The sequence below is a fragment of the Strongylocentrotus purpuratus genome, unplaced genomic scaffold (assembly GCF_000002235.5).
Source record: "Strongylocentrotus purpuratus isolate Spur 01 unplaced genomic scaffold, Spur_5.0 spur5_scaffold_2, whole genome shotgun sequence".
NCBI lineage: Eukaryota > Metazoa > Echinodermata > Echinoidea > Camarodonta > Strongylocentrotidae > Strongylocentrotus > Strongylocentrotus purpuratus.
The window spans coordinates 27,166,946-27,311,124 of NW_022145605.1; the positions used below are offsets into that span (position 1 = coordinate 27,166,946).

Below are 144,179 nucleotides of genomic sequence, written 5' to 3' on the forward strand. Positions count from 1 at the left end.
ACATAAGTTTGTAAGGTAAGCTCGCGCCTACATTATGTATACAGGGAAACATGATAACATTTTGTTTAGGTTTGGACTTAACGTTAGTGAAAGCAAACATATAAAATTACAATGTTAATAATATTAATAATATTCAGTTCTTGTATAGCGCATATCACGTGATATAAACGTCCCTATATAATAATTATGCGCTTTCAAAGAGCTTTAACAATAATAGCTTTAGCTCCGGCAGCCGTTATCAGCGCAAAGTGCATTTACAGGAATAATTCTACCAAGTACCCATTTACCTCACCTGGGTCGAGTGTGGCAATCGTAGATTAATCTTTAAGTAATGGTGTATCCTGCATACATCCTGTGCATCAACAATTCTGTCTTATATCGGGCTCTTTAGATAAAAATCACGCTGGCTAAACAGCTGCTCAAGGGCGTTACAAACCACACCCTCTACTACTCCATAGACTGTGTATAATGTGATAACAGTATACGGGTGATTAGGTAGACGGGTTAAGATTGGTAGAGACGTAATTAGTTAAACGTGTTAAGAGATCAGTGCGGGAGTCCAGCTGTATGAGGGTGATGATGATGTTGGTGGTGGTGGTGGTGGTGGTGATGATGATGATGATGATGATGGTGGTGGTGGTGGTGGTGGTGATGTTAGTGATGATGATGGCGGTGATGATGATGGTGGGGATGATGAAGATGTGATACAGGGGGTGGTGTTGATGATGGTGGTGATAATGGTGATGATGATGGTGTTGGTGGTGATGATGATGATGATAATGCTGATGATTATGATCGTAATAACAATGATTATGATGATGGTGGTGGTGATGTGGTGCTGCTGCATGTTGCTGAATATGGTAGTAATAATAGAGGTATAGCTGTGGTGTTCATGATGGTATTGCTTGTGTTGGTGGTGATCATAATAGTGGGGATGGGTGTTGTTATGGGAATGATGGTAGTGGTTGCGCTTGTAGTGGTGATGATGATAGTTGCTATCATGATGCAATATATATTCACGACCATGTCCATGAAATGCTTTTATAATTTTTAATCATCACTATAACTATGCGATGACTTATCTTTAATAAAGAGTTTACACATGCACGCGAATACATTCCGTTATAGGCAACTCTTGCACTTCTTTTGTCTTCTTTTGTCTACATGTCTCACATCGGTCAACCTGACCAACCCTTTGGCGTTTGTTTCAATTTGAATGTTTCATTTTGCTGATGTCTGGATCACCTATACGATGATCAAATTTCAATATGAGTTTTCACCCGACTGCTTAAGAATAATTGCTCCTTTAGTTTCCTGTCTCCAAAGGCGATATGAAGAGTACATCCTCAGTGCTTAGAGGTAATATATCACCACCATCCTACCCAAATAACAGACCATCGAAGGAAATTGCAAATAAAGACCTATCAAATTGCACTGTGTCTGCACTTTCAATAAATGAGAAAAAGGCATCTTAACCCTGCGTTCCTGTCTGGGGAAGTACGAACGATTGTATACCATTAGAGACAATGGAGAAGTCTATCAATTCAAACATTTCCATCAACAAATACATTAGTATTTGCTATCAATACTTATGTTATTCGAATGAAATTTAAAAGTTGTATCCTCCAATGCCTAAATTTCTTCTCAGTTTGTCTTCATCTACTTTTTGTTCTTCTTTTCTACAATCGATTCCTAGATGCAAGAAACGTATTCATAATGATATTCTTACAATAACCTGTCTTTATTTGTGATGGGTGTTTCCAACACAAGCCTTTCTTTTCCAGGTTTTTACCTTTGTCTTCTCACCGAATTGTTTGCTGTACTTGTCTCTGTGTTTACCACATTCTACCGATATTGAGAAGGAAATAAATGTGAATTTCAATTTCAAATCTTATTATATAGGATATGAATTATAGATTACCATTTTCATTTGTCTAGATTTCTTATTAGCCTTTTATAGATGAACATAATACAGGTAAAAATAATAATATTCCGCTTTTATATAGCGTCCAATACACCGATACAACGATGTGTCTAAGCGCTTTGCAGATATATTATTACCCTGGTCATCGGATTCAGGCTTACCCGCACACAACGTATGCACATTCTCCACTCCTTGGGGGGGGGGGGGGCATTCCGGCCAATCGCCATTTTACAAGCGCACACTTGCTCATCCAACCACATTAACCTTTGCATCCTACCAGGTACCCATTTTAACACCTGGGTGGAGAGTGGCAAATGTAGATTAACGTCTTGCTTAAGGACATTAGTGTTGCGACGGGACTCGAACCCCGTACCTTGTGATCTGCAGTCGGGTGATTACAACAACATGAAAATAATAGAAAGACGATTCAGGTATATAGTGGCTCCAAACGTTTCCTTCTAAAGTACGTTGTACATGACTATACGAGTCAGGGTTAGATGTGAACCTATTACTCTCCAACTCTACAGGAACTAAAATGGACTTTCGAGGAGACGTTTCAGGGGCTACTTTTAGAGTGGAAAGCCGTGCTGAGATAGTGGAATCCATTTTCAACAGAGCAATTCAACCACTACTGTGGAATGGATTCTACTAATTATGTTGTCAACATAACCCTGAATATAACTCCTATACGTTGGATTTTCACTCCCTTTGCGTTAAACGTCCCATTTTTTGGCAGAAATTTCACAGTGTATCACATTTTGACATACGTTAGTAAACTATATGGGTAGACCTCATGTATGCCTACACATGGTCTTAGCCAAACCTAAATCCAAAACACGAAATGAGGTTACAACAAGCAGATGGCAAGATAGAAAAGTGGTTGAATTATTGATTGAGAGCTAATTAACTTCTTCGGGAATCCCTCGCTTTCAATCTCTTCGAAAATTCCCTCGGATTGCTCCTAAGGGGGCCATAATAATTATGTTTTATCATCTCGAAATGTAATTGGCAAATCCACGCTGGAGTGTGTTGTTCGTTCCTTTGGGGGCACCCAGGTAAAGTGTGATGTTGTTTTTGATGCGCTCAAGGACAAATACAATGCTTTAAAGATTGGTCCTTTCGCGCCTTTTGCGCATTGCGCATTTTCTTTGAAGTTTGAAGAAAAAGAGCCTATCGCTCCACATGCTTGGTCATATTGTATGTCCCTTTAATAAAGGAAGAGAAAAGTTCAGCCGAAACAATATGTTGTTCTTTCGACGTCTTGCTCTGGTTAACGGATTAAACTGTCTTCGCGTGGTTAGCCGATTCCACAACATGTCAGTGTGCAGCAGCTTAAGTAATAGGGAAAGTTTGGGGTTAGGGTTAGAACTATAGGATGTAGGTTTAGTATGGGCTTAGAATTAGATTTACCTTAACCCCTCTCTATTAACGGCGTATGGTAATTATAAGCATAAAAATGAGGTTAAGTCCAACCCATTTGCAAGTTGAATTAATAACTAGAGAGAAAGAAAAAAACGGTTACAATTATATCAAAATCGGATCAAAAGGCAACAAAAGAAAAATATGGAATTCTATGAAATGTCATGAACATTTTCACCGCTTTGTTTATTTAATTTTTGTTCCTATTTATTAAATTCAACTTACAAATGGACCGGACCAGCCTTTCAATGTATTGGTACCCAGCTCCAATTGGATGCAATCCTAAAAACTCAGAACTTCAAACCGCTTCCTTCTAACAATGTTCAGCCCTTCTATCATTTACTGACAAAAACACAGATTTTATTGAGAAAAAAATAAGGTTATGTGTCTATTATTCTAATTTTCTGCATTGTCAGTATGATCATTGAACTATCTAACCTAGCCTTAAGCCTTTTAAGAAGGCCCTTTTGATAAATTCATCCTCATATCAAAATGGATGATGTTTCATTGTCGTATAGTAACCATGGTAATGAGATGGGGAGATGAAGACGTTTGTAAATTATTCATGGTGGCTTGGTTTCTTTCCGATAATCCATGATTTTTTTGTTTACTTTGTTCGTATAATTTTATGATTCGAGCACAATATTGTCGGATTATGGTGAAATCTTACATCACTGAAAATTATGATGGCAACCATTAATACTCCTGCCGAGTCAAGTCAGAAAATATGTCAAGGGAAGGAATAAGGACTTATTGATTAAGGACTCAACAATTGAATATGTTCACTCTTGACATTTTGATCGCTTGCAACCTTTTCTTTCGTAATACTCTTTTTTAAATGTTATCACCGATTACGATGACATTTTACCTGACAGTATGCATTTGTTTTGTTTGCATAATTTTGTTATGTTATTGAATACAGTGCATTTTCTGATTTTGCATGCATTGCTTTTCATTCTCTATTCATGACCTGGCAGATAAGCTAGTGTTAACCCATCTTATAAATAGCATTTCATATCGGCATTGCCGTTTACAACCATTTGTATTTTTCTAACGGTAAAGTGAATTTAGGCTTCGGGTGAGAATAAAGAGGGTCACGAATGAGATTCCTCTTTAATAGATATCATAAAAGTTTGTGTAAAAAAATAAACAAATATCGCCACTTAAGCTACCGAAGTCAAAAGCCGATTGATAAACAACGAAGGTCTATAAATGAAGAAGGACAAAAACAGCGTCCCCAAATGAAAATGACCGTGTTGTCAATATTTACTGCAAATATAAACTCATAGATAGAACTATTTTTAAAGGCCTATCTGCACTAGTTTGGCCAGGAGGGATTAGACCTCCCTACGTGGTCACTGATAGGTGGTTATCTCATCAAATCAGCTCTCAATCAATACAAAAAAGGGACCTTGGGGGCCAACGGTCACCGATTACGCATTGTTTGCTAATTAGAGGGCGCAAGTAGCTACAAGTAGTGCAGTGGGGCTTTAAAGCTTGCCATCATACTATACCGTTGTAAATGTAAAGAGCTTAGCACATGAACATTCCGGGCACACCTTCACACTTCTACTATTGAATTACTGGTGTTAGAGACTCACGTGCAGAATAGCGGTAGTCTGAGTCGATGAAGGCATCCGGTGAAAGTATTCGGGGATGATATTAAGGTACGGGGATGATAACGCCTTGGAGATTAAGACAGTGAGGTTGATCTATTAAACATGACGTTTTCAGTTACAAACTGGGCGCATGTTAGCATAACCAAAGGGTGCAATAGAGTAAAACATATAGCAAAAAACGAAGATATGTAGATACATAGTCCTTTTCATCCCACTAATCTGAATTCATGGAATATACTGATAACACCTATACTAATTAATTACCCCCTATTTCGTTTTTTAATGCTGGATTGCGACAGCCTTCCTCCTCTCCCTGGACGCAGCTATTTCTCATACCAATGTTCACCGCGCTAGCTTCATACTCTGGCACTTGCGGATCAACTTTAAAGGCATCGTTTACCAATGTTAAATCAGAGATGCATGGCCCTACGTGTTATCAGTGTCTGTGATATGGTGCCTCAAAAAAGTAAAAGTCTTTGAGTGACCAGTTCTACCATACTCATTCCCCCCCCCCCCCCCCAATAGACTGTAGTGTTGTAAAAACCATTAGGAATACGCTCAATTTGATTTCGATTTCCAATCATAAATATCTTGATAATCAAACAGACGATCGGCTTGTAAAAGCCATGGGGTTCCTGACTGACCTAAAGGTTTATAATTATCATTGCAGCATGAGCTAAATCCAGGATTTTGTTTCAGAATCAAAGACAAAGATACCCATTCCCTTTAAGCATATTTGTGTACAAACATGCATGGGGGTATCATCAGCAGTGTATTCATATCTAACCCTGATGGTTATCGAATCTGAACTATATACTCCAAAAGCAGGTAAAGCTAAAGCTGTGTTTTGATAATAATCATGTCTCTAGTTTTTCTATGAGGGCGGTACAATGATGTCTATTGATGGGAGGGGGGGCCTGGGGTCGACGATTTTCTGATTTACTCCTTCGCTGATATTCGTAAGCAGAACTACACGGTATACAGTTTTTTTTTTTTTAATTCATATGCACAAAGAGGAACCAAGTTTTTTTTAAATGCCACTGATTTGAAGAAGAAAAAAAAGAAATCATCGAAATGGACCAGCCCGCAAAATTATGTCCTATTTATGCAGACTGTGTAATCAGCGATGAATATACCAACATTGTTTTAGCCAGTACTGTTTTATGGCCTAGATAATGAAGCTTGTCAAAAAGAGAGTCTAAAAAATATCTTTATTGAATCAGATAAATCGAATCAGACGATGCTGTTGTTTTGTTGTTGTTTTTTTCAGATAGAACCGATCCAACACAAACATGTACATAAGCCACTGTCGTCAAAGAAATAACAATCCCAATTAGAGTAATGTAATTCTATTAAAAGATTCCGGTTCCTTGATAACCTTGACTGACTCCTAGCAAATGGATTCTGACACCGTTTCCCGCCAATATGAAAATAAATCCGCGTTCTTCTTTGCGAAAATCAATCCCTCCAGTTGACTTTGTGCACGTATCATGTTTATTATATTAGCCTCTTTTTGCCGTTAAATGGCAATAGCGATATAGTGAACCACGTGTATAACTTCCAATGCTCTCTCTCTCTCTTTCTCCCTCTCTCTCTCTCTCTATCTCTTTCTCTCCCCCTCTCTCTCTCTCTCTCTCTCTCTCCCTCTTTCTCTCTCCCTTTTCTCCCTCCCCCTCTCTATCTCTCTCCGAGTCTCTCTCCCCCTCTTTCTATCCCTCTCTCTCAGGCACTCTGACATTAATGTAGGCCTGTTATTTCATACTCGTGAGGGTGGAACAAAGACAAGCTCTTTGCGACCATCGATTTCTTGTTCTATTCAGTGAAGCTATATTGAGAAAGTACATTGTTGTTCACTTGAAAAGGATCTCACTGAGCCAGATTTGAGCTCATCCATTGCCACAATATTTGGTCATATTTTGTCTGGTCCATGACCTTTATCTTTTCCTTATTTAATTCTATTGAGCGCAGGCTCTCACTTTCCTTCTTTCTTTCCCGTTAGCTCTTTCCGTGTGATCTCTTGTTCTCCCTGTAAACACAAACACACACACACTCTCTCTCTCTCTCTCTCCCACTCTGTCTCTGTCTCTCTCTCTGTCTCTCCCCCTTTCTCTCTTCTTCCAGCTCTCTCTCCATTCCTTAGTGGGTATACTTTTCTCATCAGTCTAAATGATTTTTCCTTTTTCTGACAGATCTGTCTCTCTGTCTCTCTGTCTCTCTCTGTCTCTCTCTCTTCTCTCTCTCTCTCTCTCTCTCTCTCTCTCTCTTTCCCCTTTCATCTTCTCTCTCCTCCCACACTTTCCCTCGATGCATGTGTATATTCTTTAGTACCGTTGTCTCTTCATCTCTATATCCAGGCTATTCTCCCCCTTTCTTACCCTGGCCTGTCATCGTACCAAATAATGAGATAACCTATTTCATACAGCGTCACATTTGAGCAAAGACGGTTGCCTCGTACCTATATACGTCAACAGTAAACTGCTGATTTTATCTTCATATTTATGAATGCTTACTTCAGTTAGATATACATGACCATCACTGTGACGTGGTACATGTATGACATAGAACCTCTCCTACTTATACAGAACATTTGAAGTTAAAGATAAACTCCAGTTCTGGTAAAAAAAAAAAAAAAAATTAATTCTCACAGAATCAAATGAAACTTACACTGAATGTTCAAGATTACAAATAAATGACATGTGCCAAACAATTTTGGAGGAAAATGTATACTGGCTGAGTAATGAACATAGAAAGACAAGGAAATCAAGGTAGTACTAGCCCCGACACCATGTGTGTTGCCCCATATATAGCCTTCTGTGTACAGTGCTTGCCACTTTACCAAGACTCGGTCAAATTTATTATGATTTTGATGACTCCAGAACCTTGCAGTGCACACCAATACTTACATGCTACATGATCAACTGTTTCTGATCCTTTCCACACTTTTTCTTTCACAATGCAATCGCATTACCAGTACTAAAGTTTATCTTTAAGCTTGGAGCTAACTGACATAATTGATTTTCGGGTTAAAGGAGTCAAGATTGTATTTGTAATTCATTTATATGTTTTGGAAAGATGATTTAGACTTGGACACCGGAAAAACAGAATCATAACCATATCGATTCCATATAGTGATATATGAATGTGAACAAACCTGGGAAATTGGAGGGAAAAAACAACGCGTGTTTTTACTTCACATTATGTCATGAATATAGCAATACAATCAATGAAGTCCTAATCAGTAAAGATGCAACATGATTTCCCAATGTTTGATATGAAGGGAGCCCAAAAGATGTTGGCGAGAGATTATATAATATTAATGGGCCCCTACTTTTTAACATTTTACAATTTTTTAAAGAGATCGTTAAACAATATTAAATCTGAGATGCACGGCCCTACGTATTATCAGTGCCTGTGATATGGTGTTATATTGAAGCCCTAAAAAAATTGCGCTTCAAAATGATCAAGAAGTGCCTCAAAAAAGTATAAACCTTTGAGAGACCGATTTTACCATACCTGTTTTCCCCAATAGACTGTAGTGTTATGAAAACCGTTTGGCAAACGCAAAATCTGATTTCGATTTCCAATCATAAATATCTTGATAATCACACAGGCGATCGGCTGGTAAAAGTCATTGGGCTCCTGAGCTAAATCAAGGATTTAAGACAAAGTTACCGGATCCCTTTAAGGAAACAATCAATGAACGCTTAAAGATGTAACACGTTTTCGCAATATCTAATGTGAAAAAAGCCTGGAGGGAGAAAACGTATGGGTAATACCGTGAACTAGACCTTTTTTAATGCAACACGTGCCTCATTTATTATTTTATTCCACATGTTTTACTTACCTACATCTGTTCAGAGCCAAAAATGCATTAACTCTGTGTTATAGTATATGAGTTAACGCCCTTCTGGCTCCAAACAGACGAATTATTGTAAGAGGTGAACTGCACGTTTTGCTCATTAATTAGCATGGATGACGAAGAAGAAAAAACTTCCTTTCTATTCAAGGTGATGATTTTTCTTCTTCTGACCTATATACAAGACAGCTGATTCTGATAATCATGGCTCCCAGAAGGGCACTTCTAATCCAGTGTTCACTAATTATTTCATCATTAGAACATTGGAATCAGAAAGGTATTGGATTATTCCATGTCAGTTTACATAAAGGTAACCCGTTTCTGGCTCTCAACAGACAAATTTCCATTAACAAAGATCCATTTATCTATATTTTCAAAGTGTATCAGCACTGTGCATCCATGTTTTTTGTGTAAAAGAGAAAAATATGATGATTAAAACAAGCCATATTTTGTATAAAAAACTATGATCGTAGCATTGTTATGGTAATTTAGGTCTTGATTATATAATGTTGTGTTTTGTATGATGATGTTCAACACTTTCCCAGTGTACGATGACCATACCTTTTTCAGATATTTCAAATATTCTAATGACTTATTTATCAATTTTAAATTACAAAGAAACATTTTGTTTTTTTCAATTTGTTGAAAAATATTCTTTAACAATGCTGACATAAATTATAAATTATAAACTATAAATTCATTACCTTATCTATACTGCTATAATACTTAAACTTGTAACAATTTAACGATTTGTAGTTCCGCCTCTTCCTCGGACCATATTCCATCCTTCTGTTTGTCGATTTTTACTTAATACTTAAACATCTCAACTATACACCACAAAAGTGCATGTACTCTCGATTTTAAGTTATATGGGTCGCATGGAGAGGAACTGTAGCAAGTCTTTTATGTGCTAAACTGAGATAATCTACCGATAAATAACATTATAGTATGGCTTAATGTATAGCTTGTGACGTATTTCGTGCCCTCGTTGTTTAAACGTGTGATGTATTAATAAACCTCCCGCCAAATGCCCTAGGGAAAATTCGGGTGTTATTCATTTGCCATTAACAGTGTCCTCTCTCTTTCCAAGTAGGCCTGCTAAACGATCAATACAGTAATTAATTGCATATCTTTAACAAGTGCTTGACAAAGGATTAAACTCACCCCAAAACATATCGATGATTAAGTATTATCGATGTGTTAGGCCTTGTGAAGGTAATTCGTCTGAAAATTATGGATTTCAGGGCACATTTATTATAAAAATCAATCCATATGATAATAAATTAATTTTTAACCAATATCAAGAAATTGATCTATCAAGCTGCATAAGATAGACTGATACATGATCACCTATTGTTCAGTTTTGTAATATGGCTTGAACTTCAGATACGCAATAAATGAAATGCAAAAGACACAAATTGGGGCAAAATTAATGAGCAAAAAGAATACAAACAGTCCAAAACATTAGAACAATAAATTGTTCCTTCCCCTTTCGACATTTTACAATCGACTAAATTATATTTTAGATAAGAACTGTTTGATGTAATATTTACTACTTTGCATTATGGTTTATTTGAAAGCCATATTGATTTTATTTAACTCATAGCTTTTAAGCTCGATCCCCAGCGTGTAGAGTTTGAGGGATCGGAATAGACAGTGTTTGAAACAAGTGTTTATGTCCAAGATGACAGTCTGTTTATTTCCCGTTTAATTAAAGGAACACTCCCGCTGTAAAACAAAAATTATGACGTTGGTCATGGGTTGTCCAGCAGCTGTAAAAAATATATCGGTCATTCTAAACACATGTTCTCGGTTATTCTGTGTTATGATGCACAGTGACAACACAATAAATATGGGACTATACTTTAATTACACGCTGTGTTGAAGCATATCGGGATGAGCCTTGGTTAAAAATCATTTGTAAGGATTCCCCTTTCGATGCCGTCTTGTCACACATCCATGCGGGTTGGCGTAGAAGACAGTCGAATAGAATAATAAAATAGAATGAAGCCTGTGTATGCCCCCTGTTTGAAGGACATAGGAGGACAACAAACGTCTGCTCATACTTGATTTTATTTGATTGTATTTGATTTCATTTGATTCGATTTTATTTCATTTCTGCATCTCCCCCTCACACCTTTAAAGGGAATTCCGAATTTATCATTTTCTTAGAAAACATTACTTAGGACGATTAGAACAGAAGTTCTTCCCCAGATAAGAATGTCTGTCACTATAAGCGAATAAATTAGTTGCACTAAATCTGCATTGTCAATCAATTTTATAATCTTGTTCCTCGCTGTGGCCCTTACGATGTTGATTATGTTTTTGTTTTTTACATTCTATTTCATCAAAGACATATTTTTTTTTATATAATTGGAAAAAATATCAAAATGTACTTCATTAACTAATTAGAACAGCTAATTTTAAAGGTTGTTCAAGTCCACAACGTCAGTGAAAATTAAGTAGAAGGCCCTTCCCACAAACATGTCAAATTATCGAGTTATTTGCTTGTGGCACATTAGCCTAAGCTAATTAGCAAAGGCTTTCGATCTCCGGGGTGTAATTCGCTGTAATAGATTGGTGCAAAAATTAAGGATGATCTAAAATCATGTTTCTCGTAAACATCGATTTTTTACCTTGAACCATAATGACAGCATTCTGCATCCAATACGTTAGGTGGCAGACGACGTGACAACCTCGTACAAATATGATTAAAATATAAGATAGGATTTAGAAAATTGAATATTCTAAACATGCTAAATGTATGGCTAAACATGTACAGGTATAGCCGAATTTAACCGAAGGCCCACGAGACCAAAAGAAAAATTGGTGATCTGAACCTTAGTTTTAGTTGATCTTCGGTCTCGCCCACCTTCGGAATAGTTCGATGTGAGAAAATGGTCATTCGTGAATCTTCGGCCATCTACGGAATGCCTCTAACAAAGTTTCATACTCCCCTCCTATGACTGTCACAAAAGCATAGTTAACACAGTACTTGCATTGTACATTAATTAATTAATTTGAGTTGGAGTTAATTATGTAGAAATGTAGCATAGTAAAATGCACGAGTATTGATCTGCATCATACGTTCCCGTTACCAGCTCGGAATGACCGCTCGGATTGAGACCGAGATCGATAATGACACACGGTTGATGTTTTGGCCTAATAAACCAAGGTTACTTGATGCAAGTGGAGTCTGGAATTATGAAATGCAATTTTATGAATGAACACCCATCGTATTCATTATATTAATTACGAGGATGAAAATGGATGAAAGATGAAAAACATCAATGCTGTCTGCAATAACGTCGACAAAACGTGAGTTGAATGGCTTTACACAGTTAAAATTTTTGTGAACAAGTTGTTTAAAAGTTTAAACAACTCTTTATTAACGGGTGACCTGATCTAAGAGTTGTTTAAAATGTTAAGCAACTCGAGTTGTTTAAAGTTTAAACACTTAGTTGATCAACATTTTGAACAACTTGTTTAAAATCACAATTTAAACAACCGGTGTTGTTTAAAGACGGTTGTTTAAAACGGAGCTGTTGTTCAGTGGAGGTTGTTTACACCAACTGGGTTGTTTAAAGAAAGTTGTTTAAAAAGGAGCTGTTGTTCAGTGGGGGTTGTTTACACCAACTGGGTTGTTTAAAGAAAGTTGTTTAAAACGGAGCTGTTGTTCAGTGGGGGTTGTTTACATCAACTGGGTTGTTTAAAGAAAGTTGTTTAAAAAGAAGCTGTTGTTCAGTGGGGGTTGTTTACACCAACTGGGTTGCTTAAAGAAAGTTGTTTAAAATGGAGCTGTTGTTCAGTTGGGGTTGTTTAAACCAACTGGGTTGTTTAAAGAAAGTTGTTTAAAAAGGAGCTGTTGTTCAGTGGGGGTTGTTTACAACAAAAGGGTTGTATAATGGGGTATAATTTGGGTTTGATACTCTGAATAAGTGCACCACTACTTCTGGGTCTCTATATAGGTATATGAAGACTAGGGTAATTCTGCAATTCATGAATTAGCGCCAAAACATGAGCGCGCATGCACGCACGTATAAACTGCATATATATAGGGATGCATGCAATCCCTATGGCAAGAAATTTAGCACACGTTATAACCGAGTGCGCGATCAGTGCCGCACTGCATGACGCGACGATTTTAAGTCTACCTGTATTCTGACATTTGCGTACAGATACCGAAAATTTTAACTGTGAACTTACGCTAAAAACTTCAAAGTAGTTAATAGAAAAGTGATTTCAATTAAGCCATTGAATCCCCAGTCACTTAGAAGCGCGTCGGTAGCTTGGTCGGCCATGATGTTGTGTTGTGGGTTGGAAAGTAATAACTATTAAGCTAAATAAATGTAAGTATAGAGACAAACAAAATGGAGCCTGCAGAAACACGTGTGGTTGCTTTGGTAGTTTAATCCAGACTCAATGTCCATGTGCTTTTACATATGTATCAATCTGTGTAGTCAGCAAAAGACCCTTGCATACACTTGCATTGTGTGTATGCATCTAATATGAATAACAATGAGCTGTGCCTTAACAGCTGCACTGCATTTCTAAGTGGCATGTCAATTTCAATTGCATGTTAGTTTCAAGGAACCTGTTTCTAAACATAACAATGTGAAATAAAGCCTTTAGCCAACACGCACTTAACTGGCACGAGACACATGACGTCATATGTAAACAACACTGTCTAAAAGCTCTCGTATAGTAAATATAGCAGTCATTAAATTTTAAACAACGAATGTTTAACAAAATTACTTCTGTTTCGAGCAACATTGTTTACAATTTGATCAACCGTTGTTTAAGATAGTGTACAACTGTAAGTGAACATCACTTTTTTAAACAGCGTTTTTACTGTGTACACTATACAGAAACACTGACGTAGCATATCTGTCTTACACTAGGGCTATACACATATCCATGTCATTTATAATTATGGTGATTTTGTCGAACTGGTCTAGGCTCGAATCTAACCTGCCATGACTCCACTGTCCTTTGGAAATCATTAATATATATTTACAACTCTATACCCAGGTGAATTAAGCGAGTGCCTGAGACAATTTTTTTCCTTCAATGATTCTAGCGTTTCTGGATACCTTAACAGCTAAAGCCAGGGCAAAACGAATTTATACTCCTGCATTGAACGTCCCATGTAATGGATATAATAATATTAATAATAACGTTTTATTTACCCAGGGTAGCCACTTCAGTTATAAAACTGCTCTCCCAGCGGGCCCTGCATAACATAACATGTTACTATTACCCTTCTCCAATCTAATATGCTGAGCGCCTAGCTAGAAGGCAGAAGGTCCCATTGTTATAAGTCTTTGGTATGACTCGGCCGGGGATCGAACCCACGACCTCCCGTTTATGAGGCGGACGCTCTAACCATTGAGGCACCATACCCGGTGTATATACCCGATATGAGTGAACATATTAGCCTAAAGGGATAATCTAACTTTAGATAGGCCTATTATGAGGAATCACCTTCAACAATTATTAACCGAAAAGAGCATGGCAATCGCAATCTCCGAAATTTGAAGTTCGAAGCATCAATAGCCATTAGGCTTTTACAGTATACTTGGAAATGGCGTGCTTTAATCAACTTACCGTCGTTATACCACTGTTATTAGTCAATATGACACACGGGTCAAAAAGTATACATCGAACGTCGATGACCTCTTTGCCTTTTAATCAAAGATTATAATGAAAGATCGATATCGATTTTCTAAAAGACAATAATATTCCCGACTGTTTATCATAATTGGTAGTGTAGCTAAACAATTATGATGACGTAACCATATTAGGGGTCATAAAATCAACCAGCGAATATGACTGTACTGACCGTGTATGCAATATTGTCCACCTTTGAGAGCATATTGAGTAGGCGAGCTTGCGAAGCTTATAAATAATATTAATTTATATCTTAAATTTTTACCTGTTTTAAAGCTTATCTGCCATAGGATACAGGAGGGATTACACCGCCCTGCAAGGTCACTGGACAGGTGGCTATCTCATCAACTCAGCTCTCAGTTAACATAAGAAAAAGAGGATCATGGGGGACCAATGGTCACCGATTAGGCATTGTTTGTTATATAGAGGGCGCAAGTAGCTACAAGTAGTGCAGTGGGCCTTTAATCTTTGTCATCATTTTGAAGAAATGTTTTTAAAATGTCCTCATGTTATTCACTCTGCTGCCTTTAAATGTACATTGTATTTTGTTTTGTGAGGGTTCGGTAGATAGTTGATTATTGGGGGTGACTAGGTAAGCGCCCCATGTACCCATAATGTAACGGTAATCCACATCTCCTCACTGTAATTAATTACAGTTGTGAGGAAACGAAGGCTATCGCGAGTGAATGAAATTATTCATGGTTTATACAGCAAGTTTAATGGAGTTGCCTTGGTAACGATAAGCATGGTTCATATGGAATGACGATTCGATTAATTATTTAAATTCTATTTCTGCATTTTTCCAAACTCAATAACTGAATAACAAATAACAAACATAAGGTATAATACAACATATACAAACAATAATAATTTCATGTCAAGATTTTGTTTAGATATACATATTCACATAATTATAATGACGAAAATAAATATATTTCTATAACATATTGTTATAAATTTAAAGTATTATCCGAACTATCTGTGGAAAAAGTGCAGGAGACCGCAATCATAAGCGATGCTTGACAAGGATGGCGGCCTCATGATGCGGCCACGCGTTCGATTTGCAGATAAATGACATTATCCACATAATCACCGGACCAGCACTTTCCCAGAAAAACAACAACGCATCATTAACAAGTGCCATTCCGACTTTATGATTAATGAAAAATAGACAGATGATGATATTTGGTGGAATAAGTTAATTGGTAGAAGCGGTTGTAAAACGGCATGAAAATGTTTTTAAATGTCTATTCCTGAAATTGAAAAAAAAATTGTTGATATATTTCCATTGTAGACTATATTTCAATAGGTATGCCCTTAGAAAATGGTAACAAATCCAAATTCATTTCCACAACCTACTGTTGTTTTTGTCTCTAGTATCGACATGAAAATGACTACTTGTCAAAATGGCTTACTAAAGGCCCTTTTCTCCTTTAATTATGATAATAGTGAGTATCAATAGCTGGATTTTTACAAATAGTAAGACCAGTCCACCCCACCCCCCCCCCCCCCGTTCTCATTATCTTCTCTATGTTTAGGATCTTATCCTATTCTTAGACATAGGCTAATCTGTAAGTGCAACCGAGTCAAAGTACTCACTGATCGGATTACACGGAGTACTACTTTGCTGGTTAGATAAGCATGAAGAAAACTAGATTACGACTGTACGATTCAGATCATGTGTGTGATGTCATTAATATGTCAGATATAGCTGTGACAAGCTTGCATCGGGACATCACTGTACATAGACCGACAGCCTACGTGACCTACATTGTCGGTTTCGTATACTCTAGATAAGTTGTCAATAAGTCTATACCACGGGCTGTAACTTTATCATTATCTTCATTATTATTATAATCATCATCACCTTCTTCTTCTTCTTCTTCTTTTTCTTCTTCTTCATATCCCCCCTCCTTAGTTTCCTCCTCCTCGTCGTCCTTCTTCTTCTTCTTCTTCTTCTTCTTCTTCTTCTTCTTCTTCTTCTTCATACCCCCCTCCTTAGTTTCCTCCTCCTCGTCGTCCTTCTTCTTCTTCTTCTTCTTCTTCTTCTTCTTCTTCCTCTTCTCCTTCTTCTTCTTCTTCTTCTTCTTCTTCTTCTTCTTCTTCTTCTTCTTCTTCTACTTCTTTCTCTCTCTACACCATCTCATTTGTTTACTAATAATTTGTTCATAATTGCGCCATTTATTTATTTGTCTATTAAGTTAGAAGTGATAATCAGTTCATTATTCAAACATTTACACCGCCTTGTATAGCTCCCCTGCTCAGATCATATCATAGAAAAAAACAAATGTATTCGCCTGAGTGGGGAAAATATATATTCATATCATAACCGAAGTTACCATTCTCACACCTTTCTCATTATTTTGTGTTTATATCTACAGGGACCCAGTGCTCTGAATCTGCCGAAGCACTGTTTGAGAAACTGATGACAAAATACAACCCTCTGATTCGGCCAGTAGCTAACGACTCCGATATCCTGGATGTATTTATCGGCCTAGCCCTATCACAACTTGTCGACATCGTGAGTATGGGATTGTATTCCTCTTATGAAAGCCAGAAGGGTGTTAACTTTCGTCATCTGTGTTTGACATCACAAACACAGGAGTGTCGCTCAATAAAGGGGGGGGGGGTGGATGGGGTGTCGAATGTTATCATTTGGGTGGTATTATCTCTTTTTTTTTATGGGATTTTTTAAAATTTTAAAACAGTTACTCTTGTCTTGCAATGCCGTAGTCTGAGTATCGATTTTTATTTTTGTTCATAAGATTTGATTTAGTTTTGGGAGCTTCGGTATAGGATGAGGAACGGTGTTGTCAAATTCAGATGTAATGTATCCTCTTTTGCTGGCTAGAAATTTGCCTAAAACCATCAGATCATAGATTTCCAGTCACCAAATTCAGAACTTACTTTCGGCAGTCTTGTATTCATTCTTTAGATACCGGTTTTTACGTTTTAGGACAGAAATATAATCATCGCCCCTGGTTGCATATAATCTTCCATTTTATCATTTGTAAGGTGTAATCAGGCGCGTACGCAGGGGGGGGGGGGGGGGTGTTTAGGGGGTTAACCCTCCCTTTGGTATTTTTTTTATGTGTGTATTTTTTGGAACCCCCCCCCCCCCCCCCCCGCTTATTCAGCGGCTGGCTGAGTCGTTGCGAAATTTTGGGCCCGATTTTAACCCCCCCCCCCCCTTGAAAAAATCATGCGTACGCCACTGGGTGTAATCATACCTAAGATTTGAATTTTTAGTATGTTTGTGTTGCTACTATGTTTATTATTCATTATTTTTACAGGATGAAAAGAACCAAATCATGGTCACTAGTATCTGGCTTAAACAGGTAAGTAAATCAAAAGTCCTTGTTAAAATCTATACGCATGCATATAATAATTACTTTGCCATTTTGGACCTTTATGTAAAGAAGAGTAAGAATTTGATTTAAAGAGAAGGTGGAGTTCTTGTGAACGTGAGGAATAATTTTGATATTTCTCATTCTCTTTATTACCATATTGAATAATATCATACCTGTCATAATAGCAATATCCCATGAAAAAAAAACTGATCTAGATATTCTTGAGCCACTTCTTGAGGTAGCCCAGTGTATCAGTATTTGCATGTCAGTTATTTGTGACTTTCAGCAACAATTAGTAAAGTCTTTGTTATGTTGAAAATTCCAAAATATTACAATACATAATTCAAAAAACAAGAAATTTAGAATTAACTAAAGACCCATTCTTTCACATTACAATTATTTCACCAGTACTCGACGTCATCTTTAATTTTCGCGAGACGTATATCATCGGAAATAGATCACAATTTCACGTCGCTTTCTAGCCCATTTCATTAGGCCCGAATAGCGGTATTATAAACACTTTTTATGTCAACACACTATAAATATTGATTTACTACATTTCCCGTATTCAGCTCCTTTGACGAATTACGCTGTGATCCTGGCAATTTATCAATTGTTTATAGGTACCTTTCTTTGACCCCCCCCCCATCTTTTATTAATATACATCTCCTTGCAGCACATATAAAGTAAAATGGCCCCATTTTCCGTTGAAAATAAACCAATTGTTGTTGTTGTTATTATTATTATTATTATCATTATTATTTTTATTATTATATTATCATCATCATCATTATTATTTGTATTATTAGTATTATTAGTTGTAGTAGTAGTAGTAGTTGTTGTTGTTGTAGTTGTAGTAGTAGTAGTAGTAGTAGTAGTAGTAGTAGTAGTAGTAGTAGTAATATTATAGTAGTAGTAGTAGTTGTTGTAGTAGTAGTAGTAGTAGTAGTAGTAGTAGTAGTTGTAGTAGTAGTAGTAGTAGTAGTAGTAGTAGTAGTAGTAGTAGTAGTATAGTAGTAGTAGTAGTAGTAGTTGTTGTAGTAGTAGTAGTAGTAGTAGTATAGTAGTAGTAGTAGTAGTAGTTGTTGTAGTAGTAGTAGTAGTAGTAGTAGTAGTAGTATAGTAGTAGTATAGTAGTAGTAGTAGTAGTAGTTGTTGTAGTAGTAGTAGTAGTTGTAGTAGTAATAGTAGCAGTATAGTAGTAGTAGTAGTAGTTGTAGTAGTAGTAGTAGTAGTAGTTGTAGTAGTAGTAGTAGTAGTAGTAGTAGTAGTAGTAGTAGTAGTAGTATTAGTATGAACATTATCGTTATTATAGTATTATAATTATTATTACATTAACATTACTGTTATTGTTGTTGATAATGTTGATGATGCTGTTACCATTATTTATATTACCATGTTTTCGTACAGCAATGGACGGATTACAGACTCGTATGGAAACCCGAGGACTATGGTGGCATTACCTATATCCATTTCCCAATCCAACGATTATGGGCACCAGACTTGGTTCTCTATAACACGTAAGTTACTCTGTCCAACCAAAGACAACCCATCGTCTCCTGTGGCGTATCTAACTAAACTCGGCGAAGTCAGCGGACACAACCGTAACGCCCCCTGCCGATTTAACCCCCCCCCCCAAAAAAAAAAAAAAATAAAAAATAAAATAAAATAAATAAATAAATAAATAAATAAATAAAAAAAAAAAAAATAAAAAAAAATGTTATAACTCTCCGAAAACCGTCCTTCGTCAAAATCGTCAAAAGTCTGACTGTAACCAACATAGATCGGAGCCGGCGAACGCCCCTACGATTGAAGTCCCAGAAAAAAAAGACAAATCGACTTGAAAGAAGAATTTTTTATTAGTAGTGTCCTTCCACTATGCCCCAGTGTGCAGGTAATTATCTTCGCTGCAGGCGCGTACACAGGGGGGGGGGGGGGGGGGGGGGGGGGGGGTTAAACCCCCCTTTTGGTATTTTTCTGTGTGTAAACCCCCCCCCCCTAGTTTCTGGATGCACCATTGCCCTTCCATAGAATGTGTAGACATCAGTTTATGTGTTTTTTGTTTTCTGTGTCCAGACTTACAAAACCCTCAAAATGTTGCACCTTCTAATTAAAAAGCAGCCTTATATAATGAGAATGAAGCAGTATGAATTAAAGAAGCGAAAAATCATGTAATAATTTTAATACTTCTTGTATCTTCTTGCAGAGCTGAAGGAGCATATGCTGTGGAGGTGATGAACAGTGCCACGATTTTCTACGATGGCTCAGTCACTTGGAAACCTCCCGCTATTTTCCGCAGCTCCTGCAGCATTGACATTGAGTACTTCCCCTTCGACGAGCAGCGTTGCATCATGAAATTCGGATCCTGGACTTACGCCGGTGACGTCGTCGACCTGATCGCGTTGAATTCCAACGTCGAGCGAGAGAACTACCGAGCGAACGGCGAGTGGGAGATCGTCGACGCACCCGCCGTCAGGTCCGCCCTCAAGTACCCCTGCTGCGTGGAGATCTACATCGATGTTACCTACACGTTAGTTCTGCATCGGAATCCGTTGTTTTATATCATTACCCTGGTGATCCCCTGTGTGCTGATCTCGTTGATGACCGCGCTGGTTTTCTACCTCCCCTCCGACGCTCAGGAAAAGATCACCCTCTCCATCTCCGTTCTCCTGGCTCTCATCGTGTTCCTTCTCTTGATCCCTAACCTCATCCCGCCAACTTCAAAGACCATACCCCTCATCGGTCGGTACATGCTCTTCACCATGGCCATGGTGTCCCTGTCCATCCTGGCCACCGTCGTCACCATCAACGTCCACTTCCGCAGTATCACCACCCACGAGATGCCACCATGGATGAAGACGTGGTTCTTGAACTATTTACCACGGGCTTTCTGCATGGAGAGACCCGATGGACTGAAGGCGAGGAAGGAGAAGAAGATGAAGAAGAAGCTGCAGAAGGAAGCCATCAGGAAGTACAACAATCCGTACATGTACTCGCCCTCCTCATCGTCAGGGGTGTGGGAAGAAAGATCGGGGAACTACAGTCAGAATGGCAACTACAGGATGTATAATGGAAGACCCTACAATAAACTTGAGGTAATATCCCTATCAGCCGGTTTCTTTTCTTCCTTTTCTTCTACTCTCCGTCGCTTAACCTCCCCCCCCCCCCCATCCTATACCCATGAATATTACATTATTATCAATCTTTTCTGCACCCACATCCTATCATCTATCTTTCTCTATCTCTCCCCCTCACTTTTTTTCTTCCGTAGACCTACTACAAATAAATAGTTTCTCGTATTTACCACCCCTTTCCCTCTCCCCCCTCTCTCTCTCTCTCTCTCTCCCTCTCTCTCTCTTTTACACACTCTCTCTCTCTCTCTCTCTCTCTCTCTCTCGTTGTCTCTATTAAATATTATCTCTCTTTCTCGCCTCTTTCTCTCTCTTTCTACATTCGCTCCCCTTTTCTCGTTCTAGTTTCGTCTTCCCCATTCTCTCTCTCTCCATCGAGCTGCATGATCTTAAAACAGCGAAGTTTGGTAGTATTTAACCAGAGTTCCAATCTATCAATTGATAACATTCAAATTATTCAAGCACAGGAAACTGAATATTTCATTGCATGCTATTTTTATTATAATCATTATTCTAATGCAGCTCCGAACGATCACGCCATCACTGCGGGAAGAAATCGAAGGGCGCGAAGTCGAGCACAACACGATGCGACGATTCAGAGCGGACTCCGACGATTCAGACGAAGGGAGCTCGAGAACTCGTGAGAGGGAATGGAAGGCTCTCCTAGCATCCCTTCAGTATATCAAAGACAACATCAATTATGAAGATGACGTCGACCAGGTAAGATTGAGAGGAATTTTGTTTTTCCTGAAAACTTTTTTTTTTAAATGCAACCCCCCCCCCTTCCCCCTTTAGAGACTGAAGAGGGTCAGTAGGATTTCCGGGGCAATAATCTGATTTTCCTCTCCTTACCCTACCGTCAGACCAAAGAGAGGGACGGCGGGGTTCATCCAAGATCTGTGATCTCTTCCCCCACCCTCCCTTCAGATTATAGTGGATCAACCTTCCCTTTAGCTAAGTTTCAATTCAATTCAATTAAATTAAATTCAATTTCAATTTATTGTCCAATATTGGAAAATTTGATTTGCTCACATTTTACAAACGTACAAAGAATCAAAATAAGTTAACATACAATCATTGATTTCTCTATCTTTTAGTCGGAGGAAGACTGGAAGTTCGTGGCCTTAGTCATCGACCGTATTCTTCTTTGGGTCTTCCTGTTAGTCGCCGTTGTCGGAACGATCGCCGTCTTCATCGAGGCCCCCATCTTCTGGGAGAAGAGCGATGCCCATCCCATACTCGTCCACGAAGAACCCGTTCTCATCTCCCGTCTAACAAACGACCAGATACAGGGCAGCGCATGATCACTGACTGACGGACTATCACTCACTAAGTGTACACGAGTGACATGGAAATCCACTCTTTTAGGGGTGTATTTATAGGGATGACGGCATTTTGTTTATTATCAAACTTCTATTTTTGGCGAGGGATGACTTCAATTTAAAGTGGAAACCCTCTCTTTTAGGATACATATTCGAGATCACTTCATTTTGGAACGAAAGTCAATACTAACTAAAAAATGAGAGTAGAATCCATTCCAAAAAGAGTCATTCGAACCACTACATTGGAGTAGATTTCGCTATATTTTGGAGTGGATTCCACTATATTTTGGAGTGGATTCCACTATATTTTGGAGTGGATTCTACTATATTTTGGAGTGGATTCCGCTATATATGGATTTGAATTGATCCCAAGTATATGACTGCTAAAAGAATTGAAATCCAATGTCCTCTCCTCTGCATCAATATGTTATAGCCTATCATAAACTTTTTAAAAATATCTACTAATAGCAATGCATTTTAATCGTCTTTTCTGGTGCGGAGTTTATTGAGTTTAGGAACACGAGAAGACATTCGTAGTAGTAAAAAAAGCGTGACATGATCTTTTAATTAGTAAATTGAATATCATTTTAGCATCTTCTAAAGAATTTCACCATTTCGCGTAACCCTTGAGAATTTCGGATCTTCTAGGCGGATATTTGGAAAACGAAAAGCAAAGTTACAGTGCCATGACAACGACATGATTCATGGCGCTTGCAGTTAATGCATTACTGTGAATTGTGATTCAAAACGATTACTTGCCTCACACGACCGGCAAAATGTGTCCACTAAGGTTTTTTAGAGAAGTGTAGAATGATTTGTTTACCATTTCACGTTTTGTTTTTTAGGACCGCAGGACATTAAAGTTACAAGTTCCAATTGACAAATCTAACTGTAATTCGCACACTGCAAAAGACAGTTGAAGAAGTCAGCAAGTGATCTGCTTGATTATTTAGCACACATTAAGTCAGTTGCATTTTAATAATTTTTTTCTCGATATTATGGGTTCCGTATATGCCGCATTCTTAAGTACAGGGAGAGAGAGAGAGAGAGAGAGAGAGAGAGAGAAAGAGGGAGGGAGCAAGGGAGAGACAAAAAAGGAAGAGGAGGGACATTGGCAAAGTATGTAGTGGACTAAAATTCACACGACAGACATTTCACCTGTAAGAATTGGTGTAAGTAAGACAAATGCAGTGACCTTCCTGTACAAACCACACCAGAATCGTTTACGAATGATAACCATCATTAATCACGAAGGCCAAGAATGTGTACATAGATAATTAGACGTTTAAACTGTATTATAGAAACTAAGTCTCCAGGGAGTGATGTTGTAAAATTCGAAGTATTTCCGGGGCATTATAAAAAAAAATGATCATTGCGTTGTATATAATTTATTCTACACCAAAAACAAGATTACAATTTGACAGCGATATGCCCGTGCAGTGTATTATAAAAGGATAACAGAGTTGGCTTTATTACATGAATTGATAAGTTTCTTGTTATGCAACATCATGCGCTTGTATATCGTTGTGTGCTCATTTACTTCTCATACTGACAAAGACAAAGCCCCTATATAAAGTATTCTTTTCCTGTAAGTTTTGGTTTATTCCTCATGTTCTGCTTTGCTGAAACAGATAGTATCATTGTAAATAATGTATACATAATATGACAAAACGAAGCATGTATTTATGTAATGTTAACCTTTATGAAGCATAATGATGTCCATGACTTGTGTGTTATTTGTCTTTCATTATAAAACCGAACAATTTCCATATCGTTCATTGACCGCTTGTATGAATGTATCATTGTGCCTTTAATTATTGATTCTTTATGTGACATCATGATATTTGTTTGATTTTGTGATGGAACTAATAAAGAGATTTTAAAATACATGTCTACATTATTTATTCGTTATATTTTATGTCATATTGTACCATGGTATAATTACGGAAATAAATCACTGAATACGGGCTTCATGATCGAGAGGGAGCTTCAAGATTCAAATTATGGGAGAAAGATCTGGTTACAGGTAAGAGAGAGAAAGAGAGAGAGAGAGAGAGAGAGAGAGAAGACAGAGAGAGAAAGAATGAGAGAGAGAAAAAATAGATAGATGGATAGACGAAAGATTGACTGATAGATAGATGGATAGATTCGATGAGGAAGATGAATGGATGGATAAATAAATAAATAAATAAATAGAAGATGGATTGACGGAAAGACAGACGGACAAAAAAATAGAAAAAAAAGGTAGATATATAAATAGATAGATAGTTATAGATAGACAGACAAATAGAAAGACAAGAAACCCGAAAGAAACTAACAACTTAAAATGCCGTCATGCCGGTTGCTGCAGCCTACCTGAGAAATCGAAACTACCAACATTTGGGCTCCCGTCAGGTATATGAATATGGTATTTACAATTTAATATGAAAAGCATTTGAACGTTAAGATAGCAGTTTAGGAATATCCTTGTCTTTACTATAATTATATTGAAATATAATGTTTTTTGTTACACTTTTGGCAATGTCCACCTCACAGTCTTTCTACCGTGGTGCGACAGAGGGCGTAATGATGTTCATTTATTCTTCAGACAAAATAGGAACTATTGTTATACTGTTTGTTTTTAAAAGTTCATAATAAACATCGAAGACAAAAAATAATTGAAATTGAAATTTGTTCTCTACCAAATATCAACAAGTATAAATCTCGCATGCCCCTTTATGTTTGGATTCATTCCAGGGTCTTCATACCTTCTCCCAGGGACCGTCTTTCAGTGCTCATGGAGTAATCTCGAAACATAAAATAAATTATAAGTGACAAAAGAGGGCGCTTAAATCATATTTTTCAGGGGCAAGGGGGGGGGGGGGGGTGATATCGTCGATTCAGTGGCTGCTGATGTCGATTATGTCCAGAGAAGGGAAAGTGTCTCCGACACTACATGTTCTTAGAAGGGTCTACTTGTTTATTCGGTAATGAACTGAACCTTTTCATGTCGAGCCAGGTCGACAACATATTGGAAGGTTGCGCGAAGCTGGTTGTCCCTAAAATAAAAATCTGATGACGTAAATCTATGATGATTCATATGATTTTCTTCACGCTAGTAAGAGTGACTAGCTAGACAATTGCTCACCCGATGGGTTCATCTCCGAATAATCTATGTTTCCTTTTCGTCTTATTGACATTGCTTTGATTTCTTTTGCATCCAAAATTCCATGACTGTCGAAAGTTCAACCAAATGATATAAAGCTATTATTTCAGAACTTTCAATGAATTAAGATTAGAGAAGGCCTATTAATAAAAATTATGAGATATGTTTCATGCATCTCTATACTTTCTTTTTCCATTTGTGCACAGGAACAAACAAAATTTATGAAGATTCATCACAACATAATTATGCTTATTATTTTCCCACTGCATTACACGCTATAGTAAAACCAATTTTGAAAAGGCTCATCATTCCCACTCATTTTTATTACCTATTCTCGTAAAACCGAATGGTGGCAGCAGATAGCGTTGCATAGTCTATATTTACAAACCTTTTGACAACTTGAAAAAGATTATATTATTTAAAAAGCATATTTTCATAAGATTTTGATATTTCAAAGATATTTAATTTTTTTTTACATATTCTAAAATAAAATTGTATACATTTTATTTCACATAAAAGATTACATTAAAGAAAGATTATGTATGTAATTATCAAAACGTTTGAGAAAAATCTAATTTTATATAGCGCCACCAATGTTCGCCACCCATACATCCTTTTGTGAGCAACACTGTGAGGAAAAGACGCCGTCGACACAAAATCAACCCAAAATTAGAGTCAGATTTCGCTACTTTCAAGATGTCGTATAAAGGTGAGATACATCTTATTGAAAAAATAATATGTTTATGGTTTCTTTGATATCTATGTTTTAGCTCAGTGCTTCCGGATTGATATGTAATTTAGGTTTTATTGACGCTGATCTTATTTATTTTTATTAATTTGTGTGCGTGAGTCGTGGAGGGACTCCGCGTCCTCTCGATCTCTGCTGAGTGCTCGATGCTCGAGTGGGCTGCAGTGCAATGTGAGTGGAGAGTGTGTATGATCAAGTGAGTGAATGACTGGGAATTGGGCAGCTGTGCCTGTTCGTGTTGAGACGAATGCCAGTTTTGATGGGGCGAATGTTAATATTATTCTTACAGTTTACATCGCCATTTTAAATTCATAATCATAGGTCTATAGACCCTGGAAAAAAAAGGTGAATGTGATATCTGACAATTGAATCCCACATATTATTAAACATATTTTCATTATTTTTAAAATAAAATTTGGAATTGAAAATGAAAAATTCAATGGTTTTTTTAATATGAAAGGGCAGTCACATAAACTCAATGTGGAAAAATTGTTGGCGCTAGTTCGGAATCAAATCCAGATATCAGTAGGGGCGCTGGTCCGGGAATGAGGATCTTCCGCATGAATGAGGATATCCTCGTATGCCAGACAAAATGCATCCTCAAAAAAAAGGATCTTCCACATTTTTGCGTACGTTTTGCTTTGGCGCTCTGCAGGTTTTGGGGTTCCTGGTGATGTACTGGTGATGCAAAAATATTTTTAGTAGGGTATCTCCATGCCGGAATTATGGGTCTGGGGATATGATTCTAAACTAGCACCAAATTCTTTTTCTGAAGCAGGGTCCAGACTTTCAGTGAAGATTTAAAAATATATAGAAGAGGTCAACAAGAATTTGCTTCTGGGAATTCCAAAGGAATGTGCCCAAATTAGGCCTCTGTACGTTAAGAAATAGGAATATCTGAGCTCATTAATTAGTTCGTAGCTGTGCAATCATTTTACCCTTTTTTTCTTCAAAGCACTGTCATGATTTAAATCTTTGTGTTGTCAATATCAATGGATGATCAAATGTGCATAATAAAAACAATATTGTACATAGACAGTTATAAAAATCAATTTTGGAAATTGTCCTCGTAAATTTTCCTTGGATATAATTGTAACTTGATTGTGATTGTTATTTATGATGTTGTAGGGAGTCGGATGACCGGGACCAGCCGGGTGTTCCCGTGTCCAGATCCCAACGCCCCAATTCCCATCCCTACCAAGATCTTCTCCAGTAGTACCATCGTGGAGAAGATGATGCTTAATTGCAGTGGCCACTCAACTCTACAGGTAAATATTGTTTCTTAGAACTGCAAACCACTCCTGTTTCATGAGCAAAAAAGAATGCATTAGAAATGATGATAACTACATGTTTCTCTACTACTTTTGGATCAGAAGTTTAGAACATCACTGTACAAATAGCTGAGTAAATACCTGTATACTTTGTATGCCCAGGGGGGTGTTTCACAAAGATCGTAAGTTGAACTTATCTCCAAGTTGAACTCAACAATTATGGAAAGCCTTTAGCATCTTTGAAAATATTTCGTAAAAGTTATTTTAAAAGGCATAAAATGTTTATTCAAATCATTCAGATTTTATATTATCAAGGAGATTTCATGTTCTTGATGGTGGAATTTATGAAAAGTCTAAAATACTTGAATTTTATTTTAAGGCTACAAATGGCTCTCCATTATTCTTAAGTCCAACTAAGAGTTAAGTTTGACTTAGGATCTTTGTGAAACACCCCCCTGAAATTTGAATTGCATTAAGCTGTGATGACTTTCAGTAGTGGTTTAAAATCATAAAAAATGGCATGCCTCAAAATTAATTTGTTTTAAATTTTATTTTAATTTTTTCTTCAATGCTCACATGTGACTGAAAAGTCCACTTTGTTAAAGTTCTTTCCAGTAGTAGTATTTTTGTTTATCTAACACTAATTTTCATACTCCCCTTTCCCAGGACATTGTGAACCTTGACCTGTCCAACAGGCGCATTTCGACCCTTGACCCTGCTGTGTTCTCTCGTATGAGCAGCCTGGTAGACCTGAACTTGACCAACAACCGTCTGACCGGTTTCCCTCTCTCACTCGGATTACGCCATCTCAAGAAACTCAACTGCAACACCAACCTCCTCAAGTCTGTGCAGACTCTGGAGCAGTTCCCTAATGTAGAGGAGCTTCACATTGAGAACAATGAACTCACGGTGAGTATACTAATTCAATTCAATTCAATTTTCAATTTTAATTTATTTATGTTTCCAACAAAACATTTACAACAAATGTAGAAATACATGTTGGAAACAGAGGGGTCCACTAAAAAGCAACGCTTGTACAAGTGTGAACACCTCAAATGATACTTAGGAATAACGAGTAATTGAATTAACAAGTCTGTAAGTACAAAAGGAACTACAAAATATTTGTTTAGATTTTTAAAAATGTGATCTGGAGAAATCCATTCTATGGTTGTATATACTTATAGTTTCCTTAAGTATGTACTCTTACATTTCTAAATATATCTGGATATTCTCTGTTTTTCCATTATTTTTTCTTTTCAATGATTTTGATGTTCAACTTTGGAGAAATTTCTGTATTTGTTATGGCTAATACTAAGTCTTTAATGATACAGTGAAACTTGTATATAAAGACTGTTCTAGTGGAACATAAAAAGTTGTCTTTATATATATATATTATACAGGTGGTCGCGAAAGCAGGTCTGACTGTATACTGAGATGCAGGAAGTGTGTGATATAAGCACTTCTATTGAATGAATAGAAATATATACCCGGTAAGCAGTTTCATGAATTTTTAACTTAATGTAACAAATTGTTTTCTGTTTTGTTTTTTCTAGGTTGCTGACCAATACATTGCTGTCTACATGCTTCCCAAGTTGAAGGTGTTGAACGGGAAAGAGGTAGATCTCAGAGAAACAATCCTGAATATGGAAGAAACCCTCCAAGAACAGGTACGTATCCATGATCTCTAGTCTGTGTTTCTTGTGTTTTGATGCACTCAAAATGTGTGTTCTTGTGTTTGTTTGTTGTGATATATGTGGTGTGTTTATTTTGGGAGGGGGGGGGGGGGTCTTGGGGCGTGTGAATACACCTAGAAAGGGTAATCTTTTGTATTCCAGCACTTCTGGATTTCAGATTTCTTGTTATCCTTGCATTGAGTTCATATAGAAGTTTGCCATTGTTGATGTAAGGTGTGTATGTGAGATGTGAGATCTCTGTGTGAGAAAAAAAAAATGGAAAATGGCCTTTGTGACTTTATAATCCCTGGCCACTGGATTCAGTGACACTTCTGCACTCTATTGAACACATTGAAATCCCTATAAATTCAATGTGTGTATATCATCAGGTCCTTTGGAATGGAAGAGGTGCCTTTTTTTTTTTATTGTCCTCTTTAAAGCAGGATGTGCCTTGTTCACCTTGCTAATCTTTGTAGCTGATTGATTGTGGATGTGTCCCCATGATTTATAGGGATATCCTTGATTGCAGTGTAATAAAGAAAAGTTCATGTATTACAGAAGAGATTCTGTGTTGACTGAAGATGTTTAAAATGTGTGTCTACTGTCAGAAAATCAGAAAAATCTGAGTATTTTTTCATGAACACACTGATAAGTTTTTATAATAAATGAGTGGATGTATGAATAAATTAGTGATAATGTTTTTGTGTAGATGTTGGAAATTTTGAACACCTGGCTGGGTTTGTGTAGAAATTAATTTCTTCTATTAGTGTTTTTTAACAATTACATGTATCTTATAATAAATATTGCAGAGGCGAATCACTGAGTTTGTATAACTAAATATTGTGAACAATTCATCAAATCTAATCTCTAATATTTTCAACATTTTGAGCTGTTACAAACATTGAGTAGAATATATTTCAAAACAAGAAAATCGTATGTGATTAGGTTCACTTTTATGATGTGTAATTCAACTTGCATTTAATAAGTTTAGAGCTTGGTATAGAAGGGGTGGAGATGGGGTACCATCAATCTAAATGTTTTCTAGTAAATTCCCCTACCATTATCTTTTGACAGGTACATATCTTGTGGGCAGAGAGCTGTGCTCCTCTTTTGAAAGATCCTATGAGCAAGGCAGAGATTCAGATGCTTGAGCAGCAATTCATTGAACTTCTCAAGACTCAAGTACAGTTTGGACCAGACGCCCTTACAGACTTCACACATCACATGGTAAGGACAATAACCGGTGTGGCGCTAGTACCATCGTCTGCTCCAATTTTCTTTGTAAACAGTTGATGTGAAATTATCCCAATGTTGACACTCTTGCAATGTACATGAAACTGTCAACAGAAATGTTGATTTCCTTGATGGACATGCGCTCTAAGATGTGCGCTGAGATCAAACATTGTTTGATGGGGTGATGAGTGATTCAGTACCTTATTAAGTTCATTGAGGATTTGCTGTTCACAATTTCTGAGAAAATGCACTTTAAGTTTGAACATTGATAAACAAATGTCTTGTGTCATATATTTCACCTTCTTCATACTTCCTATGTGCATTATGAATTGTACTGGTTGCAAGCAAATGGCAGAATGTGATCCTATAATCCCAACTATTGATTGGCAGCTAGAAAGGAGCCATTTGATAAATTTTGATTAAATTATTGTAGTTGATTTGCCATTTGTTTCGCCCCCCCCCCCATATGCACACATAGAGCATGGGAGAAAGCAAATATATGACACATGACATTAGTTTGTTCTTTAAACAATTGTCGACTTGCAGCTAAAAATTATACATTTGATAAATTATGATATCATTTTTTTGTAAATGCTTTGTGATTTGTTTCCTCCCCCCTCCCACCCCGCCAGCTTACCGTATTAGCCGAGAAGTGTGTACGGCAGATGACTGCTCATCTACGTAAGATCGCCGAGCCGGGCACACCCATATCCAAGGTACAGATCGTGGTCAGGAACGAGGCTGGAGCCTCGGCACACAGAGCACACATGAGCAACGGCAATGCAGCCGCACTTGCTAAATCAGTTGAGAAGAGACAACTGCAAGGTAAGTTTGTCATCGATATTGTTTGCTTTGTTTGCTTCATGCAGCCGAATGGCGTAGCTGAGTATTTAGGTCAAAGGTCACAGAGGTCAACTTATGAAATTCCAGCCTTTTATTGCAAAATCTCTAGAGCCACTAGAGAAAGACTATGACTTTATTGTGATGTGTCACGATTAATTCCATCCATTTAATAATGATACATTCATTTATATAGCGCTCTCACACAATTGGTTTTATCGAGCTTTACATGGAAGGTAGGTACAGTATACTATACTGAATTTAGAGCAGAGGCATATAGGAGATGTAGTGGTAGTGCATTTGTCTTGGGGGGAATAGGGTATCTTTGCCTCGGATTCTAAACAAAATCCTAGATTTAGCTCATGCTGCTATCATTATTATAAAACCTTTAGGTCAGTCAGAAACCCCATGACTTTTACAAGCCAATCACCTGTCTGATTATCAAGATATCTATGACTGGAATTAGAAATTTCAGAATTTGTTTTCCTAATAGTTTTATAACACTGCAGTCTATTGGGGAAAATGAGTATGGTAAAACTTTTGAGGCCTTTCATGATCATTTTTGTAGTGCTTCAATATTACGCCATATCACAAAACACGTAGGGCCATGCATCTCAGATTTGAAAAACTGGATCATTGCTATTAACAATGCCTTTAATATTCTTCACAGCTCAAGCTAGCGGTGTACAGGAACCCGCCCAGAAGAAGGCCAAAGCAGTACAGGCCGGTGTCTCCCCCAAGGGCAAGGTCCCCAAGACGTCGGCCAAGCGGAAGATGATAGAAGCTCAGAAGATGCAAGACACTGGGGTGGTTGAAGGTATGGAAGAGGAACCCAAGCCGGAGATCAAAGCAGAAGAGGTGGTGGATGAGGTGGATGAAGAAATGGAGAGCCAAGGTTCTAACCAGGTGAGAAAAGGGTCTTCCTTTGGCAATTTCAGCCTGCTTTAATAGAAGTTAACCTTTTAGAATAATAATCATCAATGAATGTCATTTATCCCGAAATATTGGTACTTATATCTCTGTATATATCGATTTAGTCACCATGACAATGAAGAAACTCTTTGCACAGTAAAAAAAGTACATGGATTATAGTATGAAATAATAAATAAATAGATAAACCATGAGATTACATGCATTGATGATTGAGCTGATATATTTTTGTTGGTATCCAGATTAGGAGTTATGACAGTTCTGCTCTGAAATTAATTTAAGTTGTGTGAATGTCCCTTTCTACTTTGTATTTGCTGAACACAGGAATGTGGTATTGCGTATGAGCCTGTCCATCTCTTGAGATGTCATTCTGTAGACAATGACCCGACGGACTGTAAGACCAACGTATGGAAATGTGCATTCGAACCAAACCCTGAAATAGAAGGTAAGCTTGCTGTAAAGACACTGTCAAATGAAAATACATCTTTATATCGATGAAAAGCTGAATGAGCGTAGAATACAAATATAAAGGAATAAATAATAATTTCCCTTTCAGTATTGCACTAAAGCAAATTAAAACCTCCAAACATGTATGTATCTTGCAGAGCTAATGAACTGATTAGATTTTAGGGTCATGAGGTCGAAGATCAAAGGGTCATACATGTATATGAAAAATAATGTGTAATCACGATATTCTGAGAACCTGTTGATCGATTACAATCAAACTTGAATTTTAAAAATTGATTCTGTTCAAGTTTTTTAAATGGCTCTATGGCAGAGGCATCATTTTGCAGTCAAAGTTCCATCTAGTTTATTTATGCCTCCACTACCAAAGATGGTTCTGGAGACATTAGGTTTTCCGGCTGTCTGTCTGTCCGTCAGTCCCTCTACTTGTAACCATAACTTGAAAACTCAATTTAAAACAAAAAAACCTGCCTGAAATATGTCAGAACTGATTAGATTTTGAGAGTAAGTTTTCAAAGGTCATTTGGTCATAACACTGTTTTAAAAAAATATATATGTATGAATAAATAAATGATGTATAAATAAATATTAAACAAAATATTATGTTACGTAAATGAAAATAAAGAGCTATTTGTTATATGAATATGGAGAGCTATTATATTGGAGTTATTTATTATTTTCACAGGTGCAAGTAAATGGACTGTTGCAACATGTGGCAGTAACCAGGTTTGTGTCATTGACTGTAACTCTGGCAAGGTACTCAAGAAATATCAACACACAAGAGAGAAAGAGGTAGGCATCTTATGCATTATTATTTTCCTTATTTGTCAGTTTGTGTTTGATTAGTCAAAAACATAGCAATATAATAATTTTCTAATATAATATGGAATTTTTCCTAACTTTCATTGATCACTTTATCTAATTTTTGCTTTGATTAAAATAAACTTGATATTAGAGACTTTGTTTTCTGCAGGAAATGCCAGTATTTTGAAATTGGCAAGGATGTACTCAGAAATCGTTCTTACAATCTCCTGCATCTTGGCATCTTAACATGGCGCTATCATAGTCAAATCTGTACATGAAAGGTGGACAATAGGAAAGTGGTCTTTGTAGGCAGGTTCCTTTTATTCTGGTTCAACGTTAAGCATTAATCCAGGGGGAAAGGGTCTTTATAGATAGGTGATTTCTATAGTATGTGATGTGTATTAAATTCATTGCTTTTTTCCCTGTCTCCATGCCTTAAAGTGACTCTGTAACATTGCCTCAGATTCTGAAACAAAATCCTGGATATAGCTCATGCTGCAATCATAATTATAAACCTTTAGTTCAGTATGGAATCGCATGACTTATACAAGCCGATCGCCCATCTGATTATCAAGATATTTATGATTGGAAATCAAAATTTCATACTTTGTTTTCTTAACAGTTTTTATAGCACTACAATCTATTGAGGAAAATGAGTATGGTAACACCGGTCACTCAAAGATTTTTACTTTTTTGAGGCACTTCATGATCATTTTGAAGTGCATATCTTTTTAGGGCTTCAGTATTACACCATATCACAGACACTGATAACACGTAGAGCCATGCATCTCATATTTGTAAAGCTGGAAACATTGTTAAACAAAGCCTTTAACTGCCATTCTCTGAAATCGCAGGAGTTCTACTGCATTGCTTGGACCAAGCTGAGCGTCATCACCGACTTGCACCGCAGACCCACCACAGTCCTGGCTGCAGGGGGTGTGCGTGGTTCCATCAAGCTACTCCACACCACCCAGCTACTCTGCTATGCTGAGATCAAAATAGCCAAAGCAAAACCAGTCAACTGCTTGCTCTTCCATCCAAAGAGACCCACATGGCTCTTCTGTAAGTTAAACTCTATAATTATTTTGAAAACTGCAAGGTTTCTCTCAAATTAACCTGGAAAACCAGACATTTTTTGTCTGTCCATGACATTTTTTGCAAACTCTGCTAAACTTTCATGTTGCAATGTGATTGAAATACATCTGTGGATTGTGCCATTTTTAATTGTTTGTTCTTGTGGTGAGGCCATTGTTGCTGATTCACATAAGTTTCTGATTTGATAGTAGCCATATGGTAGCTTTGGAACACAAGTTTGTAAATATTTCTCTGATATCATGTTTTCAGTTTATGTTTTCTTCATTTTGTGCTCAAGTGCATTGGATGAAAACACACATTGCACTGCTAAAGCCAGGGTAATTATGCTGCATTATTGTAGAGCGCTTAGAGACTTCGGACAAAGTAAGTGTTAGGCGCTATATAAGCACTGTAATTATTAATTATTATTTATATTTTTCAATTTGTTTGGAATCTTCGTTACATATGTTTTGATAAAATCATGCATACCACATTTGGTAAACTGAAAGCGAATGGGTGCTTGAAATAAATGTCTTCATCCACATGCACAAAAAAAATATCTTACTTTTTTGTACTCCTTGCCAACTTTTTTCTCTACTTCTTGCTTTCATATGTCAGTTTCTCAATTCATTCTCATTCCTGTTTATATATCTGTTGTTTTCCCCTATGATGAGGAATTATTTACTGTTAACTAAATTTGTCGTACCCATACCAAGTTTTGTAATTTTTGTAAGTATGTGAGCAATTTAATTGTCTCAATTTATTTTTCTTGAGAATGTGACATATAAAAACTTACATCTGAAAGTATTCAACCAGTCCACCTTTCATTATTGAGTTACAGAAAAAAACAAACATATAATCTACAAGAGGGATGAATAATTATATGTTGTTAAGTGTTTGTATTTTATGTTGTACTGAATGCCTTCATCAACATGTATCTCATGCTGCCCTTGTATGATTCTCCCTTCAGGTGGTTCAGAAGACATCACTGTCATTGACATTGGTGTTCCACATGGACCGGACCTCAAAACCAGACACAAGTAAGTTAGAATAAGAGCTCAGTGTGCTTATCTGTTAAAAGCATCAATTGGGTGAAGTGATGTAACAAATGTGATAATTGATGATAATTTAAGCTTTTAATACCAATCTCTGTTCAAGTTTGCAGGCTGAAATTGAGACTTAACCCTATTTAGCCGGGGGGGTTTAGAAGCCCCCCCTCGACATTTTTCGCGATAATTTTTTAACGCACGAATATCTTGCACTGAAATTTTGTGACTTTTTTCTTTCGAGTCTTGCGCATCTTTTGAAAGAAATTTTTCGAAAATCGGACCTACCATTACGAAGTCACGTGTCCTTTTGTCTTTGCATGTCAGCCCGAAAATCGCTCATTTTTGTGATTTGTGTACAAAACATATGGAAATCTCATTTTTCAAATAAAGAGATAAAACATTGGTTATTTGGTCTTGTTTATAGTTTAGGTGTTTATTTTTGGGTCAAAATAGTTGAATTATAGTTGGAAATGAAATAAAACAACAAAAACAATAAAATACATATGTTAAAAAAACAAAGAAATACATAAGAAATTATCAAAACAATAGATAACATAAGGAATAACCCTGGTTTTTCAATTTTTTGTGTTGTATTATTAATCCAAATGGTCTAAAAATATATGTAGTGAGAAAGAATGCTTAAATAAGAATAATGTCTGATTTATGGGCAAAAATGTGAATTTTATGACCTTATTTGCATAAATTACCATAAATATGCAAATGAGTGAATTTTTCAAAAATTTGAAATTACCATAGTATTCTATACACTTCACTTGACATGTATGCAAATTTTCGCGGCGATCGGGCGTTTCACGGCCTAGATCATAGGGGGGGGGGGGGCCTAGAAGCCCCCCCCGGTCTATGCAGTTTCAAAATAGCCCGGGCTAAATAGGGTTAAATGAAATAATTCATCCTTTTTTATATGACTTCATGAAACTGTAAAAGTTCAATGATAAAGTTCAATGGTTTAGCTGATGTTTCCATTTAGGTAGTCTGTTGTATTTCTTCTTTTCCTTTCTTGTTAAAGATGACACTACTAGGAAACTACCTTTTGCTATCATTATTTCTTAAAATACATGTATACATTAACTTATTTGATTGTAGTGGACTAGTATTCATATATCTATGTATCGGACTCTACATTTTCTTTGATTTTGTGTAAATTATTTCTACCGTTTGTATTTTTATATGTATTTGAAATGACCAGCATAAAAAGTCAACTTCAATAGAAAAATCATGTTTTTATCATAACCAGTTTTCTTTGTACACTCTTCTATCCAGGAAACTATTCACATTGGAAGCACCTGGTAGATGTCTTGGGTTAGTGATCTGTCCCAAGTCTAACTTCCTGATGGCTGGCTGTGACAATGGATGTTATGGGTGGGATCTAGATGTCAAGGGACCCATCGCCAAAACAGAAAAGTAAGTACCTAGCTTTGGTTTAGTTTGATACAGAATAAAAAATCTGTTATCTCTATTGATTTTGTTTGTGAAGAGCAATAAGAGCATTAATGCATTATCCTGAATATATAGATTTCATTAGTTTGTGATGTGCCTCTGGTTTTTGTTTTTTTGTTTACAGCTTTGCTTTAGTGGACCTCTTGATGTATTGCATACATCTCTATAAAATATATACATATAGACACATCCTTTGCACGGGTATTAGCACTGAAGTAATATTGGAATATGACTATAGAAGTATCGATTATAATTGTCATGAAATTTCAAATTTTAAAAGAATAGAATATTATGCAAGCCATGATATGAGCCAAATTATCTCCATTGTGTTGTTTCACTTGGCCAAACAAAATCAGCCAACTCTGAAATACTCATAGTCTCATACCGAGTAACAAGTAACTTGAACCCCTCCCACCAATTAAAGAAATTTGTGATCCACCCCACGCCTGCACGTCTAATAACAAGATCTGTAAACACTTACTAGCATCTATATCTCTTGATGCTCCTATTTCAGGACCCACAGTGTAGAGTTCCTGTTGCCAAGTAAGGCAAGGCTGATGGGGGATGAGGAAGAGGTAATAGAAGACAGTGGAGAGAAGGAAGGAGACATGATTGATGGACTTGCACTTCTCAAAAACGATCTTATTGGTGAGTATTAGGAGAGAATAGTTTTAAAGATAAAGACCCGTTTTGGAAATGCCCCCCTCTCAAAAAAATGAAATGGAAGCTCTTATTACCAATCATGTGAAAGAATATGTTTTAACTAATACGTGCTCATACAAATTTTGCTGAAAAACCGCCTACTAATTGAGATATTTGTGTAAATTATTATATCTATCAGGAACGGATAGATATCGCGCAGGTGACGCGTAGTCCCTTATACATCTTTCTGTGTACAGTGCTTGTAACTTTACCAAGACTGGGCAAAATTTCTTATCATTTTGATGATTCCAGAACCTAGCAGTATACACCAATACTTGTATGCTAGATCGATTCCACATTTCTTTCACAATGCAATCGCATGACCATAACTGATCTTTACCTTTAAGGTCAAATTCTAGTCAACTCCTGATACATCTGCAGAGATGCCAACCGTTACGGTTTCGCCGTATTTGTTACGGTTTTAATGCTCTTGTTACGGCGTTACGGTAAACAATCAAAAGGTTACGGGGAAACTATAAATAAAAGTACATTCTAGCAAATGCCGCCTTATCACATAGCCTCCGTACACAGCGCTGCATGTCGCACGCATTTACCTATACAAGTTCACTGAATTTGACTACACTGGATAGGCACTTTCGCGCACATGGTCCGTCCGCCGCCATCTTGTTTAATTCTGAAACAACACGGCCGCCGTTATTACTGTTTTGATACTGGTATGCTAGGTGCGGTCGTGCCTTTTGGGGGGAGCATGGTGGTAGATGATCGTGCGCGCGGCGCCTGCTGCAGTTAAGCCACCCATTCAAAGTATAGTAGCGAAGACTTTGGTGATTCAGCGGGCGCATTGCAAGTGCGGTATACGGTGTGTTGTTGTTCATGAACGCCGGGCCTAGCGGCCTGGGCTGGTGTGTCTGTGGTACCGGTGAGTGTACATGTGCGTGTGTAGGATACGAGTTCTGCTATTTGACTGTCAATTCGAATTTGCCATTCGACGCTTGAACGAGGTGTTTTCTTCCTGAATATTATCATGGATTCATTAAAAAGAGCGAGTACCCGAGGAGGAGATTCTTTGACTGGAAACAGATTTTTAAAAACGTTTTTATGCATATCTTTATTTTGGACTTAAAAATGGTAGGTTTGAAATGCAGTAAGAGTGATTGGGTGTTTGTGTACGTTTTGCGCGAAAATTATGCTGCGGTGTCTTGCGTTACGGAAGGACCCCCATTTGTTACGGACAAATATGGTAAATATTACTGACAGCCATCCTATAGGGTTGGCATCTCTGCATCTGATATGGCTATGATCCCATTTCACAATCCCATTCGAATTTCATAGACATAGAAGAAAATATATATTGATTGAAGAATTAATGTTTAATTGAGAATAAAACATGATTGGGGAATGTGTGTCTGGACACTTAACCAAAAGCCTTGTCATTTGCCTTCTTGTAACAACGAATAGGCATCCATGAATCTTGTGTACTGTGTGGTTTTCTGTTAAAATTAATTTTTCAATTTGAAAGATTGATGAAAAAGAAAATTCAGACTTGTTTAAAATGTTTTTCAAGAGAAAGTCTTTCCATCCATATATAATTCTTCCATAATAATCAATTATCGTGAAATTTCTTTGGGTGACTACTTTAATCTCTGTCATTTGTGTATTCATTCACAGCAAGCAAAGTGGCGTGTGATGGTGCCATTCACGTATGGAGTCTGTCCAAGTCTCGTAAGCGCCAGGTACCAGGAAGCAAAGAGGTGACCATTGATCCTCATTACACGTTAGAATGGTGCGACTCAGACAGCGTCTACCTCGACATTGGCACATGGCCAGGTATGCAAAACCATTTTTCCTGCGTTGCTATTTTCAATTTTATTTTCAACTGCTAACACTTATAGTCCTGCACAATAAAAACAATGTATATAAAATATTTACAGACTTAGTAAGTACAGTTGAATACATGTAAATAATGTAAAAAACATGAAAACGACGATAAATAAAGAAGAAATGTTATGAATATAATATTGTAAAGTGTAACAGAGTATAAACATATGGTATGATTATGAGGGTAACATGTCTGTTGTCGTTGTATCTTTGCAGGATGTGGAGTGTTGGTGAGTGGTGATGATCAAGGAGAGGTCTGGGTTTACGATGTCAGCAAGAAAGTCCATTCAAAGAATAGGAAGCCAGTCAAACCAAGTCAGGTGAGTTAAATGAAACCTTAACCAAATGATCCCAAGTAAAAGGTTTCTGTGACACATGCTTTGTGGACGATAGCTCAGGAGTAAAGTTTGGTATTAAAGACTAAGGAATTCACAACATCGACCCTGCTGTAAAACCAGAAACTTTGGCAACTTACATGATTTAAAGGGAGTGTAGCTTGGCAAATATTGGTTAATGCCATCTATATCTTCATTTGGACAACTGCACGTAAACGAATGGACTTGATTAACGGTAGTCAGCGACTTAATCTCTACATGGTCAGTGTTCGCGAAACAGACCAAAATTTTCCTCACACTTCGGTTTCGCGTCGGTAGTCGTATTATACCCGATTGGCCCCGAGTCAGGCCACGGTAAAGGCTACACTCCTGTTAAATTCGAGCCATTTTTATGGCAAGGACCCTCATGTTAATGCAATTTGACATTATCGTAATGATGTGATTTGAATGTTCTTAATAAGTCATTATAATTATCCTTGCATTTTTGTCCAACTCTATGCAGCTTCTTCCTTGGCCTGAAAACAACGAGCAAGAGATTGAAGAGGAGGAGGAGGACACAAAGATCAAGGAAATATCAGATCAGGAAGCAGAAGCAATCCTCAAGCAACAGGAAGCAGAAGCAGGCATCAAGCAACAAGAGGAGGACCCTGAGGCCATTAAACAACAGGAGGAGGAGGTTGAAGCCAAACCAGCTGAAGAGATGGCTCAAGAACAATCCACAGCGGAGAGTGCAGTGGCACAAGTCTTGGAGGAAGTGGTTTCTCAGGTTGTGGGTGATGACGGTAAAGAGGAAGTTGTTGCTGCTGTGCAGGAATCGGCTGAGGAGCCAAAAGAGGAGGAGAAACCAATGGAGATACCCGTGGAGGATGGACAGAAGGAGGTGGCAGAAGCTGCCATGGAAGTAGTAGAGGTTGCTCCGATGGCAGTCAGTGAAGTAGAGGTGGAGGAGGAAAAGGCCAAGGAGGAGGAGGTGGTCGCAGAGAGTTCAAAAGCAGCTGAGACCGAACAAGAGAAGGTGGAAGAAGCAGAGATCGTAGAGGCAACATCAGAAGACAAAGATGCTAAGATGGAGGAAGGAGAAGAGAAGGTGGGGGATGAAGTGGAGGTAACAACACCACAGAAAAGGGGGAGAGGACGTCCTAAGAAGGTCCTCAATGCAACAGAAGAAGCAGCTAAGCAAGCCAAAGAAGAAGCAGCTAAGCAAGCGAAAGCAGAACGAGAAGCAACACCAGGTACTCCACGGGGAAGAGGAAGACCTAAGAAAGTTGCATCTCCGGGAGCATCTCCTAGAGTATCTTCCGGAGATAAAGACTCTGAAAAGCAGCAAAGAGATTCGTCACCCAGAGCAGCAGCAACCTCATCCGCAGCCCAGACCGCCAGGGCAAGGCGGGAAGCAAAGATCCAGGAGGCTGCCAAGCAAGAAGCAGCCAAAAAATCCAAGTCGGCTAAGATTAAGGCAGTCAAAGCTGAGAAAAAACTTGAGGAGAAAGCCAAGAAGAGGGCTGAGGCGGAGAAGGCCAAGGCAGAGAAGGCCCAAGCCAAAGCAGATAATGCCAGGGCAAGGGCCGAGATCGCAGAATTGAGACAATCCCTGAAGAAATCCAAAGGAGCTGAAGAGCTGATGAACCTCGCTGACTCGGAAGACAGGATCATCGTCAACGACGTCGCAATCAGCTCGGACTGCAAGTTTATCGTTTCCGTTACAAACAAGAACCTCATCTGTGTATGGCAGAGAGTATAATCCTGTCTCCAGTGTGTTCTGTATAGTTCCTTTGTAAAGTATTGATTCCTAGTTGCTACTTGACTGAACATTTACTATTTCAGGAAGCCTCTAGTCCCAAAAACCACACTTTGCATTGCAACTGTTATTGTAAATAATGCAGTCAGATGCTTGCATTTGGATAAATGGTACTTGAATCATCAGTTTATATGCTATCATGTTTTTTTTTAATAAAAAAGCTAACTACATGCAATCTTGTTTGAAAAATTTGTATTATACTGAGTCTTACTGACATATACTCCTCTTTCTTCCTATCCTGAAATTTGTTAATCTATGGGACGATCGATTTGTCATTTGTTCCTAAACTTTTAGAGGTAGCTTTCAACTTTCTCTATCCTATTGACCCAAGAAGATAAAGTGTACATTTGCTTCATATATAGTGCTTTCTGCTCCAACTCCATGTGATTGAGTTTTAATGGATTTTAAGTTTATGCAGTATTTTATATTTTATTTAAGTCCTTCATAAATTTATTTTTCTCAATATCTGAATTTTAATTTATGATCATGGGTAGAATATAAATTTTGAAGCCCTCCAATGAAATACATAATGTTTTAATGATTTTTGCATGATGTAGAATTGTTATCACTATCAACGTTAATTTGTTTTCATGTTCTATTAATTCACACTTTTTATAAAGCTACTTCAAAGACAATCATATTTCTTTCAGACGTCTGTTAATCATACACCCATCTGTGTTTACTGATGTTTGTGTAAAGAAGGTACATACTTTAGCACGTTACCTAAGTTTAATTATTGTAAGTTGGTACCAAATTTGTAACGGGAGTGCTTTAGAAGTGCATCAGAAGAAGCAGAATTCTCACCCCACATCACAACGCTCTAGTTGTATCCTGCACAGTAGTAGCATAATAATCAAATTTTCCCTTGGATAGCATATCACCCTTTCCACATTCATCACTGCATATTTACTACTTTTTGCTGAACTCATATTCTCAAATGTTAAACATCTTTTAGTACGCTCCAGTGTACTTGTTATCAATGGTTTATGTAGATCGAGTGTAAATTTTGCTTTTTTAGGGTAGTGTTGATTATGTTTTTACTCCCTAAGTCAGGCCATTATCTACATCCTGGCCATAGGGTTGCCAAATGCTTGTAATCAGGTGTATTTTAAATGGATTTGCAATTGATGATACTGCTCTGATTTTTGTGGTAATTTGGAATATCGACTCGATCTTTTGAAAAGATGAATCTAGGATATTTATGTATACTGTTGGAATGACTCGGTCCTTTGTAGATACAAAAACATGTTTCATCCCTAAATAAGCGATTGTGTTTCATAGGTGTATATTTGAAAATATTTTACACATTCCTGGCAAACATGTACACTATAGAGAACAAAAGGAGAGAGGAAATGCCATGCTTTTTGTAGGGGAAAATGAAATATATAAGCCAATAAATTTCATTTTCTTGAGGTACCATTCTTAACTTCCCTGAACTCATCCATTGTCAATCTGGGCCCGGTTTCATAAAACTTGTCATCAGTGAAAAAAGCTGAATTTCTATGACAAATATGCTCCCAACCAATCAAATGCCACGATTTTAGTAGCTTATAACAGTAATAGTAATTTGTCACTTATAACAAGTTTTGTGAAATGGGGGCCTGGTCTGATGGCCGCCTTTTGTTTGCAAAACAGGATGAAATGCTTCCTTTTCGTTCACAGCTTTCCTCTTTTCATGTACATAATGTTTAGAGATTGCATAGGGGGAAGGGGTTCATTGCAAGTAGCAAGTAATTGGGTGTGGGTTTTTTAGGATTAAACAAGAGAATGTTTTTAGTTGTGGTTTTAATAAGGTTGTACGTTCAACATTTTTAAGAGTACCAGGTAGCTGTACCATGTGCATGTAAATAACACAAATTGCCTTGTCAGATTCAGCTGGTCGGAGTTTTGATTTATATTTTTGTTATTTGGCTATCATGTGTCGCTCATCATTAGAACGTTATCCGTATGACAATATGAAGAGTGCATGTGTTTATTATTGAAAATATTTGATGTTTTTTAGATCATTGAGGGGTTTCTTGACAATATGCTGTTAAATATGTACTTTTCATGATGATGTTGTATATAAAAAGACTTGAACATTCACTTCAAGTAACAGCAATTGTAATTGAAATAAAATTCTGAAACCGAAAGATTTTGAGCCATCGTGTGTGAATTTTCCTTGGAATATCCTCTCCTTCTATTAAAACAATCTCTCCCGCCTACTTATCTCTTTCCCTCCATTCATCCCTCCTGCTTCTCTCTTCCTCCCTTCCCCTCCCTCCTTCTCTCCTCCATTCATCCATTCATCCATCCTGCTTCTCTCTCTCTTCTTCGTCCTACTCTCTCTCTCTTTCTCCCTGTCCCTTTTCTCCTACCTTCGCATTTCTCCTCAATTTTTCTAGACCCCCTTTTCCGTAAAATACCCTTTCAAACTTCCTACACGCTAATGCTATACGAACTAAAACAATTCAAGTCTGCTGTAAAATAAAATACTTTATTGTAATAGAGGTGACCTCTTTAAAGTTGCTCATGCATGGGTATATAGAGGGCAGCACACGAACGTACGCACAGGAGCGTATTGCCCGTTTGCTCAGTGTTATAGTGATCGCCAAATTGCCTACTTCACGAACAACTATATACCCAAGCAAGAACATCTTTAAGATGTCCAAAATGTACTCAATTGATAATATAATAAAATTTATGGAATAATCCTCGTATGACAACCTTCAAAATCAAAATTTGTTAAATTGGTTTATGGAAGACTAACATTATTTTGTAACGTAGACGAAATGTTCCTGAAATGTATATATATATATATATATCTCAAAACCAATTCTTCACACATTGTCATAATTTCATAAATGTAGCCAGTAAAGTTAGAGGGTTTCCAAAACTATTTCATGTTTTTCTTAATTTGCGAGTCGATATCGAGCAAGTTGATACTTTCAAATAGACATTTTTTTTTTCTAGATGCTTTTATTTTTGAATAATTCATGGAAGGTTCAACTCTGTCTCTTTTCCACAATGAATGCTCTGGCATACAAATGGAATGGCTCATTCTCTCCCCCCTCTTCAACGATGTTAAAGGGATCCGATAACTTTGTCTCGGATTCTGAAACAAAATCCTGGATTTAGCTCATGCTGCAATGATAATTATAAACCTTTAGGTCAGTCAGGAACCCCATGACCTTTACAAGCCGTTCCTGTCTGATTATCAAGATATTTATGATTGGTAATTGAAACCAAATCTTGCATTTGCCAAACGGTTTTCATAACACTAGTCTATTGGGGAAAACGGGTATGGTAAAAACGGTCACTCAAAGATTTTTACTTTTTTGAGGCACTTCTTGATCATTTTGAAGCACAATTTTTTTTAGGGCTTCAATATTATACCATATTGCAGAGACTGATAACACGATTTAAAATTGTTAAACGATGCCTTTAAAGATGATAAACTCAAAGAGAATAGCCTGGATGAGTGATGTAGGTGAGAATAGGATGCCTCGATAGCACTAAGAGTAGTAGAGTCCCACATCTACAAGCATTTGTCCAATCCTTCTGGAATATGCCAGTGTTATCTGCATCCTTCTAATAAATGTCCAACACAGAAACAAATGAATGGGACTGTCATGTTTTTTCGGCCACGCTCTCCTTTTCGGGTGCTGATGTATCCTCTTTGGCGACTCCAAAATTGGTGTCAAAGTCTTCTTTGCTGATCTGTGGGGATGGAAATAAAGGCCATAAAGGATAAAAACATTAATACTTTAGAAGTAGAATTGAATCTCTTTAAACTGCCATTCAATTGACACTAAAAAATAGATGAAAAGAAAAACAATGAAAGGTTGTTACATATCTGTGAATATTTATTGATCCTTTTATTACAAAACTATAAAATTTGAAAAAATTGCCAACTTTCATGTTTCCCCCTCTCTTCCAAGTACACAATAACATATGATTGGTAACAATTAGTAAAGAGTCTAGGGTACATACATGTATTATGGCAATGTTTACAATGTGTATAAATAAGCCAGTTCATGGTTGCAGTCTGAAAATGAGTAGATAAAGGTCATTACACACCAAATTGTGACATACACGGAGACAAAATACTGGGTACGTGCTCATGAAAGTTATGTAATCATTATTCATTTATGCACAAGCAGTGCACTCCATGATACACAGGTGGAAGTATTCTTTGAAAAGGGGGAAACAAAGGCTATTTATGTGGCACCCTTATCACCGTAGGAGTGATTGTTTCAAAATGTACAAAGTGGGACCTCTTCATGTTTTGAAGATCTGTGGATATTCAGAGTCATTTGGGGCATGTGCCAACCGTGAACTGGTCTATTCCACAGCCATTTCTCCAATAAAACTTACCTTTCCCTTCTTGAGTTTCTTCAGAAGCCTGACATCGTCTGCTAGTTCATTCAGCTCACTCTCATCAAACTAGTAAGAAGTGAAAGGGACACAAGGTTAAATCTTTAAAACAGGAGCCATTAACATAATAACTCTGAAAAAGCAACTCCTGTGAAGAAAAAGTGATGTTACATAAATTGTCACAAGGAAACCTTACTTTCCTAAAAGCAAATCCAAACACAGCTCCAGAATACAACACGGCGTCTGAGCCTTGATACTAGAGGTGTCGAGTGGTTTAAACACTTGACTTGATATGAAAAGGTCATAGGTTGAATCCCTGACATGTATGTCATTGAGCGAGGCATTTTAACTACATTGCTTCTCTCCACCCAGGTGTTATAGAAGCACCTTGTAATTTGAAAGTCACTGCAGTTTGCTCAGAATCTGTAAACCAGAACGTCAATGACGTAGCGCTCATCCGCCTCTCGCAACAACAAATATCGTAAATTTTATGTGGTACACTTTTGAACTGGTCAAAAATTAAAAATTTGATGCCCTGGAAGGGACATAATTTTATTTAGCTGTACAAGATTAAATAGAAACTAAAGGAACAAAAATTTAAAAATGAAATGAAGGAGAAGAAGCATTTTTGTTATTTCTGGAATAAATTTGCATAAATTACCATAATTAATTAATGGAGAAAAATTTCTAAATTCTGTGTAGAGGTATAGTGTACCAAAGTTAGCTCTATGATATAAAGCAAATCAAATCAAAATCGGCAGAAATATGAAGGAGAAAAAGCATTTTTTGTGATTTTTAAATTATTTTTGGAATAAATTTGCATAAATTACCATAACTAATCAATGGAGCAAAATCTCAAAATTCTGTGTAGAAGTTTAGTGTTCCAAATTTAGCTCTACCAGATAAGGCAAACCAAATCAAAATCGGTCAAGAAATGAGGGAGAAGAAGCAATTTTTGTTATTTTTGGAATAAGTTTGCATAAATTACCACAATTAATTAACTCTTATCGTGCCACAGGGCTAATCCCCACTGTGCCAGGTTGTTTTGGAGATAATCTGATTAACGCGATGGTTCTATGAATGGCGAGTGCAAACACACAGCACAGCCCAACGAACATGAACAATAACTGCTATTACGAAAGCGCCCTTGCACGCACATGGCACTCAATAGGTAGCGTGCATGCAGCCTCATGGCAGGCTATGAGTTAATGGAGAATAATTTCAAAATTCTGTGTAGACTTTCAGCGTACCAAAGTTAGCTCTACCAGATAAAGCAAACCAAATCAAAATCGGTTGAGAAATGAAGAAGAGGAGGAATTTTTTGTGATTTCGAATAAATTTGCATAAATTAGCATAGATAATGAATTTCACGATTCTGTGAAGAAGTTTTAAATCTCCCTCCTAGCCCTATCATATGAAACAATCAAAATCAAAATCGGATAAAAAATAACGAAGAAGAAGCATTTTGAAAACTGTGGACGGAAGGATGGAAGGACGGACAACGGACGCCACGCCATGGCATAAGCTCATCGGGCCCTTCAGGCCGGATGAGCTAAAAATGGTGCCTGGCTCAAATGCTCCCCAAGGAGTGGAGAATGAGCATACATTGAGTATGGACAAGCCTGAATCTGAGTATGTATCAAGTGTTATATTAAACCTAAATATTATCATTATGATTATTTTTGCTAACCTCTTGTTTCCTCTTCTTGGCAGCTACTTTTTTCTGCTTCCTTTCCTTTTTCTTCTCTTTCTGCTCTTTGTTCTTGGACCATGCTACAGTTTTAACCTGGATCAAAGAAAAGACAAAACACAGATTGTGCAATACCATACTTACAGAGAAACCTGTATACAAAGGCCCAAGGTGAAGGGCAAGATAAGGGGTCTATGTGCTCAGGCGGTCTTTCTACACAGGTTCCTGGAATACAAATCTTGAAGAGTAATAACTCATGGGGAAACAAAATGTAATTGTTTTTAGACAGGTGGTCTTTGTAAACAGGTATTCATAAGCAGATTTGACTGAACAGTAAAACCTGTCTATAAAGGCCACCCTAGGGAAACGCAAATAGTGGCCACAGTAGAAAGGTGGCCTTTATAGATAGGTTTGACTTTATCTGAAAAATTCATAGGCATGTATAATAGCATTTTCTGTTGTTTCATACAAACTGGGTTAATCACATTGGTATAAAAAATCTACAAATAAAATTTAGAAATGAAAATTACTTCATTAATAAAACAGTTGAAGCATTTTAAATGGCAGGACGTAGCACTTACTCTTCTCTGCTTTTTGTGGCCTGTGATAACGCCATCTTCAATCAGCTTTAGTCTTTGCTTCCTCTGTTTCTCTCGGTTCTTATCCCTGTAAAGAAAAACATTACAAAAATGCATTGATAAATACAAATTTCTACAGCAATCCAAACGGTTATATGCCTTTTTTTCATTGTAAAATCAAATAATATTTCAAACAATGGCAAAGATAGATTAGGGGGTAATGCATACAGGAGGGTGGGGGGGGGGGGTATTTTTCTGAAGGGTATGTTTTTTCCCAAGTTCTGAATGCTGAAGGTTTCATGATTTAATTTTCGAAACAAGGCTATTCATATCGAAAATAATCTTGCTAGTGATATTCGTTTGTCTCGCAATGTATGGTCATCCACAAGGGATCTAAAAGATCACGACGTTTTGTGCGAGACAAACGAATATCACTAGCGATATTATTTTCGATACTACATCCGCAATGGGTAATATATTTAGCATTTAGGCTATTCATAATTCAAAAAATGAAATAAGGTAAATTTGTTGCATTTTTCCCTAAGGTTTATTCTTCTGCAGATTTGTTATCATGAAAATGATACTGGGTTCTATTTTACTATTTGAAGTACAAACCCTAAGCTTAATGACCCTTTAGAATAAAGAACCTTAAAAAATATGATATAACCATGCACACATGCCTATGTGAGTTGTGCTTTTGAATGAATGTAATTTCCTGCAAATTTTCTTCTGGTCCGACCGACCCATCTACCGCAAAACAAATAAAGATCGCTTTATACCAATTTTTCTCATAATGCATACAATTCCATTACCAGAAATCAAGATTAGAGATAAAATAACTCACTTGTAGGGTATTGCATTGTAGTCCACTTCTGTTGGTATGAAATCTGGAAAGTCCTTTCCTTTCAGCTCTGGCATACGAGGAAGGCGTAAGAGGGCAAAACTTCTGGCAAGCGCTGCCATGTCAAGCTCTGATTAAAGGTAAAAGGTAGAGGTCTGGGTATAATTTTACATCAACTTCATCTGTTCTTCTTAAAGTGACTTGGTAACATTGTTGAAGGTTGATGAAAAAAATTGCTTAATTTTTTTATATAATGTTACTTACTATATTCCTTCTACTGTACTAACCCTCTGACTTGCAAAAAAATCCTGAAAAATTCTCAAACCACGAGGATATCTATGGTTTTCTTTGAAAAGGTAGATGTATGACACCCTCTAACAGTGATTAACAGTAAATTCTCCTAACCATTTTTGAATTTTCCCAACCGTTTTTCCATGACAAAAAGACATAAAACACCTATAAAAAATCTGTCTACACTCTAATGTCTGAAATGGAATGTAGACCCATTTTATTGCTTTGTGAGATTTCTTTTCACTTAAAATGTAATTAAATTGTAATAATATAGTTATGAGAATTAAGGAATCGATCAGATCAGTTTTTCCCTATTTGTACCATAAAAAATGGTTCATTTTCACTCAAATTTTCAGATTATCTTGAATTGTACATTTAGCATTGAAGTCACTACCTTAGCACCACTATATCTTTCATCTTAACAATGTTACCAAGTCCCTTTAAGCATTTTGTTAGGTATTGTATTCTCTCAAGTATAAAACTTAAGTTGGTACTACATCATTAAAGACTGCCTAATAAAAATAAATAAATCATGACTCTACTTATTCTAATGCTCTCCAGGGAGTGAAGAATGTGCATACATTGTGTGCGGGTAAGCCTGAATCTAATGACTGGGGTAATAATATATACTGTGTCTAGAAACAAAGTATTAGGTGCATTATAAATGTGATCTATTATTATCATTATTTTATGAAACTTAAATAATAGCCACAATCAATACTATAAATGTCTAAGTTAAATTGACAGATGTTTATAGATAACTTGATTGAAATTTTATCAAAAATCTATATTCAAAACAAAAATTATCATAATATTTGCTTCCTCCATTACCTAACAAATCTGACTTTGGAATGATGTTTCATGTCATTTCATATGTTACAAAAGACCTTCAAGAGCAAATTGAATGGAAATATAAATACCTTTGACTCTGAAGATGAGACTACATTCATGCTTAGCGTATGACTGGATGAAGGAGACGAAAGCTCTCGTTCCTTTCTCAAATAAAGCTCTGAAACATCATAAATAATAGAATAATTAGATTAAAGGTAAAGACCAGTTATGGTCATGCGATTGCATTGTGAAAGAAACGTTGTGGAATCGATCAGAAAAGGTTGATCATCTAGCATCTTGCATCTGCAAGGTTCTGGAATCATCAAAATGTTAAGAAATTTGGCCCATTCTTCGTAAAGTTACAAGCACTATACACAGAAAGATGTATATGGGACTACCCTATATCTCTCACAGACCATGAGAGAAACAAATTTACCAAATATATGAATTAGTAGGTAGTTTCCCGGCAAATTTTTTATCATCATGTATTAGTCAAAACATATTCTTTCACATGATTGGTAATGAGAGCTTCCATTTCATTTTTTGAAATTGGGGCGTTTCCAATACTGGTCTTTACCTTTAAATGATCTTGAGAAACACTAGAAAAACAAAATAGATTTGATAGAGAAAATAGTGTTGATAGACTTTTAAATTTTTTTTTAACTGTACTCAATATTCTTGATAGCTCAGTTGGTAGAGCAGTGGTCTCGTAATCCGGCGACCGGGGTTCGAAACCAAGTCGATGCGCTAGTGCCCTTTGGTAAAGCATTAATCCTCATTACCAGGTCCCTTGGAGAGGACCTAAAGCCGTCGGTCCACTGGTTGCTTGCTAACAAGCATTTATGCTTTCTTAGCAGTCAGGTAAAATAACCACCACTATTTGAAACATAGACTGCATTCATGTCACTATCATGTGACCATCATCCTAACTCCCACCATATCCCTCATCATCACCATTACCATCACCATTATCACAACATCCCTCTACACACTGACAACGCTGGTCCTGTCGACACTCAGAAAAGTTGTCAAGAGTCCCACCAGACTGACATGTCAGTCTTGTAAACCCTCAGATAAGTTTTCTGATGGCCTGCGAGACTGACATATAGGGATGTTGGTCTGCTCGGCAATTGTAACACCCACTAAGATCATCACCATCATACATCATAAAAAAAAGTCACTTGCAATTCTGTACTGGAGAACACTACATTTGTAATATTTTTTAACAGCTCTATGCAGTACCAATGTTTTTTTTATCCCAGAGTCTGTTCTTTTCTGTAATAACAAACCAAACAAGAATTTCAGCTTTCCTGACATGGTTGATATTGTTGTATAAGCTGGTAAAAAATCAAACTTTTTACGGGGTGTATTATCATGGTGTATAAAAACAAAACAAAAAAAAATTAAATCAGGATATGATATGTATGTATTCAAACTTTGTATAATTTCCTCTGTATTTGCAACCTACACTTTGTACAGGGCCTCTCATGAAAACAGTTATAATGCTGAGAGAGTTAGCCGGTTTAAAAAAAAACTAATAAATAAATGAATGAAATACAGCATTCCACCCTCAATAGAACCATCACTTCTATCCTAAACACTGCTTCTGGCAGAGACACACATATTACAAACTGCTCATTCTCACCTGTCTTTGGTTGCTAGCTTTCTAAGCTTAGGAATAACATCCACCACTTCAAGATCATCCATCTCCTCATACAGCTCTAGGTGAACCTGTAGAAATCAATTCATAAATAGGTGATGCAGTTAAATGAGAAGGCTTACACATCAAGTGGGTAATTGACCCTTTTATGACAATCTTTCTACATTTTGTGGTTTGGCTCAACAAAGTTTGATGAGGGTCCCTATTCATACAACAAGAAATATTATATGTATACGTATCATGAGTAGCGACCCTCATTTCGTATTATGAATAGCGGTCCTTATGAACACGGTCCCTATGCCTTTATGAATAGAAAACCCCTTTCTGTTTTATAAATAGGGGTCCTTCACGTATAGGAAGTTACACGTTATGAATAGCGGTCATTGTGACTAGCGAGGTGACCCCACTCATATGGATCTGTGTGTCGCAGAGATGAAAAGTTTGATCTGAACTATGCTACGTCATTTTAAATTTTGATTTAATTGGTACCTGTGACACTCCTAAATTCTTTGCTATTTCATCATTATTATTTATTAAAGTCAGCATTTACCCATCCCTCTTACAACTTAACATGTTACATGCAGCTAATGGTCTGATCTCCTCCCTCTGTAAGAAATGTCTGGTCCAAACCCAACAGGTTTCCTTTTACTAATTTTAGCTTTCAGTTGATTAACTGGTCGAGGTTCATTATTTGCTGGTCTTTTGGAATGACCAGATTTCAGAGGATTCAGGCTTTTCACAACTAAGCACTTCTCCTTGTTTCGGTCCTTGCGCGATCACCTCTTACCTCCAGCAGATATGGGGCGTGGCTTGCACACACGTACTACCGGCGCAGCTAGTATAACCACCGCTGACGGCCGCACTGCACTGCGAGCTTACGTTGTTTGTATCGGTAATACTCATAGAGATGTGGAAATGGGAGATATAGCGCAATCTTGCAGTGAATAAGCGTACATTTGTTTACAATATGGCAGCTTCTATTCACCGAAAAATTCAAGTGAAAAATCCTGCACGCTAATCTAACTTTCATATTTCCATTTCATTGGTTTCAGATTTGAAAGTTGAAACTCAATATTGTGTGAAAGGCATAAAGGAAAAGATAATCTTTATGTTATAATTCCACGGGGGCATTTTTTTAGTTTTGCAATCGCCCCTGTGAGCCATCTGACGGAGGCGATTATGTAGCTCAAGGGGGAGAATCGCCCTTCGCCCCCATGTATTTGAGCCTTGAATGTCAGGCAATATACCATCCCATGTCATGATAAACAAAACTATTATTTACCTTTTGGTTTATCTTCAGAAATTCAATGTATGAATCCTCTGTAGGCCTGAGGAACACCAGAGCATTGCCTAAGTTACCGATACGAGCTGTTCTTCCACATCTATGTACAAAGGCACTGCAGAGAAGGAAGAGATGGACAGTGTACATGGAAAGGATTTGATGATTAAGTATGCAAAATAGTCATAAAATATAAGGATTTTAGAGATCGAAAGCACTTACTAAAGCACCACATACATTACAGTGCTATCTGTTGAACACAAAGCTCAAGACAAATCCTCTATGAAATTTGCATTTTATTTATTGTATTCAAGTAGTTGACAGATAGGCTCAATGTTTGTTCTACTGGCACAGAACCTTTAAAAATATATACTTCTCTTAATGCTGGTAAATCTCATTCTGTATTTCTTACTTTGATATCATCATCTGTAATATCAAATATACTCATTACATACCAACTTTATAATTCATCAGACACCACAGCGTTTATATTCTTGAACCCACAGTAAAAATATAAATCAACCAGTAAAAAACATCTTTCAGCATTGATTATTCTGCGATATTTTAATTTGTTATTCTCAAGACCGTACACAGATCAAACTGTGACCTAGATTCCTCCTTGTTTACCCATCCAGTGTACATTTCATAGCCCTCTAAAATTCATCGCTTGTCAATTTCATCCTGCTTGGAAGTAGATTTCAATCTTTGATTGCCAGGTTGGAATGTGGTATGAAGATCCACATGTAGATTTCTTGTTCATTTCATGGCACTTAAAATTCCCTGCAGGTGAATTACATGCACATCCTGTGCTACAGGTGTGACATGTTGATTTCAAGATTTTTGGAGCAGTGTTGACAATGACCTTTCAAATTTGGTTGAAAATCGTATTTTATTGAGGAAAATCGTACTGTCGTATTAGCTTCCAAAAAATCGTATGAGTTGGCAGGCCTGCTAGGGGTTTGGTGGATTCAGCTAGACCAACAGAGTCAGTTGGGCAGAACATTTTCAAAATGGGCAGTTTCTTGTGTTTCTAGCTTGCACCAGAATTGTCTGTACTGGACACGGGCTGCTCCAGTCTTCCAAGCTTTTTTGTCACCAGTTAAACTATGGCGTTAACCATGGCATAAACCATGGCATAAACTTTGATGTTAACCAGGATGTAAACCACGGTGTAATCTATGGCATAAATTATGATGTAAAGTCCATGCAATTCCCATATGTGCACTCCAATACTTGAGGTGTCGAGTGTACAGTAGTCCGGGCGAACGTAAGACTTCGACCACATTAGATGGTCAACGAGTTGACTTCTGGCTTAAGATTCAGGTTGCCAGAATTTCACTTCAGAAATTAACAGGAATGATTAGATCTTTAGTTTCAACGTTGAAAATAACTGCTCTACATTAAAAAAAAAAAATTATGTTACTTACAAAATAACTAAAAGATACATCGTTTATAACAATCCACTAGATTAGTACCATATTAAATTATTAGAATGTGTTGGTGACTTTTGTAAAAGCTTTTTTAATTGAGATTTAAAGAAAAACTCAGAGTTGTATTGGATCTTACCTTGCACTGCTAGGAGGATCGTACTGAAGAACCCAATGAACTTCTGGGATATCTACCCCTCTAGCCATCACATCGGTGCACACCAGAATTCCACTGGAGAAAGAAACATTTCATTTGTAGTGTTAGCAAAAAATGAAAATTAGGCTGAGAAACATGAAGATAAAATTACTGTATATATATTTCATGCAAAAATGAAATTAATTATTAAGACACTTACTGTTTCTCATAAAATAAAACATATAATAAAGACATATCTTGAGGATGAGCAGTAAATTTATGATATAAATGGAAACAGATATGAGTTCACTTTAAGATGGTTCATGGGTAAGCATAAATTTGAATGATGAATACAAATATTTTTTGGATTGGTTGTATCAAATGTAAATGTGAATTTTTGTGAATTTTTGTGCTGGCTACAAAAATAGAAATTGCCAATTGGGTCAAAGATGCAGGGTAGAAAATTAACTAAGATAGCAATTTTGTAGTACTTTCAACAGTACATCAAAGTTAATATCATAATCATATGAAATAATACCAAAACATTAACTTTGCTACATGTTTCCTGATATAAAGTTTTCCTTTACGAAACACATGTTTAGACAAGTAATAATGATTAATTAACCAGTGTAGGGAATATAATTACACATCATAATGTTTAATTACCTAGCATAAGTCCCAAATGATAACATAATTACTTCTGCATTATGAACCATTAGGAACTAGAAATTAAAGGGAGTCAACCATCCAGTTTCCATGTGCAGAAGGCCATAATTCGCTGACACCAGACTTGGTGGAAATACCATTAATGGGAGTACAAATCTGCACACAGCGAACCTGTAGGCCAGTCAAGAATTACCCCTTAATCTCTTGGAGAGCTCGAGAGGAGAGCTCAAGAGTCTTCGGCTGAGGGAAAAGCAAAGCATTAGATAAGGTCTAATGGTCATAAAAACTGAAGACTAACCATGGTGATTGACAACACCTGCTATTGGGTAGACACCTGAACGGTGCTGACCTCTATGTGTCTTTAAGTTGAGGGTTACCAGGTCCCGTTTCAAACCCTTAACCTAATCCTAACCCTAATCCCAATGGCTAATGGCTTATAATACAGAATGTGGAAGGGGAAAGGGGTCACCATTTGTAAAAGTTTGTTTACCTTGTTAGCTCCCTGAACTGATTGAATACAGAGTTCCTCTTCTGCTTCATCTTGCCGTGTAGTGAGAGGATAGTTGTGTTTCGTACTAGAGCTTGAAGCACTGATGTGAAGTACTCTACACACGCACATGTGCTGAAGAACACCATGTGTTTCTGGTCCTGAAAATGAATATCAGTAAAAATTATGTTTGTAATGCTGGTTATTTGAAAAAAAATAGTTAACATTTCATTAAAAAACACAGTAGATTTCAGTAGACCTGATAAAAGTTATTCTCCTGGAAAAACATTATCGATTCTGAAATAGCAGCAGTAGTATGTGTTGGGTCGGGGCAATCTACTCATATTGGCCCTTCCACAACTCAGAATTATTTCGATAAATAAAGAACAATCAAGATGATTTGGTTACCTTTGATCCGTTTATTGCTCTCAACTCGAGCCACATCTTGGAATTAGCATGTTGATCACCATCTCATTTGCATATTCGTAACATATCTCCCCCCATAAAAGAAAGTTTCTATCAGTAGTTAGAACTTTCTTCTGAACAATAGTAAGATTTAAAGGCGAGAAATTAACCACACAAAAGGTATAACAAGCTGGCATGAACATCATTTTTCTAATATCGAAGACAGACCGATTAGTCCTTTCATTTCAACGTTCAAAAACAAAACACAAACTGCAGAAAATGAAAACAAATTCGATAGATAACATTATACATGTATGTTTTCTTCCTGAATCCTGGAAGTAAATATCAGGACATTAATCACACAAAATGCCTGTATTTTATAAAGAACCACAAACTGTGGTGGCCGAAACACGTCTCTACACATCACACATAATGAATATATGAATACATGAATACATGAGCGTAATAAGCGTGCGCGATAAATGAAACACTGAATATTCAGCGAAGGCGCCGATATCCTAAATGCGCACAACTACAATAACAAATGATTGCATATTCATATAATGAACGCGTACAACGTAGTCACATGACGCGTTTCTATGACGACACCTCATTACTATGTCGGAATGCAGTGTCTCATTAATTATGTCGGTGAACAGAAGCAATATGTTATAATGATCCACATAACTGTGCACAGCTAGATTTGAAATATTTCTGACATTAAATGTAAGAATAAGGGTACATACATATTTCTTGTACACATACATGAAAAACATAATCTGTTAAGTTACTGCTGCAAGCTATTAATTGAAAGTTGTTTAAATATAAACAAATAAGCACGACTTATCAATTAAATCACAAACACATAGCCTACATTTGCAATACTGGCAGTCAATACTCTTTGAAAACTGCATAACAACATTATGTAATTTGTGATGCTACACTTTTGTTTTGCTTTCAATTTGTTTTACACCTGTAAAATTGATAAGATAACAGCTGTTGTTCTTATGAAATGATAAATACCTCAAACTTTACATAGCATACTTAACAGTGCTGGGTATGAATAATAACTGTTCTCTTTTGATCAAAAGAAAACTTTTCTGAATAAGGTACAAACACACTCCAAAAAAAAGACATGATATCAGTATACATGCAGGCACAGGTAAAACAATGACATGTGGTGCACATTTTCCACAGAATATAGTCCCCTGTCCATACTGGCGTCTCCCTGTAAATAGGTGAAATGTTCCTACATGATCATTCATATCACTGTTCAAAATTATTAAATTGTCTGATCAAAATACATGTACAAAGTACAAAGCCATAAATCGCGTGTAGCTTCCTTATGACGAATAAAAACAAAATATTAAAGTTCTAATTTCTTCACAATTTGTCAAATGTTCAGTAGGCTTGCTTAAGCTCTAGAAAGCGTGTTTGCGATTATATTGTCCTTTCCTTTGAAATGAGTCACTTTCAGTCCATAAGGCTAGAGAAACGGGCTCCGACGAAACAGTCTCTGGTTTTCGTTTCTGAAGCTCTCAAAAAACGTCAATGGATTATGATCTGTGGATACAGTCACCTCTGAAGAGTTGCTAAGGTACACATCGAAGTGCTGGACTGGCAAGACGAGACCAAGGCACTCCTTCTCTAAAGTAGAATGTCTTCGCTGGTGGGGGTTGAGCTTCTTGGAAAAGTAGCTCATGGGTTTCAGGAAACCCATGTCTTCCATCTGTAGGAGGACAGCACCAACTCCTACATCACTGGCGTCAGTGGCAAGCTGATAAGGCTTCTGGAAGTTTGGAGCATCCAGTACTGGTTTTGACATCAGCACACCACATTTTGTGGAGTAGCACTGTGACACCTTTTTAGCTTCTCCTGCTGGTAGAGCAACATCATTCAACTTCTTCAAGTCCTCTGCTGCTTTCTGAACCTCAATCAAGGCAGGCTGACTGAAGATAGTCTTAGCATGACTCTGGTCATTTTGACCCTCCTCCAACGTTCTGGAAAAGGTGTCACCCAAATTGACGTCACCATCATTGTCATCTACTTCTTCTTTCTTTTTCATAGCCTGGGCTCTAGTAACTACACATGAAGGAAAAATACCAGGAATATCAGTTTCCAATTCCTCTGTCTCTGAACTCACCTCAGGAATGTCACACACAACGGGTGATGGGAACACCTTACCTCCGGCTAAATCATTGCCGAGCAACATTGAAATTCCCCTCATAGGCAACTTAGGCACAATGCCAACAGTCACTGGTCCAGAAACTAATCCACTGCTAAGCTCGATGTTATATAATGGAACCGGTTTGAAGCCATCATTCACATCTTGAATCAAAACTTTCTTGCCTGTGAAATTCTCTGCGTCCAAGGACGACGCATCAGCAATAAGCAGAGTCTTCATAGAACCACTATCCCTTAAAATCGTGATAGGCAACTCCTTATCATCAACACTGAACCTAACTGTGCCATAAGAAACAAAATCTAGAAATCCTTCATCAATCTCCTCATCATGTCCAATATCTCTTACTTGATCACTTCTTTTTGTTTCATTGTGATCATTCATTACACGTTTTTGCATGTCGACTGCTGCTATGCGCACAAAGCCACTAGGCTGTGTAATTTCTTGTTCAAGATTTTTTTCTTTTACTTTTAGTCTTGGACATTGCGTCTTAAGGTGGCCCTCTTTCTTACAGTAGGCACAGAGAAGTCTGCCTTCAGTTCCAAAACCACTACTCTGATTAGTGCCGGTGTTACCTGACTTCCTCTGAGTCGTAGGTGACCTAGATTGATTCCTACGCCTAGTAAGTGGTGAACTACTCCCTTTATGTGTCAATTCGTACCCATCTGCCAACATGGCAGCCTTTCTCACATCACTAACTACATTATCATTGACATATGTCCTAACCTCTTGAGACATACATCTTTTAAGCTCATCAATGAGCATAATCTCTCTAAGAGAATCATATGTGGCATCTATTTTCAAAGATCTGATCCACTGATCGAAGGAAACTTCTTTTTTCCAAGCAAACTCTACACAAGTCTCTCCAGTTTCTCTCCTGAGATTGCGAAACCTCTGACGGTAGGCTTCTGGAATCAACTCAAATGAATGAAGAATAGCATCCTTCATTGTCCAATAATCAAATGCCTGCTCATAACTCAGTGCAGACACAACCGACTGAGCTTTACCAGAAATCACTTGTTGGATGAGCAATGCCCATTCATCTTCCGGCCACTCCATTCTCTTGGCAACCCTTTCAAACATAAGAAAGAATGAGTCTAACTCACTTTCATCATATCTAGGAACAAGCTTAACCCTAGCAGAGAACCCAGCTTCTATCGACCTCTTGTCTCTCTCACCAGACTGACTGCCCTGAGAAGTCATTTCATGATGACGCATCATTTCAAATTCCAACCTCTTTCGTTCCATTTCTCTCTCATGCTCAGCAGCCTTTATTCTATCTCTTCTCTCCTCTAGCTCAATCTTAGCTAAATCAAGGTCAACCTTGTCAGTGGTAGCTTTATCTTGGTTATTAGTACCACCATTATCATTAAATGTAGGCGCATCCGCTTGTGCCACGGCCGTCGCAGCGCTCAGTCCTGCATGGGCTGTAATTGCATCAACTATTTCTGCCTTGCTTTTGTGACCAGTTAGATTTACCAATAGCTTTGTTCCTACAGCTGTTAAATCAACCTTTCGTAGCTGACGTAACCGGCCAATGGTCAAGTCCTGACTCAAAAACTTTTCAATATCAAAGTCAGCCATTGTATAGATCTAGTCTGTGTAAGTTACACAAGTCTCACAAAGTAGGCCAATCGTCCTGACGACTGAAAAAAAAAAACCAACAAAAATGTTGAATGTGAATCAACACAGAGTATAGTCAAACAGATCAAACAACAAAAATTGACCAACCGACTAAGCAAAACAACTTGATCAAGCATCAAACTATCACCAATTCTGTGAAATTGATATACATGTAGCCATGCAGCAGAGGGTTATATTGAGACTCCACCTCCACAACTCAAATCAATTTTTGTTAGATTCCATCAACTCTTACATTTACACGTATAGATCTAGATCTAGTCTTCATATCACACAAACACACGTGAAACATGGAATAATTTCCAGAAAGTCCAGTACCCACAGTCCCACACTACATCAGATGTGTAGCAAACTAGATTGCATGCAAACAACTAATCTAGGCCATTACCCTAGAAGTAGAAACGAAGCCGAGGCAAAGTTAAAAGTCAATCCGACTAACTCCTTCAACGACTGCCATGCAAGAACAAGCAAAACCAGGACCAGAATACCGGACAACCACAGCAGATGTGCAGTGAATTTCATACCAATGAGACTACATCGACAAGACTCGAGCTATCATGCAGTACAAAACAAAGTCAAACTGTGTAGGCTTAACCCCATTATGGACGCTACACTACCATGACTACAGCACAGACATTCCAGACATTAAATGTGTGCGAGAACCACACCAAAACCCATGAATGGGACAAAAGGTAAACTCCAAACAATACGCGTTTCGGATCGGAAAAGTAACAAAACAGCATATGTTACTATATCTAGCTCTTGAGACAAGCCCCCAATCTGTTGGGTCGGGGCAATCTACTCATATTGGCCCTTCCACAACTCAGAATTATTTCGATAAATAAAGAACAATCAAGATGATTTGGTTACCTTTGATCCGTTTATTGCTCTCAACTCGAGCCACATCTTGGAATTAGCATGTTGATCACCATCTCATTTGCATATTCGTAACATATGCTTTTATATAATAATAATAATAATAATAATAGTAATATATGTCTTGTTTACCCAGGGTAGCCTCATCAGTATTAATCCCTGAGGGTCCTGCAGTCATATTATTACCCTGGCTTGAGCTGAGCTACCATGAAAGGCGCTCAAGCATTCAAGGAATTTATTCCTACGGGGTATCCATTTACCTCATCTGGGTGGAGTGTGGCAAATGTAGATTAATGTCTTGCCAAAAGACATAATGCCTCTATATATCATTCGATTGTAATCAGAACCAATACAAAATAATTAAAAGTAAGGAAAACATGTAGCTTTCTTTATGCATGGATGAGATTGTATGCTTTTTGATACAGTAAAATTAATAACAAATATGTAGCACTTAACACTTAGTTGTAATGATATGAAGTGTAAATTTCTTGCAAAGGAACATTAGTCATCGGCTGAAATTTTAATGGAAACCGGTCGAGGCTGATCATGAATTAGATGACTCAGTTTTTACTTCACGCTTTATTTGTTTCGTAAGCAAATAGGCAACACTGGATATATGTATTATCGAAGGTCAATGCTATCCCAAAATCTTATGAAATAATTTGTTTAAATTTTCTCTCCCTTTCTAAATGTCTTTTGACCCATACATCGTGTCATGAACTATGTCCTTGCTCAGTTTAGTTCAAGCGTGTCTGTAAAATACTGCTGCATTTACTTACTCTGTATTTCCTGAGAAACGCAACCATCAGCCTAAACTTCTCATCACTGGGGCTTATCTGTGAAATATAGAAACAGAAAGTGTGAGAGAGACAGAGAGACAGACAGACAGACAGACAGAGAAAGAGAGAGAGAGAGAGAGAAAGAGAGAAAGAGAGACATACACACACACACACACACACACACAAAGTTGAAAGACAAAAAAAAGGACAAAAGGTATTAGCAACACAGATACACAAAAAGACTAACAACAAACGTAACGCTAAAAAATGTCATTTGAAACAGTTCTACATTTAAATAACTTGAGCATCTAAGTCATCTTAAATTAGGTTCAAGCAATGCCTATATTTTAGGATAAAATAACGGCATTTGTATCTTTGCACAACACTCACAAAAAATTGTAATTATAAATCAAATTTAAACAAGATATGATTTCTATTGATCATATAATATAAGATTAGCAAAAAAAGTTGATACAATTGAAATGTACTCACCACATAGTAGTTTGTTAGAGTTAAAGGTGTTCTTCTCACATGCTGTACAAAAAGATGACAAATAAACAAGAAACAAAATAAAAGACAAAACAATTCAAACTTCTCCAAGAAAACAGAAATATTGAAAATATGGTCATACCTACATAACGCTATTCGGTATTCATGCTAAGTGCACAATGTATAGAAAACCTGTGTCTTGAACTGCTGATCACAACATATTATTAATTTCCAGTACATCATGAAACTTTTTGTCTGTCTATACACTTAAAACTTTAATATTTGTCTAAAAACACTATTTTTTTCTTCTTCCATTTATGCATCATATTCCAGAATATTCCAATTAAAATGCTACATTTACATTTGTACATATGAGAAAGATCATATTAATATCATCATACAAAAAAAAGTTGATCAAAGATCATGAGGACAGTATGACTGACATTATAACTTTGCTCATAGTTTATTTACACTGTAGGATAATATTAATGTAACCAGAAATTTATGGAGTCTTAATATATTCTCTAGATTCAGAACAGAATTTACCTTTCAAACATAGTCTGCAATGATGTTTCAACAAAATACTACAGAAATATACATTATAATTAAGATATTGAAAAGAAGATAGAATTATACACAGAGATATACTTACAGACGATGAACTGTTCTTTTCTTTGACAACGATTCTGACTGGATTTCTGAGCCCCGCCCTAATTAGAGCTTCGACTTCCTCCGTCTGTGTTGCAGAAAACAGCCCGGTGCGTCTCTGTTTGGGTAGGTAACCTAAGATTGTGTTGATGCTATAAGAAATACAAATATTCAGAGAGAGTAAGCAATAAATGATCTGAAGATCACTAGTTCATGCTTCGCACATAGTGAACTACGAACTCAGATGACCTTGGACCTCATTTAATAACAATAATAATAAAATTGGATATTTATATAGCGCACATATCCACCACGCAAGGTGCTCAAGGCGCTCCAAGTATTACCCGACTCTGCTAGGCTGCCGAATTCGGCGCTCATGGCATTGAAGGAAGTCATTCCTACCGGTACCCATTTAACACCTGGTGGCAAAATGTAGCAAAAGTGGCAAATGTAGATTAATGTCTCATTTCTAAATATGCAAGACATATATCTCCATGACTTGACAGGATCCCTTCACATACAAATTCATGATTTACATAATCATACTGCAGAAAGTTGTTAGAGGGGAACTTCTGCATACATGTCAACTATGTAATGCCATCGAGCAATTTACTGCAAAAAGATGTACATGCATTCCAAATACCTTTCTAGTTTTTCCACAGGGCAATGATAGTGACAAAATTTCTATGCTCACTGGTGATTATCATACATAACCCAATAGCAACTAAACCGCCCGAAACCGCCCCTCCATTTCCGTCCGTTTTCAACGCGCTATAGTATCCGTTCTAGGGTCTACCGTTATAATGTTATTCGTGCATAAAAATCCTTAAGATGTCTACAGTAGGATTCTGCATAGAAAAATAGCGCAAGTTTCATATTGTTCAGAAAAAATGTAAAAATGAGAGCAATATTGCAACATCTTCCAGTGAGTAATAGGCCATTTTTACAAAATCTTTAGTTGCTAATGGGTTAATGTAATTCTAATCACTCATCATCACTGCATAGTTAAAACATAAATTTAATAGGAAAAACCCCTCAGGTATCAGTTTCAAAGGTTGTTGCTCTCCATGAAAAGGAAAATTTTTTGAGGGAGCATCTAGTTGCATGAATACCTTTTAGTGAATCCCATGTCCAGCAATCGGTCAGCTTCATCCAAGACAAGGACTTCCAGAGACTTGACCATGGCCGGTAGACTGATCCCTGTGGTGGGCCTCTCAAACATGTCCTCAAGACGACCTGGTGTGGCGATGAGGATGTTGGCTCTACAGGAACGGGACAAAAGAGAAATGCAATGGTTAAGCCCTGGTATAACACAGGTCCAATAAAGTGATGGCTTTCACTATGAAATGACTGACAAAGAAAGCGGACAAAATATACAGTTCCTCAGGTAGACAAAGGAACATCCCTTCACTGCTATTATGTAAAAATGTGTAGAACAGGTGTCACATGCATATTCACCTTTTTACATAATAGCAGTGAAGGGATGTTCCTTTGTCTACCTGAGGAAATGTATATTTTGTCCGCTTTCTTTGTCTGTCATATTCATAGTGTTTAACCCCTAGTGAGGTGTTGGCCTAACCATTGAGGGGACATTGATCTTGAACTATTTGAATGAAATAATAAAAAAAAAGATATAGAAGGGCGTCTTGTCTTCACATTCTTCTTTCAGAGCTGCCAACCTCTGAAACCAAAATCAGTAATCTGAAAGCTAAAAATCAGTAATTTTGGATGGAAATCAGTAATTTCAAGCGCGGCGCTTTCAACATCAAGAAGACTGCATTTGCACGTACATTGTAGAGCTGCACACAACACCACAACACAAACTACTAGTAGTACCATGGTAATAGCATCACTCTGAATGACAGGACTTGAAGTAAAAACAAGAACATTCTGTTTATAACATCATTTTAAGTGCTATAAAAAAAACAATGGTTATTAGAGGATTGATGTATCATTACCCTGTTTCACTTACGTGTGTATATTCACTTCAGGTTTTTACAATTGCAATTTTACTGTCAGGGAAGGCATTTTTGACAAGTTGTGAAAGGTGGTCTGCTGCTGAAAACGCGATGTTGTGCTCTATCAAAAATTGAGTAAACTTCACTTCGGCGTTCGTGACAGAATTGTCCTTTGCGACGAAAAACTGGGCGATGTCATGACTGCGGGAATTGGAACTTGCCTCCGCCGCTGCAGTCCGGTGCTTCACCGACTTCAGATGTACCTGGATATCGTTCGAACCGCCATGACCAATTCCAAAATCGGATGAGCAATGTGTACAACAGGCACTGTTTGTATTCCTTTTCGACGGAACAATGCATGACCATTTCACCTGAGAAGGTTTGCAGTTTTTTAGAACGCTTCTTCGATGAAGTTGAAGTCATTTTTCTCCGTCGGTTACTCGAAGTTTGACGCGACCACGGCCGACCTGCTGCACATGCGGTAGTGTAACACTCGGCCAATGCATATTTCGCCCAGATAAATATCGTGCCACTTGTTTCAGCACATCCACCATGCATGCGCTTTCGTATCGGTCAAAACTTTGTGTGTCAGCTCATTCAAAATTTATTCGTGTATCATATTTTGTTATCAACAATGAAAAGGGGTATATGAATAAAATGAAATGAATAAACATGATCCAACAAATAATGTGAAATAAAACACAATGACAATAATTGTTGAATATAAATTCAAGTTTAATCAAGGAAGTACATTCATTTTCCTTATGACAATTATCATCATCATCATCATCATCATCATCATCATCATCATCTTCATCATTAGTCGAGTCGTACTTTTATTATCATAACAATGAGAACCCATCACTAAGGGGAAAAAATTTGTAGACCTGCTATAAAACTACACATGGACATGGTACCGTACGGGTTGGTTTGCAAGGTGGCTAAATGGACTTGGACGAGTTTGCCGTCTCCCCGATATATATTGCATGCTGAAAGCTAGCACACGCAGCCCATATAGGCAGGGCGGTGTGCATATCTTTCGATGGTAGCTACATGTGTGTGCAGTGGTCGTGGCTGAGGCGCGGATGATATTTCCGTGCGCTCAAAAGTTAACCACCGGGCCGAGGCCCGGGAAGTATCGCGATCATTACCGCTAAAACACTCGCATATACATAATGCATGTGTTAATACATAGGCATGTCCAGAAATCGGGGAATCCGTAATTTTTGAAGGGGTTTCCGTGCTTCCGTAATTGCCGTTGATTTCCGTACCAATTACGGAAAATCCGTACTAGTTGGCAGCTCTGTTCTTTGCCCACATTTTCTTTCTATTCTTTCTCTCTCTCTGTCTTTGTTTGTCTGGTTTTCTCTCTCTTAAATTTTCACCTTTTCTTGATTTTTCGACAAAACAGTTTCTATGGAAGCGGCATGGGTTACCAGTGGGGTAGGCCAAGGTATTGTCATCTAACCCTTTCTTAAAAAATAAAAGTATAGGGATAAGGCTGACATTGCATTTTAGGTTTTATTTAGATTTAAGTTAGGTAGAATGTTGGATCTAGGCACTATGAATATGACGGACAAAGAAAGAGGACAAAATATACAGTTCCTCATTCTACCCTCAACAATTGCTGTGGTAGACAAAGGAACATCCCTTCACTGCTATTATGTAAAAATGTGTAGAGCAGGTGAATTTGCATGTGACACCTGTTCTACAAACTTTCTACACATTTTTACATAATAGCAGTGAAGGGATGTTCCTTTGTCTACCACAGCAATTGTTGAGGGTAGAATGAGGAACTGTATATTTTGTCCTCTTTCTTTGTCCGTCATGTTCATAGTGAGGGCTGACGTTAGGAATACAATCAGTGTAAGAAATCGACCATGGCAGAAGTATCAACAGAGAATATGTCATCTGATTGGGTAAGTTATCAAAGAGATATTTACCCCTCTTGTAGTTTCTCGAGGTCAGCGAGAGGACTGCTGCCCCCTATCAGTAGGAGCTTTGTCAGGTTGGGCAGGAGACCACTGGTGAAATGTTCCAGGACCTCGTTGATCTGGTAGGCCAACTCTCTCGTTGGTGTGATGATTATAGCACCAACCTACATGGAATCAAGAACAAGTTGTTATGGTTCTCTCAAAGTACAGTATCTCTTCATAGGTGATAACAAGTAGAATTAATGTAACTTATAATACTGATTATTACTGTTGAAGGCAGCAATTAAAGGTATTACAAAGTTTTGAAAAATTTTGAAAACTGGCTGGATAGTGGTTCTTTACAATATTGATATATTTGGATGCCCCTATAGATGTATTATAAGCACTAGAAAATTTAGCCCCTAAAACACTTCTGTTTTCGAGAATATAAACATTTACCTGTGCTCCCGGTAAATTTTGATAAATTTCAAATAGCGCCTATGGCCATACAATGGTAGGTGCGACCATGCAAATCACAGAATAAGTAGTTGTGATATATAATTTCCAAACAGGAATAGCCAATTGGTTGATTTTAGTCAAGAAACATTGTTTTATAGCTAAATTAATATCTTGACCTTGAGAGGGAGCTATACAACATAAAGAGTTTATTATTTACAATTTCATCACTTCAGACTCCATTTCAACCGCGACAACGATCACAAAATATTGTAGGATCGCATATGCTTCCAATATGTTCATTTGAACCAAATTCATGACGATATACCAAAACTTTGTATTACCTTTAAGATATGGACTAAATGATAGGTATTTTGCTTTTAATCTCTGTCACACAAAAAATTTGCTCCTACTAACATGGCATTTCTAAATGTGAATCAGCATTATAAACAGGATAACAAGAAAATTTACTTTTTTTTGTACCTACATGAACTTATGATTTGAATACTTAAACATAACAGATTTCATGACTCTAAACATTTGGCCATTTTTGGCAACATCAGGTATAAAAATTAACACAGAGTTTTATAGAGCTGCATGATCTGAACAACAACTTTCCATAATGTTCTCCTTTGTTTGATAGTTTTGTTGAGAGATTTTCCAGGATATTGACGATTTCAATAAGTAACACAAAATTACAAATTAATATTTGATTGATTCAACATCATCCTTTTGTAACAATATACAAAATAATATGGCAGGTACCAACCTCCTTTTTCTTCAATGGCTCTTCTCTTCTTTGTAGTATCTCTATGATAGGTATCACAAAGGCTAAAGTCTTTCCACTGCCAGTCACCTATAAGGTTGCATAAAATATTGATCTTCACCTTTACAAAAATTGATGCTTTGACCAAAGACATATACTGGATATGTCAACAATTCAATCAAGCTCTGATCTTTAAAAGACCAAATACTATTTTCAATCAATTATGTTTATTATTCTATAATAATTAGTTAATATTCGGTATCAAAGCTTAAATCTGTATCATGTAGGTGACATTTAACTACATGCATGCTACCATAAATATTTCCGTTTTATTTTTATATTTTCGTCATAATGGTTTTGGAAAGGGTATAAATGCTATCTAAGCACCACAGTCATACTGCAGGAATATTATGCTAGCATAGAATCAATGAAAAGGAAAATGAAAACCAATATAGTAATAATAATAACAATAATAAAACAGTGCTTATTAAGCGCTTTCAACCGAGTCTCTAAGCGCTATAACAAACAGAATACTATGACAATCAGCGCTCAAAATACACGGGGGCGGTGGGCGATTCGCCCCCGTGAGCTACAAAATCGCCCCCGTCAGGTTGCTCACGGGGGCGATTGCAAAATTAAAAATCGCCCCGGTGGAATTATAAAATAAAGATAATCTTTTCTGTTATAACTTTAACACAATATTGAGTTTCAATTTTCAGACCTTAAACCAATGAAATGGAACTAAGATTAGCGTGCAAGATTTCTCGTGTTATGAGTAGGCCTATTATTACCGATTCAGCTCGCAGTGCAGTGCCGCCGTCAGCAGTGGTTATAGGCCTACTGCGCCGTTAGTAGCGGTGCGTGTGCACGCTGCCGCGCCATGTCTGCTGGAGCTGGAGGCGATCGGGCAAGGGCAGAAACATGGTCATGGCCTGGAGAAGTTTTTCGTTGTCAGCAAATAATGAACCTCGACCAGTAAATCAATATTAGGGACTTTTTGATTTGCACGATGAGAACGTGGACTGCAACGTGTGACCTCCTTTTAAGGCACTGCCAGTGCTTAAAAGGACGTCACATATGATTGCCAGTGCCTTATTGACGTAACACGTCCACGTCCACGTCCACGCAAATCTAAAAGTCCCTTTTGAGGAGAAGAGGAAGACCAAAATGTCGTGGAATCAGGGGCGGCGATTTCTGTTAATGACCGGGGGGGACGAAATGCGATTTTTTTTTTTACGAGGATGTTATGCGAGGGAGCGTGGCGACCGAGCGAGATTTTGTTTGCAATTTGATTAGTCTAAACGCTGCACTCTTGGGCCTTCCAGAGCCTAAAAGTGTGTTGCAGTCATTATTCAGTATATGCTATACAATTTGTTTTGCACTTTTTCAAATTTCCAGGGGGGACGATTCCCCCCTAAAAAAAATTGAGGGGGGGGGGGACATGTACCCCCCCCCCCCCCCCCGTCCCCCCCCCCCCCCCCCGCCCGGATCCCCGCCCCTGCGTGGAATGATATGAAAACATGGGCAGATCTACGGCGGGGGGGGGGGGGGGGGGGGGGGGTAGGGGGTTTTACCCCCTCCTCCCACCCCCCCCCCCCCCCTGGCCCCCTTGGGCTGCCAAGTGAAAATGTGATATTAAAGCGGGTGGGAGGGGGATTCTGGAGAGGAGGACTACTAATCTATTTTATTTTTTTCAGGGGGCGGGGGGAAGTGAAGCGCCGTTTTAGCATGACTTTCTTTTTAACTCTTACTTTCACCTATCTCAGATAACCCTAAGTTTTTGGTTGCTGCTTTATATGTAGTTGATAATGCATGATTAAAATAAAGAGAGAGAGAGAGAGAGAGAACCACCATCATTTTGCAATGGTTCAGGGTTCGTGTAATGTACATTTGAAACCATATCTTAGCGTCTCAATCCTAAAAAAATAGCAAAACTATTTTTGAGGAAAAGCATTATACTGAATTAAATAAAGAATAATAGCTTTATATTGGATCATACTAATACTAATACGGGCTAAAGAGGTATTCCAAAATGACATTCTGATAATCAAAATTTGTTCTAGTATCATATGTATATACGCATAATACAACTGATCTTTATGATTTCTTAACGTGACATAGCTTCTTCTCCCTCTGCAAACAAAACAGAAAACAAGTTTATTTAATAAAAGGGCCATGCGACAAATAATCATTGTGATTCAAATTGATGCAAGGATTTTTTTGAATATGCAATGCTTTTTACCAGAATCTTCTTTGTAAAAACGACTTTTACAAATCTCAGCCATCCAATTCTGCCACTGTGCTGTAAGATCACTTTGAGATTAGGAGAAGTGTATTATGTAATGGGTATTTTAAATTGAATGGAACGTCTCAACTCAGTAAGCATGGCTGAGATTTGTAAAAGTTGTTTTTACAAAAATGATTCCGGTGAATAATAGTGCTTATTCAAACAAATATTCGCATCAATTTGAATCACAATCATTATTTGTCGCTTAATCCCATTTAATGACCATGTTTTCTTTTTCGTTTGCAAGGGGAGAAGAAGATATGTCACGTTAAAGATATCATAAAGATCAGTGTTGTATGCGTATATATTATATACACAGGCCAGTAACAGCTATGTAGCTTGTAAATTTGTAAGAGGGAAAATGCTGATTGAAATGATAATGATGAAATAGCAAATAATTGAGGAGTATCATAGGTACCAATTCAATGGATATTTGTATTTAGAGCCCCCGTCAGTAATAAAAGAGCCCCCGTGAGAAGGCTCACGGGGGCTCTTTTTTCGGGGGAAGAGCCCCCGTGGACAAAAAATTAATTTGAGCCCTGATGACAATCGATTACATATTAAACAAAAAATTACAAATAAAAAACCTACAAATGACAATACATATATACAATATGGTGTATTATCTTGAGAAGGATGATGCTCCAGCATCAATTTTGATACAAAGTTAATTCCTTCCACTGACCAAAGAAGGCACCCAAGAAGCCAGCAGCCAAGAAATCAACATTTCAACATCAACAAACCTTGACCAACATTATACCTAACCCTAACTCTTAACCTAACTTTAAATCCCATCGTGATTCCTAGGAATACCAAAACAATTTTGATGGAATAGACCCTGGAGGCTGGAGCACGTGTCGCCAGAGCTCATGTAACGTGATTGAGAGGGAATACTACTTACCGCCTCTGCAGCCACATCCTTGTTCCCCAGAAAAAGTGGGATCGTTGCTGCCTGTTGATAAAAATAAAAGAAATAGATTTGTCAAAAAGTGTTCAATGAAGGCGCTAATGAATTGATTTCATTTTTAGGCAGGTTTAATACATGTAGGTGTTTTATCACAATCCTCCATGATCTCCATCTCAATCCACTCAAGAAAGTATTTGTTTACAGGTCAATAAGAGCGGTTCGGACTTGGTTTGGGCAAATTGGGGGCGGAATCTGTCTTTGCTCGTAGGGTCTATTACAATGTAGACTCTAGTATTACTAGTCTAGATACACAAACATTATTATTGGCAGTGCACGAGGATTCATGCACATGTATGGTACATGAGACAAGATGCTAGATGTGACTTGATAACAAAAGAAGACAAAATCAGCACCTTAAATTGATGGTAAAAACTTATAAAATTCTCATAGCTAAAGCTGATCACCTTATTTTTTAATTTTATTTTGCTGGTCACTTGTTTTTGTGTCCCTCGGCCCTCTCATGTTTCAAGTTAGATTTCCAACATGTACACAATTCACAAGGAACATGCACCTTCATTTCAAATAGCTTTGTATGGAAGCTGACATGAACTGTTTGTAACTTGTAAGAAATGAAGTTAGTTTGTTGAGATTCAATACAATTTTCACATGGTGTTGGCCACACAATAGTCTAGACCCTAATTGAATTTGAAATTATCGAGACTCTATATTCAACCGACTAAAAAAATACTGTTTTTTTTCTATTATCAAACGTTTCTGATTATACAGAAGTATAGTTACAGTACATATTGCTGTCAATTTACAATGATAATCGTCATAGTTCACAACAAGCATACATTTCGACAGCACAATCAAGTGGCACAACAACATGTAACAAACACTTCACAATAGCAAACACGAAAATCAATTAGTGGGACTACACTTACCTGAACTGGAGTCATTCTGTCAAATTTCAATTTCCTCAAACTCTTTTGCACGCAACGACTGAGTGGAACTGGTAACTCCTCCCATTTCCCCTCCATTTCAAGAAGAAAGAATCAAAAACTTGACTGAAGAACGGCTACCTACTAAACTAGTTTTAACATTACATACGCCACACGTGCCGAGATTCATTCGTTCATGCATTCACTATTTACATGTATGTACAAGGTCAATTGAGGTCATTCATATTGAAGTCCGCTGCTGATGCATTTTTTTCTTCCATGCGCTATGCTATGGGCGGCCAAACGGGCCAATATCAACAGTCACAAAAACAAACAAAGATGCATACAAACAAACAAAGAAGCATACAAACAAACAAAGGACAGAGCAAAATAGACAAAGTACCCAGAAGAAAGGACCAATTAACAAAGAATAAATCAAAGGTCAGAGCAAAATAGACAAAGTACAGGTCAGAAGAAACAGAGGGCGTTTTGGTTTACGGTAAGCAAATATATGGGCGGCCAAACGGGCCAATATCAACAGTCACAAAAACAAACAAAGATGCATACAAACAAACAAAGAAGCATACAAACAAACAAAGGACAGAGCAAAATAGACAAAGTACCCAGAAGAAAGGACCAATTAACAAAGAATAAATCAAAGGTCAGAGCAAAATAGACAAAGTACAGGTCAGAAGAAACAGAGGGCGTTTTGGTTTACGGTAAGCAAATAGACATCAGGCACGAAAACGAGAAAGGACAAACTCAAAAGGACATCAGCTCAGCTACGAAGTGACCCTCAAAGGACAACAGAGGGCGTTTTGGTTTACGGTAAGCAAATAGACATCAAGCACGAAAACGAGAAAGGACAAACTCAAAAGGACATCAGCTCAGCTACGAAGTGACCCTCAAAGGACAACAGAGGGCGTTTTGGTTTACGGTAAGCAAATAGACATCAAGCACGAAAACGAGAAAGGACAAACTCAAAAGGACATCAGCTCAGCTACGAAGTGACCCTCAAAGGACAACAGAGGGCGTTTTGGTTTACGGTAAGCAAATAGACATCAAGCACGAAAACGAGAAAGGACAAACTCAAAAGGACATCAGCTCAGCTACGAAGTGACCCTCAAAGGACAACAGAGGGCGTTTTGGTTTACGGTAAGCAAATAGACATCAAGCACGAAAACGAGAAAGGACAAACTCAAAAGGACATCAGCTCAGCTACGAAGTGACCCTCAAAGGACAACAGAGGGCGTCCTCGAGGTTTTTTTCTTTTTAATCTAGGGCCTACTCCAATATAATACGCTGTAGGTCAATACAACAAATATGGGCTTTCATCGAAAGGGTGCGGTGCGGTGCGGCGCGGTGTGGTGTGCTCAACACACCCATTCGATAAAAGAGGGGGGGGGCTTTTCTCGAAAGGGTGCGTTGAGAGCGGAGTACCATTTTAACACACCCTTTCGATGAAAGCGGGGGGGAGGGGGGGGGGGGGGCTTTTCTCGAAAGGGTGCGTCGACTAGTCTTTCGCATCAGTCGTTTAAAATGAGGATCTCGGACAGAAGGTAATAGTTGCCAATTTAAGTATATCGAAAATGTATTAAGTGAAATGGAATGGTCTTGATTACAGAGTGGTCTCTTTGATGGGGAGACAGAGAGAAGGAAAAAAGGGAAAGGGAAGATAAAAGGAAAGAAAGAAGAGGAAGAAGAAGAAGAAAAGAGGGAAACGGGGGCGAAAGGCTCTTGCCTCCCCCCCCCCCCCCCCCGCCAAAAAATAAATAAGAGAGAAGGGAAAGGGAAAGGGAAAGAGAATAAAAAAGGAAAGGAAGAAGAATATGAAGAAAAGAGGGGCTCTTGCCTCCTCCTCCTCCCCCCGCCAAAAGATAAGTAAGAGAGAGAAGGGAAAGGGAAAGGGAAAGAGAAGATAAAAGGAAAGAAAGAAGAGGAAAAAGAAGGAAACGGAGGCGAAGGGCTCTTGCCTCCTAGCCCTTCTTCCCCTCCTCCCCCCCCCCCGCCAAAAAAAATAAATAAGAGAGAGAGAGAAGGGAAAGGGAAAGAGAAGATAAAAGGAAAGAAAGAAGAGGAAGAAGAAGAAAAGAGGGTAACGGGGGCAAAGGGCTCTTGCCTCCTTTCTTTCCTATTCTCCCGCTTTTTTGTTTTTCTCTTTCTTTCTTTTCTTTCTTCTCTTTTCTTTCCTTTCTTTTCTTTTTTTCTTTTCTTTTTCTTTTTTTCTTTTCTTTCCCTTTTACTCTCTTTTTCCCCCTCCCCCTTTTCTCTTTTTCCCGACGGCAGCGCAATTTTACCGACAATATCCTGACAGGTGGGGGGGGGGGGTGTCGCACCCCCACACCCCCTTTGGAGACGCCCCTGCCTTCGCCACTGTTGGCGACCACAAGGCTATCAATACAAATTAAGACATATTAATGAAGATTCTTTTTTAATGTTGCAGAGAGATAAGTATTTTCTCTATGAACTTTTTTAATGGAAAATAAATAATATTAAAAACATGAATACAATAGCGGTATAATGATGAGAGAGATGATTTAAGTCATACTTTTTTTCAATGTGATTGGAGTGGACTTGAGGGTGGGGGGGGGGTCCTCCTAAGATCTCGGCCGTTTCACAGCCGATCGCCGCGAAAATGCATATTTATGGTAATTTATGCAAACAAGGTCAGAGAATTCACATTTTTACCCATAAATCATATATAATTCATATTCGAGCGTTCTTTTTCACTTCATATATTCGTTAGAATAATAATACGACAACAAAGTTGGAAGAGCCAGTTTATCCCTATGTTATCTCTTGTTTTGATTATTTGTATTTATGTATTATATTATTTTGTTATTTCATTTCATTTCTAACCACAATTCAACTATTTTTACCCAAAATCAAACAAATTTACTTGAAACAAGACCAAATAACCAATGTTTTCTCTTTTTTTAAAAGAATAAATGGTATTTCCATATGTTTGGTACATAAATCACAAAAATGAGCGATTTTAGATTTTTTTGACATGCAAAAACAAAAGGTCACGTGACTCCGCAATTATACGTCCGATTTTCAACAAAAAAATGTTTCAAAAGATGCGTAAGACTCGAAAGAAAAAAGTCATGAAAGAAAAACTGCCGCGGTTCCGGAGTAGTCGCGAAATTACTAGAAAGCACTAATCTTTTTTGGGGCCCTCAAAAATTTGAAAAATCGTACCCCCCCCCCCCCTTGAACGCCAGGGGGGGGGGTATCTCCCAAAAACGGTAAAAATTAACGTGTTTTTTTTACACGTTTTTTTCACAGGGCGGAGCCCTCAGAAGCTCAGGGGTATTAAACATCAAAATTAACGTCGGATGAGCATAATTTTATACCTTATTTGTGACAGTGGCAGGACACAATTTGGTGTTGGGTCCAGGGGGCGGAGCCCCCAGAAGCTCAGGAGTTTTGTCCATTAAATAATTATTATTTTATACCTTATTTGTGACACAGGGGTCACGAATTGGCGTGGGGTCCAGGGGGTGGAGCACCCAGAAGCTCAGGGGTTTTGGGCAATAAATAACGGTCAGATGAGCATATTTTTATATCTATTTGTGACACTGGCAGAACACAAATTCTTCTTCCTCTTCCTCTTCTTTCTTTCCTTTTATCTTCTCTTTCCCTCTCCTTCTCCAACATAAGATGCAAGACGGATATATATCGACTCACCTTCTTTCCAAGAACCATAAGGGCCTGGAATTTACTTTCCCCCCCCCCCCAGCATCTTTGCCTGCGACGCAGTCGAAACCTTCAAAGCCGGACTCTTATGGGAAGCCATCCAAGGGGGTAATATAATCATAGTCCCTCCCCACAACTGCAATGTGATGGGACTTAATTCTAAAATGTTCTAGAAGCAACAAACACTCTCTCTCGAACGATAACGTTCTTATTGGTCATCTTTATATCCCTCTTGAGGATCAGGACCAGGATCAGAACAGATTCTCTCTCTCTCTCTTATTTATTTTTTGGCGGGGAGGGGGGGGGGGGGAGGAGGCAAGAGCACTTCGCCCCTGTTTCCCTCTTTTCTTATTCTTTTTCCTCTTCTTTCTTTCCTTTTATATTTTCTTTCCCTTTCCCTTCACTCTCTTTCTCTCTCTTATTTATTTTTGGCGGGGGGGGGGGGGGGGAGGGCAAGAGCCCTTCGCCCCCGTTTCCCTCTTTTCTTCTTCTTCTTCCTCTTCTTTCTTTCCTTTTATCTCCTCTTTCCCTTTCCCTTCTCTCTCTCTCTTATTTATTTTGTTGGCAAGAGCCCTTCGCCCCCTTTCCCTCTTTTCTTCTTATGCTTCTTTCTTTCCTTTTATCTTCTCTTTCCTTTTCCCTTTCCCTTCTCTCTCTCTCCTATTTATTTGTTGGCGGGGGGGGGGGGAGAGGCAAAAGCCCTTTGCCCCCGTTTACCTCTTTTCTTCTTCTTCTTCTTCTTTCTTTCCTTTTATCATCTTTCCCTTTCCCTTCTCTTTCTCTCTCTCTCTGATTTATTTTTTGGCGGGGGGGGGGGGGCAAGAGTCCTTCGCCCCCCACCTTATTCCCTCTTCTCTTCTTATTCTTCTTTCTTTCCTTTTATCTTCCCTTTCCCTTTTTTCCTTCTCTCTGTCTGCCAGTGTCACAAATAGATATAAAAATATGCTCATCTGACCGTTATTTATTGCCCAAAACCCCTGAGCTTCTGGGTGCTCCACCCCCTGGACCCCACGCCAATTCGTGACCCCTGTGTCACAAATAAGGTATAAAATAATAATTATTTAATGGACAAAACTCCTGAGCTTCTGGGGGCTCCGCCCCCTGGACCCAACACCAAATTGTGTCCTGCCACTGTCACAAATAAGGTATAAAATTATGCTCATCCGACGTTAATTTTGATGTTTAATACCCCTGAGCTTCTGAGGGCTCCGCCCTGTGAAAAAAACGTGTAAAAAAAACACGTTAATTTTTACCGTTTTTGGGAGATACCCCCCCCCCCCTGGCGTTCAAGGGGGGGGGGGGTACGATTTTTCAAATTTTTGAGGGCCCCAAAAAAGATTAGTGCTTTCTAGTAATTTCGCGACTACTCCGGAACCGCGGCAGTTTTTCTTTCATGACTTTTTTCTTTCGAGTCTTACGCATCTTTTGAAACATTTTTTTGTTGAAAATCGGACGTATAATTGCGGAGTCACGTGACCTTTTGTTTTTGCATGTCAAAAAAATCTAAAATCGCTCATTTTTGTGATTTATGTACCAAACATATGGAAATACCATTTATTCTTTTAAAAAAAGAGAAAACATTGGTTATTTGGTCTTGTTTCAAGTAAATTTGTTTGATTTTGGGTAAAAATAGTTGAATTGTGGTTAGAAATGAAATGAAATAACAAAATAATATAATACATAAATACAAATAATCAAAACAAGAGATAACATAGGGATAAACTGGCTCTTCCAACTTTGTTGTCGTATTATTATTCTAACGAATATATGAAGTGAAAAAGAACGCTCGAATATGAATTATATATGATTTATGGGTAAAAATGTGAATTCTCTGACCTTGTTTGCATAAATTACCATAAATATGCATTTTCGCGGCGATCGGCTGTGAAACGGCCGAGATCTTAGGAGGACCCCCCCCCCACCCTCAAGTCCACTCCAATCACATTGAAAAAAAGTATGACTTAAATCATCTCTCTCATCATTATACCGCTATTGTATTCATGTTTTTAATATTATTTATTTTCCATTAAAAAAGTTCATAGAGAAAATACTTATCTCTCTGCAACATTAAAAAAGAATCTTCATTAATATGTCTTAATTTGTATTGATAGCCTTGTGGTCGCCAACAGTGGCGAAGGCAGGGGCGTCTCCAAAGGGGGTGTGGGGGTGCGACACCCCCCCCCCACCTGTCAGGATATTGTCGGTAAAATTGCGCTGCCGTCGGGAAAAAGAGAAAAGGGGGAGGGGGAAAAAGAGAGTAAAAGGGAAAGAAAAGAAAAAAAGAAAAAGAAAAGAAAAAAAGAAAAGAAAGGAAAGAAAAGAGAAGAAAGAAAAGAAAGAAAGAGAAAAACAAAAAAGCGGGAGAATAGGAAAGAAAGGAGGCAAGAGCCCTTTGCCCCCGTTACCCTCTTTTCTTCTTCTTCCTCTTCTTTCTTTCCTTTTATCTTCTCTTTCCCTTTCCCTTCTCTCTCTCTCTTATTTATTTTTTTTGGCGGGGGGGGGGGGGAGGAGGGGAAGAAGGGCTAGGAGGCAAGAGCCCTTCGCCTCCGTTTCCTTCTTTTTCCTCTTCTTTCTTTCCTTTTATCTTCTCTTTCCCTTTCCCTTTCCCTTCTCTCTCTTACTTATCTTTTGGCGGGGGGAGGAGGAGGAGGCAAGAGCCCCTCTTTTCTTCATATTCTTCTTCCTTTCCTTTTTTATTCTCTTTCCCTTTCCCTTTCCCTTCTCTCTTATTTATTTTTTGGCGGGGGGGGGGGGGGGGAGGCAAGAGCCTTTCGCCCCCGTTTCCCTCTTTTCTTCTTCTTCTTCCTCTTCTTTCTTTCCTTTTATCTTCCCTTTCCCTTTTTTCCTTCTCTCTGTCTCCCCCATCAAAGAGACCACTCTGTAATCAAGACCATTCCATTTCACTTAATACATTTTCGATATACTTAAATTGGCAACTATTACCTTCTGTCCGAGATCCTCATTTTAAACGACTGATGCGAAAGACTAGTCGACGCACCCTTTCGAGAAAAGCCCCCCCCCCCCCCTCCCCCCCGCTTTCATCGAAAGGGTGTGTTAAAATGGTACTCCGCTCTCAACGCACCCTTTCGAGAAAAGCCCCCCCCCTCTTTTATCGAATGGGTGTGTTGAGCACACCACACCGCGCCGCACCGCACCGCACCCTTTCGATGAAAGCCCATATTTGTTGTATTGACCTACAGCGTATTATATTGGAGTAGGCCCTAGATTAAAAAGAAAAAAACCTCGAGGACGCCCTCTGTTGTCCTTTGAGGGTCACTTCGTAGCTGAGCTGATGTCCTTTTGAGTTTGTCCTTTCTCGTTTTCGTGCTTGATGTCTATTTGCTTACCGTAAACCAAAACGCCCTCTGTTGTCCTTTGAGGGTCACTTCGTAGCTGAGCTGATGTCCTTTTGAGTTTGTCCTTTCTCGTTTTCGTGCTTGATGTCTATTTGCTTACCGTAAACCAAAACGCCCTCTGTTGTCCTTTGAGGGTCACTTCGTAGCTGAGCTGATGTCCTTTTGAGTTTGTCCTTTCTCGTTTTCGTGCTTGATGTCTATTTGCTTACCGTAAACCAAAACGCCCTCTGTTGTCCTTTGAGGGTCACTTCGTAGCTGAGCTGATGTCCTTTTGAGTTTGTCCTTTCTCGTTTTCGTGCTTGATGTCTATTTGCTTACCGTAAACCAAAACGCCCTCTGTTGTCCTTTGAGGGTCACTTCGTAGCTGAGCTGATGTCCTTTTGAGTTTGTCCTTTCTCGTTTTCGTGCCTGATGTCTATTTGCTTACCGTAAACCAAAACGCCCTCTGTTTCTTCTGACCTGTACTTTGTCTATTTTGCTCTGACCTTTGATTTATTCTTTGTTAATTGGTCCTTTCTTCTGGGTACTTTGTCTATTTTGCTCTGTCCTTTGTTTGTTTGTATGCTTCTTTGTTTGTTTGTATGCATCTTTGTTTGTTTTTGTGACTGTTGATATTGGCCCGTTTGGCCGCCCATACTATGCATGATGAATGCAATGACGATCACTAAGTTTCTATTTATTGATGTGGGGGGGGGGGGGGGGGCCGGGGGGGGGGGGGTATAAGGCCTCCATTTCTTGAATCATGTAAACAAGTACATTTTATATTTTAAAGAAATTTCTGTAATATTTCAAAAGTGAGTGCACATTTTAACATTTGATTAAATATAGTTTTTGGTACAGTTTTGAAGCTAAAAACTTGTTTACTGTCGGATGTTGTCAGCAGAGAAATTGTCGATGGAGCTGGCGTCGTAGGCCTACAACCCATGTCTGTTTAAGGTTTTTGCGAGACCCCCCCCCCTGACTTTCAAATTTTTCAACCGACTGATGATTATTGTTATTATCTGGTCACTTTGTGAAACACTATGCGAAGTTATATTGTGTAAAAGGCTTTTTATCAAATAAGCTTATTGCTACAAAATAATCCTTCTTATCGACTTGGGCGTGTATGTGTAAGTTCTCAAGATATATAAGTCAAAACCTTTGAAAGGCCATAACACGTAATATTATCACATTATTCAATAAGGGAATATATTATACTCAACGGAAAAGGGGCGTCGGCGCACGACCGTTTTAAAAAGGAGGGGGTCGGGCGCGTTAGACTCTTTTTTACAGTCGGACGACTTAGCCGAAGTATATAAAAATACAACAAAAGTCCTCAGATTTTAATGTCAACGACAATAAAACCGCATAAACTGCTCATGAATTTTCACATTTTGCCAAGTGATGTGATATGTACCGGTAGGAAGAAATATTTTGAATGCTCTGAGCACCGAAACTGGTAAAAGCAGGGTAAGAGTGACGCGCATCAAGTATATTTTGTCGCCTGTATATAAGTGCGATATATAGGCCACCTATTGTTATTATCATTTCTTTTAACCGTGAGCAAAATAGGGGTGCCCCCGGCCCCCCCCCCCCCCCCTCCCCACTCCGGGGTCGGAATGACCGCATGCGTGTTACCAAAATGTCCGGTAAAGGGGTACTTTTCGTGCGACAAAGTCCGGCCCGAGAATTGTAAAAAAAAAAAAAAAAAGGGGGGTGTATTTGACTTTTCACCCGGAGATTTCTTTAAAAAGGGGGTGTTTTTCTTTTTTTTCTCTCATCTCTTTGGACTCCTGAGAAATTATTCCGAATTTAGGGGGGTACATTGAGCATTTTTCCGTATTTAGGGGGGTCTCCAAGGCAGGAAAAGCCCGCGAAAAGCCCGCGATAGGGGGGTCGGAAATGTTGGCAGTCCTCAGATAGGGGGTGCTTTCAAAGAGAGGGAACGAGCATACGCGTATCCTAAATAACACTGAGAGGGGGGGGGGGGGCGGGGGGGGGGGGCGGGAGGGGTGCCATAAAAAGTTCCGGCCACGAGGCTACCTTTTTCGAGCAAAACAAAATTGAATGTAGTTGGTAATGCGACATCCAATCACACTCCTGAACCTTCGCTCTTGGACCTTGGTCTAACGAAAGAAGACCGTCATAAAACAAAAACCCACCATCAGAATCATTAGAGTCATCAGATTAAGTTGCATCATCATGAAGGGACTCAGACTGCTCGCGACTTTTCTCGCCTCTGTATGCTTCACTAACGCTAAATACGAAGGGTGAGTTCGATTTCTTTCTTTTTTTTTATGTGGAGAGCGACAACGAAATAGACAAGGAGTACGAGAAATGAACATGGAAGAAGATATTAATAGAAAAATGGAAGGGACAGAGACGAAACCTGTATAGAGACGTGTAGAGATGTGGGAGCGGGGGTTGGGGGGGGGGTTGGGGGGTTCAAACTAGGCTGTAGTTTATACTGCTCCTTTAAAACTGAAAATAACGAGAGGTGATTATGTGGCACATGTGGAGTTACTTATGAGAGATGTAAAATTCTGTTGTACACCAGAATTGCGTGGCCAGAAGATAATCTGTTAAGAAAAAAATGTAAATACTTATCACAACAATCTTTTCTATCTCATTGCCGACTCAGGGCATATAAAGACACGGATATCATTACAAAGATGTCCCAAAATCGTCTCATTTTACTGAAGGACAATTTCAGACTTGCGAAAGAATTACAGCAAAACAATTTTTTTAACATGAAATGCAGATGGCAAGTGTGGAGAGTGGTACCGCCAACGATTCACACAGAACATGGCTGAGAGAAATAGAATCGAATCTTGGAGATGCGGTAAGTTTCTTCTAATAACAAGTTATTTCATATTTCATGAAATCCCCATTCCTTGCCTCTTTTTTCCTTCTTTTTCCCCAGCACATGCCATAAACTTGATTATGAGCTCCTCAAAAATAACAATGATAAAACAAAAATGGAAAATAGAATTTAAAAAATTGTACATTAAACGGTCCACACGTGTTTCCAAATATCGAGAGTATTGCTATAAATGCGTGTGATAAATTACAAAAATTGATGTTATTTTGCATAAAACAATGGCAGAATTTATCGCCATCAAATGACTGGATTTTTTCTTCTCATTCTCTAGCTTGACTTCTGGTCGAGTATTTCCAAGATACCTGGCGAAGCAGTCGATATCATGGTCCCGCCCCTATTCCACGGTACGCTCCCTGACGTCATGAAGAACATGGGACTGCCATATAAGGTCACCATCTCTGACGTCGGTAAACTCATAGCCAATCAGATGTCTGCGATTAATGAGAGGCGGGATCGCGAGCCACGGATAAGCTCATTGGCGGACTTTGATTATAACGTGTATCATCCATACGATGAGGTGATTTGTGCGATTGTTGAATGGCACATTAATTTTTTTATTAATTAATAATCATTATTAATTTATTGGAGGGTTCGGTTTATAAACCTCCTCGTGCCCCCTTTTAAATTGAATAGGCCAAGTACACACAACCATATCAAATTTGCCCATATATCAATTTCTCGAATTAATGGTACATTTTGTTTTCTTATCAGCTATTTTCATAATGATACGAGAGATGTTGATTAGGCAGTTGACGTTCATGGGTCACATTACACGTAAAGAAGACCTAGAGAATCTTGCTTTGACAGGGGAAATTGTGGGAAGAAGGAGTAGGGGAGGAAGGGGGATACTTTGGATGGACAGTCTGCAGAAATTGTTGGACGAGAGAGGAGTGAAAGAACTGGGAGTGGTTACAGTGGTACTAATACAGAAGGCTAGGAGCCGAGGGTTGTGGAACAGCATCGCCAAATTCAAACGATATGGCACTTAGAGAGAGAGAGAGAGAGAGAGAGAGAGAGAGAGATATTTCCATAAATGTCCCCCTTTACAAACACCATTTTATCAACCTCATTTTAGATTCAGCAGTGGGTGTCTGACATAGCAGAAGAGTATTCTGACATCATCTCACCTTTCTTATTGGATCACTCCTACGAAGGGCGGGCAATTAATGGATTCAAAGTGAGTTTAAACATTACTCATTATTGATCTAGTTTGATTCAATCCAATTGAAAGTATTTGTTTTCTTCCATTTTCTTTCCCATACCACAAATTAATAAATGTATACATACATGACAGTTTAGCATAGCAACAGTTTTAATACATGGAAGACGGCGTACTTCCTAAAAGCATTATGCTTTTGTTGGATACGCCTTATAAAAAACAATCCGAATACAAAAAGGAAAATAGAAGAGGAAAGGAAAAAAATAGAAAGAGGAAAGAGAGTAAAAGTAGAGAAGTTTTGAAAGAAGTACTGCAACAACGCATTGCATAATCAACATGTCAAATATTACGACTCTGAGTCTATCCATCGAACAAAGCAAATTCTAATTTTCATTTATGGATAGATAAAACAATGAATTCAGAAATGTATGAAATTCAAGGTTAATTCTAAAAAAGGTGTCGCAACTGTATTATTCTTTTAGCTTTAATATTGATGAATTTTAAGAAATCTAAAGAGATGTCAGATAGTTTTGAGACACAATTATAAGATGCAAGCCAGCCAAAATCACGCGTTGTGAAATACCAAAATGTACAGTATTTTTGCACTATATTTTTCGTCGTGGTATTCCATTACCAAATTAAATTGCATTTTATGAAAAAAAACTTAGCGATTCACGTTGCTAATTCTCAAGTAATCAAAACAGACTATGATACATTTTTTTCTATTTCATTTCTTTTCTCAGATCCGAGGAACTGGAAGCCAATCTGAAAACCCAACTGCGGTATGGTTTGAGGGCGGTATTCATGCCCGAGAATGGATCTCACCAGCTACTGTCATGGGATTCACTCAAAAGGTAGAGAGAGAGAGAGAGAGAGAGAGAGAGAGAGAGAGAGAGAGAGCAAATTGTAGGTCAAAGGGGCAGCTGTGGGAAAGAACATCCATACATTTGAAAAACTTTTATTTTTCGTAATGTAACAAATTTATGCATATATGCCTTTGTGATGCGCCTCGAAGCCCTCGATACAAACTATTTCATGCACCTGTTACGAATAAATGTAACTCAATAGAATTTAAATTGCAAACATTAGTTACGTCTTACCTAACAACGCGTAATATATATGCAATTTGCATTGTGACTATTGAAATGCAATTATTTGTAACAGGTGAATGAAATGATTCGTATCGAGTCATTTGAGTATAAATCTGCATACATTACAAAAATGGCCTATTTGGACACATTATTGTTTAAATGTCTAATGTTTAAACATGACCTGTGATTTGTTAACGCTTCTTTATCTTGTTATGCAGACCTGTATTGATTGAAATTAAGACCCGATTCATATCGATTTTACCCCTGTGTGATTATTTCTATAGAATATAATCAGCCCTTAAATACTTAAATTTAAAAATATACATAATAAGTAGGGAACTATAATCAACTAGCAATCTCTGTGCTAGTTTTAGCAAATTTAAACACTATTCTAACTGGTTTTGAATGCATGATAGATTTGTTGAAGAAGCGGGATGTAATTGGGGGAGTTATCTTTCAAGTTTCTCTAGCAGGGTCTCGTATCCGAAGTCGGACGCGAGTGCCCAACAATCAAAAACAAAGTCAGAACTTTTATATCGTCCTTAATTTTGTTCTTTCTTCCGTGCTCGTTTCTGATGTGTTTGTGTGTGTGTGTGTGTTTTCTTCTTTTTTTCTCTTTATCTTTCTCTCTCTCTCTCTCTCTCTCTGGAGGAGTTTTTCTATTTTCAGAAGTAGTAGGCCTACTATTTTTATTATTAATGACAGATTATATTATTTCATGTACAAGCATTTATTTATTTGTTTACTTCAACGGATAAAGCGTTTTTGAAAGAAAAAAAAGAGAACATCAAATGACTAAGGAGTTTATCATTATTGTTATTGCTATTGTCGTTTTAAACGAATAAGGAAATGCATGAAAGAGTTGTTTTGCAATTGATGTAAATTCAGAATTATAATTTTGTATTGCATTGTGTAATATATATTTTGTATTGGGGGGGGGGGTATTTTTTTAACTGTATATCATTATTGTTTAGCAATTGATGTTAATTAAGAATTATACTTTTGTATACTATAATTGTAATTGGATTATTCTGAATATGATGTAAATTCATTATGATGTAAATTGCATGATTTTAATTATATGTACTTCTACTGGTATTGAGGAAATAAAACACCTTAAAAAAAGTAATCTTTAAATCATCACCGACAAAATTACTACAGTCGGCTGAAATAAAAGAGGTCAATTCTATATAATTCCTTGAGGTGGAATTTTACGCGATAGTTATTAAGTTTAATTCACTCGATTCTCGATTTTATTCATAAGATTTAAGAAAAGACAAACCTAAAGCTTTAATATTCTGGATATAAGTGTTTCATCTACTTTTGTACTTTAAGTACACATGTTACCCTATGAAACCGTTTGAACACTACATAAAAGAATGCTCAACATATCAATTTAAACAGTAAAGACAAAAATGACTATTAGACTAACATGAGTGCAAAGGCTTTCGAAAAATAGATTCAAGGGCATTATAACCACCCTATTTGTATATTACAATATTATGAATACGTCAATAGGAATATTTAGTTTGATTTTTTTTCTCGAAAGTCCGCATGATCGTGTTGGAAAGAATCTAAAAACTGACCTATTCTATTTATCATGTTAATTTAATTTACGATATCTATCTTGGAACAAAATAGCTTCTTAACGACTACAGAAATGGCGACACCTTGGCAACGAACATGCTTGACAATATAGACTGGTACATTGTTCCATCTCTCAATGTCGACGGCTATTCATACACATGGGGACCTGTAAGTATTGATATCAATCTTTTTCTTTTATTATCAATTGTTTAATTGTATAATTTATTTGTTCTGATATGCTGATACATCAAATCTTATTCTATGATTTGGAATAAAAAACCGTTTTCGTGGAAATATGACTTAGCGCTAATTTTCATTGCAGACGTAATTCTTTGTTTGATTTCTATCATAGGGCATATAAATCTAGGATGATCTGTGAGAAGGGGAAGGGGAGGGCTTCCATCCGGGGGGGGGGGGGAATCAGATTTGGTTTGGACGAAACCCCTACCCATTTTTAAGGGTCATTTTAGTTGTTTTTTTCTTGAAGTAAGGGCTTCCATAAAGGGGTGGGGGAAGTGCCACCCTCTGGAGTCTTCCATAACAAAAATGTCGTCACAATATGTCGAACCTCGTCGGCAAATCGCGGACCTTTTCTTGGCTGGTTGGCAAGTTTGCTCTGACAACACCCCTCATGGTCAGAACTTAAATTTTGTTCTCTTATTCCAATGCAGGACCGTTTGTGGAGGAAGACTCGTTCACCGAACCAGGGCTCCTCCTGTACAGGAAAGGATCCAAACAGAAACTGGGCATTCGAATGGGGAGGTTGGTATTTTCTTAAATCTCGTTTCACTGACAAGAAAGGATAGAGAGAAAGGGTTCTTGTCAGTAAGGGGTTGACTAATAGGGTGCTAAATTCTTTTTTTTTTCTACGAGGGGAGAGGGGATTGCTGTCCGGGATGACAGTATGGGATTCTACGCCTTCTTACAGCTTTCATTATGCTAATTGATCATGTGCTGTTTTCATATTCATTGAATAGTCAGTAAAAAGCGGGAAAAAGACAGGAAGATGAAGGCAGTGGGGGGGGGGGGGGGGGTCCGAAAACGATATCTTAATCCTGGTATATTCAATGTAAGCATATACACATAAATGACATGTTCGCTCTATATACAGGCGCTGGTACCAGTCCCTGGCCGTGCTCAGACAAGTTCCACGGTCCGAATCCACTCTCGGAGCCCGAGGTGGCCGCTGTGACCAGGTTCCTAAGGGAACGCAAATCACAGGGCCAGGACTTCATCGTCTTCATCGATTGGCACAGCTACTCCCAGAAGATCATCGCACCATGGTCGTACAAGTCCGTCGGTACGCGCACCGAGGACTACGATGACCAGGTAACATTATGATCTCGACGACGAAGCAGAGAAATCCCCCCTCCCTCCTCTCCCTGTATGAGTAACTTTTCAATATTTTATGTATCATTGTGTATAAAGATATTCTCAGTAAGCCAATAAAGAAAATGGAAACAAATTAGAAAGTTTGAAAAAAAGTCCGTGAGACCAAAAAACCAAAGAAATACACAAGAAACGATAGGAAGAAAAAGAATCATGTTGGTATGGTGGGTCGTCGGTCCATTGAATCTGCTTAAAATAAGTGTCTAAACGGTTCACGAGACTGTCATTGCCGGTCTAGTGGGTTACCGTCTGTCAGTCTTGTGCACAGTCGGTTTTACGGTCTTTCGGTCTATTTGGATGACCCCCATCCCCCCTCCTCCATAGTTTCAATCACACGGAGGCCTAATATCTTAACCACATATATCAAAACACGAACAGAGTTTGGCCAACGAAATTTGGCCCACTGAAATAGAGTTAGCCAACTCTGTTTCCGAATAGTATGTATACTTCGGTCCACAACTAAAACACATAATACAAACAGATAACAACATAGCACCATTGTCAATCTTGTGATGTGCATTAAGATATTTTAAGCGGTCGGATTAATGTAGATAACCTGATAATCGTGTTGGAGTTATTTCTTAATCCAATTTCTATCTATTTTATTATCAGATGGCCTTCGCTCAAGCTGTCGCAGATGCGATCAACGGTGTCCATGGCACAGTGTTTACCTATGGAGCCGGTGCAGAAATCATGTGTAAGATATCAGTGCTTCAGGTTGTTTGATAATTAATAGAGAAATTGTACTTCCTCTTTCAACAATATTGTTTTATCATAAATACAGAAGTGCTACGAAATGATAAAAAAAAATTAAAAAAATAAAACGTTCCTTATAAAGCGCTTACCACCGAAGTCTCTAAGTGCCGTTATCAATATTACAACAGCAAACATGACTTTCAATTATCAATAGTATTTACGTTGTTCTTTTAATTTCCAGACGCGGCGGCAGGGTCGAGCAAAGACTTCGGTTACGCGGACTTCGTCGCGATGGGCGAAGATACGGACGGCGGCCTCGGCTGCAAGTATTCGTACACCATTGAACTCCGAGACACGGGCGAGTACGGACAGCTCCTACCGGAATGGCAGATTCAGCCGGTATACGAGGAGATCTACGCTGCCGTGCGCGCCATGGGCGACCATATCTTGAGAGAACTGGGTTTCATCGCATTGAGCTGAAAACAATGAACAAATGAATGAATGAATGGATGAATGGATGCAGGGATGAATGGATGGATGGATGGATGGATGAATGAATATAATATTACGAATGAATAAATAGATAAATGAATTAATAAATGGATGAATAAATAAATTAATAGATATGTATAAAACAAATATATTAAAAAGCAAAAATAACAACAACTAAAATGTCGAGTTTGCCACCATTCAAGTTACAACGCATTTGAAATAGGATATCAACATCATATTGATTTGTATTAGATTATAATAGGTGAATGTTATTACTGGCGTAGATAAGCCGAACCATGGAGGGGCACTTTTCATAGGGGAGGGGCAAGCCAGACTGATTAAACGAATGTAGTGTGATTTACCAAGATCATAAAGTTCTTTCTTTTTTCGTAATAAACACTTCATTATTCTCGGGAAAAAAAAATGTTTCATTTCATTATTTTTTGTCTTCATCTCATTCATCAGGGAGAGGCAGAGAGATGGGAAGAGGGGAGTGAGAGTAGAAAAGGATGAGAGAGAGATATCGAGAGAGAGAGAGAGAGAGAGAGAGAGAGAGAGGGGGACAGACCGTAGTAGGTCCATGGACAGACAGACAGAGTAACATAGAGAGAGAGAGACAGTCAGACAGACAGACTGATATAGATTGACAGAAAGAGAGAGAGAGAGGATAAACATGGGTTATGAACATGTCGATATTATCCTGATCATCTTTGCAGTATATAGACACCATTATTGTAGACATGCTAAACAGATGTTACAGGTGTTTTTAAGATGCTGACCTCAGGCATAGAGCAAAGTGTCATAAACCATTTCCACCTCTTGTTTGTTAATTCACTTTCTCTATATCCAAAAAATTACAGCCGTTACGATTAAAGAAACTATTCATAATTCAAAACAATATGACACGTGAATGCATGCTGTATTTCCAGGCGCGTACACAGGGGGGGGGGGGGGTGGGGGTCGAAACCCCTGAATTTTTGTTTGTGTGTGTGTTTTGGAGGACCCCCCCCCCCTCAATTAAAAAAAAACTAAATTACAAAAAAAAAAAGTTGTAATGGGTGACCAACCCCCCCCCCCCCCCCGCTTATTCAGCGGCTGGCTGAGTCGTTGCGAAATTTTTGGCGCGATTTTTAAATTTTAACCCCCCCCCCCCTTCTTCGAAAAAATCCTGCGTACGCGCCTGTGTATTTCTGTCGGTGACCTTTGCTGTAAACTTTAGGCAACGCTTGCCGCCATGAATATCGATAACGCTCTTATCTACATTTAAATAGCTGAGATCAGGGGCGGCGATCCCGGGGGGACGGGGGGGGGGGGAAACTCCCCCCTCGATTTTTGTAGGGGGGATCGTCCCCCGGAAAATTTGAAAAAGTACAAAAAAATAAATGTACAGCAAATACTGACTAAAGACTGTAACACACTATTAGGCTTTGGAGGGCCCAAGAGTGCAGCGTTTAGACAAATTTAAATGCGAAAATCTTCTGGCTCGGGAGCTTTGCTCCCTTGCATAATATCCTTCAAAATGTACAAGTAAATATTGTAGAAAAGTGAAGTGTGAAAACAGTACATTGTTTGTTTTCATACTATAGTTTTGCTAAGGAATATAATTCTGTAATACAACAAAACTTCAAAACCTATGAGGGGGTAATCACTTTCGTCACCTTCACCCCTCTCATTAATTATGCTCACTCACTCGGGCTTGGGGCAGTCCCCCCCCCCCCCTCCCGATAAAACTCAAACGCGGTTTATTTCTAATTCGATACCAGTGACTAATTTACAAATGTTGCTGCCCCTATACCCCACCAAGTGCCCTAAGGCAGGCCCCTGGTTGCTCAGCTGACCACAATTAAATGCCTAAAACACCTGAGCTTCCGGGGCTCCGCCCCCTGGACCCCACCAGGGCCCTCGGCGGGCCACTGGATGCTCATCTGACCCCACCAAGGGCCCTTAGGCGGCCCCTGGATGCTCATCTGATCGTAATTTTATGCCTAAAACCGCTGAGCTTCTGGGGGCTTCGCCCCCTGGACCCCACTCCGATTAGTGACCTGCATGCAAGTGTCACAAAAAAGGTATCAAAATGCTCATCTGACCCTTATTAAATGCCTAAAAACTCTGAGCTTCATGGGGCTCCGCCCCTGGACCCCACGCCAATTTACGCCCCACTTGCTTTGCTCTATCTGATCGCAAACACTTTAGCCCCCCCCCCCACTCCCACCTTGAAAAACGTTCCGCGGGGCCTGTATGTATATTGTAAGAGCGGTGATGATGCGGATTTTTTTCTCCCCCAAAAAACGTTTTTGCTCATTACGTCACTCTTCCCTCGTTCCTCGCATTTCGTCCCCCCGGTCATGAAAAGAAATCGCCGCCCCTGGCTGAGATTATAATTATCATGATGGATCATTCTGTCATAATAATTATATCAGATAAGAAGAGACCCGTTACTGAATTGTTTTAAATATACATCCTCATTTTACGGTTATGCCTTTACATCGTAGGCGAGTATTCTTTGAATCTTCGCAATCATGAATTTTGTGGGAATACTTTTTCTCCTGGTATTGGTTGCTTGTGTTGCAGATGCAAAATATGAAGGGTACGTATGATTAAAATAACTCGTAATGATTATATCCGTCTTTTACTCTATGTCTGCGTTTGTCTTCTCTGTCTCTGCTCTCGTTCCGTCTCATGACAAGTTGAATGAGACATTCAAAACGAGGTACACGTTTCCAGATACTTTAATCCATCCAACAAGTAACTAAATTTTGAATTTTTAATGGTGAATGAAAACATTGTAAAGTGTACAATATGAGACAGAAAATTTTATGAAACAATTATAAAATTAAAGGGAGAACGAGAGTGCCGAAGATCAAAACCTGATTAACTGATTACCATCAATTAATCAATGTTCACTGTTTCGATTCAAGTTACCAAGTATGGCGGATAAGACCAGCAACCGAGCACCATCTTGAATGGTTGAGTGACCTTGAACGGACTAGAGGTGAAGAGGTAAGGAAAGGGGTCCTATCCGAGGGACGGAGTGTGACAAAATATGGCTTTGAGGCAAAGTGGGAGGGAGGCGCCACCTGTTTTACTATGTTTGCTGAAATGCAAGTGTGTACTAGGGGTTTTTATCGTGCCAAATTCACATTATCTTACCCTCTACCTTTAATTTTTTCTCCTTTTCTCGCTCTTCTTCTTTTATTTTTTCTTCCTTTTCTCGCCTTTTCCCTTTGTTGTCATTATCCAATTTGGGACACATGCCCCTGTAGTTAGTCCACTGTCTGATAATTACACTATATTACAATTACTAGCCCACTGTATAAAGTCGAATCTAACCGAGAATTATATTTCGGATTACAAAGCTGCTTTAATCGTGAGAACTTTTTCAGCTGGTTAATTATCTCATTTTATTTGAACAAAATGATTATTCGATAAGCGGTAAAAATACGTGGGCTTAAGATATTAAGACCCGTTAATAACCGCATATCCCGATAGCACACTATACATGTTATATACTGTCATATATTCCCATAGTTTTCCAAGGTAAAATACGTTAATATCTTTAATTGATAGACCAGTTACTAAACACCGTCCAATGATATAACTTATATAACTGTCATACATCAATTATCACTTAATTAACATTTGGCTTACAAACCGTTGGCGAAATGATATTGATGATTGAATTGATGAACAGCCAATAACATTTATATCACCAATCTAAACAAAACAAATAGCCAATATCATTATCAACCAATTCGTAAACAATCCTAACTAATTTCTACCTTGATTCATTTCGATTTTTTACTTTTGTCATTGCTTTAACAGTTTGATTTCTGGACCCCTGTCCTTAAAATACGAAATCACCCTGTCGATGTAATGGTACGACCCGAGCTCCAGGCCCCTCTGCGCATGCTCTTGAAGCATAAGGGGCTGGGTTTCGATGTCAATATAGATGACGTCAGCGTACTTGTGTCCAATCAGATGTCCGAAATATCAGAAAGGCGGGAAAGAGAGCGACTGAGTGGGACTGCGTTGAGTACCTTCGACTACAACGTTTATCATCCTTACAACGAGGTAATTAATTAAATGGCATTAATTTTGTTCACGCCCTGAAGAAGAAAACAAAATCCCGATGAAATGATGCATCAAAATCGTTGCAAATGATATTGGAAGAAGCCTATTTTTTCTGCCTGATTATCCTGCAAAGAATAACATGATTGTATAGTCACACATTTGTATTTTTGTTAACACCTTTCGCAGTCTATCTATGCCACCAAAGGTTTTTCAAGTGCAAAACATACCCGCTTTTTAATGTTGCAATTTTATTACATTAGCTCTCTTCCCTGAACCCTAAATCTGTTTTTTAAATTTTGTTTAAATCAGATTCAGCAATGGGTTGATGACATAGCTAGTGAATATAGTCATATCGTCACACCGTTCCTGCTTGGAGATTCATACGAAGGACGACCCATTAAAGGAATTAAGGTTGGTAAAATATATCTTTCACACATTAGTTTGTTTAAGAATGATATCTTGTCGTAATGGAATATATTTGATCACGTTCTCATTCGATATGAAAATAACATCACACTGGCAAAGTCGGATAGAGAGAATTGCTCTTGAAATGCCATTGTAACCCAAATATTACTAGAGATTCTTAAAAATTAAAGTTCCATATTTTGTGTGCAGTCCTTAAACTTGTTTATATGTGTAGTGTTGTCATTGTAAATGATTTTCCAGCAAGATTGACTAAATTTCATCATTTTGATGATTTAAAAATCGCACAATATCCAGTCCAAAACGATATTTGATATAGCGCCTTTTCCTTGCAGTTACAAAGCGCTGCACACACGCTCCACAATTTTGGGGTCACTTAAAAATATGTCTCCATCAACATGTTTTTTTTTTTTCTGAGGTAACCAGGTTTGACTAATGAAATGATTTGAAAGGGATTTTGGGAATTTTCTACAAAGTGCTAGTCTCCTCTCCTCAAGAGTTGGTAAATTGCATACTTGACATGCATTAGAATAGGTAATGTACATGTAACTTAGGCCCTAAAATAATCTTACATACTCTACGTTGTATTTTTTCAAGATTATTATTTTGTTCTACTGTAAGACTGCTATGGAACGCTTGAGCACAATATTCTAAAATTGGTTGTATATACTACGTATATTGTCACTAATTCCTGTTGCTTTCAAAGATTCGAGGAACTGGAAGCCAGTCTGCAAACCCACCAGCTGTCTGGTTTGAGGGCGGTATTCATGCTCGAGAATGGGTCTCACCAGCTACTGTAATGGGATTCACTCAAAAGGTATAGATAGAACGAGAGATTGAGAGAGAGAGAGAGAGAGAGAGAGAGAGAGAGGGGGGGGGGGGGGGGAGGGGGGGGGGAGGGCAGTGAAAAAAAGAAATGAAGGAAACGTGCGTGGAGAGAAGAAGAGGGAAAAGTGAGAGCTGTGGAGACAAAGAGAAAGGGACAAAGATAAGGGGAAGGAGGAAAGAAAGAGAAGGAGCTGGAGGGGAGAGAGAGAGAAAAAAAGAAGGGAGAGAGGTAGTGAAAGAGAAAAGGAGAATGAGTGAGAGAAAGAGAGACAAAGAGTCATAGGTATAGACTGGGATGGAGAGACAGAGAGAGAGAGAGAGAGAGAGAGAGAAAGAGGATGGGCAAACATTACAAGATAATTATTTCTTCCTATAGCTTGAAAAGTGTCACAAATCTACATTTTTAAGTGTTGATTCTATACTTCAGCTTTCATTATTGTAGAAACTAGAATTTTCAAGCATTTTTCTGTCTTTTGGTTTGTTTGCCTGCCTGTCCGTTTCCTTCCATTCATGGTACTCCCTTTTTGCTCCTTTTCCAAAGCTTCTGGATGAGTACGACAACGGTGACGACCTAGCTGTCAAAATGTTCGACAACCTAGACTGGTACATCGTCCCATCTCTGAACGTTGACGGATATAGCCACACTTGGTTATCGGTATACAATCATGTCAAAAACTCCATTCTGCTCGTACTAGTATAGCAGGCGAAATATTGATTCCAAAAGGCGATCCTTGTAAATGCAGATCGCATCAATAAATGTTACTTTCCATAAGTCTTAAAGAATCATATCTTGCTATATTGTTATGCACATGTAGACCTTTTTGTACACTGAACGAATTTATAAATGACGATAATGATTACTTTTATATACTCTAAACAGTCAACGAATATACAAACAGATCTATATTATCTTTTCCAAAATGAATTTCTACATTTTGACGAGACGAAATTAATTAATCGAACTACAGAAGAGACAGAATATACTTCATTGATCATAATTTTCATTTCGTACAATATTTATTACAGATAGAGATACTTTCTCTAAACAGCTGATGCTTAAAAAAAAATCCCAGTTATTAATTTATCTTCTATTAGTTAATGAATAAATCAATCGATTCATTTAATTATTTATTAGTTTATTTTCATTTATTATTGATTCATTCATTTATTCATCTATTAATTGATCTATTCATTTATTAACTTATTTATCTACTTATTTATTTAATCACGTTGCTGTTTTCCAGGATCGAATGTGGCGCAAGACCCGGTCATCAAACCTTGCCTCACCTTGCACTGGTACGGACCCAAACAGAAACTGGCCCTACGAATGGGGAGGTATGCCGTTGGAAACGTCCCTTACATCCTAAACCTAACTATTAAAGGGAATACGAAACTCGAAGAGGTAGAGGTGTCGTGGTCTAGTGGATTGGTCACCGGACTGTGAATCACATGGTTCGCGGTACGAGTCCCTCCTAATAGCTTTGCCACTTGCAGAGGTTGTTCAGAAGACAATCATGCCTTCTGAAAAGATTCAAGACAAATTCCTTATACACGTATCAAACCTCAAAGTTCTTATGTGTTTATGCAGGTGTCGGGGCCAGCGCATGGGAATGCTCCGAAACCTACCGCGGCTCAAATGCTCTCTCCGAGATCGAAGTCGAACACGCCGTCAGTTTCTTACGGGGGAAGAAGGCCGATGGGCAAGACTTCATGGTGTTCATCGACTTCCACAGTTACTCTGAGGTCATCATTGCACCTTGGTCGTACCTCGACTCTAATCCTCGCACCGAAGACTTTGATGACCAGGTTAGTCACTTGGAAACATGATAAATAAAGGTGTCGTGGTTGAGTGGATACGTCATCGGACTGTCGATCACAAGGTCCGCGGGTCGAGTCCAGCCAAGGCACCAATTTTCTTTGGCAATACATTGATCTACATTTGCCACGCTCAACCCAGGTGATGTAAAAGGGTACCTGGCAGGAATTAATTACTTGAAATACTAGAGCGCCGTAATGGCCGCCTTGCTAAAGCCAGGGTAATAATCGGGCAGCGCCAGGAGCGTCACGACGTGGCGGACATGTGCGCTATATAAGAAGCCATTATTATTAGTAATATTATTGTAAATGAAATAAATTAATAAATAAATAAATAAATAAATAAATAATAATGTTTGGACTGTTCATTTTGCATTCAACGCTTGTTTAATGACGTCACTCGCGTACGGAGTGACGCAGTAATTGTACATCAGCAAAATGATGCCTCGTCTTACATACTATCATAACGGTATTCTTATTATGTTCTATTGTTTTACAATTTTTGTTTGTAGTACCGTTATTGATCCCTAATTAGTCTTGGGTGACTATTAATTCCTTCCTTTGTTTTCCTCCACCATAGATGGTTTTGGCGTCGGCTATGCAGACCGCCATGATGGATGTGCATGGTGTCGAGTATAAGTACGGGGCCGGTGCCGAGATATTATGTGAGAATTTGTTCTCTCTCTCTCTCTCTCTCTCTCTCTCTCTCTCCCTCCTCTCTATCTGTCTCCTCCTGCCCTCCTTCCCTTCTCCTCATTCTCCTACTCCTTCTTCCTCACTTTCTCCTCCTCCCTCCTTACCCTCCTCCTTTTCCTACTCCTTCTCCTCCTCCTCCTTCCCTCCTCCTCCTTACACTTCTTTTCCTCTTCCTCCCCTCCTCCTTCCCCTTTCTTCTCCTCCTTCTCCTCCCCCTCCACCTTCTCCTCTTCACCTTCTTCTTGTAATTATCAATATTATTCTTTCATCATATTCATCCTTCTCTTCCTTACCTAATTCCTCTCCTGACTGATAAAATCTCTTTTCTCGACTCTTGTTTTGCCAGCTTATTAAGGAGAATTTTGGAAGCTGGAAACGCCTGTAAAAATCCTAAAAAAACGGGAGCCTTCAATATAGGTCTCCTTTTTGTTTTGCTAACCTCCTGTTATTATCCATAACTCTCCGATGCTGGTTATTTCTATGATAGTGTGCTAGATCATTATTTTCTAAGAAAGCCATAGTTTTTCGGCGCTCCAACATTATGCTCCGCCACCAGTTTATCCGGACTTTATTGTGTCAGAGGTGTAGGGTATAGGGTTAGAGTTCAAATTTGGTTTTTAGGTTAGGTTTATGGTTAGGGTTTATACCCTCGTCATATCAACAATACCAACATCTGACCTACAACAGACCACCCCATCCCCTCCTTATTAAAAAAGGTTAAAATATACATCATATATTATATACACTAAGGCCAACAATAAGTCGGTTAGGAGTCGGTCTCATGTCGGTTTTACAGAGTTTGGTCCAGGGCTGAAGTTATGAATTCGATTAGTGTATATACCCGGTTGCCCAGAAAGTTGGAATAACTTTTCTTTACCTCTTTTCACGAAATAATTGTGACGATATGATTTTCTTGTTGATATCTTCTAAGAGCTTCATTTATCTATAGAGTCACAGATATTGATCAATAACGTTCTGAGAAGATGTATATCAAGAAAAAAAATCATTACAATCATTTCATGAAAAGAGCTGGGAAAGAAAAATTATTACAACTTTATAGGCAACAGTTGTAATTTGTACATGTATATCGACCGTGGAGCAATTTCGCAGAAGAAGTTGTCGTGGAACCAATAAGGAGATCATCCAGTTTCAGAGAACAGTATTTCTTCTTTCCTTCCAGATGCCTGCTCGGGTGTGACCAGTGACTGGGGTTATGCCGCCTTCTCCCGATTCGGAGACGACACCCAAGGCGGACTGGGCGCCAAGTATTCTTACACCGTGGAGCTTCGTGACACGGGCGAGTACGGGTTCCTGCTACCCGAGAACCAGATTCAGCCCACCTACGAAGAGAACCACGCTGCAGTGCGCGCTATAGGGACCCATGTCCTGCGCGAGCTTGGTGTTACTGTTTAATACACGTTAAGTGACATCTAGGCCCACTCCAATGTCAAAAAAATATATCGAAATATATGAAAGAATTTATCTAAGTTTGTTTTTATTGATTGCTAGGGGCCCTTAATAGAATCTATTTAAAATGCAGAGATTCTCGTAAATTTGATCCTTCAACGTAATCAAATTCATTCGGATACAATTACTGTTATGAGTTGGAATATACGGTAGTATGGGGGCAGCGTCCCAATATTGAAGGCCCCCAAAACAAAACAACAGAAAGTAAACAAACAAACAAAATTCATTAAAGTTTTTATCTGGTATTTTTTGCAAAGCCCGGATAAAAGTCACATCCCGTCTCTTTAGGACCCCACCCCGCTTTTCAATTTGAGAATAAGCCACTGTTAATCTCGATATTTCGGTTTAGTTAATCATTAAACCATGAAGTAATGCTTTGCAAAATATTTGGTGTTTTTCTTAGAACAATCTTGTGTTTTGTTGTAGGAGGAGGAGGAGGAGGAGGAGGGAAAAAAGATGGGTTGAAGAGAGAGGGGAATAGGGATGGGAGAGTGAGAAGGGAAAGAAAAGGGGGAGAGAGGGTTGGGGGAAGAGAGATGGGGGAAATGGTCAAAAAGAGCAGGTTAAGTGAGATGTAGAGAATTAGAAAGAAATAGAGAGAGAGAGAGAAGGGAGGAAAAAAAAGACGACCAAGAAAAAGAGGAAGATAAGGGGAAAAGAAAAGAGGATAGGGGAGAGAGGGGTAGGGAGATAGAGAGGAAGATAAAAATACATAGAGCTAAGGAGAAAGATATAGAAAGAGAGAGAGAAGGAAAGAGACGGAGGAAGAGAGAGAGATAGAGAGATAGAAAGAGACACACAGAGAGAGAGAGAGAGAGAGAGAGAGAGAGAGAGGGGGGGGGGGTCTTGTAGTAGTAATTGTTGTTGTCGGGTTTTAAGGCTGTCCAATCTGAAAAGATTATTTCTGATTATTTCCATCGTTTGCAAGTCGTGCAAGTCATTCAAAGACAAATGTTTGCATAACATAGGCTGACACATTGTGATTGAAATGTCTCACGTTTAAAGAGAACTATTTGCATAACAAAGACTGAAATGATGTCATGCAAACTTCCTCATGTTCAAAGTAGATTTTACGACTTTACATATTTCAATACCGTTTCTCTTTGAAATGTTTAATCCCTGATATAATTATTCTTCCTTTCTGCTGATTATTTCCTTCTTACAATATATCCAGTGAAATTGAAACAAAAGATCGGAAAATCCCAACAGGCTAGGCTGCAACATTTTTGCCAATATGCATTTTGATGATATCTCTAACTGTTATGAGATGTATGATAGATTTGTTGAAGAAACGGGGATGAACTTCACGTAGTTATCTTTCAAGTTTCTCTAGCAGGGCCTCGCATCCGAAGTCGGACGCGAGTGCCCCAAAATCGAACAAAAGTCAGAACATACAAATCTCTATTACTTCCTTTACATCAATTTCCTCTTACTCTGTAAGAAATCATACTTGCTTTGAGAAGGGTACTTCTTGCGCCTGGGTTCTAAAATCTCTAACAGAGCTGATGGAATTTTTGGAAGTCTGTATAATTATAACCAATTGGGGTCTGAAAATATTCGACCCCCCCCCCCCTTGTCTGAAAATTCAATTATCAATATTTTTGACCGAATAATTCCCCTTTTTGTCTTTTACAATTTTAAACGAAAAGCTCAATGCATAACTTTCCTGATCATAGGAACCCCTCCCCCTTCAATATTAATGGTTCTTGAATCGTCTGTTCCGATGGGTTTTAAAAGATTCAAATCGCATCTACATTCATAATTATATACTAGTCTTGATCTATTCCTACGGAATAACAATTATGTTTCATAATAACAGTATACAGCGATAAGGTGAAACCAAATTAGCTATACAACTATTGGTTCACACGACATGGAACTAATTACAAAATAATCATTTACTAATGGCACCCGTTGAGTACCAGGCTTATCGTAATTTTACGTGTACAATGCTCTTTGATGAACTTCTGTCATAAAAATACTTCAAGTACTCGAATACAGCCGGTCTATTTCCCACTCATGAGTACAAGTATCTGAGTTTTGAATTATAATCAGTAATATATTCTGTAAACAGACCGATGCTTTATCATCTTAAACCCTTTAAGTAAGCGCTTTGACCGAATGTTACTATTCCCACACGATATAATCCAAATATCTAATTGATGGCCATTGGTTCCTTTACCAGATTATTATGATTAATTGGCTGAGTATAATTATTCAGCGCATTACAGGCATTTCCCTGGCATCCCTAAGTAGCCCCTTTACAAAATACCACATCCACGTTGCAGACTACTGTGATAACATTCAGAACTACATCCTGGGGGATTCTGATATCTAGAAGAATCAAGTAATATTTTTGGTTTGCAAAATCGCCAGAAATATTGCACGATGACTTGGCTGAAAGGAATTACGCTTATGTTTGGGATTTTGTCGGTATTTTCTGGATCCATACATGCCGTTCTCGGTCCGGGACGGAAATATGATGGGTAAGTTGTCAACTAAATTAAGATTAACACTTTCCAGACTTCAGTTTCCTTAAAGAATCGTTGAATACATACATAGGCGTACGATGCGTGGGGAAGGGGGCGGGAGGGGGAGGCCATCCCAGAGAATTTTGAAATTACCAGTATAGTAGTAGTGGTGGTTATTTTTACCCGACTGCTAAAAAAACCCATAAATGCTTGTTAGTAAGCAACCAGAGGACTGACAGCTTTAGGTCCTCTCCGAGGGACCGGGTAAAGAGGATCAATGCCTTACCAAGCTTGGTTTCGAACCCGGGTCGCCGGATTACGAGACCACTGCTCTACCAACTGAGCTATCGCGCCTCTTTATTAAAGCAAATGTCGTCTCATATTCGGGCACCCCACCTAATATTCAGGCAGTGGGGTGGCCTGTTAGTAGTTTCTGTATCTTATCTGATATATTACGGTAAAAAATCTATACATTTCACTACCTAATAAAGTATATAATAATGTTCTCAACCGCCTCGCCAGCTCCTAAAATTCAGTTGATACTCGGTCCAGCAACGTCAATCTCTTGCGAAATTGTACCCGTGAGGTAATGGATATTTCAATACCCTATTGCATTTCTCATAGAAATAATGTCGCCTTATGTAGTAATTATAATGTAACGTCTGTACAAGTCATGTCAATATGTGATGGAGGAGGTATACTGAAATTGCCTTATGTTAGATTTTTTCAAAGTCTTGATGAGCGTGTTCAGTATAGTCGGTACAGTATCAAAAGTGTGCATGGGTAAGCTACAATGTAGTTGTATTCATATAAAATACACCCTCCTCTCTCTCTCTCTCTCTCTCTCTCTCTCTCTCTTTCGCACTCTCTCTCTCTCCCTCTCCCCCTCTCTGTCTCTCTCTTTCTCTATCTATCTATCTCTCCCTCTCCACTCTCTCTTTCTCATTCTTTCGTTCTTTCATTCCAGATATCAAGTTTGGCGCGTGGTGCCGTCCAACGCTCATCAAATCAAAAGACTCATCAGACTCGGGGCAAACTTTGATGGATTCGATTTAGTAAGTAACTGAATTCCAACAATTTTTTGTTAAAAAATTGAGGGGCACGTTCCTCTAGAACAATGTCCTGCAATCTGAAGCATTTTATGGGCCATATTACTGTATAGACCTCACTCTTTTGAGTACATTTCTCTAATCCCTGCAGACTCACTGCAGGGATCGGTTGTGTGTTGTTGTTGTGTAACTTGTGTTGTTGTTGTTGGTGTTTTTGTTTTTATTTTTTTAGGGGGGGGGGGGTGGCGAAAACCAACCTCGTCGAAGACACCGGATACGCCACCTAAACTTACTTTCAATTCTTTCATTTTCTTTCATTTTGTATTGATATCGTATTTGGAAAGAATTTTCAGATTTAAAAATATGATGTATTTTGGACTGTCATTGAAATATTGCAAATGACGCTATTGTTTCATTACTTAAGTAGCTCCGTGATCAAAACCATCTCGTATAACTTCAGCCGTCAATAAATCAGGTATAGTTGTTTAAATATTTATCGGGCACTTAATTAAAAAAAAGTAAATTATGGAAGAGACAGAGAAACACAGAAGACAGAGTGTGGAGTGACTAGAGAGAGCGGAGTTACTAGAGGGAGAGAGAGAGAGAGAGAGGGGGGGGGGGGGGGGGGGAACGGGAGAGAAAATGAATCACGTGTGTAAGATTACTACAATTAATCATTGAAGGTACTTTATTTCACAGGGGGCTATGATCCCTCAAAAAACAAAAAACAAACAAATTAAAAGAAATCCATCCAGAGGATTTGTGACATCAGGATAATAACCAAACAAGCATCAAAAAGCACTTTTACACAAAATGCAAACAACAAGTAGACAGAGAGACCCCATTAAATGCAACCGATGTAAACATAATAATTATATAGGCGTGAAGAAAATGGTTTAGGAACGTGAGACGTAGCTGTACTTATGTATATATATATATATATATATATATATATATATATATATATATATATCATGATAATACTAATAATTTTAAGGAAAAAAATACAAATAAATAATGAAAAATAACACAACCCAAAAGACTTTCTATGTTGCCTATAATTTGATTTTATTGAAATTCAAAATCCATTTTCTCTTGCAAGAATCAATTCAAGTCTTGTACAGTTACCACCAATGCTTACCTAACAGTTCAGGGGTCGGCATTTTAAACATAATCTGATATAATTACTACCTAGTGACAATGTGAGAGACAAGATATTTAGTGATCTCTAAAAGAGAAAATTTGTAAAGATAGAATGAGAGTCGGCGATAATAGGAGAGAAATGAGAGATGGACGTCATAAAAATCTCCCCTTTTCACTTTTGTTCTACGTTTCAGACAAAAGAAATCATGAAATGAAGATAATAAGGTATGATTAAAAAAAGACCTAACATAGGCGGGAAAATATCAATTTGGTCTCAAAAAATGACCCAGGCAACAATAATTTCACTAGGCTGACGAAATCCGAGCTAGAACTATTTTCTAGATGGATTTTGGATGGCGTATAGTGAGACGTATTTCAGAGCTTCGTACGTCTCTATACCCGAGTCATCGATTTGGGTTGGGCTGATAACGAAGGAGGTTCCACGGAGCTCCACGGCGTAGGAGTGGACGATACCTAACGCACCATACGTCCAATCGACACTCGAGCCGTATGCTTGGTCTATGTAATCAAAGACAGAGAAAGAATTGTTTTGAATTATTTTTTTACTATTGTTATGATGATCATCATTTCTTAGTTATTTTTTTTTTATTGTCATCATCATTTTCATTATCTTATCATTATTATTATTAGTATTATTACCTAAATTATTATTACCTAAATTATAATCATTATTATTTTGCTTCTTCTTCTTCTTCTTCTTCTTCTTCTTCTTCTTCTTCTTCTTCTTCTTCTCCTTCTCCTTCTTCTTCTTCTTCTTCTTCTTCGTCTTCTTCGTCTTCATTGTCTTCTTTGTCTTCTTCTTCTTCTTCTTCTTCTGTTTCTTCTTCTTCTTCTTCATCTTTTTATTATTATTATTAGTAGTATTATTATCATTAGTAGTACTAGTATTAGTATTATTATTAGTTGTAGTATTAGTAGTAGAGTAGAAGTAGCAGTAGTATCTGTAGTAGGAGCAGTAACAAAATAATTTACTCACAGATAACGTTGGCGATAGAGCCAGTCTTGTACGATCTATTACCCATGGCGGATACGGCACTGTCTGATACAGATTTCTGAAAATAAACACGAGATACGACGTCCATACATGAATTAAAAAATCCGGGTTTTCGCAAGGATGATACTAACAGATACTTTATCAATATTCGTCTAGCCCTAGCATCAAGCTATGAATATACGCCCAATGACGATGTCGATTTCAATTGTCATTATGTAAATCTAAACTTATATAACACCATGACACCCTAATCTGTATACCGAGGAACCATGTACCTTACATGGGTCGAATGTGACGGATGTAGATAAATGTCTTGCAAAAGGACATTAGTGCCGCAGTGGGACTCGAACCGCGGACCATGTGATCCACATCCCGGTGACGTATCTACTAGACCACGACACCTCTATACTGAAGGTTATTCTAAATTCTCATGGATCACCTCTTTTTTTTGGGGGGGGGGGAGATCTGGGCCCCATGTCACCAAACTTGTCATCAGTGACAAATGACAATTTCTATTATAAGCTAGAAAAATCTTTGCTTCGGATTGGCTTTATTTTTATAAAATGTTTTATAAAATGATGTTTCTTAATATGATTTTACTAATGACCGGTCATTAGCATTAGCATTGCTAATGATCCGTCATTAGTAAAATTACGTGTTAGGAAAGATAAATGCCTGGTCACATGTAAGCTCTCAACAAATCATTAGATTAGGATCCGCTTCATCATCTTATAAAAGATTATGTTAATCGTCTATTAAGCGCTAATCGGTCAAGCCCTATTGTAGCACTTTTAAAACTCCAGTCTCACAACATGCGCAGCTCCCAAGATACTCTATTAATATGGCAATCCTCGTCACATAAAAAAAAAATAACATTCGGACATCGAGCATTTGCATGCTCATGTCCCAAATGGTGAAATAACTTACTATTATATATTAGGAAATCACAATCGTGTATATAAAAACTAAAAGCACATCTTTTCATTTAACTTTATGTTATAGATTTAAGCACTTAGGGAGCTCTCGCAACGCAGTAGAATATATTTGCAGAGTATGTCTGCGCTTTATTAATGTATATCTTTATTCATAATTCAATTAGTATTCAAGAAAGCCAAGGAGGGCTCGGAATACACAATTGAGTTAACTTTCTCTTTATAAGTGAACATGCCTTCCTATACCTTAATTCTCTTCTCAGTTTTTCTTCCATTTACTATATTTTCTTTCCTATCAGCGTTCTGTTATACATTATGTGATTTTCATAATAACATTTATAATGTTCTCTCAGTAACTGTGTTAACTTATTACTTTCGTTCCCAACTCAAGCTATGCTTTTTGGACTTTCGCCCCCTTCTGTTATCTGATTTATTTACTGTATGCTCTAGGTTAAAATCATTGTTACATATTTATAAATACATTGTGTTACATATTGTACCGTTGAGAAGGAAATAAATGTTAATAAATACAAATACAAAATAATAAGGAGTACCTGGACGGTATAGTCTGTTGGTAAAGATTCGGTATAACCCCAAGGAGTCATCCACATCTCCCCGTAGGCGTGGAAGTCAATGAAGGCCTCGACGCTGTTGAGATTAGTGATGTAATCCGTCACAGACTCGACTTCGATCTCGGACCAGGGATGGGTTCCAGGGTAGGACTCAGAACACTTCGAAACTTTTGCGACTGAGGAAAAGTAGATGATAATAACTTATACCGTTTTCAATTTAAACTGTTTTTATTCATTATTCATTATTCTTTTATATATCTATTTATTTATTTTATTCAATTTATCAATTAATTGATTGATTGAATTGATTAAACTTATCAATTAATTGATTTATTGATTTGTCTAATTAATCAATTAATTTATTCATTTATATAGATATTCATTCACTTATTCATTCGTTTATTTCACCTGCATATCCAGTTCTACTGATGGCGATATCTTGTATCATCTGGAAATGCGCTATATAAAGCCGATCGATATTTCGTATCGTTTTTTTTTTTTTTTTTTTTTTTTTTTTTTTTTGGGGGGGGGGGGGGTAAGGTCAGTTTTTGGGGTTACCCATTTTTTAAAATTATTATTAAAAACAAAAAAAAACAAAAGGGGGGGGGTTTCGTCTAAAACAAACACATAAACAAATTTAAGGGGGGTTCAACCCCCACCCCCACCCCCTGCGTACGCGCCTGCCTCTCTCACACACACACACGCACATAAAGTGCTCCCCATTGATTATTATTCTAGAACCGATCCTAATTTGGGTTTTTTGTGCGTTATGCTTTTTTAAATATAAGAAACACTTTATATTTACCCCATTCGTAGTCCCAGTTTCGGTTAGGGTCAGTTCCGACGCAAGTGGAAGCTGAATTCGGGCTGCGGGTCTTACGCCACATACGATCCTAAGTAGAGAGCAACAAAAAATAATCACATAAACCCTGTTTCACTGAAAGCTCGAAATAATTTGTAGATATATATATATACCTGTATATTCATTTAATATGCTTATTATGTGCGCACACATTATCGGTCCCAGTTTCAAGGAGCAAACACCACGGAAAGTTAATTTCTTGTAATTATAAGGTTTTCTTATCATTATTATTTTGTCAGGTGGTGAACGATCACCTACATTAATCAAAACCTTTTGGGCATAAAGATTTAAAAAGTAGTAGTAGTAGAAGTAGTTCAGATTCCGTCCGTTTTGATACGTTTTGTATTTTTCAATCATCTATGTCCTCCTCCCTTACACCATGGACCTTTTACGGATGGACATTCATCGTTTTCTTAACGAATTTATTGTGATTGTCTCCGTCAATGTCGTCTCAATAACATTCCCTATATGTTTCTTCACTTTGATCTCATGATGGTCACCGCCAAAAAGCCGGGACAGAATCAAGATAGTGATTTTACACATGTTAATCTACATGCGCAGAAGATAATAACTCGCCTAAATCATGGAAAATCGATGTGCAGTTCTGGCTTATAATCGGAAATTGTTGTTCCGTGTACTGTACATGTATTTTATTTTGAAAAACATGTTGATATTACCAGATAGAGGTTATTTTTGGATTTTGGGGTTGTGATTTAAAATCCCGTTTCCCCCTATTTCCTCATAATATTCCAGAGTTACCAAGCACAGGGCTTATAAAGATCATGGCCTTCTAACTGTTTTATAAGGTCATGGGTGCGTGCGAAAGTGTGCGATTCAGTAATAATACCTTTCATATCACCAAAATCGTCTGCTTTTCAACTTTGCTGCTCCCTATTGGGGATGCTTTCATTTAAGACACACTCTTACAGAGCACACCATCCAAACAAAACCCAATAGAGGGAAACTGCTCCTTTGTCAATGACCGAAAAGGCTTACACAGTGATTATTGTTAAAACAGCTGAATGTTCTCATTAAGATGCACATAATCAGAAGGCGGCGACTATCATTGGATCAAAGAAAGAATCACGTTGAATGTCCATCTGTAATAGGTCCATGCTTACACGCATCCCACACTGATCGCGCACCCCCCCCCCCCCCAAAAAAAAAAAAAAATACACACGTCGAATGAATGGCAAGGACTGTCTCAATGTTAGCGTTAGATGCGTGTCGTTTTCTCAGCTGCTTGGGTGAGCGAAATGGAAACAGTCCAGGCAGTGGAATATAGTAGTAGTAGTAGTAGTAGTAGTAGTTGTAGTAGTAGTAGTAGTAGTAGTATTATTATTATTAGTAGTAGTAGTAGTATTAGTATTGGTAGTAGTAGTAGTAGTAGTAGTAGTAGTAGTAGTAGTAGTATTAGTATTAGTAGTAGTAGTAGTAGTTGTAGCAGTAATGATAATAATAATAATAATAATAATAATCGTTATTATTATTGTCATTAGCATTATTATTATTTTCACCATAATTCTTAGTATATCATTATCATTATCATTATCATCACCAGTATTATTGTTGTTGTTGTTGCTATAATTCTCATTATCATTATCATCATAAGAAAGTCAAAGAATTGTACTCACAGAGGTCCAAGTAAACTCGTATCCGTCGACGTTATAGACAGGCAAGATATACGTGTGCAGCTCCTCTATCATCGTAGTGGCGTCTTGGTCATTCGAATCGTATCCATCAAGGAGCTACGTCACAAACGAAATACAGCGGAAACAAATCAGTAGTTTGCAGGCACAAACTTTCTAAAGTGATGCTTGAAATTCATTTATTTCATATAATTTGTATTTTTCTTTTTTGAAATTTATTTATTATATATAATTTGTATTTTCTTTTTTGAAATTTATTTATTATATATAATTTGTTTTTTTTGGGTGAAATTTATTTATTATATATAATTTGTATTTTTCTTTTTTGAAATTTATATATTATATATAATTTGTATTTTTCTTGTTGAAAATGGAAATAAAAATTTGAACTTTGAACTTTGAACCTCGAACCCTCGTCAGTCAGTGCGTGACACGGAGTCTGATGTGCGAGAAAACGCTGATTACATACTGCATAGGCTCTACCTACTTTAATTGCTCTGGACAGCCAGAGACTGACAGAACTAGGTTCTGCTCAAGGTTTTAGGAGGCGTGGCAAAATAATGTGTCGAATTAGAGGCTGCCTTGCAGACTAGAAAACAGATTTATTCCTATATATCAAATCTTCCTTCTTGATAAACAAATATAAGTACATAACTTTTCTTATGAAACAGATGATACACAGTCGTCCTCGCAAAGATTTTCGAAAAATCAACCTGCGGCAATTTCAACAGCAGTGTCCATCTTCTTTGAAATATTTTTTTTTGTTTTTGCAATATTATTAAGAAAGAATCTCAATATTTGTTGGAAATAGTTCTTTCTAAAGAAAAAAAATAATGTGAAATATACAATATGCAAGGCCTAATAATTTAAAGTTAGAGCAGTGGTCTCATAACCGGAAGATCCCAGGTTCGAAACCAGGTCGATGCGCTTGTGCCCCTTCGTGACTTAAGCCGTTGATCCCCTCGGTGCTTTCTTGGCAGTCAGGTTAAACCAAACCATCATACCAACAAATAGAAAAGTTAAAGGTATGGCCTTCTCTAAAGACACTATTTCAGGTTTACGCATACTACCATCTGCTGCTCTCGATGTCCCGATGTGTCGACATCCATGTCCCACAATGCATCACTAACTGCATGATGCCCGCGCGATGTTGATTAGGTACAGGAACCGGAAATCGCTCAATGTACACCCTCGCCAAAAAAATGTGCGATTGAAAATATATTACAGCAGTGGTAGATATGTCGGTAAAATACTGCCTTTAAAGCCCGTCTGTACTAGCTTAGCCAGGAGGGATTAGACCTCCCTGCAAGGTCACTGATAGGTGGTTATCTCATCAAATCAGCTCTCAATTAACATACGAAAAAGGGGATCATGGGGACCAACGGTCACCGATTAGCCAATGTTGGCTATCTAGAGGGCGCAAGTAGCTATACGTAGTGCAGTGGGGCTTTAAGACGTAAATCATTCCAAAGATGTCTATGATCATAATTATCAAGGCATATGAACGTACCAGTTTGGTCATGTAGATCACTGTAGCAGGGGAGATCCATTCACGAGCGTGGATTCCACCTTCGTACCATACTGACCTCTTCGAGTTACTAAACTGATTCGTTCCGATCTGTCAATGAAAAACACGATACAATCAATAACAAATCAAACATTAATCAATCAATTCTTTTTAATTTGTCAAATTGACTAAATTCTTGTTTTAAAACGGAAATATGAAAGAAATTAAATCATGCATATGACCAAAATTTCACCGACTTTTGCAGTGTAAATTCCGCTCTCGAGACATCGGTGTACGATTCCGGTTTTTGGTCATGTGACTTTCCTCGCTTCCGTGCGATCACACGCAACTGAGCAGAGACAAGTCGCGCATGCGCTCTACTCACGAACAAAAAAAAATTGGAATGAGCGAGCATACACCGACGTTTTTCTTCTTCAGTAACTTGTAAATGGCAGTCCAAAATATCGACGATTTTTCAAAATGGAGTTTGGGCTGTGTAACGGGCCTAGCAAAAGGTGTTTTTTGTCTTCTCATCATATACACAGGGGCGGAATCAAGATTGTCAAAAAGGGAGGGGGCCGGGGGTTTTCTCTTCCCGAAAACGAAATGTCGGGAATGTCATTGACCCTCCCAGTGAAGGGTTGCGCGTAGGAGCCAACTTTGTCCCGACATAAAAATTGATTTCTTGAAAGCTTGGCGATCGTATTTTTTGAGTGTAATTGTTATTGATATTGTATTAGTATAGTTGTTGTTATTTTTTTATTATGATAGTTATCAGTTGTTGATATTGATAATGTTATTGTTATTGTCATTGGTGTTGGTGTTATTGTTGTCATTGTTGTCATTGTTATTGTTGATATCGCAAGTGTTGCTGATGCATACCTTTAAGGCCTTGATGTCGCGTCCTTCGTAAGAGCTACCGACTGTGACGACTGACACAATACTTGAATACTGGGCTGCCAAGTCATTCATCCACCCTTCAATCTGATGAGAGAGCGAGAGAGAGGGGTTGCAGAGTGTGATAGAGGGGACGGAGATAGAGTGAGAGAGAGAGAGGAGAGAGAGAGAGAGAGAGAGAGAGGAGGGGAGAGATAGAAAGAGAGAGAGAGAAAAATGGGGAGAGAAGGAGAGATATTGGGGAAGAAAACGGGGAGAGAGAAGGGGGTGTGGGAGATACAAAGGTCAAAGGAGAACATTAGTACTCTGTTAGCAGTAATTATCCCAGTCAAACCGACAACACCGAAACCTGGCATCGTTTTCACGAAACCGTCACAAGTACAAGCGAACCGCCATCCCATTGAACCCGTGTTAAGTACAACAATGGGATGTCGGTGATCTTGCAATTTTGACGGTTTCATGAAACGCTGCCATGAGCGACAATTCACCGAACAAGAGTCGGGCAGTTGAGTCGATTTTGAGTCGGTTAGGCGGTTTGAAAGAGGTATGAAGGTTATTTATATAAGAATGAGTTTTTCTAATCGCAAATTACTGCATATATGGTTAGAAATAATTATGATAGGAAACATGCGAGCGACCGAAGCAATCGATTAGATTGATTGTGAGAGTCTTATTTATACCACTATTCAGTGATTATGTATTGTTATCTAAGTAATTTAACACATACAAAATATTTTGTTTTGTATCTTTGGTTTTGTTTGCCCGTTTGAATTTTTTTTTCTGCATTTGTCGATATAATAAATAAGTAATTTACACACTAGGTACTAAATTATGTGTTATTAACAAAAGTCAAAATACATAATTTAAATCAATAATTATATTAAAATAACACATAGTTGATCAATTATTTTGAAATTGAAAAATGCAGGAGACCGCCACCATGCCTTGACTTTTTGTACAGGTGATCGAATGGAGATGTAAAGGCTGAGTTGAACAGTAAAACTAGAGCTTGAACGTGATGACGTCCTTAATTTTTTTTGGCTAGCCGATATTAATTTTAAGAAATATGGGTCACTGATAATCATGGAGGAAGAATTTTAAAAAGTCAAATATTCTAACCAGGTCAAGGGTGTTGAATTGAGTGTATGAGAACGTGGCTGTAGTCCCAGCCCTCTCCTCATCGATGTCCGTTTGGAGGTCATCGACAGTGACTTCGACGTCTAGATCACGACCGTTGACGAGGCCGAGAACGAGATCTTGGTACTCGGGGCTGACTAGCATGTCGACTGGGCGGTCGACGTCAGCAGGCTCCTTCCAGAAATTGACCTACAATTGAAAAATTATCATTCAAGGTCATCAAAGATTATACTCCTACTCTTACTTTTTGCGCCCCAATCCAATGTAAAGTCCACAAAAAGGAAGAGTGAGCTAGAAGGGTTCGAAATGCGAAAAACCCAAACTCACAAACTCGGTGGCTTTGCTTCCTTGCATATATTTCATTAGAATCTAGAAATATTGCACCCCAAAATCTCTAAAGGTGTATAATTATACAACATTCGAACAAAAAGTATACACTTCTAATAACCCAGCTAAACCATATTCGTTAAGTCAGTGCCATGAAGATGAAATAAGTCACATAGAGTTTTCTTTTACTATTCTTGTCAATAATTTAACGAAATTAACGATCAGTTGCTGAGCTACATTAAAGAAAAAAAATATGGTAAAAGCACAAGAAATTGCGTTTCCTAGTAAACCAACTTATAACTCTTGATCGCTTTGCTCTTACGCTTCATTTTATCGTTATCAAACTTTGGTTACCAATCTCGGGTTTAGTACATTGAACTTAATCATAACGTGTGATGAAGCGAGGAAATCTGGTTTGTATATATCATTTTAGTTGACAAGTTCAGGTATGGGGGGGGGGCGCAATTTCTTTGTTTGCCCCTATTTTTTTGTTGTAATCACTAGATACGTCAAAGCATGATACCAAACTTTATGTTTAAGCCGTTACTTACATAGTTTCCCAGTACGCTCTTGAGAACGACTAGCTTCTCCAGCTGCAGGCGATCTTTAGGGGTGACACGGAATACCTTGTACCTGAATAATAAGAGGGTAATTCAATTTTTCTTTTAAAGTTATTGCTCCTTTTTTGAGGGGAGAATCAGTGTTTTGATACACGTTCAGTTCAAAATTGTCAAGTTGTAAAATTATATCATCTCTCTCTCTCTCTCTCTCTCTCTATCTAACCCTCTCCCTCTTTGTGTGTCTCGAGCATAATTCTTTCAAATTCAAAAATGTTTTTTTTTATTATATAGCACAAACATTGGTTCATACAAATACATGTTTACACGAAAGACAGCCACGACTGGAATATTCACAATTATGTATTACCAATAACATTTCAAAATAAGATAATAATTCGATAAATTGTTTGAAAGCAAATCGATACGAGTTTACCAATCTAAAATACAAGAAGTCCATAATACACTTGTACTAACCCATCGTAATTGACGGCTAGCGCAGTAGCTAAGAGAGCAGTGAATACCAGAAAACGCATCATCTTCGCGTCTGTTCCTTCACGATCAACGGCAAAGAATAAAGTGGTAAAAGCGTCTCTAGCACCGTATGTTATTAAACTATTATCTATAAAACTAGATAATCAGGGAATAGATAATTATGGAATAGATAATAGTAATGAATATTAAATAAATGGTGAATGTGAGGGGGTGGGTCATTCTAACCCCCTCCTACATATTTCACTTTTGGAAAACCAAGGCCTAAGTACCTAGACGGATTTCAGTCACTGCAAGAACAATACGCATCTTTTTTTTACTGCATCACCTAGATAATTTATTTATTTGACGTAATCATAAAGTGAAAAAGTCGTTTTCATTGTATTCCTACCTTTCTTTACTTCTAACATGACAAGGATTTGGACTGTATTGGACAACGCACACACAATAATATTGTGTATATAACTATATAATTAGGAATCACTTTGAAATAGAAAAGTACACCATGAATTTTCCTGCATACTTTGCTTTTAGTTTGTGGTATAAAGAAGCTTTTTAAACTAAAAAGAAAGGGTAAATATACATATTAAACACATGTATATTATTTATTTTATAAGATGATGTTATATTCGTTTTTTTTTATAAAATGATGTTTTATAACATGATTTAACTAATGACTGGTCATTAGTAAAATAACGTGTTAGGCAAAACAAATGCCTGGTCACGTGTACGCTCTCGACCAATCATTTGATTAGGATATGCTTCATCATCTTATAGTATACGATATCTCTATTTTTGATACTCATACGGGATTTTGCCCGGGAAGCAAACATCCCTTTTTCGAAATAAATTCTAGTTATTCCTCATTCCAAAACGGCTTATTAGCATTGACTCCACCCACTGTCACTTTGCACACGGCCCATTTTTGCACACGGTCAATCATTTTTCACACGGTTTAAAATATTGCACGCGTTCCATTCAGAATCGCCACAGCTGTTTGTATCGTCCCATCCATCAGTCTTATTCTGATAATGTCACAATTACATTAATTAATAATGCTGATATTAACCATTTTCAGCTTCGTAACCATTCTGGGGTCATCTTTTCAGCAAATTTAGCCTTTTAATGTTACTCTGTAATAAAAGTAGAGGTACTTGTGGTTAAATGGTAGAAATACTTGACTGACGATGCGAAGGTCCAGTTTGGTTCGAGCACCGACACTCACTAACAAAAGATACCATCTTTGACCCAGGAGTAGTTATCTGAAAGAAAAAACCCTTGAATGGTAAAGCGCCGTTATTGCAGTGGGAATAATACTCTAACATCAGGAGATACAATGGCTCAGTGGCAGAGGCCCACTTGTAATGGATTGAAATTCGATTTAAAGAATGTCTACTTTTATATTGAAATGTAGCTGTTTTATTTCTAGATATTTTCAAAACTAAAAGAACTCTCATCATTAAACATGTATTTCTGAGTTTATGATAGGTCGTTGTGACTGTCAAAGTTTGGGGCGTACTTTTGTCACAGATCTCTCTCTCTTCCGGTTCGAACAGCTGATTGTGTTCTCATGGCTTCTTGTCATAATCAGATTAAGTATCTTTACTGATGATTGTTATTAATTAATTAATTATTGAATACGTCTATGATTGCTATATCAACACCTTATCAGGAAAGTTCAACGTGAAGGTTATGAATAATATTGGGTTGTGAATTTCCCTGTTGTGCGTTATAGATGTACATGTATTTCATTACTTAACTACATATAACATATATTTATCTTTGTTATAACATTATGTCAGAAATGCATCTCAGCAATGCACTAAATATTTCATACTATCAATTTGAATGCAGAGAAAATCTAATCAATGAAACATGTAAAGATGAATTTAAGTTCTGGTCTTGCAATCGCAGTGTGAAAGAAATTGTCTCGAAGCAGGAGACCGGTTTACTAAGATTGGTTCAAATTTTATGCATAGTTCTTGACCACTTGAAAGCTTGCCCGAGGCTTGCCTGATAAAGCAACAAGTCATGTATGCAGACTGGATTCTAAGTATTGTTATTCATTTATTAATAGCAGGTTAATTGAATAACTTGTTACTACTATTTACTAGATCCCCAGGAAAGAATATGTTAGAATCTAAAATCAAAGAATCATAGCGAATTGTTTTTGAAGGTTTACTTATAGCCTTTGAGGATGATAATAATGAAATAGTTCTATTTATAATAATAAATAATAATAATAGCCTAATAGTCCACTCCAAATTTTATCGCACATAACTGTATCCATCCCCAAGAAACGAAGTAGTATTGTTACCCTGGTTTAGCACAGCTGCCCTATAAGGCGCTAAAAGCATTACAGGAATAACATCCTACCAGATGCCTATTCACTACAGGGCAGAGAGGGCAAAAGCAAATTAATATCTTTCAACAAAAAAACAAAAAAAAAGAAAAAAGAAAAAAAGATTAATATCTTTCAAAAGGATATTAGTTCCGTGGTGGGACTCGAATCACGAAACCATGCATGTGACCCACAGTCTGCTGACTTATCTACGAGACCCCGATACCTGGAAACCTCTACAGGTTCTTAAGCGGCATGCTGATAATAATTATTCAATCTCTTTCAGCTCGACTTCTGGAGGGAGGCGACGCCGTCTTCGATCGGTCGTCCCGTCGACATCATGGTACCATCGAGCCTTCGGAACAACGTCCACGACATACTGACGTCACTCGATCTAGACGTCACAATCACCATCCCCGACGTGGGAGCCCTAGTGAATGGCCAGATGACAGAGATTCAAAAGAGACAAGTAAACGAGCCAGTCGGTACAACAGCCCTATCCGATTTCGACTACACACGATACCATACGTATGATGAGGTAAGGATATGAATTCAGCGAAATTTTACAATGAAAGAGGGGCGTCCATCCATTTTGAAGATGGTGGGGTGAAGGGGGTGGGGGGGGGGGGCTGGCTAACACCCACGTTAGAAGCGTTCGTGTCAGTAACTGGTCGTATTTACCTAAGTCCGTGAATATTTCTGCATAGTATACTATTTGCAGAACCAGCTTTAAAACAGTCTTTAAAAAAAGGAAAATTTCATTGTGTGGGTGTATAGTTTTATCATTATCAAACATCAATGGGGAGGGTAAGCTACTGGCAACTGCAAAAACCAACCCCCGGGCCTGCGACGTAAATTAATGAAGAACACAATATCTGTAATGGTAATAACAAGGTCTAATATCTATTTAAAAAAAACATATTGATCATCTCGTTCCCTTTATGCCCAAATAAATGACTTTATAACCAATTTTTACTTCCCCCCTGCAGATTCAACAATGGGTGTCAGACATTGTGAGTGAGTACAGTGACATCGCGTCTCCCTTTCTGCTCACAACCTCATACGAAGGAAGACCAATCAATGGATTCCGTGTAAGCAATTTATAGAGATCACTTTACAAATTTACTAAAAATAAGATAATGAGAGAGAGAGAGAGGGGGAGACGGGAGAGACAGATAGGGGTTGAGAGAGCAAAAGAGAGAGAGAGAGAGAGGGGGAGAGCGAGAGAGAGAGAGAGAGACAGAGACAGAGACAGAGAGAGAGAGAGGCAGAGAGAGAGAGAGAGAGAGGGGATGTTTGAAATCTTTATAAGACATATGCTACTCTTCCCGGGAGTGAAGAGTGAATTGGAGTAGGTTGGAATAAAATCTCGTAAAACTTCATGGTAGTTTGGCCGCAGCTCATGTAATCACTTTCAAAAAGCTTAGAACTCTATTGGAGCACAGGTTAATAAACGCCAAATAGAAGTCGAAGAAATAATCCACGAATCAGAAGCATGAAGCCTAATAAAATATATATTTGAATCTTGTTATAGATCAGAGGAAGAAATAGCGATGCGAGCGTCACCCCTCCCCCTGCAGTATGGTTTGAGGGCGGTATACACGCAAGAGAATGGATCAGTCCAGCCACCGTCATGTGGTTCACAGGAAAGGTAATTTTATTTTTATTTCTTGCTTTGATAAACACTAAGACTTAACCCGTTTCTTTACAAAAAAAGTCCTGGCCTGGCTGTCTTATAAAGAGTTACGATTGACCGATCCGAATCAAGTTTGCAGTCTCTTATGTCTTATGTACATAGTTGCGATCGATATCAATCGCAAATAAGTTGCAATTAATATCGACTCTTTATTAGACGGGGCCCAGGGCATCGTTTCATGAATGGTCATAAGAACAAGTTCGTCGATAACTCATTGAAACATACGTATTAAAATTAACACGCGTTTTGAAGATACGTCCTCGAACTTGTACTTGTAACCGCTTCGTGAAACGATGGAAAGAAAATTTAAATATCAATTCTTAAAGTCATGAATGTCAGCATCTCTGTGGAAATGTGTCACGGAATCAGTGGCCGATGTGTGTGTATGTGTGTGTAGGAGGGGGGGGGGGCAGCCGAAACCTTTTTACCACCCCATCCCCCCACATCTATACAATAAATACACAAATGAAGAAAAAGTGTCCCCTAATTGTGTATCGTGCACACAAAATTCGACATTAAAATACAGCTGAGAATGTGATTTTTTCCCTGATTTGTTTTTTTGTTTAGGTTTGCTCGTCTTAATAATGTGTTCCCCATTTTAAGACTAAGATCCTGGATTCACCCCTTTGGGCTATGCCATGTATAAAGCAAACGACAACTCATGTCCAACTCATTAATCTCAATATCTTAAGTGGTCATCTAAAAAAAAAAAAAAAATCAAGATTATACATGTAAATTATCCTTGTTAATTACAAAGTGAGGTAGTTATCTATTTTTGAAGATATATAAAATAATTATGACGTTCGCGGTTTTTTTTCCTTCAATGAAGCTTCTTCAAGATTATGAGGACGGCGACGAACTTGCCGTGAATATGTTTGACAACATGGACTGGTACATCGTCCCATCTCTCAATGTCGATGGCTACACTTATACTTGGACCAATGTAAGTCTATCTAATAGAAGGGTTTGGTTACCACTAAAAACAAATTTGGTAGTGTTTATCACGTGGTTCATATTACACTATAATAAGGGTTGATATCGTCCTGTCGTTGTGTTTTTCATTTGGAATTGAGAACTGAACATTAGCTTTTATATAGATACCATCAGTTTTTTGTTTTTAAACTTAAATATAAGAGACATGTTGCGTAGACAGATTAAGAAGTAACATGCACGATGCATGATGTTGAATGAAACGTAATAAAAGTGACATTCCATACCTCTGACATCACTGGCGATAATGAAAGCATATTAACCAAAGTCCGAGTATGAGCTTGACTAAAATAATAATGTAAAGATTATTGATATATTTTTAAAAATCATGTAATTTGAAAGCAATCTCCGATTTTCATCTGCTAACTTAAATATTCGTTTGTCATTTTCACAGAATTAAGATACTTTCTCCAAAATAGAAGGGTTCACATTTGGCGCTTCAGCAATCAAGATACTTATTTGTTTGTTTTCTTCTTCGTTTAAAAATTTTATATCCAGCTTTATAAGTCAATCCTTTGTTCTTTTACTAGACAGCTCTGAAAAAGTTAAAGTAATGTACAATTCTAAAGAGATTGAAAAAAACTGTTGAGTTCCATCAGTTTAAAATGTAAACGTTTTCCATCATCTTCTTGATACCACGGAAGATTAAGTTTCTACAGCGAGAAAGATATTGTGAGTTTGTGACGTCACAGTGCAAGTTTGTTCTCTATGTGTAGGATCGACTTTGGCGGAAGACCCGATCGGATAATTTCGAGGAAACTAACAGCGGGTGTTTAGGAACCGATCCGAACCGTAACTTCCCTTTCGGATGGTCAGGTGAGTTAGGTCTTTTGCTAACCGGTGGTTTAATAAAGGGGGAACACGCCCCCCCCCCTCCATCACATGGTGATTAAAAGACAATGAAAGGAAAACGGAGGCAAAATGAGAAAGAATGAGGGGAGGAGATTTCAAAATAAGACAAACAACCCCTACCTCTTCCCCAATTATGTACTGCATTTGTATTCCATGCACCTGCTAAAATTAAGATTCGTGTCTCATCATCTATTAGCATCACTAGGAAGACAAAGGCAATGATGATGTATTGTACATAATGTATGGAAGCATGCAATTTCATTATGAAGGTGTGCTAATCTGCGAGAAATTACATACCATTGTCTATTCTAGAATATTAGTTTAGTCTGACATATCTGACATAGCAACTTATATGTTGCTATTGTTTGTGGTACTGTAAAAGGTGGTCAACTTTGGCAAAGTTACATGCCACTTTCTCAAGTTAGCTCATTGATGACTGACAGATGATGTCACAAGGGGAATGGGATCTGGAGGTTTTTGGGGTGGAGCTTAGCAAGTTTGAAAAACAAATATTTCAAAAAATGTTTAAAAATCTATGAAACAAATTCAGAAGTTTACATATCAAAATATGAGATGTATGCAGGACTGCACACCAACAGGAATACACTTCGATGTCATGGGCCCTTTAAAGAAAGTGTTTCTGACTTTGCTGGAGTTGTATATGTATCGTATTCGAATTGACTGGGGATGAAGAGATCTTGTGTTCGAGTCCTATAGCACGGCCCTTAACTAATCTTAAGCAAGGTATTTTGGCAGAATGGCAGCAGTTAATGAGTGCAGTGAAATCTGCAAATACATGCAGAATGCACGGTGTGCCTAATCGAATCCAATAAACAGATTAACAATTTGTAAAGGATTTAAAATGGGGGAAATTCTATACTCTTAATGGAAGAGAACTGGGCCCCCGTCTTATTAAAAAAAATTGCAATTGATCTGAATCAATCGCAAGTTTACAGCCACATATATCGTATGTGCACACATGTAGTTGCTATTGATATCAATCGCAATAAGTTGCGATTAATAGCAACTCTTTATACGACGGGGCCCTGTAAATCCCCTCCTTTGGGAGTCATATTAGGGATCATTTCGTTGTGGAGTTGAACCCACTCCAAAATTAGAAGTGGAATCCACTCCAAGCTAGATGTTCGCATGACACAATTGACATGTTTTAGGACGGATACAACTATTTTGGATAGGGATTTCCACTCCGGAATGAACGGATCACTACCTATAGTGGATTGACTGAATTCCCACTCCTGTCGATAGAGAGAGAGAACACGAACATAGTCATTATTATCAATATGCTTTTATCATCGCATCGTTCTAGGTAACGGTACCAGTCCATTTCCCTGCTCGAACATCTACCACGGAAAATCCGCACTCTCCGAAACTGAGATCGACGGCGTGGTCGAATACCTTCGCAGTCTGAAGGCCGGCGGACAGGACTTCCATGTCTTCATGGACTGGCACAGCTACGGACAGTATTTCCTCTCGCCGTGGTCGTACTCGGCCTACGCCCCGAACCCTCCCGACTACGATGATATGGTAAGAATGCAAAGATGGAAAGGGTGGATGTTAACCAATTGCATTAATTTCATTTCATTTATTTAATAATAATAATAATAATAATATGGATATTTACATAGCACCGGTATCCGCCAGGCTCTGACGCTCATGGCGCTGTACATAATATTTACAACAAAATACAAATGTCATGATAATAAATATTAAGCAAAATTTATTCAAAATATTATTACAATTGAGATAAAGAAAAAGAAATACTTAAATCAAAACCATTGAAAACGAGAAAGTAGAATAATTGCAAATTAAACTGGACATACAGTTAACAACTACATTATTCATACCCTTAATTTTATAGATATGTAAGTATGTGAAAATAGATTTATCCTGATTTATGTTGCTTGAAAATGTGACATATTATTATAAACGCTTACATCTAAAAGTATTCAGCGAAGGCCCTAATTCAACCAGTACACCTATGAATCTTGACTTACGAAAAACACAAAAATCACAAAATGTACACGGGGTATGAATAATTTAGAAGTTAACTGTATTTTATGTGGAAATTGAAAGATCCACCTGTGGATCGACCAGAGCCAGGTCGTATAAAATAGAATACAAATTATGAACAATTGTTAGAAATCGCAACTCTCCAGTCAAAGGCACACGATGCGATGTGAAAAATACTAAATTTCGGAACAGTTATATGGATAGGCCAACTAAAAAGAATTTGAAATTGCGATTCATCAGCTTAGAAAAAAGGAAGGGGTTCGCCTTCATTGTTGCCTGACATTGCACCATGTTTGGGGGATTCTTTCGACTCTGCCAGTCTTGCGAGCTATTGCCACATTGACCACAAATCTTGCCCAAATCTACAAGTTTTTAATATTTTCATTCTTTATGACTCCTTTTCCTCTCCAGATGTTGATGGGCAATGCTGCTAGTGACGCCATATTTGATGTGCACGGAACTGTGTTCCAGAGCGGTTCTTCTATTGAGCTTCTCAGTGAGTAGGCTGTAGGGCAGGCATTTCATACCATAACATCGATTTGTTTTCCTCCATCATTTTTCCCCCACCCCCACTCTCTCTCTCTCTCTCTCTCTCTCTCTCTCTCTTTCTATGTTCATTCAATTTAAAGTCTAATTTGTTTTCTCCTTATAATCATTACAAAATGGTAAACATAGATTGCAGTGAAGTAAATAATTTAGAAAATATACAGAGGTGAAAAAACCCGTTATGCAAATCATGTGTTGGGAATTACAAATAAACAAGTTATGGTAAGAACATCATTATACGACGTATTATAGGCCTTCATTATTATTATCAATACTTAAAGCCCAACTGTGCTACTTGCTCCCTCTATATAGAAAACAATGCCTAAGCGGTGCCCGTTTGTCTCCCATGGTCCTCTTTTTCTTATGTTAATTGAGAGCTGAGGTGATAAGATGGTTCCATGACACATGCTCCGCCGACGATTGCTCCGCCGACAAATGCTCCGCAAAAAGCGACTATTGCTCCGCGACATTTGCTCCGCGACATTTGCTCCGCCGACATTTGCTCCGCCGACAATTGCTCCGCCGACAATTGCTCCGCCGACATTTGCTCCGCCGACAATTGCTCCGCCGACAATTGCTCCGCCGACATTTGCTCCGCCGACAATTGCTCCGCCGACATTTGCTCCGTCGACAATTGCTCCGCCGACATTTGCTCCGCCCCCAAAGTACCCCGTTGAAGACAAATGCTCCATTTTGCAGGGGAAAAAAAGATAGGAAGAAAGGAAAAGAAAAGATAGGAAGAAAGGAAAAGAAAAGAAAATAAAAGGACAAGAAAACATGGAAAAGAAAAGGTCAAGAAAAGAGACAAGAAAAGGCTGAAGACAAGGAAAAACGGACACAAAATAGAATATAGGAAGATTAATGACGGTAAATCTTGCCGGCGCTACGTCGGGACACGTCGGAGAAAAACTAGAAATAAAATGGAGTATGAAATATACTACATGCTCGTGAAATAATCATTAGTGATTAAGGCAGATGGTTTTCAGTTATTATATGAAAAGGATGAAAATTCGCTTGCTCGCTACACTTTATATGTTAGCTAACTCGCTAAAAAATAAAATTGACATCGCCTTAATGTGCCCGACCCGTCCTGCAGCAAGAAAACTCTGTTGGATACTCATTATTGTTGACAATAATTCATGGGTTGAACGTTCGCTGTTCAGTTTATGGTATAAACGTGCCCATTTAATCAAGGAAGGAAATTATTAGCAGGAAGATGCTATTCAATATTATTCATAAGTCTACATTTTTAGCTCTCTCTCTCTCTCTCTCTCTGTATACCATCGTTTAATGAAAAGGGAATAAATATAACCTTAAATGATATAGTGCCCTAGAAAAATCACTATTTGTTGAAAGAAGGTCTATTAATGGTTGAACACAGTTTATCTGTTATTTAAAAGTTTCTGCACCTGCTCCCCCCCCCCCCCCCCCCCCCTCAAAAAGGGATTGGCTCTTTCGCAAAGGTTTATCTCTTTTTTCCCATCGGTGTCATCTGATCGTGGAATTAAAACTGCCCTTTCTTTCAGACGAGGCGGCCGGGTCCAGTAAGGACTGGGGGTACGTGCCCTACGACCCCACCAGCAAGTTCAAGGGTGGACTCGGGGCCAAGTACTCCTACACCGTGGAACTCCGTGACAAGGGCGAGTACGGGTTCCTGCTGCCCGAGAACCAGATCCAACCGGTTGGAGAAGAGATCTACGCTGGCGTCCGCGCCATCGGGGACTACATCCTCAGGGAGCTGGGCTTCATTGTCTAGATTGATGACCTCTGCTTTCAGCTGATGTTGATTCCTTGTACAGTCAAACCTGCTTTAGCGACCACCTGTCTACAAAGACCACATCTTTTCTCATTGAAACATGTACTGAATGAACCTGTACAAAAAGACCACCTGCCTATAAAGACCACTTTTCTTGTCTCCCTTGGGTGGTCTTTATAGACAGGTTTGATTGTATTATAATTATATTTTGTTGATTGGTTACCTGTTCTTCTTCAAGTTATCTGGAGTTTCGGTACTAACCGGATTACCCAATTGCACATCGTTCAATATGCAGTTATGGCTGTATAATCATTTTCTGTTTGAAACTAAATTAAGCATGTTGCGTTCCAGTTGCATTACATACCTCGCAGTACATTCATTGCTGAGTAATGTTACACTTCTGTCGGTGAAATATCTTTATTTTTGTTGTATTATTCTCTCAATATTTTAATTGTTCAACTGTCAATAAACTGGAGCAACAAAATATCTTAACCAGAAATAAAAATGCGTGTGGGCAAGGTTTTTGGAACAAAGTAGAAAAAGGAAACAGGTCAGATTTACTTTTGGTTATATAATAGGGAACCTATTACACAATTCAAACAGTTTGTTTATCTTATTTTCGACGTGAAGTAGCAAACATTTTTTTTCTTCATTAATTTGTTATCTTCGATTTAGTTTGTCATTTTCTGCTTCGCGTAATTTGTATAGGTCAGAGTTGAACATACCACTTTATAATTATCATGATTATATAGAATAACAATATCTTTTGAAGATCAAGAACATTATCATAACCATTAATGGATATAAAGTATTAAAAGATTATTAGGTGGTCTGTTGTCAACAGACCACCTATTGTTTTCGTCAGAATTTTCTTTCTTTATTTATTTATTTATTAGGTGGTCTGTCGTTTTCGACAGATCACCTATTGTTTTCGTCAGAATTTTCTTTCTTTATTTATTTATTAGGTGGTCTGTTGTCAACAGACCACCTATTGTTTTCGTCAGAATTTTCTTTCTTTATTTATTTATTTATTTATTTATTATTCTTTATTTTTATTTCTTCCCGTTTTTTGTTTATCGATTAACTCAAGATCGGTTGTGTTAATTTCTTTCAATTTTGACACAGTCATAGGTCATTGTCATGATACGTGACAGGAACATTTTCAAGGTCATCAGGTCATCGTGACGTCATCCAGGCGCCATTTTGTGAAATCACGTTATCCATCATATCTTCGTGATGCATAAGCAAAGGTCATTCATATTCATATCACATATACTTCAGGTCAAGGGTCAACAGGTCATGTCATCAAAGGTCACATAAAGGTCACGACGCGCACGTACGCGTGCGTCAAAATTTACAAATGCTCAAAATCACTTAACTATTAAAGGAGAGTACGAATCAGGTCATTTTAAGCATTTCAAAATTTTCCGTCCGTAAGTGTCCCCGCGCGCGTTGCGCGCGCTCATAGCGCGCGGAAAAGGTCAAATTCAAAATTTTTACATGATTTAGATTCCTCTTACCGTAAATGACAATTTACATTTTTTTTCAGTCACCCTTGACCTTTCATAAGGCCGTGAGCGCGCGTCAAAGTTCAAAATCCGCGCGTGCTGCTATGGGCAATATAATGCAAATTTGATCAAAAACATGCCATTTTAAAAATCATAATAGCTCTTCAGATAGTCCATTGACCCCAACTTTTATATCATGGTTAGAAAAAGCATGAGTTGGAGATATGATTCCATGTCTCATTTGACCCTCAATTGACTCATGACGTCATCATAATGGCCTCCGAACTCAAAATTTCAATTTGCATATTATGACGTCATCATATTTTTGGAAAATTGATTGTATCTTTGTAAATATTAATTAATTTTCTTCCAAATTTTGATATGTTCTACCTGAGAATATTGTCTACAAATGCAGTCACCACGATATTTCATTTTGACAAGGGCATCATGGCGTATTTTCGCGATTAAAGGAGGCATGTCAATTTTTCACATTTTGCGTGTATTCTCTATGGGACATGACTTTTTCTCAAAACTGGATTCTACATTCTCGTCTGTCGCGAGCAATATCTCTGTCGTTTTATCTTTGTTTACGCTGAGCTTTGAGTATGTTGTAGCTGAGACAATAAGCTATCACAGTGTGCCATTTATTTCTCGATTAGATGACGGGATCATGCTCATATTTCACTTGCAAAGTGGGATTTGAGAATTTCATTTTCCGTTTACGTGTATTCTCTATGGGAAATGTTTTGGTATATCGGTAACGCGCTTGATTTCCGACCTCGAGGTCCCTGGTTCGAGTCCGGGCGTCTCCAACAATTTTTTTTTTGGTTTTTTTTTTTGACTTTTCAATGATCATAAAATTGAAAACAGACCACCTAATTCGTCACCATGACGAATTCAATTTCTAGTTAGGTGGTCTGTCGTTTTCGACAGATCACCTATTGTTTTCGTCAGAATTTTCTTTCTTTATTTATTTATTTATTATTATTAGGTGGTCTGTCGTTTTCGACAGATCACCTATTGTTTTCGTCAGAATTTTCTTTCTTTATTTATTTATTATTATTATTATTATTTATTTTTATTTCTTCCCGTTTTTTGTTTATCGGTTAACTCAAGATCGGTTGTTTTAATTTCTTTCAATTTTGACACAGTCATAGGTCATTGTCATGAGACGTGACAGGAACATTTTCAAGGTCATCAGGTTATCGTGACGTCATCCAGGCGCCATTTTGTGAAATCACGTTATCCATCATATCTTCGTGATGCATAAGCAAAGGTCATTCATATTCATATCACATATACTTCAGGTCAAGGGTCAACAGGTCATGTCATCAAAGGTCACATAAAGGTCACGACGCGCGCGTACGCGTGCGTCAAAATATTAAAATGCTCAAAATCACTTAACTATCAAAGGAGAGTACGAATCAGGTCATTTTAAGCATTTCAACATTTTCCGTCCGTAAGTGTCCCCGCGCGCGTTGCGCGCGCTCACAACGCGCGGAAAAGGTCAAATTCATTTGTTTTACATGATTTATATTCCTCTTACCGTAAATGACAATTTACATTAATTTCAGTCACTCTTGACCTTTCATAAGGCCGTGAGCGCGCGTCAAAGTTCAAAATCCGCGCGTGCTGCTATGGGCACTATAATGCAAATTTGATCAAAAACATCCCATTTTAAAAATCAAAATAGCTCTTCAGATAGTCAATTGACCCCAACTTTTATATCATGGTTGGAAAAAACATGAGTTGGAGATATGATTTCATGTGTCATTTGACCCTCAATTAACTCATGACGCCATCATAATGGCCTCCGAACTCAAAATTTCAATTTGCATATTATGACGTCAACATATTTTTATAAAATTGATTGTATCTCTGTAAATATTAATTCATTTTCTTTCAAATTTTGATATGTTCTACCTGAGAATATTGTCTACAAATGCAGTCTCCACGATATTTCATTTTGACAAGGGCATCATGGCGTATTTTTTGCGATTAAAGCAGGCATGTCAATTTTTCACATTTTGCGTGTATTCTCTATGAGACATGACTTTTTCTCAAAACTGGATTCTACATTCTCGTCTTTCGCGAGCAATATCTCCATCGTTTTATCTTTGTTTATGCTGAGCTTTGAGTATGATGTAGCTGAGAGAATGAGCTATCACGAGTGTGCCCTTTATTTTTCGATCAGATGCCGGGATCATGCTCATATTTCACTTATAAAGTGGGATTTGTGAATTCTATTTTCCGTTTACGTGTAATCTCTATGGGAAATGTTTTGGCATATCGGTAACGCACTTGACTTCCGACCTCGAGGTCCCTGGTTCGAGTCCGGGAGTCTCCAATAATTTTTTTCTTTTCTTTTTTTTTTCTTTTTTGACTTTTCAATGATCATAAAATTGAAAACAGACCACCTAATTCGTCCCCATGACGAATTAAATTTCTAGTTTATTATTATTATTATTTATTTTTATTTCTTCCCGTTTTTTGTTTATCGGTTAACTCAAGATCGGTTGTTTTAATTTCTTTCAATTTTGACACAGTCATAGGTCATTGTCATGAGACGTGACAGGAACATTTTCAAGGTCATCAGGTTATCGTGACGTCATCCAGGCGCCATTTTGTGAAATCACGTTATCCATCATATCTTCGTGATGCATAAGCAAAGGTCATTCATATTCATATCACATATACTTCAGGTCAAGGGTCAACAGGTCATGTCATCAAAGGTCACATAAAGGTCACGACGCGCGCGTACGCGTGCGTCAAAATATTAAAATGCTCAAAATCACTTAACTATCAAAGGAGAGTACGAATCAGGTCATTTTAAGCATTTCAACATTTTCCGTCCGTAAGTGTCCCCGCGCGCGTTGCGCGCGCTCACAACGCGCGGAAAAGGTCAAATTCATTTGTTTTACATGATTTATATTCCTCTTACCGTAAATGACAATTTACATTAATTTCAGTCACTCTTGACCTTTCATAAGGCCGTGAGCGCGCGTCAAAGTTCAAAATCCGCGCGTGCTGCTATGGGCACTATAATGCAAATTTGATCAAAAACATCCCATTTTAAAAATCAAAATAGCTCTTCAGATAGTCAATTGACCCCAACTTTTATATCATGGTTGGAAAAAACATGAGTTGGAGATATGATTTCATGTGTCATTTGACCCTCAATTAACTCATGACGCCATCATAATGGCCTCCGAACTCAAAATTTCAATTTGCATATTATGACGTCAACATATTTTTATAAAATTGATTGTATCTCTGTAAATATTAATTCATTTTCTTTCAAATTTTGATATGTTCTACCTGAGAATATTGTCTACAAATGCAGTCTCCACGATATTTCATTTTGACAAGGGCATCATGGCGTATTTTTTGCGATTAAAGCAGGCATGTCAATTTTTCACATTTTGCGTGTATTCTCTATGAGACATGACTTTTTCTCAAAACTGGATTCTACATTCTCGTCTTTCGCGAGCAATATCTCCATCGTTTTATCTTTGTTTATGCTGAGCTTTGAGTATGATGTAGCTGAGAGAATGAGCTATCACAAGTGTGCCCTTTATTTTTCGATCAGATGCCGGGATCATGCTCATATTTCACTTATAAAGTGGGATTTGTGAATTCTATTTTCCGTTTACGTGTAATCTCTATGGGAAATGTTTTGGCATATCGGTAACGCACTTGACTTCCGACCTCGAGGTCCCTGGTTCGAGTCCGGGAGTCTCCAACAATTTTTTTCTTTTCTTTTTTTTTTTCTTTTTTGACTTTTCAATGATCATAAAATTGAAAACAGACCACCTAATTCGTCCCCATGACGAATTAAATTTCTAGTTATTATTTATTTTTATTTCTTCCCGTTTTTTGTTTATCGGTTAACTCAAGATCGGTTGTTTTAATTTCTTTCAATTTTGACACAGTCATAGGTCATTGTCATGAGACGTGACAGGAACATTTTCAAGGTCATCAGGTTATCGTGACGTCATCCAGGCGCCATTTTGTGAAATCACGTTATCCATCATATCTTCGTGATGCATAAGCAAAGGTCATTCATATTCATATCACATATACTTCAGGTCAAGGGTCAACAGGTCATGTCATCAAAGGTCACATAAAGTTCACGACGCGCGCGTACGCGTGCGTCAAAATATTAAAATGCTCAAAATCACTTAACTATCAAAGGAGAGTACGAATCAGGTCATTTTAAGCATTTCAACATTTTCCGTCCGTAAGTGTCCCCGCGCGCGTTGCGCGCGCTCACAACGCGCGGAAAAGGTCAAATTCATTTGTTTTACATGATTTATATTCCTCTTACCGTAAATGACAATTTACATTAATTTCAGTCACTCTTGACCTTTCATAAGGCCGTGAGCGCGCGTCAAAGTTCAAAATCCGCGCGTGCTGCTATGGGCACTATAATGCAAATTTGATCAAAAACATCCCATTTTAAAAATCTAAATAGCTCTTCAGATAGTCAATTGACCCCAACTTTTATATCATGGTTGGAAAAAACATGAGTTGGAGATATGATTTCATGTGTCATTTGACCCTCAATTAACTCATGACGCCATCATAATGGCCTCCGAACTCAAAATTTCAATTTGCATATTATGACGTCAACATATTTTTATAAAATTGATTGTATCTCTGTAAATATTAATTCATTTTCTTTCAAATTTTGATATGTTCTACCTGAGAATATTGTCTACAAATGCAGTCACCACGATATTTCATTTTGACAAGGGCATCATGGCGTATTTTTTGCGATTAAAGCAGGCATGTCAATTTTTCACATTTTGCGTGTATTCTCTATGAGACATGACTTTTTCTCAAAACTGGATTCTACATTCTCGTCTTTCGCGAGCAATATCTCCATCGTTTTATCTTTGTTTATGCTGAGCTTTGAGTATGATGTAGCTGAGAGAATGAGCTATCACGAGTGTGCCCTTATTTTTCGATCAGATGCCGGGATCATGCTCATATTTCACTTATAAAGTGGGATTTGTGAATTCTATTTTCCGTTTACGTGTAATCTCTATGGGAAATGTTTTGGCATATCGGTAACGCACTTGACTTCCGACCTCGAGGTCCCTGGTTCGAGTCCGGGAGTCTCCAACAATTTTTTTCTTTTCTTTTTTTTTTTCTTTTTTGACTTTTCAATGATCATAAAATTGAAAACAGACCACCTAATTCGTCCCCATGACGAATTAAATTTCTAGTTTATTATTATTATTATTTATTTTTATTTCTTCCCGTTTTTTGTTTATCGATTAACTCAAGATCGGTTGTGTTAATTTCTTTCACTTTTGACACAGTCATAGGTCATAGTCATGAGACGTGACAGGAACATTTTCAAGGTCATCAGGTCATCGTGACGTCATCCAGACGCCATTTTGTGAAATCACGTTATCCATCATATCTTCGTGATGCATAAGCAAAGGTCATTCATATTCATATCACATATACTTCAGGTCAAGGGTCAACAGGTCATCTCATCAAAGGTCACATAAAGGTCACGACGCGCACGTACGCGTGCGTCAAAATTTACAATCGCTCAAAATATCTTAACTATTAAAGGAGAGTACGAATCAGGTCATTTTAAGCATTTCAAAATTTTCCGTCCGTAAGTGTTCCCGCGCGCGTTGCGCGCGCTCATAGCGCGCGGAAAAGGTCAAATTCAAAATTTTTACATTATTTAGATTCCTCTTACCGTAAATGACAATTTACATTATTTTTAGTCACCCTTGACCTTTCATAAGGCCGTGAGCGCGCGTCAAAGTTCAAAATCCGCGCGTGCTGCTATGGGCAATATAATGCAAATTTGATCAAAAACATGCCATTTTAAAAATCATAATAGCTCTTCAGATAGTCCATTGACCCCAACTTTTATATCATGGTTAGAAAAAGCATGAGTTGGAGATATGATTTCATGTCTCATTTGACCCTCAATTAACTCATGACGTCATCATAATGGCCTCCGAACTCAAAATTTCAATTTGCATATTATGACGTCAGCATATTTTTGTAAAATTGATTGTATCTCTGTAAATATTGATTAATTTTCTTCCAAATTTTGATATGTTCTACCTGAGAATATTGTCTACAAATGCAGTCACAACGATATTTCATTTTGACAAGGGCATCATGGCGTATTTTTGCGATTAAAGCAGGCATGTCAATTTTCCACATTTTGCGTGTATTCTCTATGGGACATGACTTTTTCTCAAAACTGGATTCTACATTCGTGTCTTTCGCGACCAATATCTCAGTCGTTTTATCTTTGTTTATGCTGAGCATTGAGTATGTTGTAGCTGAGACAATAAGCTATCACAAGTGTGCCCTTTATTTTTCGATCAGATGCCAGGATCATGCTCATATTTCACTTACAAAGTGGGATTTGTGAATTCTATTTTCCGTTTACGTGTAATCTCTATGGGAAATGTTTTGGCATATCGGTAACGCACTTGACTTCCGACCTCGAGGTCCCTGGTTCGAGTCCGGGAGTTTCCAACAATTTTTTTTCTTCACTTTTTTTTTTTTTTTGACTTTTCAATGTTCATAAAATTGAAAACAGACCACCTAATTCGTCCCCATGACGAATTAAATTTCTAGTTATTATTATTAGGTGGTCTGTTGAAAACAGATCACCTATTGTTTTCGTCAGAATTTTCTTTCTTTATTTATTTATTAGGTGGTCTGTCGTTTTCGACAGATCACCTATTGTTTTCGTCAGAATTTTCTTTCTTTATTTATTTATTTATTATTATTATTATTTATTTTTATTTCTTCCCGTTTTTTGTTTATCGGTTAACTCAAGATCGGTTGTTTTAATTTCTTTCAATTTTGACACAGTCATAGGTCATTGTCATGAGACGTGACAGGAACATTTTCAAGGTCATCAGGTTATCGTGACGTCATCCAGGCGCCATTTTGTGAAATCACGTTATCCATCATATCTTCGTGATGCATAAGCAAAGGTCATTCATATTCATATCACATATACTTCAGGTCAAGGGTCAACAGGTCATGTCATCAAAGGTCACATAAAGGTCACGACGCGCGCGTACGCGTGCGTCAAAATATTAAAATGCTCAAAATCACTTAACTATCAAAGGAGAGTACGAATCAGGTCATTTTAAGCATTTCAACATTTTCCGTCCGTAAGTGTCCCCGCGCGCGTTGCGCGCGCTCACAACGCGCGGAAAAGGTCAAATTCATTTGTTTTACATGATTTATATTCCTCTTACCGTAAATGACAATTTACATTAATTTCAGTCACTCTTGACCTTTCATAAGGCCGTGAGCGCGCGTCAAAGTTCAAAATCCGCGCGTGCTGCTATGGGCACTATAATGCAAATTTGATCAAAAACATCCCATTTTAAAAATCAAAATAGCTCTTCAGATAGTCAATTGACCCCAACTTTTATATCATGGTTGGAAAAAACGTGAGTTGGAGATATGATTTCATGTGTCATTTGACCCTCAATTAACTCATGACGCCATCATAATGGCCTCCGAACTCAAAATTTCAATTTGCATATTATGACGTCAACATATTTTTATAAAATTGATTGTATCTCTGTAAATATTAATTCATTTTCTTTCAAATTTTGATATGTTCTACCTGAGAATATTGTCTACAAATGCAGTCTCCACGATATTTCATTTTGACAAGGGCATCATGGCGTATTTTTTGCGATTAAAGCAGGCATGTCAATTTTTCACATTTTGCGTGTATTCTCTATGAGACATGACTTTTTCTCAAAACTGGATTCTACATTCTCGTCTTTCGCGAGCAATATCTCCATCGTTTTATCTTTGTTTATGCTGAGCTTTGAGTATGATGTAGCTGAGAGAATGAGCTATCACGAGTGTGCCCTTTATTTTTCGATCAGATGCCGGGATCATGCTCATATTTCACTTATAAAGTGGGATTTGTGAATTCTATTTTCCGTTTACGTGTAATCTCTATGGGAAATGTTTTGGCATATCGGTAACGCACTTGACTTCCGACCTCGAGGTCCCTGGTTCGAGTCCGGGAGTCTCCAACAATTTTTTTCTTTTCTTTTTTTTTTTCTTTTTTGACTTTTCAATGATCATAAAATTGAAAACAGACCACCTAATTCGTCCCCATGACGAATTAAATTTCTAGTTAGGTGGTCTGTTGTCAACAGACCACCTATTGTTTTCGTCAGAATTTTCTTTCTTTATTTATTTATTTATTTATTTATTATTCTTTATTTTTATTTCTTCCCGTTTTTTGTTTATCGATTAACTCAAGATCGGTTGTGTTAATTTCTTTCAATTTTGACACAGTCATAGGTCATTGTCACGATACGTGACAGGAACATTTTCAAGGTCATCAGGTCATCGTGACGTCATCCAGGCGCCATTTTGTGAAATCACGTTATCCATCATATCTTCGTGATGCATAAGCAAAGGTCATTCATATTCATATCACATATACTTCAGGTCAAGGGTCAACAGGTCATGTCATCAAAGGTCACATAAAGGTCACGACGCGCACGTACGCGTGCGTCAAAATTTACAAATGCTCAAAATCACTTAACTATTAAAGGAGAGTACGAATCAGGTCATTTTAAGCATTTCAAAATTTTCCGTCCGTAAGTGTCCCCGCGCGCGTTGCGCGCGCTCATAGCGCGCGGAAAAGGTCAAATTCAAAATTTTTACATGATTTAGATTCCTCTTACCGTAAATGACAATTTACATTTTTTTCAGTTACCCTTGACCTTTCATAAGGCCGTGAGCGCGCGTCAAAGTTCAAAATCCGCGCGTGCTGCTATGGGCAATATAATGCAAATTTGATCAAAAACATGCCATTTTAAAAATCATAATAGCTCTTCAGATAGTCCATTGACCCCAACTTTTATATCATGGTTAGAAAAAGCATGAGTTGGAGATATGATTCCATGTCTCATTTGACCCTCAATTGACTCATGACGTCATCATAATGGCCTCCGAACTCAAAATTTCAATTTGCATATTATGACGTCATAATATTTTTGGAAAATTGATCGTATCTTTGTAAATATTGATTAATTTTCTTCCAAATTTTGATATGTTCTACCTGAGAATATTGTCTACAAATGCAGTCACCACGATATTTCATTTTGACAAGGGCATCATGGCGTATTTTCGCGATTAAAGGAGGCATGTCAATTTTTCACATTTTGCGTGTATTCTCTATGGGACATGACTTTTTCTCAAAACTGGATTCTACATTCTCGTCTTTCGCGAGCCATATCTCCGTCGTTTTATCTTTGTTTACGCTGAGCTTTGAGTGTGTTGTAGCTGAGACAATAAGCTATCACAAGTGTGCCATTTATTTCTCGATCAGATGCCGGGATCATGCTCATATCTCACATACAAAGTGGGATTTGATAATTCCATTTTCCGTTTACGTGTATTCTCTATGGGAAATGTTTTGGTATATCGGTAACGCACTTGACTTCCGACCTCGAGGTCCCTGGTTCGAGTCCGGGCGTCTCCAACAATTTTTTTCTTCACTTTTTTTTCTTTTTGACCTTTCACTCTACCATCTCCTTTGAATATTAAAACACGTACAATTGCAAATAATGTAATAAACAACCATATTTACTTTATTATTACCCTATTATCACTAGATCCATTACTTTTGGCGTGTAATTATGGGAGATGACTTTTTCTCAAATCTGGATTCTACATTCTTGTCTTTTGCGAGCAATAACGCTGTTATTTCTGCTTGGTTTTTGTTGATTTTTGAGTATGTTGTAGCTGAGACTATACGCTATCTAAATGTTCTCTAATTTTGTTCAGTCTGATGTCATCGTGGTCTGTTGATGATAATCATCAACATCATCATGATCATCATGATCATCATCATCGTCATCACAATTACTCTCAAGATCATCATCATCATGATCATCATGATGATCATCTTTGTTTACATGTCTATATAACTTCTCCCTTTCTCAATGTAGTAAATATTATAATCTCTCATAAGACTTGAAGACAGACCACCTAATTCGTCCCCATGACGAATTAAATTTCTAGTTTATTATTATTATTATTTATTTTTATTTCTTCCCGTTTTTTGTTTATCGGTTAACTCAAGATCGGTTGTGTTAATTTCTTTCAATTTTGACACAGTCATAGGTCATTGTCATGAGACGTGACAGGAACATTTTCAAGGTCATCAGGTCATCGTGACGTCATCCAGGCGCCATTTTGTGAAATCACGTTATCCATCATATCTTCATGATGCATAAGCAAAGGTCATTCATATTCATATCACATATACTTCAGGTCAAGGGTCAACAGTTCATGTCATCAAAGGTCACATAAAGGTCATGACGCGCGCGTACGCGTGCGTCAAAATTTTAGAATGGTCAAAATCACCTAACTATTAAAGGAGAGTACGAATCAGGTCATTTTAAGCATTTCAAAATTTTCCGTCCGTAAGTGTCCCCGCGCGCGTTGCGCGCGCTCACAGCGCGTGGAAAAGGTCAAATTCAAATTTTGTACGTGATTTAGATTCCTCTTACCGTAAATGACAATTTACATTAATTTCAGTCACTCTTGACCTTTCATAAGGCCGTGAATGTGCGTCAAAGTTCAAAATCCGCGCGTGCTGCTATGGGCAATATAATGCAAATTTGATCAAAAACATCCCATTTTAAAAAACAAAATAGCTCTTCAGATAGTCAATTGACCCCAACTTTTATATCATGGTTGGAAAAAGCATGAGTTGGAAATATGATTTCATGTGTCATTTGACCCTCAATTAACTCATGACGTCATCATAATGGCCTCCGAACTCAAAATTTCAATTTGCATATTATGACGTCAGCATATTTTTGTAAAATTGATTGTATCTCTGTAAATATTGATTAATTTTCTTTCAAATTTTGATATGTTCTACCTGAAAATATTCTCTACAAATGCAGTTACCACAATTTCATTTTGACAATGACATCATGGCGTATTTTTCCGATTAAAGGAGGCATGTCAATTTTTCACATTTTGCGTGTATTCTCTATGGGACATGACTTTTTCTCAAAACTGGATTCTACATTCTCGTCTTTCGCGAGCAATATCTCCGTCGTTTTATCTTTGTTTACGCTGAGCTTTGAGTATGTTGTAGCTGAGACTATAAGCTATCGTAAGTGTGCCCTTTATTTTTCGATCAGATGCCGGGATCATGCTCATATTTCACTTGGAATGTGGGATTTGAGGATTCCATTTTCCGTTTACGTGTAATCTCTATGGAAAATGTTTTGGTATATCGGTAACGCACTTGACTTCCGACCTCGAGGTCCCTGGTTCGAGCCCGGGCGTCTCTAACAATTTTTTTTCTTCACTTTTTTTTCTTTTTGACCTTTCACTCTACCATCTCCTTTGAATATTAAAACACTTACAATCGCAAATAATGTAATAAACAACCATATTTACTTTATTATTACCCTATTATCACTAGATCCATTACTTTTTGCGTGTAATCCTTATGGAAGATGACTTTTTCTCAAATCTGGATTCTACATTCTTGTCTTTTGCGAGCAATATCGCCGTTATTTCGGCTTGATTTTTGTTGATTTTTGAGTATGTTGTAGCTGAGACTATATACTATCTAAATTTTCTCTCATTTTTTTCAGTCTGTCATCGTAGTCTGTTGATGATAATCATCATCATCATCATGATCATCATGATCATCATCATCGTCATCACCATTACTATCAAGATCATCATCATCATGATCATCATGATGATCATCATTGTTTACATGTCTATATAACTTCTCCCTTTCTCAATATAGTAAATATTATAATCTATCATAAGACTTGAAGACAGACCACCTAATTCGTCCCCATGACGAATTAAATTTCTAGTTTATTCTTTATTTTTATTTATTTCTTCCCGTTTTTTGTTTATCGGTTAACTCAAGATCGGTTGTGTTAATTTCTTTCAATTTTAAGACAGTAATAGGTCATTGTCATGAGACGTGACAGGAACATTTTCAAGGTCATCAGGTTATCGTGACGTCATCCAGGCGCCATTTCGTGAAATCACGTTATCCATCATATCTTTATGATGCATAAGCAAAGGTCATTCATATTCATATCACATATACTTAAGGTCAAGGGTCAACAGGTCATGTCATCAAAGGTCACATAAAGGTCATGACGCGCGCGTACGCGTGCGTCAAAATTTTAGAATGGTCAAAATCACCTAACTATTAAAGGAGAGTACGAATCAGGTCATTTTAAGCATTTCAAAATTTTCCGTCCGTAAGTGTCCCCGCGCGCGTTGCGCGCGCTCAAAGCGCGTGGAAAAGGTCAAATTCAAATTTTTTACATGATTTAGATTCCTCTTACCGTTAATGACAATTTACATTAATTTTAGTCACCCTTGACCTTTCATAAGGCCGTGAGCGCGCGTCAAAGATCAAAATCCGCGCGTGCTGCTATGGGCAATATAATGCAAATTTGATCAAAAACATGCCATTTTAAAAATCAAAATAGCTCTTCAGATAGTCCATTCACCCCAACTTTTATATCATGGTTAGAAAAAGCATGAGTTGGAGATATGATTTCATGTCTCATTTGACCCTCAATTAACTCATGACGTCATCATAATGGCCTCCGAACTCATAATTTTAATTTGCATATTATGACGTCAGCATATTTTTGGAAAATTGATTGTATCTCTGTAAATATTGATCAATTTTCTTTCAAATTTTGATATGTTCTACCTGAGAATATTCTCTACAAATACAGTCACCACAAAATTTCATTTTGACAAAGGTATCATGGCGTTTTTTGCGATTAAAGGAGGCATGTCAATTTTTCACATTTTGCGTGTATTCTCTATGGGACATGACTTTTTCTCAATCTGGTTTCTACATTCTCGTCTTTCGCGAGCAATATCTCCGTCGTTTTATCTTTGTTTACGCTGAGCTTTGAGTATGTTGTAGCTGAGAAAATAAGCTATCATAAGTGTGCCCTTTATTTTTCGATCAGATGCCGGGATCATGCTCATATTTCACTTACAAAGTGGGATTTGATAATTCCATTTTCCGTTTACGTGTAATCTCTATGGGAAATGTTTTGGTATATCGGTAACGCACTTGACTTCCGACCTCGAGGTCCCTGGTTCGAGTCCGGGCGTCTCCAACAATTTTTTTTCTTCACTTTTTTTTCTTTTTGACCTTTCACTGTACCATCTCCTTTGAATATTAAAACACGTAGAATCGCAAATAATGTAATAAACAACCATATTTACTTTATTATTACCCTATTATCACTAGATCCATTACTTTTGAAGTGTAATCCTTTTGGGAGATGACTTTTTCTCAAATCTGGATTCTACATTCTTGTCTTTTGCGAGCAATATCGCCGTTATTTCGGCTTGGTTTTTGTCGATTTTTGAGTATGTTGTAGCTGAGACTATACGCTATCTAAATCTTCTCTAATTTTGTTCAGTCTGATGTCATCGTGGTCTGTTGATGATAATCATCAACATCATCATCATCATCGTCATCACCATTACTATCAAGATCATCATCATCATGATCATCATGATGATCATCATTGTTTACATGTCTATATAACTTCTCCCTTTCTCAATATAGTAAATATTATAATCTCTCATAAGACTTGAAGACAGACCACCTAATTCGTCCCCATGACGAATTAAATTTCTAGTTAGGTGGTCTGTCGTTTTCGACAGATCACCTATTGTTTTCGTCAGAATTTTCTTTCTTTATTTATTTATTTATTATTATTATTATTTATTTTTATTTCTTCCCGTTTTTTGTTTATCGGTTAACTCAAGATCGGTTGTGTTAATTTCTTTTAATTTTTACACAGTCATAAGTCATTGTCATGAGACGTGACAGGAACATTTTCAAGGTCATCAATTTATCGTGACGTCATCCAGGCGCCATTTTGTGAAATCACGTTATCCATCATATCTTCATGATGGATCAGCAAAGATCATTCATATTCATATCACATATATTTCAGGTCAAGGGTCAACAGATCATGTCATCAAAGGTCACATAAAGGTCATGACGCGCGCGTACGCGTGCGTCAAAATTTTAAAATGCTCAAAATCACTTAACTATTAAAGGAGAGTACGAATCAGGTCATTTTAAGCATTTCGAAATTTTCCGTCCGTAATTGTCCCCGCGCGCGGTGCGCGCGTTCACAATGCGCGTTAAAGGTCAAATTCAATTTTTTTACATGATTTAGCTTCCTCTTACTGTAAATGACAATTTACATTAATTTCAGTCACTCTTGACTTTTCATAAGGCCGTGAGCGCGCGTCAAAGATCAAAATCCGCGCGTGCTGCTATGGGCAATATAATGCAAATTTGATCAAAAACATGCCATTTTAAAAATCAAAATAGCTCTTCAGATAGTCCATTCACCCCAACTTTTATATCATGGTTAAAAAAAGCATGAGTTGGAAATATGATTTCATGTCTCATTTGACCCTCAATTAACTCATGACGTCATCATAATGGCCTCCGAACTCAAAATTTCAATTTGCATATTATGACGTCATCATATTTTTGGAAAATTGATTGTATCTTTGTAAATATTGATTAATTTTCTTCCAAATTTTGATATGTTCTACCTGAGAATATTGTCTACAAATGCAGTTGCCACGATATTTCATTTTGACAAGGGCATCATGGCGTATTTTCGCGATTAAAGGAGGCATGTCAATTTTTCACATTTTGCGTGTATTCTCTATGGGACATGACTTTTTCTCAAAACTGGATTCTACATTCTCGTCTGTCGCGAGCAATATCTCTGTCGTTTTATCTTTGTTTACGCTGAGCTTTGAGTATGTTGTAGCCGAGACAATAAGCTATCACAAATGTGCCATTTATTTCTCGATTAGATGACGGGATCATGCTCATATTTCACTTGCAAAGTGGGATTTGAGAATTTCATTTTCCGTTTACGTGTATTCTCTATGGGAAATGTTTTGGTATATCGGTATTAAACGCGCTTGACTTCCGACCTCGAGGTCCCTGGTTCGAGTCCGGGCGTCTCCAACAATTTTTTTTTTTTTTTTTTTTTTTTTTGACTTTTCAATGATCATAAAATTGAAAACAGACCACCTAATTCGTCGCCATGACGAATTCAATTTCTAGTTTATTATTATTAGGTGGTCTGTCGTTTTCGACAGATCACCTATTGTTTTCGTCAGAATTTTCTTTCTTTATTTATTTATTTATTATTATTATTATTTATTTTTATTTCTTCCCGTTTTTTGTTTATCGGTTAACTCAAGATCGGTTGTGTTAATTTCTTTTAATTTTTACACAGTCATAAGTCATTGTCATGAGACGTGACAGGAACATTTTCAAGGTCATCAATTTATCGTGACGTCATCCAGGCGCCATTTTGTGAAATCACGTTATCCATCATATCTTCATGATGGATCAGCAAAGATCATTCATATTCATATCACATATATTTCAGGTCAAGGGTCAACAGATCATGTCATCAAAGGTCACATAAAGGTCATGACGCGCGCGTACGCGTGCGTCAAAATTTTAAAATGCTCAAAATCACTTAACTATTAAAGGAGAGTACGAATCAGGTCATTTTAAGCATTTCGAAATTTTCCGTCCGTAATTGTCCCCGCGCGCGGTGCGCGCGTTCACAATGCGCGTTAAAGGTCAAATTCAATTTTTTTACATGATTTAGCTTCCTCTTACTGTAAATGACAATTTACATTAATTTCAGTCACTCTTGACTTTTCATAAGGCCGTGAGCGCGCGTCAAAGATCAAAATCCGCGCGTGCTGCTATGGGCAATATAATGCAAATTTGATCAAAAACATGCCATTTTAAAAATCAAAATAGCTCTTCAGATAGTCCATTCACCCCAACTTTTATATCATGGTTAAAAAAAGCATGAGTTGGAAATATGATTTCATGTCTCATTTGACCCTCAATTAACTCATGACGTCATCATAATGGCCTCCGAACTCAAAATTTCAATTTGCATATTATGACGTCAGCATATTTTTGTAAAATTGATTGTATCTCTGTAAATATTGATCAATTTTCTTTCAAATTTTGATATGTTCTACCTGAGAATATTGTCTACAAATGCAGTTACCACGATATTTCATTTTGACAATGGCATCATGGCGTATTTTTGCGATTAAAGGAGGCATGTCAATTTTTCACATTTTGCGTGTATTCTCTATGGGACATGACTTTTTCTCAAACTGGATTCTACATTTTCGTCTTTCGCGAGCAATATCTCCGTCGTTTTATCTTTGTTTACGCTGAGCTTTGAGTATGTTGTAGCTGAGACAATGAGCTATCACAAGTGTGCCCTTTATTTTTCGATCAGATGCCGGGATCATGCTCATATTTCACTTACAAAGTTGGATTTGATAATTCCATTTTCCGTTTACGTGTAATCTCTATAGGAAATGTTTTGGTATATCGGTAACGCACTTGACTTCCGACCTCGAGGTCCCTGGTTCGAGTCCGGGCGTCTCCAACAATTTTTTTTATTCACTTTTTTTTTCTTTTTGACCTTTCACTCTACCATCTCCTTTGAATATTTAAACACGTACAATCGCAAATAATGTAATAAACAACCATATTTACTTTATTATTACCCTATTATCACTAGATACATTACTTTTGGCGTGTAATCCCTATGGGAGATGACTTTTTCTCAAATCTGGATTCTACATTGTTGTCTTTTGCGAGCAATATCGCCGTTATTTCGGCTTGATTTTTGTTGATTTTTGAGTATGTTAAAGCTGAGACTAAATACTATCTAAATGTTCTCTCATTTTTTTCAGTCTGTCATCGTAGTCTGTTGATGATACTCATCAACATCATCATGATGATCATCATCATCATCGTCATCACCATTACTATCAAGATCATCATCATCATGATCATCATGATGATCATCATTGTTTACATGTCTATATAACTTCTCCCTTTCTCAATATAGTAAATATTATAATCTATCATAAGACTAAGACAGACCACCTAATTCGTCCCCATGACGAATTAAATTTCTAGTTTATTATTATTATTATTTATTTTTATTTCTTCCCGTTTTTTGTTTATCGATTAACTCAAGATCGGTTGTGTTAATTTCTTTCACTTTTGACACAGTCATAGGTCATAGTCATGAGACGTGACAGGAACATTTTCAAGGTCATCAGGTCATCGTGACGTCATCCAGACGCCATTTTGTGAAATCACGTTATCCATCATATCTTCGTGATGCATAAGCAAAGGTCATTCATATTCATATCACATATACTTCAGGTCAAGGGTCAACAGGTCATCTCATCAAAGGTCACATAAAGGTCACGACGCGCACGTACGCGTGCGTCAAAATTTACAATCGCTCAAAATATCTTAACTATTAAAGGAGAGTACGAATCAGGTCATTTTAAGCATTTCAAAATTTTCCGTCCGTAAGTGTTCCCGCGCGCGTTGCGCGCGCTCATAGCGCGCGGAAAAGGTCAAATTCAAAATTTTTACATTATTTAGATTCCTCTTACCGTAAATGACAATTTACATTATTTTTAGTCACCCTTGACCTTTCATAAGGCCGTGAGCGCGCGTCAAAGTTCAAAATCCGCGCGTGCTGCTATGGGCAATATAATGCAAATTTGATCAAAAACATGCCATTTTAAAAATCATAATAGCTCTTCAGATAGTCCATTGACCCCAACTTTTATATCATGGTTAGAAAAAGCATGAGTTGGAGATATGATTTCATGTCTCATTTGACCCTCAATTAACTCATGACGTCATCATAATGGCCTCCGAACTCAAAATTTCAATTTGCATATTATGACGTCAGCATATTTTTGTAAAATTGATTGTATCTCTGTAAATATTGATTAATTTTCTTCCAAATTTTGATATGTTCTACCTGAGAATATTGTCTACAAATGCAGTCACAACGATATTTCATTTTGACAAGGGCATCATGGCGTATTTTTGCGATTAAAGCAGGCATGTCAATTTTCCACATTTTGCGTGTATTCTCTATGGGACATGACTTTTTCTCAAAACTGGATTCTACATTCGTGTCTTTCGCGACCAATATCTCAGTCGTTTTATCTTTGTTTATGCTGAGCATTGAGTATGTTGTAGCTGAGACAATAAGCTATCACAAGTGTGCCCTTTATTTTTCGATCAGATGCCAGGATCATGCTCATATTTCACTTACAAAGTGGGATTTGTGAATTCTATTTTCCGTTTACGTGTAATCTCTATGGGAAATGTTTTGGCATATCGGTAACGCACTTGACTTCCGACCTCGAGGTCCCTGGTTCGAGTCCGGGAGTTTCCAACAATTTTTTTTCTTCACTTTTTTTTTCTTTTTTGACTTTTCAATGTTCATAAAATTGAAAACAGACCACCTAATTCGTCCCCATGACGAATTAAATTTCTAGTTTATTTATTATTCTTTATTTTTATTTCTTCCCGTTTTTTGTTTATCGATTAACTCAAGATCGGTTGTGTTAATTTCTTTCAATTTTGACACAGTCATAGGTCATTGTCATGATACGTGACAGGAACATTTTCAAGGTCATCAGGTCATCGTGACGTCATCCAGGCGCCATTTTGTGAAATCCCGTTATCCATCATATCTTCGTGATGCATAAGCAAAGGTCATTCATATTCATATCACATATACTTCAGGTCAAGGGTCAACAGGTCATGTCATCAAAGGTCACATAAAGGTCACGACGCGCACGTACGCGTGCGTCAAAATTTACAAATGCTCAAAATCACTTAACTATTAAAGGAGAGTACGAATCAGGTCATTTTAAGCATTTCAAAATTTTCCGTCCGTAAGTGTCCCCGCGCGCGTTGCGCGCGCTCATAGCGCGCGGAAAAGGTCAAATTCAAAATTTTTACATGATTTAGATTCCTCTTACCGTAAATGACAATTTACATTTTTTTTCAGTCACCCTTGACCTTTCATAAGGCCGTGAGCGCGCGTCAAAGTTCAAAATCCGCGCGTGCTGCTATGGGCAATATAATGCAAATTTGATCAAAAACATGCCATTTTAAAAATCATAATAGCTCTTCAGATAGTCCATTGACCCCAACTTTTATATCATGGTTAGAAAAAGCATGAGTTGGAGATATGATTCCATGTCTCATTTGACCCTCAATTGACTCATGACGTCATCATAATGGCCTCCGAACTCAAAATTTCAATTTGCATATTATGACGTCATCATATTTTTGGAAAATTGATTGTATCTTTGTAAATATTGATTAATTTTCTTCCAAATTTTGATATGTTCTACCTGAGAATATTGTCTACAAATGCAGTCACCACGATATTTCATTTTGACAAGGGCATCATGGCGTATTTTCGCGATTAAAGGAGGCATGTCAATTTTTCACATTGTGCGTGTATTCTCTATGGGACATGACTTTTTCTCAAAACTGGATTCTACATTCTCGTCTGTCGCGAGCAATATCTCTGTCGTTTTATCTTTGTTTACGCTGAGCTTTGAGTATGTTGTAGCTGAGACAATAAGCTATCACAAGTGTGCCATTTATTTCTCGATTAGATGACGGGATCATGCTCATATTTCACTTGCAAAGTGGGATTTGAGAATTTCATTTTCCGTTTACGTGTATTCTCTATGGGAAATGTTTTGGTATATCGGTAACGCGCTTGACTTCCGACCTCGAGGTCCCTGGTTCGAGTCCGGGCGTCTCCAACAATTTTTTTTTTTTTTTTTTCTTTTTTGACTTTTCAATGATCATAAAATTGAAAACAGACCACCTAATTCGTCACCATGACGAATTCAATTTCTAGTTATTATTATTATTATTATTATCTTCATACTTCAAAACGTCAAAGTGAGAAATGTGGAACCACGTGAATCTCGTGAATTTTTAAAATCTATTGTAAAAAGAAAAGTTTTATCTCAGATTGGTTAATTACAGTGAATCCAGGATCAGTTTCAGCTGGCAACGTGAAAGATTAGTAATGGTAGTTGAAATTTTTTTGAAAAACTGCAACTTT

The 144,179-nt window shown here is 37.7% G+C and overlaps 5 protein-coding genes and 1 non-coding gene across 7 annotated transcripts; 5 read left to right on the forward strand and 1 right to left on the reverse strand.

Annotated features, from left to right (window-relative positions):
• Positions 1-16,867: 16,867 nt before the first annotated feature.
• On the forward strand, positions 16,868-24,180 carry LOC115926784 (neuronal acetylcholine receptor subunit beta-3-like). Of its 2 annotated transcripts, XM_030992118.1 has the most exons (7): positions 16,868-17,009; positions 17,782-17,826; positions 19,249-19,358; positions 20,045-20,933; positions 21,492-21,689; positions 22,067-22,287; positions 22,328-24,180. In XM_030992118.1, the coding sequence occupies exons 1-6, from the start codon at positions 16,914-16,916 to the stop codon at positions 22,271-22,273; spliced, it is 1,545 nt and encodes a 514-aa protein (XP_030847978.1). In that variant the 5' UTR covers positions 16,868-16,913; the 3' UTR covers positions 22,274-22,287; positions 22,328-24,180. The 2 variants fall into 2 exon arrangements, with proteins under 2 accessions (XP_030847978.1, XP_030847977.1); XM_030992117.1 differs by having other exon boundaries at positions 22,067-24,180.
• A 1,846-nt stretch (positions 24,181-26,026) lies between these two features.
• Positions 26,027-43,787, forward strand: LOC583301 (leucine-rich repeat and WD repeat-containing protein 1). Its single transcript, XM_030992119.1, has 16 exons — positions 26,027-26,145; positions 27,313-27,452; positions 28,122-28,364; positions 29,009-29,122; positions 30,203-30,355; positions 30,994-31,186; positions 31,872-32,107; positions 32,456-32,576; positions 33,282-33,388; positions 34,255-34,462; positions 35,445-35,514; positions 36,805-36,945; positions 37,496-37,629; positions 39,313-39,471; positions 39,739-39,842; positions 40,360-43,787. Exons 1-16 carry the CDS (start codon positions 26,133-26,135, stop codon positions 41,596-41,598), a joined length of 3,375 nt encoding a protein of 1,124 aa, XP_030847979.1. The 5' UTR covers positions 26,027-26,132; the 3' UTR covers positions 41,599-43,787.
• A 1,272-nt stretch (positions 43,788-45,059) lies between these two features.
• LOC588583 (ATP-dependent RNA helicase DDX55) lies at positions 45,060-72,374 on the reverse strand. Its single transcript, XM_030992120.1, has 18 exons — positions 72,149-72,374; positions 71,199-71,249; positions 68,014-68,100; positions 66,819-66,973; positions 64,030-64,179; positions 62,922-63,069; positions 62,273-62,314; positions 61,781-61,837; positions 55,901-56,058; positions 54,748-54,840; positions 53,185-53,299; positions 51,888-51,973; positions 50,332-50,420; positions 49,124-49,250; positions 48,283-48,367; positions 47,702-47,797; positions 46,012-46,080; positions 45,060-45,354 (listed from the first exon to the last, which is right to left on the reverse strand). Exons 1-18 carry the CDS (start codon positions 72,242-72,244, stop codon positions 45,265-45,267), a joined length of 1,794 nt encoding a protein of 597 aa, XP_030847980.1. The 5' UTR covers positions 72,245-72,374; the 3' UTR covers positions 45,060-45,264.
• A 9,001-nt stretch (positions 72,375-81,375) lies between these two features.
• LOC575704 (putative metallocarboxypeptidase ECM14) lies at positions 81,376-97,720 on the forward strand. The gene is made up of 19 exons (XM_776090.4): positions 81,376-81,449; positions 81,941-82,021; positions 82,332-82,577; positions 83,136-83,237; positions 83,963-84,073; positions 85,952-86,065; positions 86,569-86,659; positions 87,009-87,226; positions 87,899-87,983; positions 88,224-88,457; positions 91,401-91,474; positions 92,297-92,545; positions 92,855-92,956; positions 93,675-93,785; positions 94,338-94,451; positions 95,041-95,131; positions 95,385-95,602; positions 96,192-96,276; positions 97,488-97,720. The coding sequence occupies exons 2-19, from the start codon at positions 81,941-81,943 to the stop codon at positions 97,718-97,720; spliced, it is 2,559 nt and encodes an 852-aa protein (XP_781183.2). The 5' UTR covers positions 81,376-81,449.
• Positions 84,755-84,817, forward strand: LOC115926978. Its single transcript, XR_004065394.1, has one exon. It is a non-coding gene; the product is annotated as a U7 small nuclear RNA (small nuclear RNA).
• Positions 97,721-100,027: 2,307 nt separating the features above from the next.
• LOC575912 (carboxypeptidase B) lies at positions 100,028-122,680 on the forward strand. The gene is made up of 10 exons (XM_030992121.1): positions 100,028-100,260; positions 101,213-101,300; positions 115,012-115,263; positions 115,715-115,816; positions 116,260-116,376; positions 117,251-117,364; positions 118,128-118,227; positions 119,591-119,808; positions 120,706-120,790; positions 122,367-122,680. Exons 1-10 carry the CDS (start codon positions 100,163-100,165, stop codon positions 122,594-122,596), a joined length of 1,404 nt encoding a protein of 467 aa, XP_030847981.1. The 5' UTR covers positions 100,028-100,162; the 3' UTR covers positions 122,597-122,680.
• Positions 122,681-144,179: the final 21,499 nt, after the last annotated feature.

Coding starts and splice junctions, on each gene's coding strand:
- LOC115926784 (XM_030992117.1), top strand. CDS start 16,914: ATGACAAAATACAACCCTCTGATTCGGCCAGTAGCTAACGACTCCGAT. Junction 17,827..19,248: donor CTAGTATCTGGCTTAAACAG/GTAAGTAAATCA, acceptor GTTTTCGTACAG/CAATGGACGGATTACAGACT. Junction 20,934..21,491: donor GACCCTACAATAAACTTGAG/GTAATATCCCTA, acceptor ATTCTAATGCAG/CTCCGAACGATCACGCCATC.
- LOC583301 (XM_030992119.1), top strand. Junction 30,356..30,993: donor CAGACTTCACACATCACATG/GTAAGGACAATA, acceptor CCACCCCGCCAG/CTTACCGTATTAGCCGAGAA. Junction 35,515..36,804: donor GACCTCAAAACCAGACACAA/GTAAGTTAGAAT, acceptor TCTTCTATCCAG/GAAACTATTCACATTGGAAG.
- LOC588583 (XM_030992120.1), bottom strand. CDS start 72,244: ATGGAGGGGAAATGGGAGGAGTTACCAGTTCCACTCAGTCGTTGCGTG. Junction 56,059..61,780: donor CGTTTCTCAGGAAATACAGA/GTAAGTAAATGC, acceptor ATTCATTTTCAG/GACCAGAAACACATGGTGTT. Junction 46,081..47,701: donor CCAAGAAGAGGAAACAAGAG/GTTAGCAAAAAT, acceptor ACTTCTTACTAG/TTTGATGAGAGTGAGCTGAA.
- LOC575704 (XM_776090.4), top strand. CDS start 81,941: ATGGCAAGTGTGGAGAGTGGTACCGCCAACGATTCACACAGAACATGG. Junction 86,660..87,008: donor CTGGGCATTCGAATGGGGAG/GTTGGTATTTTC, acceptor CTCTATATACAG/GCGCTGGTACCAGTCCCTGG. Junction 92,546..92,854: donor TTTATCATCCTTACAACGAG/GTAATTAATTAA, acceptor TGTTTAAATCAG/ATTCAGCAATGGGTTGATGA.
- LOC575912 (XM_030992121.1), top strand. CDS start 100,163: ATGACTTGGCTGAAAGGAATTACGCTTATGTTTGGGATTTTGTCGGTA. Junction 100,261..101,212: donor CCGGGACGGAAATATGATGG/GTAAGTTGTCAA, acceptor CTTTCATTCCAG/ATATCAAGTTTGGCGCGTGG. Junction 115,264..115,714: donor GATACCATACGTATGATGAG/GTAAGGATATGA, acceptor TCCCCCCTGCAG/ATTCAACAATGGGTGTCAGA.